At 41.4% G+C, this 105,042-nt stretch overlaps 3 protein-coding genes across 4 annotated transcripts; 1 reads left to right on the plus strand and 2 right to left on the minus strand.

Annotated features, from left to right (window-relative positions):
* Nucleotides 1-2,968: 2,968 nt before the first annotated feature.
* Nucleotides 2,969-31,802, minus strand: ANAPC10 (anaphase promoting complex subunit 10). The gene is made up of 4 exons (XM_009896739.2): nt 31,688-31,802; nt 30,755-30,845; nt 29,864-29,984; nt 2,969-3,328 (listed from the first exon to the last, which is right to left on the minus strand). The coding sequence occupies exons 1-4, from the start codon at nt 31,800-31,802 to the stop codon at nt 3,098-3,100; spliced, it is 558 nt and encodes a 185-aa protein (XP_009895041.1). The 3' UTR covers nt 2,969-3,097.
* A 2,581-nt stretch (nt 31,803-34,383) lies between these two features.
* On the plus strand, nt 34,384-48,589 carry ABCE1 (ATP binding cassette subfamily E member 1). Its single transcript, XM_054172675.1, has 18 exons — nt 34,384-34,529; nt 38,563-38,727; nt 39,012-39,097; nt 39,582-39,679; nt 40,056-40,173; nt 41,060-41,197; nt 41,359-41,428; nt 42,777-42,873; nt 43,445-43,534; nt 44,158-44,279; nt 44,941-45,162; nt 45,649-45,708; nt 45,792-45,850; nt 46,015-46,125; nt 46,213-46,355; nt 46,439-46,561; nt 47,595-47,706; nt 47,951-48,589. Exons 2-18 carry the CDS (start codon nt 38,625-38,627, stop codon nt 47,996-47,998), a joined length of 1,800 nt encoding a protein of 599 aa, XP_054028650.1. The 5' UTR covers nt 34,384-34,529; nt 38,563-38,624; the 3' UTR covers nt 47,999-48,589.
* Nucleotides 48,590-51,903: 3,314 nt separating this feature from the next.
* OTUD4 (OTU deubiquitinase 4) lies at nt 51,904-78,678 on the minus strand. Of its 2 annotated transcripts, none has more exons than XM_054172535.1 (21): nt 78,115-78,678; nt 76,511-76,594; nt 72,746-72,796; nt 71,901-71,947; nt 70,564-70,636; nt 70,061-70,142; nt 69,131-69,275; nt 67,253-67,310; nt 66,762-66,879; nt 66,463-66,527; nt 64,296-64,396; nt 63,195-63,319; nt 62,904-63,084; nt 61,712-61,877; nt 60,589-60,709; nt 58,589-58,644; nt 57,876-58,037; nt 57,214-57,352; nt 55,930-56,199; nt 54,845-54,885; nt 51,904-53,325 (listed from the first exon to the last, which is right to left on the minus strand). In XM_054172535.1, exons 1-21 carry the CDS (start codon nt 78,271-78,273, stop codon nt 52,099-52,101), a joined length of 3,471 nt encoding a protein of 1,156 aa, XP_054028510.1. In that variant the 5' UTR covers nt 78,274-78,678; the 3' UTR covers nt 51,904-52,098. The 2 variants fall into 2 exon arrangements, with proteins under 2 accessions (XP_054028510.1, XP_009895043.2); XM_009896741.2 differs by having other exon boundaries at nt 57,951-58,037; nt 78,115-78,676.
* Between the last annotated feature and the right edge of the window lie 26,364 nt (nt 78,679-105,042).

A 105,042-nucleotide genomic window follows, 5' to 3' on the forward strand; every position in this document is an offset into this window, starting at 1 on the left:
ACAGCTACAGTGATAAACAAACCCATGCACCAGAATCTTAGTCTCCAGCTAAAGAGCACCAGTGCAAAGAATGTTAACTGGCTTTACAGACAAGGTTTGAAAAACAAATGGGGAAATTACTTATGAGTCTGCTGGAAAAGTCTTGTGATTTGGGGCAGAGGGAAACAGCCAAAGACTTTGAAACATCTTCAGCATAGGGGCACACCTACAGTATACTGCTCTGATCATTTGTGTAGTAAAAACAGTTACTCAGGAGCCTTTTAACCTTCACTAGCCTAAAGCCCTGACCCTTTATTAAATACAACTATACCACCTCTTTACTCTTTCTAAAACCTTTAGATTGGACATGTCACCAATTCCAATTCAATTCTAAATTCTGGCTATCTTCAGTGAACAGTCAGCTTGCTAAATATGCCAATGTTGCACGATTTTGACAAACACTGGCACACACCTTGTAAAATTTGTTTTATACAAGCTTTTTTCCCTATGGCTCAAAATTATTTAAGATCCATTGTCTTTGTAATCAGTACACCTTGCTCTTTCGTATTTGGAGATGCAAGCCAAAGCACACACATAACTAGCCTAAGGTTAGGCAGTTGTAATTCTCAGTAGGCCATATTTGTGACTGCTGTTTCCTCACCGCTTTGAAGAAGCAATCTTGTTTGCTCATATAAAATAAAAGATAAGAGTATGCTTTAAGTGGGCAACAAGTTGACAGCTTGTCTCTTTGTTAGCATCCTCTCAATTTAACATTGGTAAAACCACCTTGAAAAGCAAACAGGTCAGTTGTTGACTTTGTGCTTTTCAGAGACCTAGCTCTGCATTAATTTCTACTAAGAACCTGACAACTTGGACACAAAAGACTACAGACAGGAATTGTCTCCTTCCAAACAGCAACCCTAGTGTGCATGTGGAGAAAAATGAAGGAAGCTAGTTATGAATGTTAGATATTGTAAAAGGAAGTGTTTTTTTTTTTTCAGACCAAGCAGGAAGCTAGTATGAGAGACAAGTATATAGAGCTAAAATGTTATTCCTGTTTCTACTAAAACCCTGCAAATTAACCATCAATATCAAAACAGTTCTACTATTCCATGAGTACTATTTATACATGAGTCTAAGAACATTTATTTTTGTGAATGTGCATTGCAATGGTAACTCATTCTGGCTCTTCCTTAGGATTTCTAGCACACTTCAGCAGTTCACTGTAATTTACAGCCCTTCTTGACACCTTCCAAAGAAGCATGTGGCTAGACAATATAGAAACTGTAACTAAATTAGAACTATGAGAACATTCTGTTCACAAATCCAGTTTCAGGAATGAAAGAACAAACAAAACCTATATGCTCAACAATTTCAGTACTTAGTCAAATAAAACCACTCTTCCACATGATAAAATCACAGACAATTGTGTGTCTGAAAAACTGATCAAAAAAGAAAGTAGCAGCTAAACACAACATACGTGCAGTAACTTCCTGCAATGCTTTGGCAGACCAGCTTGGTTATCTCCATTCAAATACCAAGTGCTATATTAATAGGCAAACCCAGTAAACTTTCTTGATTTTCAGAACAATCCTCAAGGACCTCAATATTTTAAAGTCAGCAACCTTATGTGACTAAGCACCAAAAATGTTAACATCCAAATGTACTTGCACAGATGGTAAATGCCAATATATCCTATCTACAATTGTTATGAAACAAAGAAAAAGATCTAAGATTGACTTTGAACGGCCACTGAACATCAAAGAGCAAGGGACAGACAGCAATGAGTTTGCATTTTTATTCTGCCTTTCAGGCATGGTCATATATTAGTCAGCAGCAGCTGAAGGAGTTACTAGTTGCACTCTCCCTTTTAATCCACTCCCACCCTCACCATCATGACTCGACTGTTCATTCCCAGTGTCTTACCACAGATTACTTGCTTCCACCCAATACTAAGATTATATTTCTTTTAAAGGGCCAAGGATCTAACTCTTTCACAGATACAGTTTAGTTAACAGTCACGGGAGAATCTGAAGAGGGTCAGCCATAGAGATGGTAATTTCTGACAACAGAGACAAAATATTGAAATGTACCACTTCAGCCTGGCTCTGCTGTTGATGTAAGAATAAGGTGCAGCTGCAGCCTTAATGTTTTAAGGACTCTTGTGCACCTTCACATCTACTAAAAAGACTGCATCAGAAAAATCTATAAAAACAGGAATAGCTCTCTAAAGATCCAAAATGATGCCTATGGAGGCAGGGCAGAAATCAGATTCATTCCTACTGTTATTGCATTATGTTAGGATTAGTCCAACTCTCCTGCTATTGTGTTTGGGTGACTTCAGCATCTCTCTGTAAATACATTTACTATATTAAGTAATTTGGAAAGTTGGTTTTTTTTTTCCTTCATGTCATTGTCATCTTCATTGAATTGGTGGTTACTAATATAGGCTCCCCAGGAAAGTGGTGATAGCACCAAGGCTGTCAGGAGTTCAAGGAGAATCTGGATGAGGCTCTTAATCATATGGTTTAGTTTTAGATAGTCCTGCAAGAAAGAAGGAGTTGGACTTGATGATCCTTATGGGTTCCTTTCAACTTGAGATCTTCTATGATCTAATTCACAGTTAAGTCTAAATTCATGCATAAAGTCATTAGTCATCAAGCAGAAAAAAAAAATCTGTACAAGAAGGGTACAACACATTAACATAAGAAACATGGAAAAATAATACTGGTAATGTCTTAAACCATGTCCATTCAAGAATAATGCTCTTTAAAATGAGCAACTTTTAGGTGAAGGGATGACTAGTAACATTATACACCAAACTATTTCCATGCATGATCATTAGGAGAAGAAAGTCACCCAGAAACAAACCAATTATATCAATTATTGATTCTCAGCACAAGTTAGTTTAAATTGCCCAGTTTCTTTTTTCACTCTCAGGTGGTAAAAGAAGCAGACTCCAGAAGTAACACAAAGTTACAGACTACAATACTACAACACAAGGTTATCTTTATTTCAAGATCATACAAAGTATAAACAGATATAATTACATTGAAGTGAACCCTGCTTTATGTATTCAAACACTTAAGCAACAACACTGCCATCAAAAATGCCTTTATCATCTTATGGAGCGATACATCATAAAATCAATTGTTGTACATCTAGGAAACTTCCCAATAGAGCTCTCTTCCACCGGGGTGTACACTTTGATTTGTCTCATGTGAGTGTCTCTTCCATTTTGGTGATTAGCTAGAACAGCAATCTGAATCATAAACGTGCGAATAGGCTTCTTGTGAGTATCTGTTAAAGGAACATGAATCCAGCCACTCGGTTCCACTAATTCAAGTTGCTGCCAAAAACAAGACAAAAAAGCAAAACATTCAGAAACAGTTAACACATGTAACAGAAATGATCACATAGTAAATCTCTTCAATAGAGCAAGAGTCCTGCAAATCAGATTGTAGTCACTTTTTCAAATCAATGACATACTGCAGTTGAATACTCATAGCTAATTTACTGCTGGTGTAATTGGCTACAAGTTAACTTGGTTGACCAGAGCTGTGTTTGCTTTTGCCTTTTAGAACCTACCCTTCATTTTGTGCCTCAACCTTAAAAAAAAACAACCAACCAAACAAAACCCAACCAAAAACCACCACCCCCACACAACCAAAATCAACCCAACCCAACCCACTTTAAAAATCAATACAGCAAAATACAGAGGACCATACACTGAAGTCAAAGCAGTACCATTTGGATCTCGTTACTGAAGTACACTGCTCAAAGATAGCAGAAAATGTACATCTTAAAGTTAAAACATTTTATCTAGGTACTCTGAACTAAAATATGCTGGAATAATTTATGTAAGAAACTAAATCCACATGAAGTTTTGGTATTTCACATATTCCTCAGAGCATAAGGGGGACTGGGGAAGGAAGGAAGTGTCAGGAGGAAAAAAATATAGGATAATTCACAGACTTCAAGTCACTTATGTGTCAAGACACATGCCTGGCCAATTAATAATTACTGCACTGCCATTTAATCACATTCTAAAATTCATTTAAACTTGGCTTTTATACAACCCAAGTGTAACATGACTATTTTTTCTTCTTTAGTTTTAATCCTACAGAAACTAATGTCAAAGCAAGCAAAAGAATTGCATTTCATTAACTCAAAACCACATCACTGACACATCAGCATGCTGAAATCAAGCTAGACGCTACGCAGAAGTGTGGTAACAGCTTTTGTTTAAAAGCTAGTTGCCCAACTTCAAAGCACAGCTCAAAACACATATGGAAAAGCACACAAGCAAACGGAAGTCTTGGGGGGGAAGAAAAAAACAATAACAAAACCCCCTAAACAACAAAACCCAAAACAGTTGTCCACAAGCAAGTGGATTTCACACAGTTAAGCAAATAGACTGCTGCAGAGTTCCTCTAAGGAAGATCTATGCTTTGAGCAGCTCATAATTCCTGTCTTCCTCCTGAAAATACTGCATGACAAACATCCTGTCAAATGCCCTGCCTTTGCTGGAGTATTCAAAAGACTCATCTAAGATCTACTGTTTCAGAAGCAGCAAACATCCTGAGGGAACAACCCAAAAACATTAGAAAAAAGAAGTTTGATGACTACTTTGAGTTTAAAGAGACAAAACCACCTCTCACACCTCCAACTTAGAAAAATAAAACCCAGAAGTCTCCACTACTTCAGGCTTTCCAACAAGTAATTTCCAAAGTAGTAAATTCACTAAACCATAGCAGCAAATCTTCTCACTCTGGGAGCTGCATGCTTCCACAAACACACATTAATTCATTTGTTGTAACCTTGTCTCTTTCAAAAAAAACCTACACTACCTTTTTTTTTTTTGCATAGGAAACTTCAGGTAATGGTTGGCTTTACAAAGGGATAAAAGTACTGTCTGTTGTGATGGCTTGACAAAGGGGAAATTTATCCTGGTGAGACAGTAGTCACCAGCTTGAGCAAATACACTTTCCATCTCCACAGTGAACAGAAAGGATGTGGATATCAGTAATTTCATTCACCCAGTACCATGGTAAAATGGCTATGGTAATGAAGGGTTAGTGCTAGTTAAACTTGCACTTCAATATTATTCTCACACCTTACAAATTTTGACTGCTAATTCCAAGTGGAAAACTTAAGTTCCAGAGCTATGGTATTGGGATTTTTAATACATGGATCAGTATGAAATGGATTAACTAATACAGTCAGAATGACTTTCTATAGGTTGACATCATTGGGTTTAGACAGATCCAATATAGTTCAGGTTTTCATGCTCTACTGGGAAAGAAATTGAGAAGTGGACTTCACCTCCCAAACCAAAGCAGCTACCAAGGGATTGGCAAAAATCAAACTATTTGTACAAAAGGAAGTTGGATGTTTATCATATTCACAAAGAAAAAGCACATCTTTTAATTTATGAGAATTACTAGGGTCATAAATTAAAGCATTGGCAAGCTATGAGCTACAGATAATTTTACTTTTGACTATGTATTGATCAGTGCTTTGTTTCATCCCTGATCAGCCAGGGGTGGTCATATGATTTATAGCACAGTATTTTTCAGTTCTGTTCAAGGCAAACAATTTTTTCACAAGCCTTTCTACAGGGATAGGACAAGTCATTTCTACATCTGTAAAACAGGCAACTGAGGCATTAGGTTAATTAGACTAAAATATTCCCTAGTTCCAGATGTTGAATTTCACACACTTTGAACCTGCTTTTTACTGTCCTTATTAACATCCAGTATTTCACATGAGGTTTAGCTGCCACTGAGCTCACTTGCAGTTATACGTGTCTGCACTACTGCACACTGCTAAGAGTTCTGAAAGCAGCCCCTGGAACACACAGTACGAGCAGCCACCTAGGAGCAGTTATTTGAGTGCATCATGTCAAAACACCACAACTTAGCACAGACTGCACACAATTCATCAGGCAGTGCTCAACTGTCCTAGACACAAAACTTTATTCATAAACTCCCTGTTTCACTTACTCCACGTTCCAACTTCTGCAGTGGATGAATGCACAGCCTTTCCTGTACAAATCCTGGGCGCATCCTCAGAATAGAGCTCTTTCCCCATTCCAATCAAATAGTTCCCTCTTGGACCAAGCATGGGACAAGGTCAGAGGCTGTACTATGGTGTATTTAGTGCAAGAGGTCCGAGTTTCAATGACATTATTTTTGCCCCTTAAATGACATTACTGTACTGCAATATTTTGAGTCTTACTTTTTTTAATAAATTGCTGCCTACATAGTTCAGCAAAATGATTAAAACCTTGAGACCCATTCAGCTACTGAAGCTTAAATACAACAAGATCTAACAGTTACTATCTGAGCATCTAACAGAAGTGGAAGCAATATTTTGCCAGCGTGACACACACATTTTCTGTGACCAAAGGAATGGTACAAACCAGACACATACATATGCTCCTACATTCTTCCCTTCCACATCTGTCATGCTCTTTCAGATGAGTGAGACAGTTTTTTTCCAGAGGGCCCACATCCTTCACCAGGGAGAAGGACTAGGACATGGGAATAGGCAGTGGTGGTACAAGACAAAATACTGCCCATTTGTAGTTCCATGTCAGCACCCAGATCCAGCCCTTACAATTCCTACCAGAAGCAGGATGAAATATGCAGCTCTACTCTGCCTGGAGCATTCCCAGTGTGAACAGAATCTAAAGGAAACTTACTGTGAAGTTTCAAGAAATTCCTATTAAGCCCATGCAACATGGCAATCTTTCAAAGCCTTGTAAACTGGTCTGGAAATTTGGGTGGATATTTACAGGGAGGCAAAAGGCACATCCTCAACACAAAGGCTGAACTAATGCCAAATTTCAAATCCTTGCTTCAGAGCTTGGGGGCACTGGAGCATCAAAGAAGGACACCAGAATCTTCTCACACAAGCAAAACAGCATACTTTTCACTAGCCTTATTCTTGGAACCAAACTGCTTTGGCTGAAACTTTAAAAAAAAAAAAAAATCAACCCAAAGCAGACATCTGGCATGGAAAAATCTGTCTGAGCTGAACTCTGGCAAAAGTTATAAAGTAAGTAAGAGTTAAGGCTCGAAACGGAAAGGGTCACAAAACCTGAAGTACAGGTGGCACTACCAGCTCTACCTGCAGTACGTACTGTACTTTCTACCATTTCAGCTCACTTCACTGTCAGCCCTGCTCCTTAAAAGCACTAGCCACTGCATACACATACATACATATGTTTTACCCCAGTACAGGGTAAGTCCACTATGGAAAATACCAGATTAAGTTTCCTCCTATATTTTTTCCTTCTATCTATGGTCAGTAAAAATCAGTCACAATTAACTCGCTTCCAGGCAGCTTTTAAAAATCAGGTATATTGTGAAACTCATGAAGTGAAATTAAAAATTAGATGTTTTTCTGTTACGTGTTTTACCAGAAAAGCTTAAAACAAAAAACAACAACAACAAAAAAAAAAGGAAACCCAGGAGAGAGTCAATGCAAGTTTGGTATCAGCAACTCAGATCAGTTCCTGTGGCTCTGGACTAATCTTACATACAATATACTAAAAGCCTAGGGTTTGGCTTTTAGTATTTTCTTTTGACACTGTATCTTTTGTGACAAATGGTAAACAAATGCATTAAAGTCAAAAAATAAAGGAACAAAGGGATAAAAATTGAAATGGAAAAAAATTACTCACATGTTCTTTGCTGCTATTACATAGTCTTATCTATCTCTTCTCCACTGCTTTCTTATTTTCCTGTCGTCTCCAGGCTACAGCTTTGCCTATGGACATATACTCCCACTCCATTAATTTATGTTATTTTGAAAGCCAAAGCAGAAATTATCTTCTCAATGGAAATCTCCTCTCCAGCCAATTTAATAGGCCTGTCTCTTCACTTCATTGTATAGTCCAGAGGTTCAAGAGGATTCCATACACATTTGGCAAGGCTCCTACTGCAACTGATGGGTGTTGTACCACAGATGTAAGCCACATAAAAAAAATAAAATCAACTTGAGGCTACACTTCAGAGAGATGACTGAACACAAGGCCAGAGCTTTTCGAAGACATTTTTCCTGTAGTGGTGTTGCTGGAAATCATTTATCCAAAGAAGGCTTTTCTATTCCACTTAATCCTGTTTAAATTGAATACTGATCTCTTTTCCATACACAGTGATATTCTGCTTAAATTCTGTGGTGTCCTTAAAGTAGCACATAACTTAAACTGCTACTTCTACTAGGCTTATAAATCCAACCTGCTGTTTGTTATACTTACAGTAGGCTACCACCCTTGAAGCCATACATGATCTTTGTAGCCCTATGAAAATCTTTGTGAAGATACAGAAAGGAAAAAAACCAACCAACCAAACCACTAAGTAGTTTCATATTCAGGGTCATCACAAACATCCCAGAATATATGCTAGACAAGGCTCACAGGTATCAGGGGAGTTAGTTTCTGTGCATAAATTGGGAAGGAAAAGCAGGCTGTTTTCTTCCTTCTAAAGAAAGCAAGCCTTTTCTACACTCATGTACCCACAGAAAACTGATAATTACTGCTGCCATCCCAGCTTCAGCATGATCTAACATGATTATGAGATGTTAGTACTTCATCACAGTTCCATTTAATCAACTATACTACTACATCCAAATAGCAACCCATATTTTTAGTGCCTGCTTCTAAACCAGGCTGTGCAACCAAACAGCATTTGATTTTACCCCTCCTACTTTTCTCATAAAACTGTTAAAAGTGATCCTTTTTATTGAAGAGACTCAGCCACCTTTGAAATTGAAATTAAAAGGAGATCTAGATTCTTCTTCACAAAAAAAATTGCCTGTGTTTAACTTGTTCTTACTGTAGTTACCTAAAACCCCCAAGCTTTTCAAAGCAGGTGTTCTCAATAAATGTATTCTTCCAAGCAGAGCAAGATTATAAAACTAAGTTCTGGAAGAAATAAACACTATCAAAGAAAAAAGTATTTATCAATACACAGACCTTCCCAGAGTTGAGTGATGAAATATGGGAAAGGCTTTTCCCTGTTTAGCCATTATTTTACAGCTATCCAAATATATTTTCACAACAACTGGCAAGGAGAAAAAAGGCTGGCTCTATTTCCAAAGTTCTTTCCACAGCTGCCATGTCCTACCATATAGCTACCAGGATTCAGAATCAGTAGACCTCTGCATATTTCCAAGTATGGGAACTGTCAACACACGGAGCAGCAGAGCTTGGGCTTCAGCCATCACTTCACTTAGGAAGGAAGAGAACCAGTTAATAGCAGTGATGCACCAGTTCCAGCAGAAAAATGAAGCATGTCCAAAAGAAACTTTGTAAGTTCCAAGTGAGTCAAAGGAGGGACACCACATTAGCAGCTTAACAAGAAACACAGGAACATGCTCAAAGGATCCACTGTGAAAAGCACACTTCTTCGCTCTAACGAAGCAACGACCACCTAAGGAGGTGGCTCCGTGGTCTTAATCAGTCACCTCCTTAAATGGTCAAGAAATCAAACTTCAGTTCATTAGGTAAGAGAAGTTTTCCATTCTTCCAAATAGCAGTTCCTGAAGAGTCTAGAGGAGCACAGTCCATCTCTCAGGAAGATTCCACTACGGATTTGGGCAGACCTGAGAGTAACTTTCAGATACAGATGACCAAAACATGTTAGAGAATACCTATCTGAGCCTAGAAATAGCATAAGAGGTCAACTAGACACTGAAAATATGCTAGGAAAGTGCTCAAGCAGCTCAACATAACAGGGAAGCACTGTGAAAAAAATGACAAAATACATTAGGCCCCATTTAGCACACTAAATTTGACTTTATTCTGCCCAGATAAGTCCTCAATACATCTTGCTAAGTTTGGCCTCATAAATAACAATGCATCAAGTGTGCCAATTCAGTTTGTGCTGCTAAGCTGTTCTTCATGCTCAGAATCACCGATGGCTTCTCTTCATTGCACTCATTTCTGAGCTGTTGAATTGGCAAGAAAGCTTGCAAAAAGTTGAATATTCTTTAGAAAATGCAACACTGCTGCTTTATTGTGTCAAGCAGATGAAGCTCACCATCATCTTGAGGATCTTTCACTGTGAACTGGTAAAAGGCAGGTATCTAAAAGCTGGAGTTACAGGCTCTGATGAACAAGGGGAATCAGCTAAGAAAGTGTTACCCCCATTATGAAGATCTCATCATGTAAAATATGATTGGCCAAGTTTTAAATGCTCTTTCACATTGTCAAGTGCAATAGACTGAGGTGCAAAAATGATTCAAACCACAGAAGATTTAGCTAGACAATGGTTGGTAAACAGCATAAAACCACTAAATTGGAGGCTAGTGTAATGCTTGGAACTAAAAATATAGTGCTTCTATGCAAACATCACTGAAAACTTGCAAGTTTAAGTCTTAGAGGTGAGGAAAATGACAGGTGAATAAAAATGCATGTTAAGACTCAAATGGGAGAAATTGGGACACAACTGCACATGCTGTGGAACACCAAGAGTTTTATGACAGACTCATTGGAAGAACAGGCATTTCCATTGGAAGAACAGGCATTTCCAAAGTATCATCAGGTGGTAAAGAATCATAAGTACTGGTGCCTGCCAAAGTGTCAAGACTGTGCTGAACTATCCACACAATCTCCTGCCAGACGAAGTGACTTTGGCAGAAGCCCCACAGGTCGATATAAGGATGGACTGGATCTTGTCCATGGTCCTTAAGCAGCCACCACCCTGCTCATCACATACTGATTTACCTGCACCTCGTGCTGGCCAGGAACTTGTACAATCAGGTACACGCAGCCCAAGATATGAATAAATAGCCTGCCAAGTGATCAACTACTGTGGATCTGTCAGCCAAAATGGTCTTAATTGTAACTCTTCATTCTAGAAAGTGTATCTGCAGAAACCATCAAAAATTTGTCACAAATTGTTTGCTAGGGAGGTCACTGGAAAGAAGGGAAAACTCTTTACATTTGTTGTGCCATATGTATTTTTTTTAGTACGTTCTATGAGGGACAATTATGCACAGGCAGCTCAACATTAGTTACAATATGTCTCAAGAAGTAGATAATGTTTCAGAGTAAGTGAAGAAATGTTAAGTAGACTTGGACAGTTTGCTCCCAAACCCTGTATCTTTAAAATCTCATTTTTCTGTTGAGCAAGATGACTTGAACTATCACATAATAGAGTTTATTCTTGACACATCCATAGATGAAACCTCACTGGAGAAGGACTGCCTGTCTGTTTTAAGTGGCAGCCATCCTGTTCATGGGAACTTAAAATACAAAACCTTCTTCCTATCCCTTCAGGAAGTACAGTGCTCAAAACAGCAAGTAGAGTGACACCACAATATAGCATGGTTTTGCTAATGTGCATGTATGGAAATATGGTCTAAAACTCCAAAGTGAGCCTTTAACCCATAGCAGGAGGTCATCTAAGCTGAGTTTGGTTTCAGCTAAGACATATACCATCTTAATATGAACCTGTTGTTACAGAAGAAATACTGCCTCCAACTGAAATTACTTGTAACAGTTGTGAGATTTTGGACCTCTGATTTAATGAAAAAAGGGCTTTGTAATTCCTCTAGGGATCAGTCAAGAGTGGAGGAAGGGAAGGCACACATCCTAAGCTCATTAGCATTCTCCTGATGGGCCCTGTGCCTCATGAACCAGCTGTCACAATAGATAGGAATGCCATACCTTTGCAGGTGCACTGCTATTGAACTTTGAGAAGGCTCCTGGTATCAGGGGAAATCCTTCAGACCTACAGGGATTTGGCTCCAACGTCAATATCAGTTACTTCCCTTGAGCTTGGCAAACAGTATGCTGAAGCTGAAAAAGCAACAATAAAAAAAAAAAATCTTGAGCTTATGCTCTAAAGTGGTGGCCTGACTGACAGTGTCAAAAATAAGTAACGTAGTCCAAAACAAACTTTCTGCTTCAGTCTGCCCGGTTCTGGTACCTGAGTTGTTTAAAGTCTAAGTTGCAGACCTACTGGAACAGACTGTGCCTGGACAGTCTGGTCCCAAGAATGAATGGCAGAAAAGCTACAGTTTGCTACAAGTCTTGAAACTTCCCCAGATTCTGGCACTCTGAAAGAGGGATGAGCGAATTTATTTATTAGTGTTGCTTTAAAAACCAAGGTACTACCCAACTAAAATTATCAGTATCTCTGTGCATTATAGATGCAGATGGCAGAAAAGAAACTGTGTATTTTTTAAAAAGCACCATGAAAAATTGCTGAACATATATAGCCAACACCATACATTTAGAAAGAAGTAAAATCAGACCTTTTGTACCTTTTAGGAAACACTTCAAAAGATAAAAGCTCACTGCAATGTGCTTTCCATTTCTCAGACAAGTAACTAAGCAGGAGGCCCCATATACACAAAGTAAGAGTTAAATATCCTATTAAGCAGGAGCCTGCAAATGATGACCAACTGATACAAATCATCTTTGGTATGCCTTGTGACAGTACAGAATAGACCTAGAGGATTCTCTAAAAATCATGTTTGAATGATCAGCTGTTATAAAACTAGAGCAAATGATGGCATAAACATAGCAAATGTGGTTCATACAACTGTTTTCTTGAAAATTCTTCGTGGAACTTTTACCTGATCAGAGGACCGAAAAAAACCAAAACCCACCACACAGAGGGATGCTGCTTACCAAGTGTCAAATGGAATGAAACAAAAACTCCTACAGTTTCCCAAGTTCACCTCAACAAAGGATGCTGTCTACATTCAAACTTTCTAGTCACAACACAAAATAGTTGCAAAATTATCCAAATAACCATCTAGTTAACTATGTGCACTAAAGTTTTCATAACAAAGGAAAGAAGGCATAACGTTCTTAAACATTACTAAAGATGACACACTGCTAGCATTTCTATGTACATTTTTATCTTAGTCGTGACTGAGCTTCTCCTCAATCTCCAAAAACACTGAAAAGCCCCAAGATTTTCCAATTCCTGTACCAAGATCCAAACCCCTTGTTTCCTTTTCAAAGCAGCATCCATCCAAAATAAGGACATTGTCTCCTACAATTCTCAGGTGAGTCAGACTGCTCTCAGGGAAGATAGGAGCACTTCAATCATCTACTGAAGAGAGTTAGGGGAAACCACAAAGGATGGCAGAAAGTGTAAGAAGAGCAGAAGACCAGGCAGCTATACAAAGAACAGAAAACAGATTGAACAAGAGCAGTGGAATGCAGTACAGCAAAGAGTCCGAAAATATATAAAGAACCCTCTGAAGTTCAGGTGATTGCAAAGGGGACTGCTGATCAAAGAACAGGACAAAGTGCTAATACTGGCAGCTGCTTTTCATGAAAGGCAACAAAACACCACAGAATCCTACAGGAAAGGGGAGAATAAGCAGAATTTCCTGAGGGCAGAGAAACAAGTGCTTTAAAAGAAAATCCTGCAATGGTTACTTGTTAAGTGAGGGCCTTATACAAGATGACCTTAATGCAAATAGATTTAAGATATCAGGAGACAGAAGAGCATCAAGGAAAAGGCCCTATCAATATTTCTGAACCAGAACTACATGAAGGAACAACATAAATGGATTGTATGGATGCATTGTGTAAGTTTGTTGCAAATCTAAGTCAAATGACAGAAAATACTACTGGGAAATAACCATTTCTACAAAGGTGCAAGGGTTTGCAAAATGGATGAAAACTTTACTTTCAATGTCTGCAGTTTCCATTTATTCCAATGTATATGATGGAATGTTATTATGCTTGTGTGAAAGTGCAAAAAAAAAAAAAGGCAGCCCATAATTTACCTTCAGAATTGTTTAGGCATATCCAGGAAATATGTCTAGACATAGCTACAGTTAAATTATACAAAGTATTTGAAAGGTATCTGATTATGCAATGAATATTAAAGACTTTAGTGTCTGAAAACTAGCCACACTGAGCTAATTCTATATCAAATGATCTTGAATAACTTATGAGAGATAGGCTACTAATTGCAGTTCAGGCCTTGCTCTTTGCATCCTACAGAATGCTGGAATGCTTAAATCAATATGGGTAACAAACAAAAAGAGAGTATCACAAGATAGAAAAAAAAATAAAATCAACAGCAGAAGCAGACAGCTGCTAACTCTCAAACACCCTTTATAGGTGTATAAGTATATCTAAAACAAAAGAAACATTCTCTTCACTCAAAAGGGTTCTTACTACCCATTGAACCAGATTTTTTATCATCTTCCAAAAGATGGGCCTACAAAATGGCACAGCTCTCATTTTATCTGTTACATTCAAAACAAGAACAAGTTCCTGAGTGACTTAAATTGTTAAAAAAAACCCCTGCAATAAATTATACTGAGTGCTACCAACTTAAAAATTCAAGAGGACAAGCTGCTGCTTTGTAAGGCAAAACAGTGTGGTGAAGTGAAAATGCTCCTCCTGGTTCCACAGGAACCTCTGAGGAAGAAGAGAATGAAAGATGGTTGCCTGTCCTAAAATGAGATACCCAAAAATTATATAAATCCCCCAAACCTGCAGCAGTACATTATACAAGCAAGTAAAACATTTTTGCATCTGGATAAGACCCTGTGGATGTAGATACCCAGTAAAGGCACATTGGGTAAAACCTGATAAACTGTTAACATTTCTCAGGTTGGTTAGAGCATGCTAGACTTCAGTAAGCAAAAGCAGAGTAACATTTTACAGGATCCAGAGCACATGTAATGCTAAAATCAAAGAGCATTTACTCATTGGAAATAAATGCAAGAGACTGTTGTGAAAACTATGTGTGTAAATTTAAAAATGCAAAGCTGAGAAAGATCCCAAATTCATAAACATGTCTCACTAAAGATATATTTTCATATGACTGAACTTTAAAGAGAAGAAATAGGAGTGTCTCTGTCAGCAGTTCAGCTGGGTGGTTTTGTATGAGCCAGAACACACTGTCATAAATTTGCAAAGCTGGCATCAGGTTGCCTGATGGAAGCATTTAATTTTACATCTAAACACAGTTTCTTTTTCTTTAACATGCTGGAACAAATGCATTAGAGTTTTCACCTTTTGCTTGTGCTTTATACTAATTCACATGTAAGTGTGTCCAGAAAAATGCAAGGCTATTTCATTGTTTAATGCTGAAGCCAGACTCTGGACTCTGTTTCTCAATCTAGATGAATTCAGTTTCTTGATTTATTTCTCAAAGATTTCTCAAGCCACCATTCATTCATACAGCTCGAAAAGATACTGATGGAGCTATACAGTGTTGGGATAATGACTACTGTACTGTAACAGCACATCTACTATATACAGCAGCCTTGAATAGTCTTAATACCACATTCAAGAGATGCAAGAGTATCAGCTCTTCATATGAGAACCAAAATAAAATTATGTCATGTATTCTCCTGAAGAATGAAAGGGCCATAGGAAAGAAAACAACAACAAACACACACAACCAAACCACCCAACAAAACAAGCATCACAATTGAAAACTTGCTTACCGATAGGATTCTTAAGTCTTAAATCTACAGCTGCTGTTGGGATATCATCTTACTGCTTAGAGATATGAAGACTAATGGAACTGGACTACAAATATGTGATGCTGTGTATCTTACAGTCCTGTTAGTACATATGCTCCTCTGTTTAATTTAATTCTGCTATGTGACTAAATCTTTATCTCCTCATGACAGACAGTGTAAATAAACAGAGTCCAATAATTCCACCACAGAAGTTCTTATCTCAGCAGTGCTGGATCTACCCAAAACCAGTTTATGTAAACCTCTCCATTAAACACAGTGAGCACCACAATCACAACAGATCTGTTCAAACAGAAGGAAGCCTCCTTGAAAATGTTACTAAATAATTTATCCCAGTATGGAACTGCAGCTCTTCTCACAACAGAAAAAAAAAATAGATTTGATTTAACCTTACTATTTATCCTCAGTAACACCATTTTGCTAAGAAGTAAGAAATCTCAATTTGTCTCTTCTCAACATAGGAGAATCAAATTAGGATGTTCTGCATTTGCTAACAGAAATTATCAAAAAAATCCTTCATACACAGTTGACTTTGAGCTCCCCCAGATATGGCGAGGGAGGAAAAAAGGGAGAAAAGTAAAGACCAACAAAAGGGAACATGGTATGTATTAGGGACTAGACTCTTACAGTTCACTCAAAGGCTTACTGACAACAGTGTTCATAAAAGCCTCAATAAAAACTGCATTTGTTAACATTCCTTTAACATGAGATATAAAACTCTAGAAGTCATTCTGAAATACAATGGGAGTATGAAACAAACTCTAGTTTAGGAATTGGATGAAGAAAGCTAGAGAGCTAAGGCCCCCAAGCCAGGCCTACAGGCTACATTTTTTCACTCTCATTCCACCCTCTCTATGTGTTCCTACAGAAAATGTGACAATCCTGGGAAAAGTTTTTCCAATTCAAATACATGATCTTCGTTATCTTAGGACAGACTAAGAGAGAGAATAGTCCCCAGAAAGAAATAAATTCTACTTCAGATCTATATAAATGTTTTCATGTGCTACTTGATAAAGAACAAGATTTCCTTCCCAGCAGCATTCCCAAAGCTCCAAGCAGACATGATCCCTGACCAAAATAACATTTTAGCAATCAAGGCAGTAGTATATAACTTCAGAGAGGACCCTAAAAAGGTCATGACAATAACTCTGAAGCAACTGAATCTTTTGTTCAAGAGCCCTGCAGTTGTTCTAGACAGCTGCCACTTGTCAGGTAGCATTTTCTTCTGAACCTCAAGGATTGCTTTAAATTGCCACATGAACAGCACTTTTTCCTACAACTCAGTACTGTGATTAATCTCAGTCTTCCACTAAAATTTTAAGCTTCAAAAAAAGGATTACTGCAATGATAAACATCTCTTATACCTACATGAACTACATCTGCTCATCTACTTTTACTAGGGAAAAAAAAGATTTTGACTTTTCCTTTTTATAGATACAAGATAATATATTCTTACTAGTCTTTCTGCATGCTAACACTACTTGTGAATTTATGGAAACTATGGTTGGCTTTTGTTGTTGGGTTTTTGTTGGTGGTTTGGGTTTTTTTGACTAGTGGTGGGGTTTGTGGTGCAATTTGGCAATTTTGGTGTGGTTTTTTATTGTTTTGGTTTGTTGGGGCTTTTTTCCTGTTTGCTGTCCCAACAACACATGACTTGTCCAGTGCATTGTGCTGATTTGCTTTGGGTGGGGGTTTTTTGTTGTTGTTTTGAGGCTTGGGGGTTTGTTGGGTATTTTGTTTGTTTGTTTGGGGGTTTTGGTTGGTTGGGTTTTTTAAAATCTTACTTAGTATTAGCTTGGTAACTTTGCCACTCAAGGCAATATCTACAACAAATAGTTAAACCTGGTTGAATTTATATGGATGAAAATAATGACAACAACACAGAAGCCACACATAGATCAGAAAAGAATAACCATGGTCTAACTGGCTGCTGATTAAAACTGTCAAAGAAGAGTGGTTAAGATGTTCCCAGGTGCTGCTGCCTACAAGTTAAGTGAAACAAAACAAGGTGTGGTTCCCCAGTTGACCAGCACCAGCTGAGATGACAGCACAAGATTTTTAGTTCTCAGGTATCCTATAAAGCTCTCATTCCTTTTATCTCTTTTCTTATGATTAACCCAAGTTAAATGTCAAGTGCCAGCTTTTGTCTTGAAAGGGTTTTAATCCTGTGTTGGTAGTACCACCCAGAGGGATCAAAATCTATCTTTGATTCTGTGTTTCAGCACATATTTACCACTTTGCACTGCTTGAATTTATCTCTAAATATTACTTTTCATAATTAAGTCTGCAAAGACAATCGGGTAAACCAAAGCTGATTATTCATTGACTTTATCCTCCCAACCCTAATCCAATTTGTGGAAAAACAGAGCTCAAACACCACTGCAAGGTATTTCCAAGTGACTAACAACCTATCCAGAAAGAAAATAAAGCAGGAATGAGTGAAAAGTGTCTTACTATCCTATCATCTTTGACATAGAAGAACTGTTTTACATCTTTGAAGAAGATGCTGGTGTTCTTTTACATATGGGATCCAAACCCAGGGCAGAAAACTTTGGATTTCTCAGTTCTGGGGACCTTCAAGGATGGGAAAAAGCATTGTTGTAGAATGGTGGGAAGAGGGCTTTTAGGGCAATTTACCCATTTCCTGGGCCTTTTACTATAGAAAAACACTATTTGCCTTTCAAATACAAGACTGCTCGCATCAGAAAGTGCTTCAAGACCCCCTCCTTAGCATGCTGCTCTATAGAGATTAAATAGTCCCTTGTTCCAGATAGCTCCTCCAATAGCATCTATCGTCTTGCTCTGTTAGGTAACTGGTAACGTCAGGTATCAGAATTCCTCCCAGAATACTCATTTCTCTACACACTTCCCCAAAAGCCAGTAAGTGATAGAGCAGGCAAACAAAGAAAACAAAGATTTTCAGTATTTCTTAGCTCAAGCCTTGAAACCAGGAGTTTCTTCAAACACCCAAGAAAAAAGATGGACTACCACAGATCAATCTCTCCTCAGGAACACCATCAACTAGAACTGTTAGTAGAAACTTCCCTTCAAATCTTTACAAGCAAGGAAAGCTAAAAGAGATGCAAGATGTTACAAAAATTAACACTATATGGAAATTCAGAGTGCTTGGTGTTCCCCTTGTCAATGACCAAAATACTAATTCTAGGCTCAGACAATCTAACTGTAGCACATTTGTTCATGAAAAGTTATAAAAACAGCAATATAAACTTGTAAAGTAAATAGCTGTTTAACGTACAAGACCATACTCAGGTGGAAAAACATTATACTTCCATTGGAGAAAGAAATTAGGATAACCTAAAGCTAGGAACTAGTCCATTAACATGTTGATACCAGTTAAAAGGCAGACACTACTGCAGTTACTTCAGTGAAGGAAAGACACACATGCATATAATTCTGTGGCCATATGACACGATCTTAACCAATTGGGAGTGAGGAATAAGAAAGCTAAAATCCACACGTGAAGTCAGTCTAGTGGGTTTTATGTGGGTTTTTTTCTGTTTGTTTTTTGTTTTGTTTGAAAGACAAATAACAAACCCTGTAATTTCTATGCTGGCAAATACACATCATTTGCCAGTGGCAATTATACCAGCAGAAGGACTTTAGCAGTGTTTATTCAGTCAGATAGATAATTATCTCAAGGTAAACTATCCCACTTCACCTAGCTTGAACCTTATAATCTGCTTTAGAATCATTTCCTTTTCTCTTTTATGAATCTAGCAGAAGTCTGTAATACTGTGTCCCTGTGTTTAACAGTTTGCCTATGATGTTCTCCAGCAAAATGCCCAAGTGCAGACAGATTACAAACAGATGAAAACGTAAATGCTACACGCTACAGTTTGCAAGTGATAGTATTACTAATGTTTTGTAAACTGCAATTACAGCAAACACTGGCCAAAATGAGGAGGTCAGTCTGATGGAGCAGCATGAAGACATTCTAGATGAGCCTACATACTCAAACCCTACAGAAGCTGTAGTGCTGGATGCACCTGTCCCATTCTAAAGCATCAACTAGACGACGTGATTGCATTAAAAAGGAGGGGAACAGAGGGCAAGGGGAAGGAAGGAAAAGGGTTAAAAAAAAATTGCAGTAGTGCAACTAAGTATTTGAATCTCTTCTGTCATGCTGTCATCTTCCCCACCAGCCACCCACCTTATTCCTCACTCCCATGTTCAGTCTTCAAGCTTAAACAAAGAGAAGTGCATTGAGCTCTCTCTCTTGATATGGTTTTAATGCTGCCAAAACCCAATCTCTGCTTCTCAAGCACTAGTGATCATCCACAAGCAGCAACCAGTGAGCCTACTTTGGGAAACTGTAATAAGAAATCCCTACAAACTTTGAAAAACCATTGACCAACAAATATCCCAGTGCACTCTCCAAACACAGAACCTTTATTCAAACAGGAACTTTCAGTAAAAAATGATGTGTGAACAGCAGACACTGATGTTCACACAAGCATACTGCATACAGCCCAGCAGGCGATTTTTCTGGGTTTTTTTGGATTATGCCCTGGAGGTGCTGGCACAATGGAATCTCAATACCATAATTGCTTATTTCTGTGTGCCAGCCTCTGAAATAACAGGTAAAAAGAAAAAACCAAAACACACACACAAGACCTAAAACAAACATTCCATTTTTAAAAAATTACAGGAATCACAAAATAAAATGTTTTTAATTCTCTGGTTCAAATGATGTAATTTATAACCATGACACAAACAGAAGAAGCACAAAAGAAGGGAAAATACAGAAATAACATAACGTTCCCAAGGTTCAGTTTACAAGGACCTCACACAAAGTTGGTTTGTTGGGGTTTTTTTGGTTGTTTTTTTCTTTTTTGCAACTCTTACTAGAAACAGTATTATTTGCTGAAAATGCAGTAGCTGCCAAAAGCTATGATCCATCTAAAAGCAAACATGTTTAAGATGGAAATAGAGTGTTAATGCTGCAGAAAGACAGAATTGGCTATGCAAGTTTACTCTGAAAAGTGCTGAAGCAACTGCAGTACAGTGTTAAGTTTGTTTTTCATCTTTCTGAGGGGGGGAAAAAAAAAAAAGAAAAAAGATTGCACTTCTAGATAAGCATCTAAACTAAGAGAGAAGTACATTAAGACAATACCAGAAGTAATCAAATTTCAAACTTTCTAATTAAACCTCTTTTTTCCTGCAGAAGGTTATTGGGAATTCAACACTAGTCTTGGTTCACATGATAGAACAATGGGAAAATTTTCCGAATGGTTGAACGCTAACCCTGACAAGTGTGGAGAGCCAACTACAATACATTATATGGTAGCATAACCTGCCACCCACGTTGCTGAGAGAACAGCTTTCAAACACATGCATCGAGCTGTAAAACCACAAAATCCCTTATTACACATTGTCCCTTACTTAAGGTGAAATACACTATCTCCCCCCCCGCCTTTACAAATCTTGGGTTTTTTTAAACCTTCATCTCTGAAGTTTATTTAGCAGCTAACTAGACTGTTTTTCAGACCTTTTTCCACATGCCATTTTTCCTGTTTTGTTTTCTAACCAAAATAAAATCATGTTTTTATAGTACACAGTGAAGCCTGTTATGTCTTTCACTGCTGCCTTTTTTTTCTTAATACTACTTCCACCTGTGTGACATTATCCAACTTTCTAAAAGGAAATGTCTGATATATGACTAATTCATTCATGAAAGCTTATTTCATGAGTGAAATATTTTCCTTTTTTTAAATAAACTACATGACTCACCACAGGTAAAGCAAAACACGGTTCCATCATGCTTTTGATTAGAAGACCAGATAGTCTGTTATTTGCTGTGATACTTTTCCATTGTAATGCAATCTGAATATACTCACAGAAAGATAAACTGCCACAGTATGTGTGGTTATAGACACTGGCATTCATGTAAGTCAACCATTGCTGTAGGACAGCAAACACACTCTGCCCTCATTACAGCAGACGGTGGTTACTAGCCAAACATCTTTGCCTTTTCTGACAAGGGTAGGTTATAATAAAAGCTGACCAGCAAAACAAATACATGGGGACCTGAGATATGGGTAAAAGCAATAGCAATTGTTAGAAAGTATTACTTTGAATATGGAAAGTGAAGGACTTAACAATTTAACAACTTTAGGAACACACATAACCTCATGCTACAAAAAAAAGTTCACTGAGAAGTGCTGGTATATAAAACTTTCTTAGCTAATGATTTCCCCCCCTATCCCCCCCCCCACTACACGTCTGCTGCCTGAATAACTGCATTCCAAGATAGTTAGAGGATATACACGGTTTCTTCAGGGGTTTTCAGTTGCAACTTCGCTGGCAATGGGAATTTTATTTGCAAGTGTTTCTATTCTACTGACAAGGTCAATTAGTCCAACGAACTATTGGTTGTTCTGTCTGATAGCTCAGTGTATTTATTCAAGCAAGCACTTTTATAACCCACAATTGAATGCAGACAGTTACCCTTGTAAACACGACTGTCCACAGGGATTTTCACTACATTTTGGGCATGTAAAAGAAAAACACACTTTTCTCCCTTCAGCCTGATAGCACAGAAGTTTGATTACAACTTGAATTTCAGGGAGAGAAGGGCAGGCAGGATACTGTTTTAAATACATATGATCTATGGTACCTAAATGTACATATTTGGACCAATTCCTAGGAGCTAGAGAACAGAGACATTTGACTGATCTCTCTAGGAGCTCCAAAAATTTGGTAATGCTATCCAAGTGACAGATCAGCATCTCTGCTCTATACAGGCATTAAAAAGAAAAAAGACATAGTTTAAAAGAAACTAAGAGATGCTGTATGTAGTACTAAGGGTTAAAGGCTACATAAAATGCTTTCACAACAGCCAGAAGCCCCAGGATGGGGGTGGAAATCAGCTGCAAAAGTTGGTAGAGTTAAATAATTTTTAAAAGAGCACTCTTCCATAGCTCTATCTAGAAATTTTGCAAACATGCAAAGATGAAACTCAGAGGCTCTGGTCCCACAGAATTTATCACCACATATATGCAATCCCTTAATGAAAAAAAACTTCTTGCAAATGAAAGATTCTTCATTTCTACTAATTAGGACTAGTAAATGGACTAACCTGCTCTTTATTATTCAAGTCTTCCCTAAACAAATCTTTCAGGGACACAAAGAAGGTGAGAAACTATCATGGAAAACCATAAATCTTTCACAGATATACTCTACCACTTTGGGTAGCTACTACAAAAACAGAGAAGCCTCCTGAAACCATCAGGTAGTCTGTAGTACAGGAGAGAATCACAGAGATCAATAAGGAAATCTGGATTCCTTAAAGCAATGAATTTTAACACCACATTAATACACATAGTATATTAAATCTCTAATAGCCTTTTAATACATATTAAAGCACCACTGAAAACAAACAGCTTTTCTGAAAAATGTTACCAAGTTGAGTCAGTATAATAAACTGATGAGTAAACAGGAACCATAAGTTCAAGGACTCCAAGGGAGAGTGCTTTATTTTGGCTTAACTAAAACTTTATACGCAAGCGTGTTTGGTGCTTTACCTTGGATTTGAGGTGTGGGTTTTTTTAGGCAGATGCCAAGTTAGACCAGTGTAAACCAGGCAATTCTAGACAGAACTAATTAATTCCAACACAAGTGTTGAGCATTCACCATCTAATACCAATGAACACCATGATTTTAAGTTTCAGTTGGTTAGGTATAAACTGGACACAACCCAAGGTAGACAAATTACTTACATCTTCCTACAAGATGACCAATAGTATTACTATCCTACAACAGTATTAGCAGCCTGCTTCCAAAGAGTGCTGGAGAATACACTCATCTAAATTTGCAGTTGGTTTCCTATACTCTTCTATACTTGCTGAAAGGCCACAAATCTATCCATCTTTTCCTACTTTTCAAAGAATACTAAACATAAAACTTCAAATATAGTTGTTTCTCTACCCCCTCACAGAGCACTACCTGCAACCTGCATTGTCTGCCACAAAAAAGACTGGAATTGGTTTATAGTATTGTTATGGGAATACAATAGTAGAGGTTTGCATTAAAGGATATGAAAAATTGTCCCATCATACTGCACGACAGTTTCCTTGCATTGGTAAACTTCAGATTAAAAAGAAATGTATTTTACTTCTTAAACATACAAAAAGCATACATTCAAATCCTCCTGCTAGAATTTCATGCACAGAGAGATGAAACCATGTAACCAAACACACTATAAAACAGGTATTACACAGCATAGTATCAATGACTAGTGTCAAATGGATTAGTAAGTTACCCTGCCTTTCCTCAGTGGCAGTGGAAGCTCTTTCACTTTTACATGAAAAAGTCATGAACATTTTCTAATTTCTTTTTCCATGGTAAAATTTAGACAGAATAATCATGAAAGGATTATAATTGCAGTTGAGGCTTTCACATACGTAAGACCATGTGCTTCGATCAGTTCCTAGCCTCTAAATACTGAGTTCCCTTGAGAAAAGTTCTGTACTTCATCAAGTTTTTTCCTTCCATGGAGCTGTTGCCACTTTCTTTCACATGGCTTTTCCTATGCTTCTGAAGGTAAAGACAGACTGACAGTATTAAAAATACCTTTGCCTAATTCTCTCCCTCTGTGGCAAGAAAAAGTTCCTTCACAGATTTGTTTTTTGAATGTTGGGATACAAAACAAGGCGGGGGGGAAAATCCTTCTACATGTAGCAGAGGCCATAGCACAAATCCAGTCTTTAGTCTTCCTCTTTTTACTGTAAGATCCAACAGAAGAAGCATGCCTTTATCTTAAAATACCACTTTGGAGAAAGGTAAGATAAAAATGTTTAACGATTTTGTGTGGACCAAAACCCCCCAAAACTTTCATTATTCAGAATTCTTCTAAACACAACACAGATCTCTGTTTGTACACAAGGCTATTTCAATAACTGCATTTCTCATGATTTCACAGTAAGTTCCATTCCAATGGGCTACCATTCTGGAGTATAAAAAGCAGCAATACTGCAATCCCCTTTAGAGTTTCCACAGTTTGAAGCATGTACTGGTTATTTCCACAAGCATAAGAATAATAAGCAGGTTCTATCTGGAGTAATACTAGCAATGGCAGGGAACAGTGATGTTATGTCATTAGCTTTTCTTTTTTGGAGGGGTTCATGTGAACCTCCTAGCTGGTGACTAGTAAGATATCCTTTCTGCTGGAAGGTGGAAATACGGAGTGAGTACCAACTGCATCAAATGGAAATAATCCAGCTTCCTAAATGTGACTCCAACTCTCGACCTCAATCATTCTACTCCTCTGCTCTGCACACATCCAGTACTGGTAAATTTTAGATGTAAGGAACACGTGCTGTGCATCCTCATGAACTAAATCCATACCCAACTAGTAGAACAGCAATCAGTAAACGAGCTGATATGATGACATCATCTGCAGAGCATCTGACAAAAAAAAAAAGACTATAATTTGAAATTCTGTAAAACGAAAGTTTAGTCTTTTTTTACCATCAAATGTACTTTGAAGAAAGTAGACCAAATATTTTCAATTGACATTCTGAACTCAAAGAATAACTAGAAGTCAGAAATGCATCTTTACTTACATAGAAGAAACAGAGAGGAATGGTTTGTTAACAGAAGTATGTAGAGGCTAGTCAGGAATCTAAATAAAGCAGTAACAACTCAGTACTCTGTCTTCAGAGGAAAGCAGTTTAAAATGCACCTTAGGGATGTTTGATCAGAGACTCAGAAGCAGTACATTTTTTTGCTTCATTAGTGTACAACAGTCCTATGACAAATTAGCATCTCCTCCTTCCTCGGTATGTAAGTTTTCTCCACACACAGAAAGCAAGTTGAAATTGCCAGCTACTGAATTTCAGAAAATGGCTAAAGAAGTCTAGCCTCTTCACCACAGCCAGTGAACACTGTAAGAATTAAGAGATCTCAATAGGGTCAGACTTCCTCTGCTACCTCTCAGCATAGCTCCCCAGCAGGGCATATTTCTGGCTAATAATTCCCCACTCCCAAGCAAACTCTTGAAGCAGTGAGGACATGGCCCTGTCCGTGGTGCTTGGTCACAACACCAGCCACCAGGGAGGCTGTGTTGCTGGCAACAGCTCTGGAGAACCTCGACACAGAACACAAGTGAGTCCAAAAGGGCTAGAAAACCAATTGAACAGCAAATGCAACAAAAGACAAAACCCCCAGAAACACGGGACTCTCACTGTTGCCAGCAAAGATATATTAAGACGACAGGGCTTTAACCTGAGTCTTTGAAGTCATCTTCAGAACCACACCTTGTTGGAAAGGTTAAGCAAGGTCTTGGGGCAGGAGGAAAGCATACAGCAATCAAATTACACCAGGCTTCTTCTAAAGCAGTTAATATTTAGTATCATTCTTTGACGCAAAGGCTGCCACACAGGACCTCCAGTAACAGTCTGCCCCATCCAGTGATGGGGCATTGTATACTTAAACAGGACGTTAACCAGGGGAGTTCTCCTGTTCCAGCAGCACTGCCATGTGGATTGTTACTATCTCTATGCAATTTGAAAAGCAAAGTACACATAGTAATGCCATGCACTATCAATGGTTCAGTCCTGTCACAAATCTTGCCATTTTTTATTGAACCACACAAATTAAAAAAAATGAAAAACCACAGTGGAAGAACTAGTTCCTAGTGGAAGAGGAAAGAAATTGTATCTGTTTAGCAGTGTCTTTCTTAGTTACAGCTAAGATATGTATGTGACATTCTGTTACTGAATCCTCTACAGGGCACAGCAGAACAAAAGACTCTTCCTCTTTCAGGAGGGGTTCTGCCTCTTAAAGCACCTTTAATCTGAGGATTAAACATCAGCAGCTTCTCAATATGAACTAATGAGAGAAGTACACAGCTATTTTCCACCCCTGCAAGTTTTCAAGGCCAAACTGGATGGGGCCTAGAGCACCCTGCTCTAGGAGGAGGTGTCCCTGCCCATGGCAGGGTGAGTGGAACTAGATCATAGAATTGTTTCAGTTGGAAAAGACCTCTAAGATCAAGTCCAACTGTTGACCTAACACCAGCATGGCCATTAAACCACATGTCAAAGATGATCTTTAATGTCCCTTCCAAAGCAAACCATTCTATAATTTTGTTTTCATAAAGTCTGACCCAAATCTTCCCAGAGTGTCTTTTATACAGTGCAGAATTAGCTAACGTAAGATCTTAGACAGCAAAGTCCCCACACCCACAAAGTCCCTACATTATAGGTCGACAGCAGAAGCCATTAATACTACTGCAGGAATAGAACCTAAAATCCTGCCTGCACTTAGCAGCACAACACAATTATTTTATGGCAAAACAAACTGCTGAGTATCTGAACAGTAAGGCAACATGCAGGTGAGCATTATTTGAAGAGACCAGAGATCTCTTGCAGCCAACACCTGACACATCCTTTGTGGTGGGTTATTTTCCTATTACGAGAAAGCATAACTGAAATCACATACTGAATAGTCTGGTTGCTCTTCCAAAAATGCCTCTATAGACTAGTTCATCCATCTAGATTGTTTGCATCACTATGTGGGAGAACTCCATGACTGGAAGTTGACAGCTGCCATAAAAAGGCATGTAAGTAAGAGAAGGCTTACTGCACACAGCTTAGCTGTAATTCCTTCAGCTGAGCCAGATCACAATGGCTGCTCTCACCCATAGGATGGGGTACAAATGACTTGTTTCTCAAAGGGAAAAGCACCAAATACTAACTCCAAAAAGAACATGCCTACATAGTAGACCACAAACTAAAACTAGTCTTATATTAGTGAAAGAACTGTGCATTGCGTTGTTGTGACAATTGGACCGCTAGGAAAAGAACCCATGGAGGCATCACAGGACTTTCATTAGACACTATGAGCTGGGCAAGTGTCCATAGTAAAATATAAAATGATTTTGCTGTATTTTCCACCCAGTTAATCAGTCCTGAAGCCAAGGGAATCACTGTATAATTAAGCAGATTTCTCTAAAGAGCTCGTAGCAGTTCACACTGCTTTAATAACCTGCCTATGTGCCAGAGAAGCTGACAAAAATGAGAGTTTCAGGATTGAAGGAACATTTAAGAAGCACATTCTGAGCAGCAAGCAATTCAGGAAATATGAAACTGATACAATATTTAGCATTATAGTGGTGACAAAGTTAGTCACTACTATTGTACATCATCAGAGTATTGCTTCTCATCGTAAACAACTTGACCATATTTTCAACTCAGTTTCCAAGTTAAAAAAGCACATGAGCATATGGTATGTATAAAAATTACTGCTCTCATGCAACTTATTACAGTCACTGATATACTATAAAAGATACTAGCAACTTGTTTCCTTCAAAATTGCCTTTTTAAATAAATACATTATGTACAGAATTCTGTGTTTGGCAAGAAAAGCCAAGAAACATTGCCTGAGAAACTGTGGAAGACGAATACGCTTACTACGTATTTTCCTGTTTCTATAGATCTTTAACACATATCCCCAAGGGTGGAAGCTTACCACTGCATAGGAAATTTAAGTTATTGCAGTTATGTGTATAAAGCTGTACTAAACATGATTACAAAAGGATAACCGTATCCAAAGAGTAGAGTGCAAACACAAAATCGGTAATTAAGGGCAACAATGACATCTAGTGGACAATCGGAAGAGAAACCCGGAGCACAACATGAGGAAGAGATCCAGCTGCTGTTACTGTTGCACAATGTGCAACTCCCAAATTGCTACCATGCAATTAAGAAGATTAAAAGACAGAATTGCAGCTGAGGAAAGTCAAAGTAACGTGATGACTCATTTCTTTCAAAAGAATATTTAATTTTAAGAAGTCAAGAGCCTTCCATTTAAGGTTCAGAATAAAAGCCTTGGTCAAAACTTGACAGAGCATCACAAATCACTAAAAGAATGTGGATAGATACATAGTGCCAATATCATAAAAGCATAGAAGTTTGCTACACTTTCTATCCCCACTGCATTTACTACCTTCTTACAAGTTGCTTGTGTTGGGACTTCAAACACTGAAAAAGTAAAAACCCCAAAGTAAAAATTCAAACTCCTATTTAGTACATTCCTCCTCTCATCATTCTGTTCCTTCTGTTATTGCTATACCTGCCATATAAGTGATTTAAGTTAAACATTCCAAATATATCAGCCAGTAGCTGCTGAGCTCCCAAGACGAGGAATCCGAAACACGAGGCTACTGTTAACTCAAAATCAGCAAAGATCAGCTCATAGGTAACCTGATCAGTTTACAAGATGGACTTCTACAGAGATCATGGGTTATTTTAAACCTGCTTTTGCTATCAACCAAAAGGCTAGCAAAACTAAGTAACTAAATCTAATCTCAGTTGTGCCATCAGAGAAACTTTTCCTAACACTTCTATCCAGAAACAAATACTGGGTTTGACTACCAGACTTTTGTAAATAAAAATGTGAACACTACAAATTTATGTCCTGTTCAAAGTCTTAAGCATCAAACAGAAATTGGATTTTGCAACATAATACAGAAATAACTACATTCCTTTCCAAATGTCTACCTCTCAGTGACTGCCCAGTACAGAAAACCACTGCAAAAAATCAGAAACTATACTAGAAGTAAAACATACGTTATGATTACATCTGATTGTAACAGACTTCCATCTTAAGTTGATACCTTGCTCACTTTGTGTATCATTTTGGAACCTTTACTGTTGCAATTCTACTAGCTCTTACCATCAGTAGTGGCTGGAGTCAGCTATTAGCAAATGCACAACAGATTCTCCCTTAGGTGAAGATTCTGTAAGCAGCAGAATATGAAGAAACCTTTACTTAACTGATGATCAGGCCCTGCTCCCCAGTTTGTTTCTGCCAGGGTCTCAAAGCTAGGTTTGAATCAGATGCTACTAGCTACTAAGAGTACATGCAGCCTCCCAAAAATTAAATCCAGACTCCAAAGATATTTATGGACTATACACAGCCATAACTAAAACATATATATTTAAATTCTGATTACTAATGAGACCTAAGAGCTGAGCAATCCATTTATGAAAACTTGAATTCATGTCTTTGAGTCCAAAAATGAAAGTATTAAAAAGCTAAGTCTCCCTTTTGGTGCATGCAATGCAGGTATTTTACATGAGATCAAAGTTTTAATCAACTCTCAACAGTCCTGTTCTGGAAAACCTCACTCTTTATTACATTACAGGATCTATATATCAACTCTGGTATACCCATGTTGGTAATGGAACCTAATAAAAACCAGAAACCAGCTTAGTAAATTTACAAGATAAAAAAATGAAAGCAAACATCAAAATAAACCCAGACATTTTCTCATGCCAAGCACAATGCCGTATTTTACCTCCAAAACCAATGTTACTATATCAGATGCCTAATGACAGAGCACTACTTTAGGACAAAAAGCAAAGGGTCATCGACCTACCCGGATTTCCTGGAGATTATGGAAGTTATTTCCTACTCTGACAGAGATTTTGCTTGGAGTGTAACTTTCATCAGATTTGTAGTCTGCATAAATACATAATGTCTTCACTGTTGTTTTTCTTCTGCAAGAAGAAACAGCAGCTATGTAAGCATCACAATATTCAGGATGAGTTTGTTGCGTTTCCAATAACTAAGGATTTAGATGTTCTGAAACTTAAGACAATTGTGTCTACTGATTTATAAGGACCCTCCTCTTAAATATGTTTTTTCTACATGAAAATATTTACATAGTTGATTTTTCACTGTTCTCCTTTGCCTTCAGAGGCATCACCAAAGCAACAAATACAGCAAAAGCCCAAGATGTTTATGATGAAGCATTTGCTCAGCTTATCAAATATGGGCTCTATTACTGTACCCAAAAGTTCCCCAAAAGGCAAACAGAAACAGGTGAAAAATATTTAACCTCATCTTGAGAGTTTGGTTAAAGAAAAAGGACTGACAGCATCCTACACACAATAGATTAGTAAACAGTTACTCAAATAGACACTTGTTAAGTTGTACAGAGCTACTTTAAAAACAGTAATCTACCCTTCAAAATACCCTAAAAGGCAGAAAGTCAGGACAAAAATGTCACCTTAAGTACATAAATAAGAAGCTGTTACAAATTACATACTATTAAGCACTCCTTTTTGTTGGTTATTTAGGCATTTAGTAACCATAACCTTTGAAAAAAAAAAAAATCTCATTTTTATAAATGCTGTCTGCCTGGCTTCTCAACAGTTGGGTAACAGGATTAACCCAGGAGTTCTTGCACTTTCAAAATTGCCATCTTGGTGAACAGCAATCAATACCAAGTAAAACAAGATACTCTATATAGTGCCATTTTTATTACCTAAACTGGATGTTCACCAAATGAGGCTGTGATCCATCTGACTGCCAGTAAGTTTCTAGGTTATCATCTCGTAACTGATCAACTCCAAATCCTATAAAAAAGAAAATATGATAGCCTTGAACGTTCCCTTTTGTGGTACAGACACCAAAGACATAACTTTTTTTCAGCTGCTACAAACTAAAGTATGTATTCTAAGTTATAACATAAGGAAGCATGATCTTATATCCAAGTTGTGCCTATGCTTTTGTGATGAAACTGGAAGAGGGGAATCTGTCAGTTAATAAAATTCAGTACTTGATTGTCCTTATATTATCTCCTCTTGAAGTATGGGGTTTGAAACCATTCAATGTATTGTTATTCAGACCAATTGCAAGAATAATACTTAACAGTTAGGCTTTTTAACTGCTGAACTAAAGGAAGATCATTAGCAGAGACCACTTGGCATAAAATTTCAGGCAAATAACATTGTCAGGTAGTTTTTTCCAAGTTAAAATTTGAAGATACTCAGGAAAAATGCCAGAACACAGCAAAATTAGACAGTGCAGGGTGTCATATGGCTTTATTCACTGTGCAAATAAAACCAAAAACCAACCAACCAACCACAACAAACCCACAACATTATGTATGACATTGGTAAAAGATCTGTTTCCTTAATAGGATATATTTCCTCACTGTTGGATTTCTGATACAGTGCTGGGCTAACACAGTTGGACTTGTTCTGAAAGGTCATTTCTAACCAAAAGGATTTTATGACTCTATTTCATCAAATACAGACTAGGCCAAAATTAATTGTAGTAGCTACCCATACAGCTTACACTAGAGCAGGTTTGCTGCCACACTCTGTATGCATGTCTCCTTTGCAAAACACAAAGCACTGTAAATTTTAAGTAGAAAAACATACATTTGAATTTTACATCATTTGTTATATTTTACCTGGCTTACAAGAGGAAAGAGACCAAACTGCCTGTGAGCCTATTTCTCTAACAGTACCAGTCCTCTCCAACTGCTTTGGGTCAGCACCCGGTGGGGTCTTGTTTGGGGTAGTCATTCCTAGTAAAAGAAAAGAAGCAAGGTAATGGAGACACATTTAGCTTGATAGGAAAATTGAAGGGTCATGTTCCTACACTTTAATTCTTTAACTTCTGTATTGCAGTTTACAGAATATGTGGTTTAGATGTATACATTTTTAATGTATGTGTGTTTGCATTTATGTAAAAATAAGACTTCTACAGACATAAAGTAAAAAAATATTTATATTTCATCAGGAAGTTTCACATATGTAAATTGTGTCCTCAATTCAATACACATCTGGAACATTTGTAAGACTTATTTTACTTTTTATCATGCTAATTAATACATACAGAGTTAGTCAGGATATCAGGATTATTATTTTAAACACTTATTTTAAATTAAAACAGACCCTGCTGGTTTAAAGGCTAGCAACACAATTTAATTTACCCCCTGCAAGTTCATTTACCCTCTGCAAGTTCAGAAGCTAGAGCAAACTTGTCCTCCTGGAGCTATTTCTACATAAGAAAGGAAATAAAGAGTTTAAACAAATAGTATAGTCTCTAATTTGGTGAGGAGTGCTTATTGCCATGGTCCATTTCCTGAATATCACAGCTTCATCTGGAATTGTTAACCTGTCACTTCCACTGCTCAAGTAATCACATTGTCTCAATGCTTAGACTACTGATATAATCACATTGGGGTTCACATACTATAGAGCATATTAATACTTCCTAGAAAGCAACCTGAAAGACAATTAAAAAAAATACTAAAAAGAAACTAATTCCATGCAAGGAACTAAACTAAAGCTTAAAAATCAATCATAAAGCACTCAAGAGTCAGAGTATTAGGGTTGATTTCTAATCCTTTGCTGACATGCATGACATCATATTATGCTCTGCTAATCAGGGAGTCTTCCAGTACCTCACCTAGATGGCACATGAGGTACTGAACTAGGTTGGTATCCACAGTATCCAGACCTCACCCAGTACAGGAGTGACACATGGCAGAGACCACATTTTCTATACAGGAATAACTGCAGCAGAAGCTGCTGGACACAAAAACGTGAATTCAGTAGTGCCCACACCAAACACTTCCTAGAGGGCCTTGGGATGTCTTTTTTGTGTTTTGCAAATACAGATTTGAGCCAGACTTCCAGAGGGCCTTGCTGCTTTCTCATATACAAAGCTGCAGTCCTGACCACCATAAAAAAAACATCTGAAGAAACAAACTTGTAGTAAAATCTAGGTATCGACAATAGTGTCACAAAAGGCCACAAACAGCATCCTCAAACACCATCCTCAGAAACGCAGAGGGAACTCTACACAGCCAATCCTACGGCTACCACATGTATGCACATAACTCACAAATATACTAATCCTAATGGCATCCAATTAAAAAACAAAACACAAACAAACCTCAAGCAACATGGTGTTTGCCTGTTGAGAAGCTTGGGTCAAAAAATATCAAACTATTAAAAAACTAAACAGAAAACCGAGTTAGCCATTCCCAGAACAAGATACTAGCACATAAATCCTTCCTAGTAACCATACTTAAATATCGCATTATCTGTTTTAACACTTTTATCAATATTTACAACAGGCTCTTTGAAACACAGCCGTTCTCTATTGAATTGGCTGCACCATAAACCTGCATATCTATAGAAGAGATTGTAGACTAGAATAGGGAATAACTTAACCTACTTGCTACTTCATACAACTTCAAGTATTTTTGTCTCAACTTCAATAAAGCACAATGTCAATCCACTAAGAACTTAAAAGAGTCTTGGAAGGAATTACAACACACTTAAGTTCACAGCTACCTGGAAAACAGACAATCACAAAATGGTATGGATTGGTGGAAGGGACCTTCAAAAACCATCTAGTCCAATGCATATCCTATACCAAAACTCAGCAGACCTTCTGCCCTGACACTGGGAAGCGAGACACAGCAGAAGCCACCGTCCCCGGTCTCCATCCCCAGACAGAAGAGAATGGCGACAAATGACTCTCCCTGCTCCTCCCGCCCTCAGCCCCAAGGGTCGGTATCCCCACAGCGTCCCCACCTGCTCCTCCAAGCCGCCGCAGCGAGTGTGGGGGTGGCGAAAGGGCAGCAGGGCCAGCCCCGCGCGAGTCCCCTCAGAGCGGGCAAAAGGCAGACAAGAGCCCTCCCGCCCGGTGCGCTGAGGGAGCTTCTGGGCCGGCTCCCGCCGCGCCCCGCCACACACGCGCGCGCGCACTCACGCAGTTTAAATGAGCGGCGGTGCAGGAGGGCTATGGAGTTCGTCCGCAGGTGCTCGCGTGGGGAGAGGCCCGAGCGTCGGCGCGCCCCCGGGTGGAAAGAGTCGGTGTGGAGACTTGCCGTTCAGTGCGGGGCTGGAATGGCCCCAGTCCCACTTCACGGAGGGAACCACAGTGAGAGCGCGGAGCCGGGTCAGCCAAGACACTCGCGCCTCCCGCAGGAGTCACCGGGAGATGGCGTCACCCACGCGCCGTCACCGACGCGCGGCCTGGCCCCGCCCGCGTTGTGCCGTTCTGTCTTCGAGCGACCGCTCTGTCTCTATGGTAAGGCTGTGTCTTCCCTTCCTTCACCTCTTCTCTATGGTGCGCGGCCCAGGCTCCTCCCTGCGGGGAAGACGGCCATCTTGGCCGGGTGGCGGCGGCTGGTGCACGTTGCGCGCTGCCGGTCCGCGGGACAGGGGACTCGCTTCCCCGCTGCGGCCCGGCCGGAGAGCGGGGACACCTCCCTCTCTCCCCCTCATCTCCCGGTAAGCAGCCTCCGATGGGGTGGGTCAAAGAATACCGGTGTTTTCGCATGTGAGAAGAGGGGCAAGAAAAGGGGCCCCCTCCCCCTGCCGGGAGCCGCCGGCGGTTTCCTTTGCTACGCGCCCTGCTCCTGTCACTCGGCTCGAGAGGGCCATCTCTCCCCACGGGGCCTGGGACTTGCCATTCATCCACTGCGGGAGCGGGGCTGTCTGTGACGGTCTTCGCCTGGGCCTCGGGGCCGCCTTCTCCGGGCCTGGCTCGGCGGTGGGCCGGCTGTGGGCAGCGCCGAGCCGCCCCGAACGCCTGGTCTCCCTGGCTCAAATGGGCCGCACGCTCCATTGAATCGAGGACTCGAGGCACGGCCCGGGCAGAAAGATCGGCCTTCCCCGACCGGCACTGCCCGCACGTGTGGTTCGTCGTCTCCGGTCGGTTGCACGTCATCTTCCAGGGCTTTGGGGGTGGGTTTTTTAGTTGTCGGCCGTCCTGTGCTTGTAGCAGCAGGGGGATAAAGAGAAAACGATTCCTTCTGGTGCTGGGTTCAGCCGCCGTTTTCGTGTGGAGACCCTGTGTGGGCTTTTGTCGATGTGGTGACCGGGGTCTGAGGAGGGCAAAGAAAGCCGGTATGTTGTGAATGGGGAGGATTGCCCCTGCTGGAGGAAAAAGCCATGTTTTGCCCCATTTTGAGGAAAGTTACTATCCATGTGCATGCTTTTGGGGTGAGGAGATCAAGACTCCCTGCAGGTTTGATAACGTCATAGGATAAGACTGTTTTTTGCAAGGTATGTGCAGAACAAAACCAAAAAAAGACCAAACCGAAAAAAAGAAAACCCACCCCACAAAACCACCCCAAACTCGGCAGGGCTTTTCTCTGGGCCCATGATCGTGTTTCCTCTCCGGAATGCACTTAGTTATTTCACTGCAAGTTTCTGCGGCAGTTTTCAGGTTCTAATGGTTTTTCTGAACTCTAGTTCTAAACAAGTGGTCGTGAAATACTTCTGTAATTTTCATGTGGTAGATTGCTAATTTATGGGTTTAGTCCTGTGCATTTTCACTTGTGTTAAAAGTATTAAAGACTGAGTGATAATTAAGGCTGTTCAGGACCGGCTATACACACCCACTCCTTATGCTGCGTCAGTATATTTGACCATATGCTTTTCATGTTAACACTGTATTTTCATATTTGTGTCATACCTTATGAGTAATAGAATGAGTTAAGTACAGCAGGGAGATTTGGGGCTTGTTTAAACTTCTTTTTGAACACTGGCTCAGTTTCTAAAACCATGTCAAAAGGCTTACAGACAGACCAGTTCTTAATTCTTACTAGATTTTGTTTGTGCTTGTAGCTTTTACTATTATTTGTGCTTTGACACATAGACATGTAGTGACCAAAGACATAGACATCTAGTGGTCTCCATATGCAGCTTGAAAATCTGTTCTTTGTCATTAATTTTTTTTTAAGGTATCCTAGTTCTTAATTTTTTTTTCTTCTTATTATTTATTCTTATTATGGAGTGACTGTATATAGTCACTGCATTTATCTTTGAGGTCTGATACAGTAATAAAATGTTAGCTGGTTTTTTTCTGTAAAAATAATTAAGGTATGGTTCAATTCTGAACACAGACCTCCTCTTCACAGTTAATTGTCTCTGGTTATGTTTCAGTCTTCAATTACTTTTTTTTGATGTTTCTTTCTTTGTCTGAGTAGTTCTGTGCAATTACAAATCCTGGGTTGTAATTGATTTTGTGAGCTCTGCTACAGAATCATAGAATGGGATGGGTTGGAGGGGACCTCCAAAGGTCATCTGGTCCAACCTCCTCTGCAGTAAGGCAATGCCTGTGAAAGGTATAAATATTAGTATTTCTTAATGCAGGTATTTATTCTGCAAATTGTACATTAGTGCTGCCTTTTGTGACAGGTTGGAAGGTCTGCTCACATGTTTCTGGGTTTCAATTTCTTCTGCTGTGTCAGAGAGCCTAAGGGCACTCACTGGCTGAAAATGCTTCTGATAACACGCTTTGTGTCTTATTTTCAGATGTGCTTTAATGTTTGTATTGTCATAATTAGGCTTAAAAGCTTTTGGTGTCAAGGTCTGTAGAACTTCTTGCTAGCAGTTGTCTCTCATTCTTTCACCTGTGTTGCCAGTCCATAGTTCTGGAAAGATTTTCTGTTGTCACTCCATCAACATTCTCTCAGTCAAAATAATATTTTGCTGTGTAGTTTTTAATAAATTGATATTTCTGCAGGTTTTGTTCTGTTCTTCTTAGTTTGGAAAGCAGAAATACACACACAAACTCAAATGCTTCTGAATACCAGTTTCTCCTGCCCTTAAACTGCTGACTGTACTTCAGTTATTGGTATGCTGCATAGCAGCCTATGCATGTTTTGCATGTTGCTGACCTATGCCAGTGTATTGAGTTCTGCTGTCTGCACCTAGAAATCAGACAATCCTATTTGATAAGTTAAATTCCACCAAAGTAGCTGCATATAAATATGTAACTTGAGTTCAGCCTGGGTTTCATTTGCTCTAGGCTGTCAGTTCAAAGTAGAAAGTATTGCTTTCTTTTGTGGGTAGTGGCCGTCCCAGACGTCAGGACAGTCCTGGAAGTAATGCAGAAGTGACAGATGTCACAAATATTTTTTACTGAAAATGGTTCAACCCCTGCAGGGTTTTGGTTAAACTCTCACACTTCCATCATTTTGATGGGGGCAGGGAGGCATTAAACTGTGTGTCTTCATGCAGTTCTGTTTTCCCCCACTAAGTACTTTGCTGTACTTAAGTTCCATAGGCCTTTCAAAACTCTTCAACACAGGTGGGCATTTTGGGCATTTTCTCATATAAGTTAGGGAGGGGGAAGGGGGAAAAAAAAAAAACATGACACCAAACCCTAGGCTGTTTTATTAGTTGCCAACCGCAGCCTGCTTCAGCAAGGGGTGGTAGTGTAAGCTTTGGTCCTGTTATCTAGCCAAGACTGGGTGGGAAGCTTGCTGAGGTAGATGGCAAAACTGAATTGTTTTAAGCCATTTTTGACTTGGTCTTTTAGAGCAACCCCTGCCCCATACTCCTGCTTTGGTGATTCAAGCCAAACACCAGACTGCAGGTTGGATGGATGGCTGAGGGAAGTTTGGTTGGCTGTCAGTACTGCTCAGGCAGTGACCGCAACCAGAGGTGTGGGAAGTTGGAGGGTGGACGCAAGCTCCTGAAGTGCAGCAGCTCTGTCTTCTGGAGATTGCTGTTGTAACCCATAGAAATAGTTTGCATGCTAGTTAGATAACCAGCAGGGAAAGCCCTGCCCAGAAGGTAGACAGTGTGGTCTGTCTTCTCAGGGTACACAGCCACACAGCTGTTGGAGAAACAACAGATCCAGATTAGCACTTCCCTTGGGAAACCAAAGAGAGGGTGAGTGATTCACCCAAATACTGTATGCACTGCAAATGACAGGGCTTTTGTGGAAAGCACTGGGATATATTCCCAAATGATGTATCTTTCTTTGAAGCACTGACAATATCCAGTATCTGTCTGGTAGAAAGCTACCCTGACTCAAATATCTTAGAGTTTTAAGAGTTGGATCTTCAGTTCCTTGGTTTCTTAGGGACAAAAAATGTCTTAAAGTGAGAATTGCAGACTCACCATTCCATGCCTGTTGGCCTGCTCTATAGATGCAATTGCAATGATCAGCCCTACTTTGTCAGTCTGCACTGACAACACAGAAGTGTAAAATCACTTCTTAAAAAAACAATCATTTCTTTGAAATCATCAACGATGTTACTAAGACCTTTTGGCATAGGAAACGTTGAAAGAGTAAAGACAATTAAGATGGAATATTAAAAGCAGAAACTGCCACAGTAAGGTTGGTAGAGTGACTAGTAATTACATTCTAATTGGTGTCTTAGTTAAAAGAGGGGGGGGGGGAAATCTAACAATTTTGCTTTTTTTCATCACTGAACTCTGCTAGTAATGGTTTCAGATATGTATGATGTTCTCTGTGCTGGGAGTAATTATGTTCTCTTTGGGGTTTGTTTTTTTCACTCTTAAGATCTGGAAGACTCCCACTTCTCCTCCTAACTGGTGCATGTGTTTAACCCCGAGCTGTGCATTATGGCAGACAAGTTAACAAGAATTGCTATTGTCAACCATGACAAGTGTAAGCCAAAGAAATGCCGTCAAGAATGCAAGAAGAGTTGTCCTGTGGTTCGAATGGGTAAGAGATGCCATTTAACAAAGGACTTAGAAATAGTGTTCTGTTAGAAGGCATTACTTTCTATAATTTTGAGGATGTTTGTCATTCATGCTTTGTTTCATAAAGAAGTAACACTGAAAGCATGGAAATTCTTAGTAGTAATGGCCAGATTTCAGGCCTTCAAATGATCTGAAGCTTCAGTGAACCTTAACTGTTTACATGTTCCTCTGTGGGATTTGGTACTACTGATGAGAATTCTAATTTGTCAGAAACTCTCTTGAGTTAATCTTACTGTTTTTCACCAGGAAAACTTTGCATAGAAGTCACATCACAGAGCAAGATAGCATGGATCTCAGAAACACTTTGTATTGGTTGTGGTATTTGCATCAAGGTAAAAGACTGCTTTAAGAGATAAATCTTTCCTCATTATTTCATTATATTTAGTAATGCATACTGTAACTTCAAAGGGCAGTTTTATTTCCCTGGATAATCAGCCCTTGCTAGCTGTTACTCTTTATACAAAGTGAAGTACCATGTCTGTTCACTGAACTGGTTGGATTGCAGGGTGTGGGTTGTAACTTTTTGTTCATGGCTTTGGTTTTGTCTGCTTGTGGCAATAGACAGCAGTAGAAGAGCTAGAGAATATATGCAGTGTGCCTTACTTGCAGACTTACACTCTAAATTGCTAACTGTTGAGTTAGAAAACTGTGGTGTGCAACTTCCTTGGAAAGTCACCTATGGAAAAGCAAATAGAGTCATTTGGTAAAAGTCCTTTTACAAGTATTTAAATGTGCTCCTGGGTACAGAGGAGAGCATAGCATTTTGTTAATAAGCAGTTTGTGTGCACTGGTGATGTGTACATTTTTCTGTTACAGAAATGTCCTTTTGGAGCCTTGTCAATTGTTAACTTGCCTAGCAACCTGGAGAAAGAAACAACACATAGATATTGTGCCAATGCCTTCAAACTTCACAGGTATTGCAGTTTTCACATGTGTAAAGGAGAGCTAAAAATGAAGGCTTTGATAGTCTAAGCAAAGTGCATGTCAAGGTGTTCTTGGTTATTATCTCAATAGCTTCCTTCCTGAATGCTAATTAATTTTTGCTTGTTAAAGAACCATGACAATGAAATAACATGTGAGTGCTCATTTTACAGAGCTCCTCTTTATAGAACAGACTGCTCTTAAGTCTTCCTTATGTTCTTATATTGAAGGAATATTTAATTTGAATTATATATTTGAAAGTCAGCAAAGTAAGTTGAAATAATGTGAAAGTCTGAAAAGAGGTTACAGCATTGACTTTACCAGCAAATGCTGCTGTCTGATGGCATTAATGTAATCTGATGTGTACAGGTTGCCTATCCCTCGTCCAGGGGAAGTGCTGGGATTGGTTGGAACCAATGGTATTGGAAAATCAACTGCCTTGAAAATTTTAGCAGGAAAGCAGAAGCCAAATCTTGGAAAATATGATGTATGTATCAGCAGTAAAATAGAGTTGGCATTATAGAGAAATGTGGTTCTATTTCTGAACTGAGTTTTTCTGTCTGTGAGCACAATAGAATTTGTGAGGACACTGGCACTTCTGGGAAGTCCAAAATCAGACTTTCCTTTGAAGAGCCAAATCACTGTGACCACAGAAACACGTGGTATGAACTGAATTCTCCACCTTGCTTCTCTAAAACTTGGGAAATGTTTCCTCTATTTGTTTGGGTTAGAAATTCAGCTGTGTCACTGCATGAAACAGACCTGGCCAGGCTGGGACTTTTTCTTGTGTGATTGCTTGGAACAGTTCCTTCCCCACCCCCCCAGCTTTGTCTTGTCCTTCTGTATCCTTTGACATTTTTGCTAGAATCAGAGAAAATGACCAAATTGTGTTGCATCTTTTGTGCAGCTAGATTTTATCAGTTCAGTCTTTTCCTTTGGGATTAGCTGCATGTGATAGCAAATAAGTGTGGTTAACACTAATCCATTCTATCATTTTCCCCATGAAGTAGTTCCACTTGTAGCTTCTGAACTGTCTTAGCACAGGTTTGGATGTCATAGGAGCAAATTTAAAATGCTTTTTCTTGAAAGGGCTAGTGGCAGTGCATCTAGGCAAAAAAAAAGGTGCCTGACCATCTGCCTTCCATTTTACTTTCTTATAGTTGTTCTATTTTGGGTTGTTTAGTTTGTTCTGAATTTTGGGGGTTTTTTTCAATGGAAAGTGCAGAGGCAACAGAAGTTGGGTGACTAGCTTTTATCCAGGCTAGGTTTTTTTCATCTTGCAAGTATATTCTAGTTGCTGTATTTTAAAAGTAGCTAATTTTTATGGTGTTTTTGAATGGTGTAAGTAACTGCAGGCTTTGATTTTGTCACAGGATCCACCTGACTGGCAAGAAATTTTGACTTACTTCCGAGGGTCTGAATTGCAAAATTATTTTACCAAGATTCTGGAAGATGACCTGAAAGCTATCATTAAGCCTCAATATGTGGACCAGATTCCTAAAGCTGCAAAGGTGAGAAATTTCATGAGCTAAGATAAAGTTGGGAGCTTCTCCTGCAATATTCCATTGTGCTTAAAGATTTCATTTAGCAGCATAACTTAATGACAAAAATCCACTTTTGCCTGACGTTTGTAATGGTGAAATAACATTGTGGGGCTTTATTTATCATGCAGGGAACAGTGGGATCAATTCTGGATAGGAAGGATGAAACCAAGACACAAACTGTTGTATGTCAGCAGCTTGGTAAGTAATTTTGGGAAGTCAAACTTGATTTCAGAAATTGCTATTTACTGAAATGAAGTTAATGTGAGAGGAGATTTAATTTAGACCAATTAAAAAAAGAAAAAATAATAAAAGTAGTTTAAAGCCTGGGACAAAAAAGCACCTTGTAGTGGCAAAGGCAAACTATTTGATAGTTGTTAGTTAACAGTACCTAATGCAGTTTCTGTTTCATGGTAGAAAGTGTTCATCTTTAAATCTGGACAAATTCCACTTGCTATCTGCTGCTCTTGCCTCTTGCTTGCTTTCAACTCAAGGAAAAAAATCTTCTCTGCCTCTTTTGTGAGAACCATTGCACATAGAAAATATTGCCCAGGTACCAGAAAACCTTTCTTTATTGTTCCCCCAGTAAAAATCTGTAATGGGAGCAATAGCACCTTCTGAGAACAATGCAGCTAATGTCTGCATAGTCCAGCCCTGGTGGGTTTTGCAGGTGTTTTGAATTCAGCTAAATTAACAACTGGCTTCTTTTTGGTAGATCTGGGTGGTGAAGGTGGAACTGCATTATCATAGAATCAATAAGGTTGGAAAAGACCCCAAAGATCATCAAGTTCAACCTGTCACCCAACACTTCATGACTACTAAACCATGGCTTCAAGTGCCACATCCAATCCCTTTTTGAACACTTCCAGGGATGGTGACTCCACCACCTCCCTGGGCAGCACATTCCAATGGCTAACAACTCTCTCTGGGAAGAACTTTTTCCTCCCTTCAGCCTAAACTTCCCCTGGCACAGCTTGAGACTGTGTCCTCTTGTTCTGGTGCTGGTTGCCTGGGAGAAGAGGCCAACCCCCTCCTGGCTACAGCCTCCCTTCAGGTAGTTGTAGAGAGCAACCACCACGAATAACATGGTCTTTGGGTCCCACCTATTAATCAAAGAGTATGTTCTTGACATGTTTATTTGGATGAGAAAATACCGGCTTTGCACACTTGCTGTAAGGTTTGGGGAACTTGATTTTCCTGAAAATCAGACCTCTTCAGTCAGGTGTGACAAGAAACACTTTTAAGACTGGTATAGTTTCTTTTTAGGACCAGAAATCTTTACCAAGTACATGGTAGAAAATAGAGATGTAATCCTTCTGCATGATAAGCAGCAGCCATGCTAATTAGTCAGCTAATGCTGCAGAGATGCTATAACTTGCAGACCCACTGATAGAATTATGATGCTTCTGTATAAACTGAGCAGTTATGGTACCTTCTGGTTGCCCTCTGTGTAAGGTGTCTGCTGTGACTGTGCATGTTTCTGTAGGTATTAAAACTACAAATGGTTGTGTTGGTTGTGTCTTATCTAAAGTCAAACACTTACTTGCAGACTTAACCCATCTGAAAGAAAGAAACGTTGAGGACCTTTCAGGAGGAGAACTTCAGCGATTTGCTTGCGCAGTTGTTTGCATTCAGAAGGCTGATATGTATGCTTCCTTTACTTCCATTACACATTGCTTCCAATAGTCTGTCTCAGAATGTGGTCCTTTAATTCATATTTATTGTAAGAAATAACACTTATAAAACATTTAAACAAAAAAAACCCTGTGTTTTTTGCTTAGGTTGTGATTTTGTTTTATCCCTCCCCCACCCCTTTTTTTGGTGGTAGTGTGGGTTTGGGATGGGTTTTGCCCTCTCTCAGAAGATTTCCTTCTTCCAGTCTTATAAAGTATTTTTGCACTTCCCAGTTCATGTTAAATTTAAGCTGCATCAGAGCTGAGGGCACCTGATCCCTAACTGCTGATTTCTCCTAACATTTGATAAGTTTATCAGCGCTTTTGGCAAGTTCTTGACTTGCACCATTTAATGGATTTCATGTGACAGTCATCAGAAGTTCATGGCTGTGTCAGCACATAAGTCTCATGTTTATCTTTTTGTCAATGTAAAACCTTTTTGTTTGTTTGTTTCTGTGTATCTAAAGTTTGTAATATTAGTATTAGGTGTGAATAGGTGGAAAGCTTGCATTCACTAAGACTTCATTCTTTCTTTTGGGGCTAGCTTCATGTTTGATGAACCTTCAAGCTACCTGGATGTCAAGCAGCGCTTGAAGGCTGCCATTACTATTCGATCCCTAATAAACCCTGACAGGTAAATGCAAATTTCAGATGTTTTGCTGGACTGCAATAACAAGTGGCTGTTTACAGAGGGAAGCAACACCCAGTCCATCTCCCTAAAAGAGCTGGCATCTCAGTATGGTACACTAACATAAAATATTCTGAGGTGCTACAATTCAATTCCTTTGCATTTTAGAAACACATTTCCAGTGGTTTCTCTGCTGTGTCAGCTTGGGGGGAAGTTTTGTAATAACGCAGTGAAAATGCAGGTGCTTATTTTTTTCATGTGAACATTGCTCTTCCATCCCCTTCTCAGAGTTGTTTTGGTTGTTAGGCTTTTGGTGGTGGTGGTTTGGGGTTTTGTTTGTTGGTTTGTTTTCTAATGTGCTAAATATTTTTTTTTCTCCAATCAGCCAATGTCCTTCCACTTACTGTAGATAAGCTGCCAAAGATGAACTTTCAACTTATCATTCACAATGTCTATTAGACAGCCTAAAAGAAATGCTTATCAGAGATTTGAACTGTCTTCATTTAGTATGAAGCTAAAAATCCATGTTACACAAACCCCACGTTGATAGCTTTTGCTTATGCAAGACTAGAGTAAGAAAGAAGTGTGGTGTATTGAAATGTAAAAGCATCTCTCTGGCTCTCTTTCAGGTACATTATTGTTGTAGAGCATGATCTAAGTGTGTTAGATTATCTCTCTGACTTTATCTGCTGCCTGTATGGTGTGCCAAGTGCTTATGGTGTTGTTACTATGCCTTTCAGCGTAAGAGAAGGTAATTCTTGCCATATTGCTCTTTATAAACATATCCCCAAAATTCTGTGGAAGAAGAAGGAGGTACCAAGATGCAATTTGTCTATTACATGAACATGTTGTCTTCCTGTCACTTACAGTAACTAAAAACCTACTGGTTTATTTTCTGCAGAATCTTTGCTTTCCATGAGCCTAAATTTATATCTCAACACAGAAGTTTTAATTGATGAAATGTTCTTTGTCTCCTCCTGTGGATATAGTTTTGATACTTCCAAGTGTTTTGTAAACAGTGGAGTTACTCCAAAGAGTCTTTCAATATTAGAGCCAGGGCAGGGGACAGTTTGCACAGTTACAGAGGGATGCAGAGTTCAGCTGAACCACCCACACTTGTACTACTGTATTCAATGTGAGAATGGGTCCCACTGCAGTAGTTTTAAACCCTACACACACAATCAATGCTGGATTTTCAGGAAGAGCTGTAGCCTTTCAGTAATGTTAATAAGACTTCTTTGCACAACATACAAGCTTTCAAATAGGAGGCTTAGTTGCTTCTTTTAACATGCCCTTTCAAATCTAATATTCTCTGTATCTGATTGGAGTTTCCAGCCAAGAGTGGAAATTCACCTTGGCTTGCTCTGTTGTAAACTCTTCTACTACCTTTTTTTTCCCCCTTCCTTTCATAGGCATAAACATTTTCTTAGATGGCTACGTTCCAACAGAAAATCTAAGGTTTCGAGATGCATCTCTGGTGTTTAAGGTGGCTGAGACAGCTAATGAGGAAGAAGTGAAAAAGATGTGTATGTACAAATACCCAGGAATGAAAAAAAAGATGGGAGAATTTGAACTGTCCATAGTAGCTGGAGAATTCACTGACTCTGAAATTATGGTGATGTTAGGGGAAAATGGTAAGTGCAGCTCTTACTGGAAACTGCTTCTACAGCCCAAAATGTGTTTCTAAAGCCCTTTTTCAGTCTGGGACTCAGGCTTCAATGTGACTGGGTTTGAGTAAAGGTGAACTGCCTGTTTCCTACTGAAGATCTCTCACCATGAGCTTGCTCTCTAAATGGCAGGCACTTGAAGTTACTGAAGGCCAATGATGCCATTGTGTCTATTACCCCATTTTAAGAGCTTAGATTGGCAGGATGATGATTGACCTGATGAGCTTAGCCTCAGGTTTAGCACATTGTAGCTTTAGATATCTCTTCCCTTTGAAAAGGCAAGTAATTCCAAGTGCTGTTTGATGGAAGTGAATATAGGAATTCTCAAATCAGTCTCATTTTAAAATGCATTCTGTGTTAAGTCTCTCTTTTCCTTCTGTCAGTGATTTAATTGTTTGAGGTCTGACTTTAATACAAAGTCTAAATTGCAAATTACATATTACCTTGTTTCAGGAACTGGCAAAACTACCTTCATCCGAATGCTTGCAGGAAGACTGACACCTGATGAAGGAGGTAATGCTTAAACCTTAGCTGAAAGCCATTTGTAAGATAGTGGGAAGGCTCTTGTTTTCATCATAAACATTATCTTTGTACAGGTGAGGTTCCAGTTCTAAATGTCAGCTACAAACCACAGAAGATCAGTCCTAAATCTACGGTACGTTTAAGCCTTATGTAAGTATTGTGTTTGCTACCCAAAGCATGTTCTTGATACACAGGTAGCATGTCTTTATTCCCAGAACAAAAAGCTTTATTCATGATTTGGTTTTGATTTCTGGTGGTGTGGTGCCCAAAACTGAGCAGCCTTTCTCCTTCTACTAGGGAAGCGTGCGTCAGCTGCTGCATGAGAAGATCAGAGATGCCTACACACACCCCCAGTTTGTAACTGATGTGATGAAACCTCTTCAAATAGAAAATATCATTGACCAGGAGGTACTAATTGCCTGAGAGACAACATCCTAACTGTTCTTGAGTTCTCTACCTGAACTAAATGTGGCTTTGTTCCCCCTGCCCCAATAGGTTCAGACGTTGTCTGGTGGCGAGTTGCAGCGCGTTGCGTTAGCTCTTTGTCTTGGAAAGCCTGCAGATGTCTACCTGATCGACGAACCGTCGGCGTACCTGGACTCTGAGCAACGTCTGATGGCCGCTCGAGTCATCAAGCGGTAAAGTACACCTGGGAGCTTGCACTGGGTTTACAGTAGTACTGCTTTCAGCTTTCTCATATCTTGTCTGATTTCTATTTCAGTTTCATTCTCCATGCTAAAAAAACAGCTTTTGTGGTAGAACATGATTTTATCATGGCCACCTATCTTGCAGATCGTGTGATTGTTTTTGATGGTATCCCTTCCAAGAACACACTTGCCAACAGGTAAGAGGCTGGTTTGGATGAGCAGACAAGGTAGAGGAGGGCAATTTACATAGATGTAAATTAAGGAGGTGACACATCCCTGCCTCTGGAAATCTAAGCTGCACTGAAAGCAATCCAATAGTGTCTTGAGAATTCTAGCTTTTGTTTTGAAGCAAGGAAAATGGGATTGACCCACACTTAAGAGACTGCCTAGGCACAGTGCTGAGGCAGAGTTGGAGAATTTACCTAAGCCCTCACAAAGTAGACTAGCTCCTGGCTTAAACTGGTCTTAAGCAACTGCATACCAATTAAATGACAGTCAGAGAATAAATAAATAATATTGATTGTAAGGAGTGAAAGAAAGGACCAATTGTATACTCTGCTTATGAAAATAACTTTCAGCTGCATCAAAAGCAAGCAGTGGACTGAAGGTAGCTGGGTGCAGCTCTTGTGAAGTGCAGGGCTTGACAGTAATAAATAACAGACTGTTGATGAGTCACCCTTTTGTCTGCTTTTGTGCCTGTAAGTAATTTCATGTAAGTTACAGACTTGGAGGAGCAGCCTTGTTTCTCAAGACTGTTAGGACAGGGTAATGACCAGGAACTTAATGCACACCAGATGAAGTGAATACATGGGTCAAGCACTGTTTTACAACACTGCTAGCCTGGTTTTGATGGGATTCCTTCACTTGTTTGAATTGTCAGATCACGATCACATAACTATGTCTCGGCATCAGTATAGATTTTGATGTTTTATAGAGCTTTCTAGTGGTACAACTCCAGTTTTTTCTTTTGGATGTAAGCAACATAGTGTGCCAGCAGCTGTAGATACAACATTGAAAGAAGGTAGCAGTCTGAAGATTAGTAATGCCACCCTGAGATACTGCTGAAAGGAGCAGTTGTTATGACTCTTGTCTGAGAGATGCTCTGACTGAAAATGTAGCCCATCCTGCTACCTCAAACACAGCTCACTTCTGTTAGCAGAGCTGAGGAAGCTTAAGATGGAGATCAAAGCTGCCTGTAGTCAAAAGAACTTCTCTCTTCTGTCTTCACAGTCCTCAGACTCTTTTGGCTGGAATGAATAAGTTTTTATCTCAACTTGAAATCACTTTTAGAAGAGACCCCAACAATTACAGACCAAGAATAAACAAACTCAACTCGATCAAGGTAAGGGGAGAAGCAGCACCTTTACAGCAAAGAAGCCATGGCTGTTTAAGGTAAAGCCAGGTTTTCAAATAAGGAACAAAATGAAAACTAACCTGGTAGTTTTGCTGTGCTGGAAAACAGCATGTGAAACATGAGACTAATGATGAAAGTAAAAAATATTCTAGATAAACATAGCTGAACTACAAGATAGTTAAGTCTGGCAAAGACCACCTGAAGTAACATTGACCTTTTTTCTCTTCCCAAGGATGTGGAACAAAAGAAGAGTGGAAACTACTTTTTCCTGGATGACTAAATACCAAATCTGAGCATCTTTATAACTGGCATCTAGAAATGCTTATTGGAATCTAAACATTTGTGGATGAGAAGGCTCAATCAGGTTTTAGAACACTTAATCTTTGGGAGCTTAAAATCTCTTGCTGCCTGTAACATCTGAGACCAGTAGCAGTCTTAAATCCTAGCCCAAGAAAAACTGCCACTTTCTATATTTTGGTGACACAAGCCAGTTTTCAGTGTAGTAACTTCCAAATAGACCACCTCAAAATTGTGCAAATGGAGTCTGCAACTTTTTCAGAGTTTAAAGGAGGTTTTCAATTCAATATATCTTATTTGTGTACCAACTATTGGCTGCCCTTCATTTTAAACATCTTTGAAACTCTTTTTCTGTCTGAAGAGGGATGGTGACCAAGAATGTCAAGCTACACTAACAACTCCTGTCTTAAAAAGGTTTAATTTCTCTGGATGAGGGTTTCATAAATAAATATCCTCCTAAGTCACAGCTCTTCTCTGCCACAGTGCAAAAATTCGTGCAATTACTAATGCAGAAGCATGTCTAGGGTGTTGTCACACACAGCTCATTCTGCAGAAAGGAAGGCACCAAAGCTGGAGTACATGATGAGATAAAGGAAGGGATCTATACCTTTTGTCAGCATCTGTCCCTTTGTGTCTTCTTTGACCAAGCTACAGCAGAAGAATTCATTTAATGAAGTCTTAAAGAGTAAGAGATCATCCTTTCAATCTTCTCTTCCATACAGTTGTGAAGACAGGTTAATGGTTGGGTGTTAGAGCTGGTTTTTCTACAAGCTCACCAGTATACTACAGAAGTAGGTGTCTGAGTAGCAAAGCCATCTGTTCCACAACATGAAAACAAACCCCTCCTGGATGCAGTAGAGCCCCACAGAGATGAAGATAGCACACACCTCACAGCCTGCACTGGACTGATACCTGTATGCAGTGCACTTCAGAGCACGAGTTCCGCTTTGGACTAGGCCAAAGCCATACTCTGCCTCTACTTTGTGATGAGGATCACCTCTTTTTACAAGCACTTCAAGATCAAGCATTAAACAGTAAACAGCCTACAAAACTTACCTTTTCCAGGGATACATATGCCACTTCCACCAACAATGCTGTGGTTTAGACAAAAGTAACCAGTTCTTTTAGGTGGGGAAACCGAGACAAAAGTGTTCTCCTTAGCCTTACCAGCAGGTGTGAGAATCCAGGCCACCACCCTCTTTCTGTAAACTGCTGAGCTTTTTACAGGGTTAAGATAGAAGTACTTTTGCCTGGAGTACAGGCTTTGATCAGTACTACAGACAAAAATTAAATAGCTTGTTAAAAATCAATTTCCATATAAAGAAAGGGCCTTCAGTGAGACATAGGGGAAGGCAGTTAAGGGTTCCTACACAGAGGGGTAGGAAACATGTAAGTTTCAGATGAGAAAATAAGTTTCAGCTCTGCATCTTTAAAATAAGGACTGGTGTCTTCCATGCAACAGGTGTCTGTTCTGCCTTCACTGGCAGCCAAAAGCAGATACAGGAAACCAGAGCTTTGTTGCTTGTATCTTTGCCCCAAGTTACAGAAGGCAGTGGTTTGTCTGGGTTAGTAACTTGGGTGTTTTATAACCTTAACAGCATTGTGTTAGAATTACTGAGGTCAAAAAAGACCTCCAAGATCAAGTCAAGCCGCTATGCTCTACCACACTAACTGACAACAGAAATTCACCTGGACTAAGCCAAGGTACTCCATGCAGGTAATGCACACAGCCTCACACCACCAGATGTTCAGAGAAAAAACTTGCAAAAGTTAACTAAAATTCAGTTAAGTCATGCAGATGAGTAGAAATCCCTTTGGCTGTCCTAATTAGGACAAAGTACAGTGGTTCAGCAAGCATCTGAAGCTTTGTGTCTCATTTCATTATATGCTAACTACTACATCCAGTCCCCTAACAACCTGTGGGAGCCTGCAGTCTTAACCATTTTGCCTAGGTAAAGGTTTTGGCTAACCAATCTACAACTCTTAAGAGAGGTTTCTCCTTTTAACCTTTTCTAAAGTGGAGACAGAGAAAATACAACTGCATAGTTCAGTTTTTAACTGCCCCATAGTGCAGTTTAAATATTTAAAATCAGTTCTAAATACTAAATTCCAAAAGCACAGCCCTATGAGTTAGTGCTGTGCCTATTGTCTAGCTTCCCAAGAGGTTCCTGTAGAGAATCTGCCTTTCTTCTTGCAACAAAGCTCACAATTAAATGCCTGCCCTAATGCTGAATTATTGCTATGACTGCTGGGCAGCTGTGGGTAGAAGTGGGAGTTACACTTTAGAACCTTCCAGGAAAGATGACAAGAAGCTCCTTTTAAGTCTGTGTAAGCAGCAGAGGTAAAGAGGGGCCCACAAGAGATGGTACCTTTAACCCCTCAGTGCTTGCTTCTCAGCCTGAAAAACTGGAGCTTGTCTTGTTTGCAGTCCAGAATACATTTCTGAAAGGAAAAGCATTTACATTTTTAAACAATCCCATGGTGTGGTCCCTAACGCTACTGCTTTGAGTTAAGGACTGGAAATCCAGTTTACATCCCTTTTCAGTTTGCATCCTTCCTCCATCTTGACTAATGGTTCATGGTCCTGCTGCTCTCTGCCAGGGGCTCTATCAGACCAAATCCATACAGTTAGTGCTACTGCAACAGTTTCCAACAGGCAAAGACAATGGAGGAAGAAAGTGAAAAGACAAACATTTATTTTATTTAAGTCTGGTTTTATACATGGCATGCATCTGAAAAGAAATTCTTCATCACAGAACTAGCACTCAAGTTTCCTGACCAGGGGCAGACAGTCTGGGACAGGAGGGGCAGGGTACCGTCACCTACACCAGTATGTACAGAGGTATCAAAATATACACAGCAGTTCCTCCGGCAGCAGAGCTGAGTGAACGTCCGGCTCCTGACAGCTCAACATCCAAACTGCAAAGGCAACAGGAACACTGCAGAGATCATTGTCAGGGGCAGAAGAAACAGCAGCAGTATGCTGACACAGTGTAAAAATATAAGGCAGAAGCCACTTTCTTCTGAAGTGTAGGGAAGAGCAGAGCACACCAGGACGCTCCATCTGGATTTTAAAAGTAGTTCCAGCAAGGACTTGTACATGCAAAACAAATTTGCATCAACAGTGCAACACCAAAAGAATACTGAACAGTAGCTCAATCATACACACTTAAAAACACGTAACAGGTACTTTATGCATCTCTCCTCACAAAGTATCTAGGATTTGTCAGTGCATTAGTGTTAAAGTGGCATTAAAAAAACTTCTGCTATCATAACAGCTGCAGAATTCTTTTGGAAATGCATAGCATCTACATTGGTATTGTCTTTGTTATTATTTAGTTGGCATAGGCACCGTTCTAGTCACACCAGCATTAAGAACTCTTGGTGGAAACAGCCATTCCAATCCATTTACACACAGCTAGTCCTGACTGCTTGTCTTGATCTTGATTTCAACAAATAAATGCTTTTTTTTTTTTCTCTTTTTAATTCAAAAATATACCCTATGAATAGTAAAAGAACTATATACAACATCCCTAAGACACAGGGGTAGCTGGCTGCTGTACGTGTAACGCACTGGAGAGAAACATTCAAGTCTGACAGATTGTTTTGAGATGAAAGGCCTTTGGGTTGGAAGCGTATCAAAGACAACAGTGCAGTAGGCTGAGAATCCCTTTAGCTCAGTTCAGAACTAAGGCATTGGATAATAAGATACACGTTTGGATTTGGTGCAACGTCACTGTCGACTTCAGATCATGTCAAATGCTCTTAATTGTCCCTAGGATACGGACATCGCCATCCTCTATCACAAACTCAAAACCTTTGAGGGGAAAAAAAACCCAAACATCACCAAACACTAAACCTCTATTGTATTTTTTTTCTAAGTTGACATTGAGGAAAAAAAACCACTAAGCCAAACTCACTCTAGAATCCTCCAAACCAGAGGGCAGGTGCTCACATCCTCCTAGTCTTGTCTTGCCGAAAGTTAAACGTAGCCATGAACGTTACTAAAAAAAAGATTTAAGATTTTAAACTGCTACTTCAAATGATTTCCTGTATTGTAAAAGTTTTCATTCTCCCTCCCTTCTATGCTTGATGCCCCCTCTGATTATCTCCCAGTGTTGCCCTTCTCCTGTCATTCCTGTACGGCCTCCCTCTGAAGTTTCGCTGATACTGGTGGCCGTCATCTCTGCTTCTGCTGGGTGGCCCTTTCCAGGCCTCCTCGTTCCTTTGGAACTGGTATCCTCCCCTGCTGGAATAGCCCCACTCAAGTCGAGGCCTTCTGCCTCCTCCATAAGTCTGGTTGTAGAACTGCTTGGATCTGCCACTCCTCAGCATATCGGAGACTTCACTCTCATCTTCTGAGCTCTCCTCCCGAGCTCTCTGCACCCTGCTCTCTGCCTGCAGACTGCCCATGCCCCTGCAATCTCTGCCTTTGTCAGTCTTGTCCTTACGACTGCAAATGCTGTGTTTCAGTTCATTTTTAGGTGGCTCTGCTGCCAGGGGAGGAGTGTTGGGCACTGCTGTCTGCTTCTCAGTCCCCTGTGTTAGTGGAGAACGATTCTGCTGGCCAGCTGGTTTTTGCTTAGCAGAAGGACAAGTGTGCTCCAACTGAGGTGCCCTGGCTGAAGCTTCTTTTGGGGCACTGCATTCACTGCTTGCTCCAGCCACAGGGAAAGGCATGGTGTTCGAGCTGCTGCCAACCTTCGGAAGCTGCTCTGCACAGTTCACCACAGGAACTGGAGGGACACATTCTTTCGCCACATACATGTTCACCACAGCGTTGGCTGCTGCCTCTTTGTCCTCCGGTGACAGGACTACATTAGGTCTTGCTGCTGAATTGTCAATGAAGCCCTGAACTGGGTACCCATACCAAAAGTGAGGGAAGAAAGGAGGTGCTATTGGAACAGCTCCTAGAAAGTGGTTGTGTCCAAAGGGGGTCTGTGGGAACATATTTTTTCCTCTCAGGGACTCCTCATAGTTGGCATGAAGAGCTTGCACTGGATTCTCCGATTCCACACAGACCTGTCCTTGACTTTCCGACACCTGAGCTGTAGGTATCATCAGAGGCAGTGACGCAGCTCTGCTGTCAACCTGTGGGATCTGACCATTGGGTCTGGCCTCACTGGGAACAGGGAAGTGCCTGTTTGTCCGTGCAGTTTCACCGTCACTCTGAGCCGGAGCCTCCTGGAACCAAGCATTGTGTGGGTACATGGGAAGGGACATGTTCGGATACATCCTGCAAGCAGCTAAATAGGCCTGGTGCAGGGGGTACAAGTAGGAATGGGGTGCCCACATGGGACAGCTGTATGCCTGCAAGACAGGGATAAAAACAAGTGTTTGGTCTTTTGAATGTTCAGACAGATCTAACCACACAAGTCATTCACCATTTTGAAACAATTAGAGCAGGTAAAGGTTCATTTTGTTTACAGTCACTGCCCTTCATCCCACATATCTGGAACTCTTGGATGTTGTTACCCTTTTTTTGATCCCCCTCCAAATGCAGTTGCAATGGGCAACGGTTAGGACCACTAAGAAAACTTGGTGACAATTTGTATACAGTTCATTTAAAGACATGGTGCTGTGAAGTCAAGCTTTAGCAACCTGGAGGTTGTGTTGAACACAACATGCCACATAAAACTTGTTCTGGGCCATATAGAACACCATGAAGGCTGCTAGAGGCACAGAGCATTTAAGAAAACACTGGAGTGGATAGAGGGCAGAGCTCAAAACCTGGCATGGTCTTGTCTGATCCATTTGTAGAAGCTAACCCAACAGGAACTAGTGAGTTCAGTCTGAACAAGCAGCTGGAAGGGTGTGGGTAAGAGCATGGCATCATCTGGTACCACAGCGGTGCACAGAGTAACGCGGAAGTAGTTCCCAGCTCTCCCTTGGGTCACCAGCTGAGGAGCGCAACTACTTTGACCAGTAGATGGCGCTGAAGCACCAAAACGACAGACTCGATCCCAAATGATAGAAAGCACCAGCAGGGAGAGAGGGCTTAGGAAGCCAGCGCTGTTTAAACACACTGCACTGGCACTTGCTAATGACTTATGGATTTCTATTAAGCAGACACTTGCATTAGGCACACAGTTATCAAATCTAAATTTACTTTGTACACTGTGCCAAATGTTCCCCTTTCTATGCATGGACACTGAAGAAAATTACTAATGGCTAAAGTCATCTAGACTAAGCACCTTTTCCCAAGTAAATTGCCTGCCAGAAGGAGAAGAAATAAGGAGCATTTTAATGTGCAGAAGCTAGAGGAGAAACCAAGCAAACCAGTAGTCCTTATTGAGGAATGGTAAATGGTGCCTTTGTTGGGTGAGCCTCTTCCCCAACCACACACACAGCTGCTGTTGTAATACTTAAAAGATGAAAATGCTGCTGTCCTTATCCTGAGGACAGGTGTCTAAGTTACTCAGGAGAGCATCCACAGGGTGTGTACTGCAATGGCTGTGCCAGCAGCCAAACAGGGGCAGAGGCCTCTTCTCTTCCTGTTCCCTGCTTTCAAAAATGCACCTTCAAACTCTCATCAGTTACCTGGGGGTTTGTAAAGCACAATCTGCTGACTGTATAGCCACAGCTGGAAAGCCAGCTTTGTTATCACTGTTGAGGGAAAACTTATTTCTGCAGACTGGAAGTGCAATGGGAACCACTGCTGGGATCCCAGTTAACTGAAGACAAAAAAAAAAAATGTATTTCAAATTTAAAGAGGGACTTGAATGCAGCTGCAGCAACTAAACTTCAGCACTCTCAGTACTACCAAGGACAAGCACAATTTATGATAGAACAAGCCAACAAAAAAACTTATAAAAGTTTGAAGAGTTACCTTCACACCAAGATTGAAGAAAAATCTAAGAATGTTCTTATCTAGGGAGGAAAAAAAAAAATCCATGAAGATCTCAACTATTACATTTATCTGACAAAAAGAGAGAATTAAAATGTTAATTCCTGCATGAAGTTCCATTTCAGCAGAGGAGGAGTGATACTAAGGTGCTGTTCGATTTGGCTTGGGGTTGGTTGGTTGTTTCCTGTTCCCCCACAACTGAGGAGGGGGGAAAGGAGGGGGGAAAGGAGGGGGGAAAGGAGGGGGGAAAGGAGGGGGGAAAGGAGGGGGGAAAGGAGGGGGGAAAGGAGGGGGGAAAGGAGGGGGGAAAGGAGGGGGGAAAGGAGGGGGGAAAGGAGGGGGGAAAGGAGGGGGGAAAGGAGGGGGGAAAGGAGGGGGGAAAGGAGGGGGGAAAGGAGGGGGGAAAGGAGGGGGGAAAGGAGGGGGGAAAGGAGGGGGGAAAGGAGGGGGGAAAGGAGGGGGGAAAGGAGGGGGGAAAGGAGGGGGGAAAGGAGGGGGGAAAGGAGGGGGGAAAGGAGGGGGGAAAGGAGGGGGGAAAGGAGGGGGGAAAGGAGGGGGGAAAGGGACCTTCAAGATCATCGCGTCCAACCCACCAACCAATCCAACCCACCTAAACAACGGCACCAAGCACCTCAAAGAGCTCAGTAAACAAACAGCAAACATGCTATGTTCTTTAGGGGCATGTTCCATAGTAATAGGATGCCAAAACCTGTATTTTCCCAGGCTGTTAAAGAAATGCTGTGCAATTTCCAAGCTTCTGATTACAAGAATAAAACCTGTTACCGTACAAGGAAGGGATTCCAGCAAAGAAAATCCTTTACATTTACAAAACTTCAAGCTGAGAACCACAAAATGATCAGAACTGCAGGTGTAGCCACTGAGAAGAATGGCAATGTTAGCAGTACAGACTGAAGAGTTCCACTCTTCAGTATTCCCTCCCACACCTTAAATCACAGGATGACATCTAGATCTTTTGACACAGATTAACAACCACAGATTAACCAAGGAAGTGATCTTTATCTACAGGAAAAACAGAACAAACCCCAGACCTTCTTTTAGCTTCTCACCTTTAGGCAAGTCTTCCCCAGTATTGCACAGGGAGTAAGAGGGTGCAATGGCTCTTTCTCCCTTTTCACTAAGAGGGAATCCAGGGTATAGTGGATCCTGATAAGGATTCAGAGTCTGAGGCAAAGGCATTACAGGCTGGTTAACTGCTTGTAGTGACACAGGAACTCCAGCAACTGGAGCAGATGTTACCTGAGCCTGTGACACAATAGAGTCAGGTCCTGCTGCTGGGGCTGGCATCAGTGTAGAAGCAGGTATTTGAGCTGGAATACCTAGGTGGGGGGAAAATATATATAAATGTATCTCTCTCAGCTATAGACAATCAAAGAAAATGACAGTGGGAAAGCAAGTTCCAAAAGACAGGAGAAAAGGGGAACAAAAAAGGCACAGCACTCAGGAAGACATAGGAGGGAATTCTTGGGTCAGGATGTGACAAACAGCAGAGGTGGCTAAATGCTGAGAATAGCTTTCAGAAACAGTGGAACAAGTCAAGCTTTCCAGAAATGGTTACACCCTTCCTCTATTTCTGTTTCATATTTTGAATACTAGAAGGGATCTATCCAGGAAGGAGGGAAAAGAGGGAGGAAGGGGGAACAAACTTTTACGTGAATCTTTGCAGCTCTCACTCTCACTAGTCATTTACAGTCACCTCTGAACCTGAGCTCAGATTAACTGGGCAATGCCTCCTCTGTCACAGCTGTGGTCAAGCACGACAGGATTATCACTGTGTCATGGGAATATAGGATGCTGATTTGAAAGCTGCTTCTTCTACAGAACCTTAACAGTGCAATACTGAGTCTAAGTTAATTGCATCTACCAGAAGATACACACAGCACAGAAAAAACCATTATGCTGGCTTTGCAGTTCAGGCCCAGATGGATCTCATTAGTTCCAGACATGCTAGACCTGAGCTGAGTCCTTAGTGAATCAATAAGCCTATTACATGGGACACAGAGCACAAACACGTATCAAGCTTCACCATGCTGCCAGCATGTTCTAACTTCAGCAGACCCTCAGAACAACCCCTCTCAAAACATGCTATCCCACTGAGACAAAAAAGCAGCATTGAAAACAGATCTCTCTTCCACCCTTAGATAGGGAGTAAAGCAAATTGCACACACAGGCAACCAAAGATCTACCAGAGCTCTCATTAGCTTTCAGCAGTAAGAAACTATATTGCTGTTGCTTAATGCCTGTGGAATGTGAAGTTACATGAAACAATCTCCTGGAGGCATCTTCAACTCAGCAAGACAAAGTATATTTCAGGGTTAGGAGTTTCTGCAAACCTGCTGGTCCATAAGTTGCTGGCTCGCTTGGCCAAGCTGGCACAATGGCTGGTACAGAAGGCACTGCTGGAGGTAAATGCACCTCAGAGAAGACTGGTGAGGGTGTTGGAGTTACACTTGGTAAACACTCTGTCAAATTCTGTAAAAACAAGAAGTCACAGGAAATTATTCTAAATCACCATTGTTGGTGACCCCTAAAGAGTCTGACTTCTACCAAAAAAGGTTTGATGACTCAGCATAATCCAGCCTACCACCATCACCACAGCAACACACTAAGACATCAGGCTGTGTAGGTAAGAGATCTGAGACTCTCTGAAGGACTCTGCACTGAGCTCTAACCACCATGTAGCATAGACAGCCCTCATTGCTATAACCACCTCCACCTCCATTGAAGTATTTCCCACCCACACAAAAACCCTCCCTCACCAACACCTACCAGTAAGTTGGAGAAACCTGAAAAAAGGGGAAGAATAACCATACTTTTCACTTCAGGTCTTAGCAGAAAGGTTGAAATAACCCCTCTCAGAAGAAAAAGGATATGCTTTTACTTTGCTGTCACATTCTTTACACTGGACATCAGATTCCTAACTGTAAACTGGACATTTCTGCATTACCACCACAGCAATGACTAGGTAATTCAAAGCCAGCATTGCAATACATACGTGGCTGTGACGAAGCTCCCCTTTGTCTGAAGTCTCCTGACTGGAAAACTTTGAAATCAAACAAACATTTCTTACTTGCTCGGCAAGAACCGGAGGAGATTCTGTTTTTACTTGTTCCACAGGAGATGAAGCTTTTGGGTAACTCTCATCTTGACTACTCTTCTAAAGCAAAGTTAGAAACAGACACAGCTAGTCCAATAAGCAGCTGTACTTATCAAAGAGGCATTCAAAGATGTTCAACCACTCTACATACAAAGTGGGCTAAGCACCCAGTCACTATTGCACTAGTGTAACATTTTGCTCATGGAAAGGACAGCAAAGGTTAAAAGCCAACAAGAAGCCACAAATCTTCGCTGAACTTCAGAGATCGTGGTCTGTTAGCACAATAGCTATTAGTAAATATCCAATCTCCTGTGGTCCCATTATACTGACAGTACAGACTGTACTAAGCAATTACAAATCCAGATTCATGAGTGCTCTCAATAGCCCAGATCTGAGAACTCAGACTGCAGAGAGAGTATAAGTAGGGGTGACAGGGGCTGAGGAAAGCTGACAGCAACACAAGCTTCCAATCTTAGAAGTATTTTACTGAAAGCTGTAAAGCAGCAGCAGCAGCAATCACAGCTTTAAAGGCAGCTATTGCTCTGCTAATCATGTATCAGAGAAGCAAGAACATTAGAAAAAAAAAATTTTGGTCTTTTCTTTAAGATTACCTCAGATGAATTTGGCTCAAGCTTCTGACTTAAGTGGATCTGCCTGGAATTTGACTCTGTAACACCAAGACATAACCATTACACCACTGATGGCTATCACAACTTAAGCCAGTTAAAAGTTTGTCTTTCCAAAGTTAAACCTTCAAAACAAAGCCTACCTCAGCACATATTACTTCAGAAAACTTAAAATTCAATTTTTAATCAAAGCATCCTAGAACAAACAGTTGTTAGGGCAGTACCAGAGCAGCTACTTCAACCTGGGTTTTCAAAACTATGCAAGAGTTCTTTACTGATGTTGATTAAGCTCTCAGTGATGCCAGAGGGAAGCAGGAAATAAATGTAGCTGTCTCTTTGAACATGTGTAATTCATCCTGTAACACCTCCTAATGAAAAAGCAAAAAGTTTGCACTTTGCTTGAAGTGAAAAATGTTTTGATTTGCATTTCCATACTCAAGTGTTAAAATCACAGAAGCTTAAAGTCATGTCTGCTTTCGAGGGAGTAAAAGATCAGTTTAGAAGCTTTCAGCGGTACAAAAGATCCAGCAAGTTTTCAGACTGATGCAGGAAGTTTAATTTCTCAAGCACCAGCAAACTCCTGAGGGGGAGATGCTGTTGAGAAATGTAACCTGCATATAGTAAGACCTGTACAAGTTATTCACATTCTAGCATATGTCCCACTCTGGCCAGCACTGCTTGGCAATCAAATTCATACACTTCAATAGTAGCCACTAAATAGATATGTGCTTAGTGTATGCATCACCACAGGCAGACACCAATATCTGTTAAAACAATATTGATTATGAGAACTCCTGCCAATTCCTGGAGCACCAGTTGGAACCTCGAACCACTCAGAAGAACGTAGGGTTTATTCCCATTGCATTTGTAACCCAGTTTCAGAAGGGGCAACGCGATCCAGGGCGCCACAAAAGCCAGAGGAGGCTGCACATGCCATGCACTTCAGCAACATCTATCATGGCACCGAGTAAAGAGCTTTCTCTATGTGAACATTCCTTTTGGCACTGAAGATGAAACAAGTTCTCAAGGTTACGTTTTCAGATGTTTGGAGAATGAAACATAAGTAACATCAGTCCCTGTGAGACCACTCAAGAAGGCACTGCCTGCTGTAAGAGGGGCTGAAGTACAACATGCCTTCACTGTCATTGCACAGAGCAAAGAACAATGTCCAGGAGGAGGCTAAAGAGTTAGGATTTTATTTAGTCAGGGGGGGAAAAAAAAAAAGTGGAAGCAGGCAAGAACAAATTCAGGGTTTAGTTATGGCAAAGCTGGCAGGACACAAACACACAAAAATGAAACCACTGCCAGCTGCATTTAGCAGAGACAGGTCCTCACAGCTGTCCTCCTGACAGCTACAGCTTCCATTGATTACTACCACGTTCTACTTCCTCACAGAAGAGGAAATGCTTAAGAGTCAGTGAAGAGAAGCTAAAGAGTGTTCTACCAGATTGTGGGAGGGAGAAAAGCTAAAATATTTTGCCCATGTGACAGCTCTTTCTCCTGTAAACGGGGAGGGCATTCCAGCTCTTCTGTATGCCATTTTCTCCCCTCTTTCTGTGCCACCCTATGCTAACTCTCAAGCATGCCACACAACATTTTTTACCTGCTGTTCTCTCAGCTGACTTCAGTAAGCATCTTAATGCTGCTCCCACTGGCACTTTCTGCCACACTCACTAGAATTTCAACAGGATGTAATTTAGGGTCCCTCTGCTAAGTCTTTTTCTTTCTCTCATTACTATTGTCATTTACTACAAAAATCCCAGCCAGGAGCCTGCTCTCTCAGCCTCATTCACAAAGCAGGAAAATATGCACTTCCTTCCCAAACCACACCTTTGCTGCCTTAAGCCTGGCTTAGCTTGGCACTGTTACTTACAATTTTCCCCTCATTGCTTAACCAGATGCCCCATCCTGAACAATTTCTGAGGCTGGCAATAAAAGCAAGCAAACAAAATAAAGGCCTTAATCTAAACATTATTTTTTCTTACCTTTTTCCTTCTGCTCTTCCACCTCCGCTGTCCACTTGCTATTTCTTCTCTCATTATTTGAGAGCTTTTTCTGGTTTAAGTTATCCACAGTCTGTGTAGCAGCCTGACAGACTGACTGATTCTAAAAGAGTTTATAAAAACAGAAATAAGAATTTTTTTTAACAAGTCTGATGACCCTGCCATCATCTGATACTCGACTGCTACACACTCATGACATTGACCTCTGTGACAGGCAGGAAGGGCAGGGGGAGCAGCCTCCAGCAGTGTCAGATTCACCCTCTCTCCTTCATTGCTACATTTTACAAAGTGTCTTTTAAAGCATTCATGTTTACACCCCAAATAAAGCCTGCTTCACTCAGACAAGGCTCTCCTGTCTCTAGAACACACCTCTCTGGACAGCAGCTCTTTCCACTCCCTGGATGTACTGAGATTCCAATCCATTCTCTTGAAAAACTGCATCAATAGAAAAATCTCTCAAAATCCAAAGGCTACATTCTTCCCTTAGACACTGTTCAGTCCTTTGAAGCCAGCTCAGCTCCACACCAGGAAGAGAGCAGGTCTAACAAAGAATTTGCATCGCTTCTAACACCAGGCAAGTTCTCACACCAGTTAAGTTCTTAGGCTAAGAAAAGTCACTTCTAAATAAAACAGGCTGGTTGTGAACCAGATCAGAAGCAATCACCTAGCCACCTCTGATACCAAGTACAGCACCACAGTGACACTTCACTGAGCTATTTGTCAGCTAAGTTAAACTTCACAGCAAGTTCTGTCTTCACCTGTAGGTTTGATCCCAGCATACAAGATGACATTTGAGTAACTGGAAAGCCTTCCAAAGACAGCAGGAACATGAACCAAGAAGCTCATGGCTACAGAAGCTCACATCTACTGTATTTCCATGCACAAAGAGGAGTGTATGGTGGACATTAATTGGTCCCAGGGGAAACTACTATATGTCTTGTCTTGATAGATTGACATGTTTCCAGTACAAATTGAGTGTGAAGAAAATGTCCTTCACTTTTACATTGTATTGTAATGCAAGGGCAGCAAAACATCAGTTGCTAATTAAAAGTTCAAGGACGAGTGTGAAAAAGCACATTATGAATTACAGTGCCAAAAAGCTTACATTGGAAAGAGCAGGGAAAGCTTGCTCATCCCTCTGCTGGATCTCATAAAGTGAACGAGATTCTTCTATAGCTTGTTTCTCCCTGCGTTCCTCTGGGGACAGGCCAAAGTAGTTGCAGTCCCTGCTGCCAGGGTTCAGGTCCTCACTCCTCTCCCGCTCTGGTTTTCTGTAGAGGAAATTTAAGGCAGGGAAAGAAAGGATATTGTTGATGATTTACTCATCTCAATACAATTCTGAAAGACCTTAAGATACATAGTCATTATTAGATCATAGGTTAAAACCACATGCCCACATCAAGTGATCTAACCCATCTCTGTACCAGCTGAGGACAAACCAAACCCATCTGCTATCTGTGAACACGCAAGAGAAAGCTGAGGAAGACTTCTATAAATCCAACAAGAGAAAACACAAGCCAATTTCCAATGCCTGGCAAATCACTACACAAAGTTAACATCACTGTTTCAGCCTTCTGAATTACTCAGCTGAATACTTTAGGATACTCATGTACTTAGGTTAAAGGTGGAAGAAAAATGCCTTTAAAATGTTGCACGTGGCACCACAGCCCCATTTATTCCACAAGGAATTTTGATATAGAAGTGACAGAAGAGAGACAGAGACCATGAAGAGTTTGGGTTTGTAGCCAAGTACAGAACAGCCTTTTAGACAGGCTAGAAAACAAGCAGCAATTACGAGAACAGAAACTGTGCTGTAGCACACTGAATCCAGAAATCACTACCACCAAAAGCAGGCAGAACACTGTTCTCAGACTCCTTCAAGGGATCAGCCATAACATGAAGCAGGTCTCTATGGCAGGTTCTGTAGAAGCTAAGGGAGAATCTCAGTAACGCCCAAGAAGTGCTACGTGCAACATTACTTCACTCAACAACATCCACTTTCCAAGAAGAAAGTAGAGAATGGAGTATGGTGCTTCCAGGGGAGATGCTGCCATGCAGGACAATAAATGGCAGCTCATGATGGCAGCAATTTTGAATAAAGTGTAGAAATAAAATAAAATAAAAAATAATACATGTTCTTCTGTGCTTGACTGTGCTCTCAAGGACTTGAAACACTTCAGAAGATTCCAATGGCAACCTATTTCAAAAGAGCATGTTGGAAGCATCTGAAGCAGCCACCTGGGCTCCAAGAACTTGACTAGAGTTCAAGTTCAGGAAGATATTACTGGCATTTTTACCTTACAGTTTGGGAAGGATTCCTGCCTGGAGCTTTTTGCTCCGTTGAGGTCTGATGAGGTTGGGGTCCAGAACATGAGAACTGATGCTGCCTGGTTCCCACAGTATGCTGAAGTCGAGGAGGTAGTGCTGGCTGGGGTTTTATTGACTTGCTCTGATTCTTTGGCCCTCTGCAATCTGCATCTATGATGAAGACATGAAAACAGAGAGGGTTTTTTAACCCTTTATCAAGCTCTTTGAGGCAAACACCTGACAACAAAGATTCTGCCACACAAAGACAGGTACAGTCCTACCAGGCTGAGCATTCTGCCCCCAGGTTGGGAAAAACTTTTTCATCTTCTTCCCTGGCACAGTGTTCCAGCCCTCCATAGGAGAGGCCTGTGGAAGAGGTTTAAGGCTCTTCAGTGAGACAGCATGCCTACAAAACAGGGAATTATATCTTAATGATCAGACTGGAGCTTGCATGAATCAATACTATATCTTTACTGAGACTAAGGGATCTTTCCATTCTTGAGAATACTGCATTCCAAGTCCTTTGTTCTGTGTGATTACATTCCAGCAATGTGTATGACAAACATTTCCCATGTGTGGTTTTTTTTGGTAACAACTCTCTGATAAGTCAATGCAAACTTATCCAGTAAGGAAGGATCCACTGTTTGTGAAGTATTACAATGTCTGCAGGGCAGACAGAAAAGGAGAATGATCACAAAGTGATATACCCACAGAAACTTATCACAAACACTGCAATAGGTATCAGGATGAAAAAAAAAAACCAAAACATTTTATTGGTGGTTTGTAATCCAGAGCAACTAATTGTGTTTTTAATTGTGGGTGCTGTAGGATAGCAAGGCAACTGTTTACATTATGTAAAAGGACAGGATTCCAGGCTCTAATGGACAGTCCCAATGAGGTGAAATCTCAGTTTAGAAAGGAAACAAATCACAAGACCATCTTCAGATAACGGTATTCTTTGGTTTACAGAAAGACATCACCTGAGATTAATGAGTAGCTTTCTCCTTCCCTCATTTACAGAAGAGCTGCAGAACTTACAGCAGAGCTCAAGATGTCCCAAACCACCTTCTCCCCCCACAAAAAAAAACCCCACCAAACCACAAAACAGCCAAGCAACACAACACAAAAACCCCACAGCCCCCTGTTTCACTCTGCAAGTAATATTCAGGCCATTTAGCACTAAATGTCTGAACTAACTAATGCAGAACCCCTTTTTTTTTTTCCCCAGTTCAGTGATGTTTGTTTCTAACAATTCTGCGGTAGCACTGCTTGAAGTGGAAGAGCAGATACCCCTCAGGGACCGAAATGTACTCTGAACTGAAGCAATAATCCCATAACCAAGGTTCGGACTGCCACTCTTCCCAAAGAGATTAAGCACTTACTTTGCTCCAAGCTCTTCTACAAACACAACAACTGGCCCATTCTCTGAACAGACTTCTTGGATATGGGCGTTGTAAAATTTCCCATTATGGTCTAAGCGCACCTACGAGGAAAAGGAAGGAGGGAAAACAACAGTGCATTGATTTCAAAAGAAGACAGTGAGAGGACACGACTCTCAGCAATGTCAAAACCAGACCTTTGTCTGGGCAACCAAATAAAACCATCAGAGAATTTAGTACATGTATAAAAAGCTTTTGATCCATATGGCTTCTCCAAAAAGAAATTACACCACTATTCAAAACCAATCCCCAAACCAGAAAGCTTAACTTAATGAAAGATGGCTCTCAGAACCACACAACGAAGCTAAAAAGTAACCTTTTTCCAGCTTTAGCTCTTAGAATATGACCCACAGCTTTTCTTTGTTAAAACCCCATGTGGAGAAAAAAAAAAATCCATTACTAATCTTCAGTGAAATTTAGAATAGAATAAACCAGGTTGGAAGAGACCTTCAAGATCATTGTGCCCAACCTATCATCCAACACCACCTAATCAACTAAACCATGCAACCAAGCACCCTATCAATTCTCCTCCTAAACACCCCCAATGATGGTGACTCCACCACCTCGCCAGGCAGCCCATTCCAATGGGCAATCACTCTCTGTGTAGAATTTCTTCCTAACCTCCCTGGTTTGGCCACACCTCGAGTCCTGTGTCCAGTTCTGGGGCCCTCAGTTTTGGAAGGAGGTTGACTTGGTGGAACATGTCCAGAGAAGGGCAACAAAGTTGGTGAGGGGCTTGGAACACAGCCCTATGAGGAGAGGCTGAGGGAAGCTGGGGTTGCTTAGCCTGGAGAAGAGGAAGCTCAGGGGAGAACTTATTGCTGTCTACAACTACCTGAAGGGAGGTTGTAGACAAGCAGAGATTGGTCTCTTCTCCCAGGCAACCAGCACCAGAACAAGAGGACACAGTCTCAAGCTGCACCAGGGGAGGTTTAGGCTGGAGGTTAGTTTCATTAAGAACATAATCAACACCAATCACTTCTGAAGGTATTTCTTGGAAAGAAAAAAAAAAAGAACCAAAACAAAGTTGTTCAGATATGATGATGATCTCTGAGGTCTTTTCCAACCTTATTGATTCTATGATGGTGTCATTTGTCTGACTGACATTCCACAGCCTACAATTCTCCTGGTAAATATAAAATAGATTGCTGTATTTCATTACTTGTAAGTACTGGAGTTTAGAACAAAGCCAATTTGCAAACAGTAACCATTATCTCCAGAGCTGAACATACAGACATGGAGCTACCAGGTTGGTTTTGGTCTCTCCAGAGAACAGCCCTTCTGACAGAAAGCTCTAACATTTCATTCATCGCTCTGCATCTGTACACACAAACACTTCCTCGTGCAGCAGTGTGACAAAGCAATTGCAGCCCTCAGCAAAAGATGCCAAGGAGGTAATGATTGGTTTATCCAACAGATCTGCATTGCACTTCTGCACATCAGGGGAACAACCTGCTAGCTTACAGAATCACACAAACATTCATGTTGGAATAGACCCTCAGGATCACCAATTCCAACCAGTAACCCTACTCTGCAAGGCTCACCCCTAAAGCACATCCCCAAGCATCATATCTGAATGGCCTTTAAACACATCCAGGGTTGGTGACTCAACCACCTCCCTGGGCAGCCTGTTCCAATGCCTGACCACTCTTTCCCTGAAGAAGTTTTTCCTAATGTCCAGTGTAAACCTACCCAATCACAGCTCACCAGAAGCTTGGCCTGCACCAAGTACACAGCCCTAAATACTTCTCACACAGAGGCAAGCACCCTACAACATTGAGCACAGACTCACCAGGGAGGCAAGGCTGCACAAAAACTTACTTACACACTTAACACTGAGGATTACAGTCACCTTCTGAAATACACTCTTAAAAGTTAACCCAACTGGCTTTCTAATTGCATTGACCAGATGTTCTACTGCATGCCTTTTCTATATGTATGCCCCAAGTCATGAGCACCACCACCAATGCAACAATGAGCATATCTGCATTTGAAGATTGAATACTTAGAAGGCAGCCATTATATATCAGAACTGTTAACAAAAAAGAGACAAGTGGCACCTTGAGCAAAACAGTAATATCTCTGTGAACTCTCACTCTGTACTACTTACTTTACATTTATCTCCAACTGAGTATTGCATGCCAGCAGCAATAGAAAAATCTTGCTTTTGCTGATCTGTAAATACATTAGCAGCAACACATTGTTAGTTTCAGACATAATAAAAGGATTACTTTCTTAATGCAGGAAAAATGCACATCAGAAGTTCAGGCCCTAAATCTGCACATGGACCCACGTGAGGAAGACAACTGCTTAAACCCAAACTGTCATTTGCATCGCTGCTCTTCAAAAAGGCTTCATTTCATACATCAGCTTGTAAAGTTTGGAACTTTTAGTGAGTGAGTTACTTACCCAGCTTGGATTGGAGCCAGACATCATACTCAACATTTCTGTAAACTGATGGATTGAGTGATTTCAGAACTTTTTTAGGTAAGACCAACAAGGTAGGATTCCCGTTGCTCTTAAGGTGCTATATGAAACAGAACAAAGTGCTAAGTGTTCAATTATATAAAGATGCACACAGTCTTCCATTTTTTTTTTCCCAATTACACTGCTCAAGCTTTAAACTCAAACATAAAGAAGCTGAAAATACATACAGAGCTTGGAAAAAAGAATAATAGTATTAATAATTCAGTGGTGTTCTGGACCAGAAGAAAATTATGAACTAAAGAGCACTCAAAAGGACACTATCCACGTTTTGGCACTTCAAAAGCAAACACTACACTGCAAAGAAACCAGAACTCCTATTACAGGCTAGGAAAATTAAAGATTCTCTCCAGACACTGAAAAGTAGAGCAGAGTAGGAGTTACTAGAAATGAAATAAATCTTAACATGTAAATACCTTGTTGTCAGAAGGAGACTTCAATCCATTCATATCACTAACTGTAGCAGCTTTACTTCTGCAAAAGGACAAAAGGGAGTTGTGGTGACAGAATACTAATAAGGCCTGGAAATCAGGTAAGAAACATCTTGGAAGTGGATAAAAATACCGAAATTACCACTCCTTGCATTTTGTTTTCCCCACAATAAGCATACCACAAAGTACCTTAATCTCTAAAGAGATTAAGAGGCAGGGAAGGCAAAGGAAATAAAAAATTCCCCCTGTTATTTTTGCAACTACACAAGATAGCAAAAGCAGACATAAAAACCTCCCACAGCTCAAACCCAAAAACCACTGTTAATTGGAATCAGGCACTCTGCTCTTATTTTCTACACCTGACATCACTGGAAAAATTTCTTTCCATGGAGAAAAAAAAAAAACCAACTTATTTTTTCCCCCTACAGCAGCTGTAAGCAACTGTCAGCATTAACTTCTCCCCAAAATAAATGGAACTGCTACATTTAATAACAACACCACGAAAAAGTTCACACTTAGAAAATGCAAATGAGATTTTGGAAAGCTAGGTAATGAAATAAGCTGAAGCCAACTTTAAGACAGGCAAAAACAGTTTCAGACTTTATAAACACAAAGCCTTTGTAATTTGGGCTAACTAGGTGAAAAGTCACACAGGCTGGCTCTCGCGTCACAAGACATATGGTTTAAATCAAAAACATGGAGTCTGATGTCTCAGCTGAGTACATGATCTTCATTTACAAAGGTGCTGTGGAGGCTATCAGTATATGTTCTTATGAATCCCAAAGACCCAGACCAATGCTACTGCATATGAAGCCCAGGAAAGCTCCAAACCCAGAAAGGTTTCCACCCTCTGACATTTAACTACACTAATTGTTCCCTGAGGCAGACATATTCTGTCTTTTAATTGGAAATGTTCCCTAGGTTAGGTTTTTTGTTTGTTTGTTTGTTTTCCAAACAAGAAAGGAAGCTAATTCTTTTCCCAGAACTTGGGTTTGCTTTCTGTGGTGATATCCAAAACCTTCCTGACTGCTGTTTTCAGCTTGAGATAAAAATCTCAGCTCTTTGACATCTCAAAGAATTTCTTCCGCCACACTGCAGCAGAGCTCCCAGAAAGGGTTTTAATGATGTTCATTGGGAAGGGGGGATGTGGTGCACTAATGTAGCATCATTTCTATGGCTTGAATGGAATTTCACACAAGCCAGGGCTTTAAGAACAGTCCTAAACAGAAGAAAAACTGTCAGTATGTAAATGCAAATATGGCACTGGGAAAGACTTACTGTGCTAAAAGCTTCAGTAGGTCAAAATCTCAGAGCTAGCTGGAGCATCCAGAGCCAGCAAAAGGAACACAAACCCACAAACATCACTGTACAGTGATCAAGGAACAAAATAAAGCAAGCTGTAGCTGTATTTCTCCATCAGCTACATCTCAAGCAGGCATTTCAGCCCCCAGATGTGGAACCAACACAAGTTGGATTAGATTCCTGTAACTCTACTCAGCTGCAAGAGCGAGCCAATTCTCACGGAATTTACCGTGCCAGGCTGGCACACTGACAGCTCTCCCAGGGCATTCTGCTGTTTTGAACAGGAAGAGGGACATACTGCAATGGCAATACTCCATATGGAAAAAGACCCAAAGATAGACTGCAACAAAAACAGAGGAACCAGAGCCCTGTCCTTAGGTACAGTGAAGATTACACTTTTCATTCTTTCATAGCTCAAAACTTACATCTTTGTCTTTCTTTTCTTCATAGTTTGTGAAGTTTTTCAACCCTGTTAGATTCCACTAACACCACAAATTCAGAAAGCTTGTTTAGCATGTATTGCTCCCAGGCATCTTCCATCAGCTTTTAAATGCCATTTACCTGCAGTTGTCATCATCTGAATCTGAAGCAGATACTTCACTGCTGCCATTACTGTCATCTGTTGCACCAACAGCACTTAGTTCTGCTATGATTTTCTTCACATCTGTATCAAATACTTTCTCATAAAGCAACTCATACAGCAGAGCTGGGGAAGAGGAGGAGGACAAAGTGGAGGGGCAAAATAAATTACAAGGTAAATGAAATTTTGTGCCACCATTACAAGTGCACTTCAAATTACTGCAATCAAAGCAAGTAAACATTTTGATGTGTTAACTGATAAAGGGAAAACCAGCTGCAGCTACTATGGTTTCATGGGTGTGCATGAAACTACTAGAAATTTGGTCTCTTAACAGGGAAATCTATCCCTGTAACTCTGCACATAGGCAGAGATTTCATGAAGTGCTAGAATACTTGTAAGGGACTGTCACAGTGATCTATCAAACCTGATTAGGACCTTTGGGCATTTCTGCAATCTAGTAAAGGTGGCAGCAATCCACACACTCAGTTATCTTCTGCACATGCAGCCTCCTTAATTTCTGTGACAATTTACACATGCAAGGATAATTTCAACACAGGCAATTAGTTTAAGATAGCCTGAAATTAAAAAAAAAAAAAAAGTAAAACCAGAATGCTGACCAAAGACAATGCAAGACATTGTAAGTACACCAAGAGTTTACATTAGACCACCCAGATTCTAGGAGGCAGAAAAGCCTTCTCTTGGTACACTCTGATTTGAGGAGAACCAGGACATGAGTAGCACCTGATGCTCTTGCAAAAAGCAGAGTCATTGACAAATCAAATGGTAAACTGAGCTACTGAAAACTGACTACAAGATGGTTTTGTACACAGCTTTTTCCTGAAACCTGATGGTGATCATTTTAAGGTTTTTGGTAAAAATAAGTGCTTTTAACTGACCAACATAATACTTACACTGGCACAGAGCAGCCTTTTCTGAATACTCTATGGGATAAACAATATCATAGTGGTTTCCATTTGAGAAGCACAGCAATACCTATTAAAAAAACACACAGATATTTTAGGGTTTGCATCTCACTTGATTTTTCATATGAGCGCTACCTTTTTAAGTAGTTATGTACCAATGTCCCCTGTTACCTCTCAGTATCAACAGAATAATCAAAGTGTTCAGCAGATCAAAAAGGATGGAAGTCAAGAAGAATTTAAGGCAGGGGCAGCTATGTGAGTTAGAACTTGTAAATTGATTTTTGCAGAATTTTAGATTACCAGGAAAGATATACCACACCCCAAAGACATCTGCTTGAAAACAGGTGCTACAGGTGTTCATGGAGACCTTAACTACATACAGATGTGTAAAACTGAACTCTCAGAACGTTTCATTGTGCTGGATGGCAAGATTCACTTGCTTTTTACACAACAGTCTTAAGTCAGCCTTTCACAATAGCCACATTGCTTACCTTGTCAGAAAAGCCATTTTCAGTTACATGTGAAGGAGAAGCATTTGGTTCCCGGTATATTATGAAGTCTTTCCTGAGAAAAAAGTCATGGTTAAGAATACATTTCAAAATTAGTGATCAGTAAAAACTGGAACACTTCAGTGCAGGGAACACACATAAGCACAGAAAACACCAAGTGAAAAAGACCACCCCTCAAAGATTAGTGCAACACTTACTGGTCAAAAAGGGCTTACTTCTATGAAAAAAAATATCCTAGAACAAGATGTGCTGGCCCAGCGTGCACAGGAAAAACAAATTTCCAGACACTACTTTCTGGAGTTCACTCTAGAAAGATGATGTCTTCCCAGCCCTAGAGAAATTCATTAGGCTGCCATCTGGAACCCACCAGAACAGAGGAGGTTGGATTTATGACCAGAGACAAGAACACAGTGCTAAGTTCCCATGAAGTGAGCGATTGGCTCAGGGTAAATCTGGACTAGCAGACTGATCACAGGTGAGAGAGAGTCCTTTTGGGCACAGAGGCCAGCTAACAGAACAGCCCTGCTCTGAAACAATTCTTACCTCCCAAACCACGTTCAAGTGCTCAGACTGGTCCACAAAACATTTCTGCACCTAAATGGGGACCCGGCTACCACAGCATGCTACAAAGCATGCCAAAAGCCAGCCTGGCCATCAGCAAGCATTGCCTGAGGATCAGATACTGTAACCAAGTCTGCAGCACTTCTGAAAATCATGCCTGTAGTAGAAGGCTATCAATATTTGCTACCTGTTTTGCTGCTACAGTTACTCTCCTTCATGCCTTAACTTTAATTATCTTCTTTTGTCCATAACCCTCCCTTTGAATTTTGTTCAACAACCTGTTGCTTACTTCAGCTTCTTCCTGGTTGATGCAAGGAAGCTTTAGCAGGGTTGCAAAATTAAGTATATTCACAGGTGCAGGGTTTTAATTTTAAAAAACCCACTAAAAAAATAACAGTAACAACATTTCTACAATTCAGTAAAAGCAACTGAGAGGAAAGGAAGTAAGAAATAGGGAGAAAGGCAATGTTAACCAAAAGAATTAAGATAGGAAGCTTAACAAAACGCAAAGCTGTGCAGGCGAGATGCATAACATTACTGCAAACCCCTCTCCAAATCCCAGATTAAATGTCATTTCCAAAGCTTGCTTCTCTGTTTTTATTTAATACCTTGACAGCTTCAATTTTCAAAGCATATTTGTAATTTTCTGGAGAACTACAGTTCTCCAGAACACACAATTCCATCTTTGCTATTCCAACTGATCCATTAACAAAACAACGGAACTGATCTCAGCAGAACTACTTGAAGGTTTTTCTTACTTGTACATGAGAGAAAGGGCACTTATTTCTACTTGTCCAACCCATTCCTGCATTAAAAAAGGAAAAAAAAAAAAAAAAGAAATTAAATTCACACCAACACACAATTCTTATACTTCCTCATGTGTAGATCAAGAGATGCAAGAAATCATTGTCCAAAATGTGTCAACATTGAGTCTGGAGTTCACCTGAGACGCTTTGGTTGTATTAGTATGATGGTGTGACTGGCTAAGCATGAGAGGAGAGCAATGGATATTGTCTCTCTGGACTTAAGCAAAGCTTTTGACACTCTCCCATCACACCCTCATGGGGAACTTTAGGAAGTGTGGGTTAGATGAGTGGACAGGGAAATTGTTTGAGAACTGGCTGAAAAACACAGCTCAGAGGGTTGTGATCGGCATTGCAGTCTAGTTGGAGGCCTCATAGCTAATGGTGTTCTCCTAGGGTCAGTACTGGGTCTAATCTTGTTCAACATCTTCATCAGTGACCTGAATGAAGGGACAGATTGTACCCTCAGCAAACCTGCTGATGATACCAAACCAGAAGGAATGGCTGGCACACAGTCAGGCTGTGCTGCCATGCAGTGACATCTAGACAGGCTGGAGAGGAATAACCCCCTGCACCAGTGCAGGTGAGGAGCTGACCTGCCACAAAGGCCTGGGAGTACTGATGGACAAGTTCACCATGGGTGAGAAATATGCTCTTGTGACCAAGGAGGCCAATGGGAAGCTCAAAGATATCAAACTCAGTCATAAACATTTTGTGGGGTGGGGGGGGGAAGGGAAATCCAATTATCCATCAACTTCCACAAAGGTCCTGCTTCCTGTTATACATCATATTGCACATACCTGTGGATTTTCCAAACATTTTAAATACTCTTCAAATGGCCCCTCTATGAACTGCATTTAAAAACAAATAACAATAGTTATTTTTGTTAGCACAGCACATGGAATCCCCAGCCTCTAACCCACTGTACCGATGGGAATGTGCCACTGGAAATTTAAGACTATCCTGCCCTCTAAAAGATTGCAATCTAAGTATAAAGTGCCCTAGAAATGAGGGAGTAAGTGGTCAGAATTCTAGAAAATAACCTAAAACAACTTCTGAGGTATTACACAACCCAAATCAAAAACACCCAGAAAGAAATCCAGCAGCCAAAAGGGAAACCTGAAAGCAAAGATGCTGTCAAATAGGTGCTCATCCCTGGGGAGAGCATGTGTGGGCTTATTCATGTACCTTGTTAAAACAAACAGGCAGCAATGGACAACCAGAAATGGGAGCTACATTTCTGTAGCACTTTAGTGCCTAGTATAAAGAAATCATAAAGCACTTTTTCCTCTTCTCTGTAGCACTTCAAACACTGCCTCTACTTGCACTGCAAGGATGCAAACAGTTGGGCAGCACTATATAGGCCAGGTTAAGAAAGCAATCCTTCAGCTGCACTCAATATGCATGAAGAGGCCACATTCACATTTGTCAAGGTGAGAGAAAGATGCTGCATTTATTTTGACATATTTAAATTGTTTCAGCCATGCTGGCCAACAAAGAGGCTGTATTTAAAAAAAGTGGTAGACAACTGCCATGAGTAGTTAAAATAAAGATCCACAGAGGCCCAAGCAAGGAAGCAATTCCCCATTATGAACTTAAGCTATAAGCTGGGTGGTCTGTTTTTTAACCCCTGTGAGTGAAGAAAGTAGCAAGAAATAACTAACTGAAGCACTGAGATTAAAAGTCCTACTTTAGCCATTTTACAATAGAATAGACCAGGTTGGAAGAGACCTTCAAGACCATCATGTCCAACCTATCATCCAACACTATCTAATCAACTAAACCATGGCACCAAGCACCCCATCAAGTCTCCTCCTAAACACCTCCAATGATGGGGACTCCACCACCTCCCCAGGCAGCACATTCCAATGGGCAATCACTCTATGAAGAATTTCTTCCTAACATCCAGCCTAAACACCTGTCTGAAGTGTTGCTCATGAGAAAGATCAAAAATCCACCCAAAATTTCTGATTCAGACAGAAGCTATCAGGTATGAAGATAAAACATGGATCAGTAAAACAGTATTATAAAACAAGTTGGTTTGTATGCCAAAATTAAATGGCCCAAAGATAGGACACAGAAAGCTGTCATAGGAAAGTGAAGAGTTAAAAAAAGAGACTGAACATGACAGCAACAAAAGACAACACTTCAAGAAAGGATGAGGATGAAAATGAAGATGATGGTTACACACAGTCACCTGAAACTTTGGTTACAACAGTACCAATAGAATGACAGAGAGAAATCCAGTCATAAATGGTTACAATAGAGAGAAGACAAACTTCAAGGAGTACAGCCAGAACACATCAGTAAAGCATAACTACTCAGAGTCAATAGCAGAAATAAGAGACTAGGGAAAGGGGCATTTGCTGTTTGTGTTGTTTTGGGGTGTTTTTAAGAGAGGTATGCTAATGCTATATTCCAGATGGAAAACACAAAAGTATAGTAAGAGGTATGGGGAGCAAAGGAGATCAGCAGAGCTGAAACAAGGTACCCAAGGGAATAGGAACAGGAAATGAGGAGAGATATGAAACACCTCCACCTTGCACATGAAACACCTATTCTGAAAAATGACAAGAACTTTTCCAAAAATACTTTTCAGAAGGACAGCAAAGATGGATAGTTGAGAGCTCCTATCACTAGGATCAATGGCCCCTTCCCTGGAGGTGTTCCAGGCCAGGTTGGACGAGGCCTTAAGCAACCTGGTCTAGTGGAAGGTGTCCCTATCCATGGCAGAGGGCTTGGAACTAGATGATCTTTAAGGTCCCTTCCAAAGTAAACCATTCTATGAATAAAGTCTGAGGGGAAAAATGAGACTGGGAGTTCAGAGAGGGAAAAAGATAGTAAAACTTGCTAGGGCTGACAAAGCAGTTACCTAGCTGAGATCCCGGACCTAGAGAGGTGAAACACCACTCCCTTAGAGTCAAGGAGGGTTGTATTTCCAAAAACACAGAATGCCACAAGAAAACAGAAGTATAAAAGCAGATACTGATGTGAGTAAGGTAACTCTAGAAAGAAAGGGATTAGAGAGGCAGCAGGGAAAAAAAATGTAATAAAGAAGGGAAAGAGATCTCAACTGGGGAGTCTTCAGATGGACTGGAAACAAACAGTCCTGGAAGATGGAAACAGTCAACTGAGAGCTGCATTTTCCCTGAGAGATTCACTGTATTTTATGTCATTCATTCCTGACAACTCCCCCATTAAAAGCATAGGGCACTCTGTATAAAGTTATAGCCAACACACACACACCTTTATTTCTTGCTATCCTTCTCATCTCTATGCCTTTTTATTTTGGGTCTGAGTGAATTTAGAACAGAAGAAGAGAGAGCTGAGTAATAATCTTCTACTAATAAATGCTTACACATACTCCCATTGCAGCTATCCTGGAAATCAGTTAAAGGGTACATACACTAAAGCACCTGCAACACAAACAGGAGCACCATTATTTATGACTGTTCTTTTATAACCCAAAAAAAAAAATTGTCTAGTGTTAACACTGATGACATTGACCAAATATAGATCAATATCTAAGTATTTCACAGTTGATGGAGAACTTTGCTACAGATATTTAGGAAAACAAGGAAAGTGGCAATCCATAATAAATTGCAGTCCCTGAAATAGATTTCAGTAGTCTCCATCAAAGCCCTTATACACTGTAAAAGCAATTCAAAAGCACAGTATGAACATTTTATGACCTTCATTAAAATAGGCATTATAGTGAAATAAAACCCAGATTTCAGTAGCTCTACTACAGACTATTAAAGCTGAAGAAAGTTTGGGGTTGTTTTTTTTTAGTAAGCATTAAAAACTCAACTCACCCCACATCCTGACCTGCATCAAGAAGAATGTGGCCAGCACAAGCAGGGAAGTCATTGTGCCCCTGTATTCAGCACTGGTTAGGCCACACTTTGAGTACTGTGTCTAGTTCTGGGCCCTTCAATTTAAGAAGGGCATTGAGACTCTTGAACATGTCCAGAGAAGGGCAACAAGGCTGGGGAGAGGCCTCAAGCACAATCCCTACGAAGAGCTGAGGGAGCTGGACTTGCTTAGCCTGGAGAAGAGGAGGCTCAGGGGAGACCTTATTGCTCTCTACAACTACCTGAAGGGTGGTTGTGGCCAGGAGGGGGTTGGTCTCCTCTCCCAGGCAACCAGCACCAGAACAAGAGGACACAGTCTCAAGCTGCACCAGGGGAAGTTTAGGGTTGAGGTGAGGAGAAAGTTCTCTACAGAGAGAGTTGTCAGCCATTGGAATGGGCTGCCCAGGGAGGTGGAGTCACCGTCCCTGGAGTTGTTCAAGAGGGGACTGGACGTGGCACTTGGTGCCATGGTTTAATAGTCATGAGGTCTGTGGTGACAGGTTGGACTTGATGATCTTTGAGGTCTCTTCCAATCTTGTTGATTCTGTGATCCCTCCAGTTCAAGCAATATACATGTTTTTCTCCGGGCTTACGAAAATGAACGTACAGGTGTGATAAGCAGGGTCACAAACAGCAAGATATACCTTGGGAAGGTGAAAGGAATGAAGTAACATTTGTTTAAATGCTCACAAAGAGAACAGAAATACTTACTGCTTCAAACTTCTCCCTATTTTTCCGAAGGTAGTCTACACAAGCCATCCTAACATCAATATGCCGAGACTGAGAGTGTAACACCTGCAAAGGAAGAAAGACAGTGACACTGCTCTTTGGAGTTTTGATGACAGTCACAAATCATGCCCATACGAGCTTGGAAATACTCTGGTTTTATTACTAAGTATATTTAAAGTGCATATTCATTGAGTAACAACACACTTATGCAGGTGGAATCTCAACTGCTTAATGAAAAAATTAAGTAACCAGAGAATTCACAGATTGACTAAATTCAAACATTCAGTGTTATGAGGATTTGCTGAATGAAGTGAGTAGCATTTGTTGTCTGTCTCTAACCAACTCCTTTGCAAAGGACTGCAGTTAACTGAAGACATAAGGCGCGGATGAGGAAATCAACTACTAACAAGAGTGAATCATCCAAAGGAACTCCAACCAAACCTAAGGGAGTGCAGGTTCACTTTTTCTTGACTTCACAAGGTGTAGGTCTGTTGCCCAAATACCAATTTGGAAGCCAGGAATTCATATGACACCTGCATTCTCCCTCCTGTTCAAATCCCTACTGGAAAAATATTACTTTCATCACCAGTTCAGAACTACCTCTAATGTAACTGCAGCCTAACTATAATGTAGGGAAGTTCCAATCAGTTTAAGTTGCAGCCTCTCTTACTATCCTCACAACACTGCCCTCAGTTTAAAACACTTCCAAATTCAGCTCACTTTGGTTTTTGTGCATGACAAGTACAGAGATTAGGCCAAATTTGTGGATAAATATCTAGTAAGCCTGAGGTAAAGACCCTCCTTTTTATAAAGTAAGAATCAGATGTTAAACTTGTAATTAACACCTTGAAAAAAAGTTCTATATACACTGTAGTGTTGGAGAAAGCTATATATAGTTCCTAAGAACATCTGAATATCAATGTATACTCATTGTTTATTCCCTTGAAATAAAAGCCCCTCACTTCAGATCAAGAGTGTTTGCTTGCCTGAGCTTCTAGAGGGGATAAAGTGCCTTTTTTTAAATAAAAGGGAAGAAGAGTGAAGGGTATATAATCAGCAGAGGAATCTGGGCTCCCACAATCAGCAGCACCAGAGCTCCCACTGCTGTTTGTTTGTACTTAAGACAAGATGACGCTGTCACTTTTTTTTCCCTTAGCAGTAACACCGAAATGGGGGAGGGGAACTCAACAGGAAGAACTGAAATAAATTACTCACTTTCTCTCATTTTAGAGTGAGCTCATTAACGGAACTAAGAACAACGCTTTTCAGCTCTTCCCACTACATTCCGTTTCCTGAAGAGCCTCATACAAAGCAGTTGTACCCAAATGTTCAAATCTTACACGGAAAAAAAAAAAGGCTGAGGAGGCGGCAGTGGAAGGTCAAAGCAGGTAACAATTTCTTGACGACATAAGGCTGCACACACGGAACTTGTCTTACACGCAAGATCACTTTGTTTCCTCCCCCACCTCGGCACAGAACTGTGTAGCCTTAACCTATACTTGTCTGCATTTTAACATTAATTATCACCCACTAATGAGAGCCACTTCCCATGCTTTCATGCGAAGTGGCTTTATGTAAGCAGTTACCTGCTCGGCCACGGCCCTGAAAAGGCAAGAGCCATCCTTGGCGACTCTCTTTCTGTACAAGCCCTGAGATCGCAGGTAGCAGTCCATGGAGGTGTCCCCAGGGCCGTCCATGCCCTGCTGGCTCTGCTCGTCGCCGGCGGGTCTGCACGCCGCCTCCATGTTTACCGCCTCACGCTGTGGAGAGCCGCTGCACCCCTCTTAGCCCCACATGGCACCGCAAACCTTCCAAGCAGCTCCAGGGCCGGGTAAAGGAAACAACAGCAGGTGCGGGGTCAGCGCTGCCCCGCAGCACGCCAGGGACACGCAGCAGCACAAGGGAAAGCAGCCGGTCTCACGTTATCAACTTGCATGTGGGAATCCCGCAGAGAAAGTGCAAAGTTTTTACTCCGCAGCCCGGACTGCCAGCTCCGTAACACCCGGCGCTTCTACGCTTCTCCAGAGGGCCTGGTGGCAGCTCCTAGACACGGCCCCGGCGAGGTCCCGGTGCCGCTTCTCCCTCGGGGCGGCGGTTCCTGGCGGCTCCCGCAGCTCGGCCTGGCAGGCGGAAAACAAAAGAGAAAGGACATGTGCTGCTACCGCCGGGGAGGGGAGCGAGGGAGGGAGGGAAAGAAGCGGCGTAACCTGGCGCTTGTTTTCACTTTCAGCCCGGGCGCTTCTGGGAGCGGTAGTCCCGGAGGAGGCAGCGGCGGGAGCCGGACACAGCGCTCGGGGCCGCAGCCACCCTCGGGGCCGGAGGTGACACCCCCGCTTGCGGGGTGGTCGGAGCGCTGCACCCCGACAAGGCTCATCCCCTCCCCTAATAGCTGGTTAGTTTATAACTGCCGCCAGGATATCTGACACACAATCCACAGACACCGAGGGGCTATGGCAGGGGGGCTCACCAACAGACTATTTTTAGAGTATTTTGTAAATCCATCCATTTTCAGAAAAGATGAAAATAAAACTAGGTTAATAAAAAGAAGGCTTGATTAAAAACAGACCAAAAAACCCCCATAGCCACTCAATACTTGTTATATACCAGTTTTTCCATATACCACCCTTTGTAAGAAGCAGCACAAAAAAATTCATTACAATTGCACAATTAAATTCTGCTTGGCATTATAAAAGGGCTTTAGAAGATTTTGGCACACAAAATGTGAAAAGAGAAGCTTTCCAAACATGTAAGGCATTTTTTCACTGTGGCTGTGTGACTTACCTAGAAGGAGAGCTACAAAGCTCTAAGTAGCACTAGTAGTAAATAAAACACTGGCAGTTACTTTTTCACTTAGAATGTAGATGCAAGAAAAGAAGACAAGGAATGAAAACTCTGGTTTTTACTTTCAGCCAACAGTGATGAGGCACAGGAGGGCTGTGCCTTGAGCAGAGATCTGTATGTAACAATAATTGATGGAGTAAGTTACAAGCCAAGTTGCTCTAGCAGCTTTGTACAAGCAGTATCAACCTCCCTTCTAACAGAAACCCAGGTTTGCCAGGAAAGGAGTTGCCCTAGCAGAAACAAAACCAAATTTACAGAGAACTCATGGACAAGAAGAATAGAAACTGAAAGTAAAGTCCTAACAGCATCTGAACCTTCAAGACCCCAGGACCTGCATGGGGATGTTTGAGACAAGGAGCACAAGGTAAAAGTACTAGCAAGGGGCTGGAGGAAAAGCTCAGACTTCTCACCAGAAGATGGGAATGGTCACCTAGCCAAGAATTAACTATAAACAGCTGCTGCCATATTCTCTTGAGAAATTCAGATTAGCAGAGGCCTGCATGCAAGTGCTTTCTCTGTAGACAAAAATCATTTGGCAAGGTGCTTTTGGGATCTATAAAACTAACATCCAGTTAGAGAGTTTTTTAGGAACATCCCTTCTTTTCCCCTTGCTATTTCTCACTGTTGGACAGAGCTATCCTCTAACATGCTCACAAATTCATCCTCTCTCATATCTGAGCCTTTAGCTGTGAGTTTAAAGGCCAGTTAAGGGAAAAGCAAACACCTTTTATCATGTTTGACTCAAGAATGCCTATACCAATATGTGACAGAATGCAAACGTAGTTCTGGTAAGTGAATACACTGAAAAAAATAAGGAATTAAAATCATACAGTTGTCAGTTTCCTAAAAGCCTGCTCTTTTTGCAACTGACTTCTGAAGTGCATCAAGTAATGGTGGCCCAGAGGTGGTCTTTTCCCAGGTACTGCTATACAAGAAGCAATCCATTTCTAAAAAGGTTAAGTTCCCACTGAAGAAACCTAGCTTATACATGCAGCTTCTAAGGCATAAGAAGAAATGCATCCACCAAGATATGTGAAATACCTCAACCATTAAAACAAATGCTCCATCAAGATAAGAGTGGCCAAATTATAACTCATGAGTTATTACAGATGTCCTAATTAGCAAGTAGGTTTATTAACACTTTCAGCCAGAGCTTCTGCCACAAGCAGCAGCTTCAGCCACTGGTTCCTTCTGCACCAATCTCTGTCGCCCACACAAGTGCTTCTGCTGCCCAGGCACTGAATCAGCGCAGGAAGCTGACTCAAGCTGGGGGGGGGGGGGGGGGGAGGTAAGAGGAGAGGGGGGAACGAAAAAGAAGAGAGATAGAAAAAATATCAACACTTCATTTTTAAACAAAAATTTCTTTCTGTGATTCAGCTGAGGGCCTGCCTGTGCCCATACCTGGGCCAGCAAAGTGACGGGGCGGCAGCCACTGCAGGTTGAGGGAGCTGCCTGCACTCATCAAGCTGCAACCTTGAAGAGAGGAGACCAGTTCTGGCCCAGCTTCACGTCCGCCCTTTCCCGCTTCAGACAGCTCCAGTTCACCAGCAGCCTCCTCCCAGCCCTCGACTCCAGCACGGGCCACTCGGCACACGCCGGGGACAAGCACTCGGGCAGGGGCGGCCCCTCGGCCTGCAGCCCAGCAGCCTCTGCAGCGCCAGGAGGGCCCTGCCCCCCCAGCGGCCCTCCATGCGCGGGCAGGCGAGCCACCGTCGGGGCTGTGGGGCCGGGCTCCACGCTCCCCCCACCCGCTGACTGGCACCGCTTACCGGCGGAGGGGCGGGCGGGCGGACGGCCCCCTTCTCCTCCTCTCCTCCCCTCAAACAACGGGTGCAGTGGCGGCAGCGACACCGCCTCCTCTCTTCCTTCCTCGCCTCACAGCGGCCCCGGCACTTCAATCTCCCGCGGCGGCCGCTCTGTTCGCGTCGCTCCCCGATGATGCAGCCGCTGCCAACCCTGTCCCGGTCTCGCCCTCCCACCTCGCCACTTCTCATCACTCTTCGCCTGACGCCCACACCACTCCCCCTCCACCCGCTGTTGGTTTGTCCCACCGACCACACCTGTGCGGGCTGCTGCTGCTCGTACCATTTGCCTCACAGGGGAGGGAAGAAGCGGGGCGGGGAGAATACTCAGGTGATGAAGGAGGGCGCAGCGTTTAGGTTAGGGAGCTGTTTCTTTGGTTTCGTCCCTGAGCTGCTTTAAGGAGCTGGATAGTGCCGAGGCGAGAGACAGTCTCCTGACGTCCCGTCTTCCCCACATCGTCGCACCCCCCCCCTCCCGGGGACACGCAGTGGTACAGACGAGGAAGATCTCCCTTAGCGCTCAGCTCCGCCGCCATGGAGGGTGGGGAGGATGGTTTGCCCTTATGCCAGCCGTTTAAAGGCTTCGCTTCCCCAGCCGTTTAGTCTAGCTGTGAGCCCCCTGGTTGTGACATGCAGCGGGAAACGTTTTTAAGACTTTATTTCTGACGGGTGAATCTTTTCTTGTCCTGAGCTAGCAGCCCGGAAGAACAGGTGTGGGACAGGAGACGGGGAGCCGGCCTGGGCGGGTCACGTCGGCCTCACTGCTACCGACAGGAAAATGGTTAAACTGTGCCCTCGGTATGTGTGTGCTGTTACACTGACATGTTCAGATCGTATTGCTCCTCAGAAATGCTGTAAAAAACCATGAAGGAATAGGTTAAAGTGCCTATAAAACAGTAGCAGGAAGGTTGGTAACTAGAGAGTCGTCAAGCGTGCAGCAAATTCAGACTGGGTTGTTTTGGCTTGTATCCAAATAAAGTGCTTATTCAGTCGCAGAAATCATCACTCCAACACATCATCAAGCCGAAGTGTTTAGGGAGATTAATAACATTCTTCAAGCTAGCTAGCATAAATAGTGGTACTAAAGCCTGATGGTTAAGGAGACAGTTTTAGAAAGAAGTGTTTTCCGGGGGAGAGGGGGGGAAGGCTATTTTTAGGTTGTCTATTTGCTTAGTAGTCCACTGTGAGATTTTTATCCATTTTTGGTTGAAGTAGAATTTGAGGTTTTATAAACCACTAGGCCTTATCTGTTAGGGTGCAATTCTGTCTCTCTCATCTGTACATGTTAAATAGGAGCTAGCATGCGAACAGTACTTTTGACAGCATTTGTAAAGCAATCCAGTACAAGTCATTTAACCCTATCTTGTTTCCAAAATGATGGTACAGTGCACATTTAAGCTGATAGCGCCTCTCTGTGTCTGCATTTGTGCCAGACAATGAATCACACTGAGAAAACTGACCTGGATGGCATCCAAGTGTTCCCTTGCAATATTTTTCATTGAGATCAGGTCCTCAAACCATTTTGTTGTGCACTTGCTGTACAAACAGCAGCAGCAGAGAGCGGGGAGGTAGGAAAGAAATGAAGAGGAGATGAGATAACAGGGTTTGGTTCTGGTATAGTGCCAGGCTAGATCCTTGTCAAACTTCAACCTGAGAGACCAAGGGTATTAGAGATGTCCCACATGCCTTGTACCAAACCTGAGTAGCCTGTTCAAAGTTTTAGTTTAATCCTTCCATGGTTCCCTATCAGATGTATGCACAGGTCACAACTGCTTGGGTTTGGAGTTTTTTGTGAATATTTGCAGTTTCTTATCCAGGTTGTGTTCATACTGACAGTTCTGCCCCTCATGCATAAGCTTTAAATACATACATTGAAAGTAAGTGAGAAGTTCTGTAATCAACATTTCCTGACATCCGATGTAGCATAAATAGTTCAATATTTAACTGTTGCAGTTAGTGGGTGATGGATTAGGTTTCAATATAGAGGGATAAGAGCATCTTCAACACAAACCATTATATTTTTATGGATCTCTGTGGGTAGATAAACTTGTTTTTAATTCTGCTGATAAAGAACAGACCTGGATTTCTTGTCCATCTTGCAGAAGAGCAGTGCAATCATACCAGAATATAGTAAAGGTTCTGTTATTCACACATGCTTTTTATTGCTGGCTACACTTCTGTTTTCTATTCATGAGTCAAAGATCACAGAATCAAAGAAAGTTAGGGATTGGAAGGGACCTTGAAAGATCATCCAGTCCAAGGCCCCTGCCAGAGCAGGATCACCTAGGGCAGGAACACATCCAGGCAGATTTTTAATGTCTTCAAAGGAAACTCCACAACCCCTCTGGGCAGCCTGTCCCAGTGTTCTATCACCCTCACAGTGAAAAAGTTTTTCCTTATGTTCACATGGAACCTCCTGTGCTCCAGCTTGCACCCATTGCTCCTTATCCCATTGTTGGACATCACTGAGAAGAGCCTGGCTCCATTCTCCTGACACTTGCCTTTTACATATTTATAAACATTAATGAGGTCATCCCTCAGTCAACTTCAAGATACAGAGACCCAGCTCCCTCAGCCTTTCCTCACATCAGGGACATTGTTCTACTACACTCCCAGGACCTATGTTCCTTCATTACATCTCAGAAACAAAAATGAAGTCCATTTGAGTTTGAAACCATTCTTCTTCAAAAAATGCAGTAATCATGAAACATTTTACCTTCTGGAGAGTTTTGGTCAAGGTTAGAAGCCCAGCTTGACATTTTAACTGCCTTCTTTCCCTGCAGATTTAATATTACATCAGATTCCAGGTGCTTAGCATTCAGGTAGGAAGCACCTAAAAAATTATAGGCTGATGGCACAGTCAGCATACTTCATAGCACAAGAGGGTAAGTAACAGGAGGGTTGGTTTGAGGCTGTGGAATGAAATCCTGTGACAGCAAGTGGTTACAGGCTGTGCCACATAGAATGAAAAAGACAGGATAAAAGGGCTGCATGTGGCACAACAGTCAATTTCTTAATTCTCTACCAGAAGTATTTTTGATGCTACTGTAGGAGGTGTATTCTGAGATTCTGGCCAGAATGTCCCACTGCAGTCTCTAATTTGGGGAAGAATATTTTCCTTGGTTGGATTCTTTTAGACAAATTACTACTATTCAATACAACAGAAATGATAAAAAGCCTTGTGTTAAAAGCTGTGCCTTCTACCCTTGAGGAACAGTTCTTCATAAATTGTCTTGAAGATGTTGGTCTGAACTCATAATTTGTGTAGCCAAGAAATATGGAGAGGTGAGAAGAGTAATTTAAAAGCTTTGGAAGTCATGAATGGTTGTGTTCTAAGCATAGCTCATCTTGGAGCAGGAGAATACTGAACCCTGGTTTCCCACAGTTGTCTTCTGCCTTTACATCATCCACACTCCCATCCTGCCACAACAGCACAAGCATCCTGCCGTGTTCCCTTTTTTCTAGATGCCACACACATTGCCCTGGCACCCCATTAGACTTCTAGCTCTCTGACCTGCTCTACAATATGCTCATCTTCTGTCTGTGCTCCCAAATTGTTAGCTGAACAGTCTTGACAAAAACTGGTTTACCACTTCAGCAAACCAAGATGAAATGTCCAGCAGCCTGACTTTCCTTACAGCTTGAACAGAGAGTCCATACTGCTAATGATACAACTTCTGCAGTTTTTTGTTTTGTAAAGCAGACATTTAAATTTTAAGTTGACCAACCTGATTGATTTTATTACTATTTTCTTTTAGAGACCCAGAGAAGTTACCAGGGAAGAGCCTTTTTATAACCTTACACATAAACCAGTCACAAAGTCAGGATCTTCCAGAAAGCAGGTACTTTTCTTCATGCTTAAGAAGGCTGTTTATGGTTGGAGGAGCCTGTCTTTTAGCAAAGTTAGGGAAAAAAATGCCATTCAGATACAGAAATCTCTACTTGTGCTGCACAATATTAATTCTGTGACTTGTGATGTGTTCTGAACTGACCAGCAGTTCATAGTGCTGTCAGATGTGCTTCAAGTGCAAGTACAATGAAATAATATCCGTAAGATCAGGGTAAATCATGGTTCTGATAAAGCTGTGGTGACAAAGTTAAAAAACCCTCACAAACGTGCACAGAGGTGGACTTTGTGTGAGACGATCTTGGCGAGTAGTAACTTTTTATGTTTCGCCAGGCCAGCTAAAGACATCTGATGCTTCCGCTGGTCTCAGCAGCAAAGTGTAGCGTCAGATGTAGAGGTTTTCCGTATGGTGCTGGGGCTAGTGGCCATCTACTGCAGTTCTGGTGGTGGCCTTCAGATGGCATCAGCGCCCTGAACATGTTCATTGTCCTGATAAGGGAACGCAAGCACTTCTGAACGGCTATTTTGTTAGGGGAGCACAGTGCACTCGATGCATACTGCCTCCGTCTCCCATCCCCACCGAAAAAGAAGAGAAAGAGGCAAAAAGAGATTTCTGAGTGAAAACATGAGGCTTGCAGCCCACCTTCAGAGCACAGGGTTGAGAAATGCCCAATTCTGAGCTCAGTCTGTTCCCTGGCATTGTACTACAACTCTGAGGTGTAAATAAAGCAGCAGGGGATTGTCAGGTTGTTTTCCTATCTATTCTGCCTCTGCCAGCTGTACGAAGGCACAGAAATGTTGGGCTGGTGCAGTGAGAGAGGCTCTTTGTATGCTGAAGTGATACATTAGTGGCTCCCCGTGCTGTGGCTACCTCCAGTTCTATTGTTGCTGTATGGAGTGACAGCATTGCAGCATGAAGCTGTGATTAAGTTTATGAAAAGAAGTGTAACCAACAGCACACTGCTTGACTGAAAATATGGTTGTGTTCCTAGGCTTTGGGAACCTCTGCAAGCAGTGTTGTTTGAAACTACAGGCTTCCCACACTTTGTGTTGCACTTCAGTAGGATACTGGGCTTCTGCATGCTTTGAAGTACAAAAGTCATGTGTGTTCTGTGTAAGAGAGAGTATTAATTAGATGATGATGACATATAGAGGCATTAAACTGTGTATGCCTCTGCTGCAGAACGCTTTTAGTGATGTGCCAAATGAACTGACTGATACGTTAACTGAATCATAGAATGGTCCAGGCTGGAAGGGACCTCCAAAGTTCATCTAGTCTGACCTCCCCACAGTCAGTAGGGACATCCTCAACTAGACCAGGCTGCCCAGGGCCTCACTGAGCCTTACCCTGAATATCTCCGGGGGGGGGGGGCCTCAACCACCTCCCTGGGCACCCTGCCCCAGTGTTCCACCACCCTCATAGTAAAAAACTTCTTCCTAATATCCAACTTAAATTTTCTCTGCTCTAGTTTGAGGCCATTGCCCCTTGTCCTGTCACTGCAGGCTTTTGCAAACAGTCTCTCTCCATCCTTCCTGTAGGCCCCCTTCAGGTACTGGAAGGCTGCTATTAGGTCTCGCTGGAGCCTCTTCTTCTCCAGGCTGAGCAACCCCAGCTCCCTCAGCCTGTCCTCATAGCAGAGGTGCACCACCCCCCTGATCATTCTCATGGCCCTCCTCTAGACCTGCTCCCTCAGGTCCATGTCCATCCTATATTGAAGGGCTCCAGAGTTGTACACAGTACTCTAGGTGAGGTCTCACCAGAACAAAGTGGCAGAATCACCTCTCTGGATCTGCTGGCAATGCATCTTTTGATGTAGTCCAGGATGTCATTTGCTTTCTGGGCTGCAAGCTCACACTGTCTGCTCATGTCCAGCTTCTCATCCATCAGCACCCCCAAATCCTTTTCCACAGGGCTGCTTTCTAGCACCTCATCTCCCAGTCTGTATTGATAGGAATGTTCCAGCCCAGGTGCAGAACCTCTTGTTGAACTTCATGAGGTTCATCCGGACCACCTCTCCAGGTGAAAAGGCCAAGAATTGAGTAAGGCTGTCATAGTTAGCAATGGGCAGTTCTTCCTTTAACTTCAGACCTTTCAAGCCTTTTTTTTTTCATCTCAATCTCAAAGCTCAGAACTTCTTTGACTAGTGCTGCTAGATCCATTTTGTAGCTGAGGAAACTGGAACGTCCCAATCTGACGATATGCACGCGATCATCCAGGAAGCGTCTGACATATCTGGCTGGGTGGGTTCCTGGTCTCTATTCTTGTGCCATAGCTGCCAGATTAGTTTTCCATTTGCTGTCCATCTTTATGTGGTAATCATGTTGCTGTTTTCCAGGAGATAGTGCGAGCTGGTGTCCAGGTTAGAACAATGGCTATGACAACTGTTTGCTCTTTGATAGAATAATATAAAAATGCATGGTGCTTTTGTGTCAGCAAAGAACACAAAGTACTGGAAGCACTCAGTGCCTGTTTCCTTGACTTAAAAGTGTCTTTTGTGTGCATGAAATTTAGACTCCCCAGGAAGCTTCTCCATGGATTTCCTTTTTTTTTTTTTTCCCCTCAAGTCAATGAGGTTATAGTTGTAGAAGTTTGAATTTTGCCTTCTAGTTTCAAAGTGAGCATTTAACAATCAGGTAGACATCAGAGTGTGCTTTGTGATGGCTTATACCTCAGTGATATACAACATGGCAGTCAAGTAGGCTTTCATTGCAGCTGTATCTCAGTTTGACTTAGTAAGGTTGCTAAAGGAATGTCTTGTTCCTATGCCATATTTGTCTTGCTCCTTTTTGTAACTTATTTACTTTGGAGAACAGATCCAGACTTAGCATCTGTTTTTCAATGAGATATTTTTTTCATTGGGGGGGGGAGGGCACTGTTTTGACACAGTATTACAGATGGTTTCACTAAAGAACATGACAGTGAAGTGATTAGCCCAAGGTAATGCAGTGAATGGCCCAGCCTACCTGAAAATGTTAAACTCTTCTGGCTCCTTGTCTGTTAGCTAGTCTAGCCACTAAATCATATTGGCTCCCAAATGAAGTGAAACTTTGAGAACTGGAAGTCACTTTTCATACTGCCTAATTGCCCAACTTATGTGGGAAAATGTCTGCAAAAATCCTGCCTGGGAATCCTACCTTTTTTTTTTTTCCCCTCTTTTAATAATGTTAAACAAAGCTTTTTTACATCAAATAGTTTTTTATCTGTTGACATTAATTCACAGACAGTGTACATAGGTAAAGCTGAGCACGTGTTTTACTGGAACAAGAGTGCACAGCGCCTCTGAGGTGGTATGGGATCTGTCCAGCAGAAAACAGATGCTGCTTGAGAAAATAAGACAGTTTCTGCTATATCCAGTATAAGAAGGAAAAGAATCTTTTCTTGTGTAGTGACTTTTAAAAGTACTCTCCACGCATTCCAAGGGTTTCTTCTCTATACCCTTTCCCATTTCCCATTCTTTTTGTTCCAGCCTGGATTGTGTTATAATGACCATGACAATCTGAGGCTGTATGTGAGGAGAATCTGTGATTAGATTGTAGGTGAAAAATGACCATACTTCAGGGCACAGGTGTGATCTGAGGAAAGGTTTGTCTGTCCAGTACCTTATCTGTAGCTGTTGCTGTGTCAGCTGGTTGATGATACAAAAACCCTCTTGCCTTTATTTTAGAATACATAGAATACATAGAATAAACCAGGTTGGAAGAGACCTTCAAGATCATCGCGTCCAACCCATCAACCAATCCAACTCCGCCCAAGCAACTAACCCACAGCACCAAGTACCCCGTCAAGTCTTCTCCTAAAAACCTCCAGTGATGGTGACTCCACCACCTCCCCATTTGCCTGTCCAATCTCCCTGCCCATCCCTGTTTCAGTTGTGAAAACAGTTTGTGAAAACAAAGAGAGTCAAAATGTGGAGAAAGTTGAATAGAAAAGGAATGCTAAAACCTTTTTTATTAACTTATGCACAGGGGTTTGTTTGCTTTTGGGAGAGGGGGATGGCTTCTAACAGCAAAACATTATTTCAAAACCAAATCAGTAAATGCTACTGTATAAACAAGTTGTGCATGTAAATTGATGCAAGACAAAAATCATTAACTGAGGATATGCAGCTTCTTGTTTCAAGGTTTATCTTGCAACTTCATATCTTTTTTTAGAATACAATTTTATTTTGCTGTATCAGCTTTATAAACAAACTATCTGTGTCTTTCACTTCTGTGGCTTACAGTATAGCATTACTTACTGGGGTAAAGATATTTACCCACATTAAAGCCCAATTTCATATTTCTCTCCACATTCTTAAAATACAAACTCTTTTATGCAAATACCTCACAAAACAAAAATGCTTCCTGGTTTGCTAATAAGGTGAAGCTGAAGATATTCTGCCCCTGTACACTGCACTGGTTAGGCCGCACCTCGAGTACTGTGTCCAGTTCTGGGCCCCTCAGTTTAGGAAGGAGGTTGACTTGCTGGAACATGTCCAGAGAAGGGCAAAAAGTTGGTGAGGGGTTTGGAACACAAGCCCTATGAGGAGAGGCTGAGGGAGCTGGGGCTGCTTAGCCTGGAGAAGAGGAAACTCAGGGGTGACCTTATTGCTCTCTACAACTACCTGAAGGGAGGTTGTAGACAAGCAGAGGTTGGTCTCTTCTCCCAGGCAGCCAGCACCAGAACAAGAGGACACAGTCTCAGGCTGCACCAGGGGAGGTTTAGGCTGGATGTTAGGAAGAAGTTCTATACAGAGAGAGTGATTGCCCATTGGAATGTGCTGCCTGGGGAGGTGGTGGAGTCACCATCACTGGAGGTGTTCAGGAGGAGACTTGATGGGGTGCTTGGTGCCATGGTTTAGTTGTTTAGGTGGGTTGGATTGGTTGATGGGTTGGACGCGATGATCTTGAAGGTCTCTTCCAACCTGGTTTATTCTATTCTATTCTATATCAGCTAAAGAATAACCTGAACCAAATACTCAAAAATACTTGTTTCTGATCTAGGAGAAACCAGTGTATGAATACTAAAGTTTCACGCAGCTTTAGGAGTGGATTGACACAGCTGTTGTACAAGCAGCTGTTCCAGGATAACAATTCTTGCTTGGATAGGCTCTTCCAGAGGGGAAAAAATGGGTTTATTCCAAATAACCAATCTTTTTACAAAGGACTGGGTTAGTTTGTATGCTGAAATAAAACACTCACCTGAGGAGAGCTGGTTCAACCACACAACCACACTGAAACAAGAATTCTGTTTAGTTTGCCCAGGGTACCTAAGGGAAGATACTAGCACCTAGAAGTTTTTAAACAAGGAGAAAAATCAGTAAATTTTGACTGAAACAAGTACTTAGCTCATTGTATTACTCCTAACTCATCAAGACATACAGTCTGAAATTTTGGAAGAGTAGGATTTGGGAATTCTTTCTCTGAAACTAAATGTTATGTTTCAGATGGAGATTGCTTGGTTTCTTGTTAAATAACATTCACATACAGTTCTCTTCAACAGTGTCATCCTTACTCTGGCAACAAACTCAGATGATGTGTTTGGCTGACACTGTTGGCCTTTGTTCTGAGTTTAAGCCACTAGAATTCTGAACATTTCCATGGGGGTTTCCATCAGTTGTTATAGATTCAGAGCTCTTCCTGTTGTGACAGCAGGCCATCATCCCCTCCAGGTATTAGTCCAATGATCAGACAACAGAGTGGTGACTGAGTGAGACAGATAATGTCTTCTCCTACTAGATTAATCACATAATGTCTGTCAAATTACTCGGCTTTCCTCCACTGGCACTGGAACAGAGACTGTCTCTCTTCTTGCCAGATTATTCCCCTATCTTTGGCTATATTTTAAGCTTTTCCAACTTGTGCAGGCTATCTCTGCCTATTTTTTTTCTGACATCATACATTTTGCTGTCAGTAATCCAGCAACACACAAATAATTTGGGTTTTTTATGTCTGTAATTTATGCTCCAGAGTTGAGTAAATTGCTGCACTTCAGACCCAATCCAAAGTCTAATGAAGTAATTGGAAACATTCCAGTTGACTTCACTAGGCTTTACATCAGGCCCATAAGTAGTACTTTGCCTGCCACTGAGTCAGAACTTACAAAAAACAAAGCAAGCAGAACATTTTTGTCCCATTCTTAGCCAGTCATGGTAAGGGAAAATAGTAAACAAGACTCAGAAAACAGTTTAAATTATAACTGTGCCCGCTGCTAGTCCTAAATACTGCTTCATTCTAAGGCACAAGTTGTCAATAAAAGCCCCTGCCTAAACATCACTGTATTAAAGCATTTGAGAAGAGGGTTCTTTTATTTATTTCTGATTTTGTTCTTTTATTTTCATTGGCTGTTTAGGGGATGCTACATTGTGCTAACATGGATAAAGCTCTTAGGATTGCTAAATGTTACTTTTCTTTGCCGAGTCTGATTTTTACGTGCTGTAAGAAGCAAAGTGCTGCAGCTAGCACCAAATGTGTGACCTGCTTGTTGAAAAAGAAAACCTAAAGAGAGAAGGAAAATAAACAGCAGTTATTTCTCTTTTCTACAGAATTCAGGTAGCACTGTGAGGAAAGGAAAGTCTTTCTCCTCCTAGTAATGCTAAAAATTGCATGAACTGTTACACTTTTCTCAAAGGAACTTGAAATGTTTGTAACAAAAAAACCCCACCACACTGACTTTTCCCCAGGGGTGCAGCAGCCTTTGTAAGGTAAACAAGCTGTAGCACTGTGCTGTGGGTGCAGGTGGCTAATTAGTGCTCATCACTAGCTTTAATCCCAGGGGAAGGGAGAAAAGCTTTTCAATCTCTCTATTAAAAATGGAGGTAGCCAAGCTGCAAAGGAAGCCATAACAGGCTGACTGTAGAAGCTGTGTGAGCAGTTAATTCAATTAGATCTTTAATGCAAATATATTGGGTATGTTGCTGCATTTGCATATCCCTCAGCTAGGGCTTAAGGCAACATTTTTAGGAGCTCTGTTGAAACTAAATCTGTGAAATATATGTAACTTTGGCATCTAGAAGACAACAGATTAAAATACCATTCATTTACTAAATGAAAAATAAGATTAACTGTGGTTTAGAGTGTCAGAAGAATCTAGCAGAATCTGGTAGTATCTGCCAGAATCAGATGATGTGGTGTTAAGGGTTAGGGCTGGGTTGGCCGCTAGAGTGACAGACACTCCCTGCTAACCTCTCTCTGTTCCCAAGAGGAAAAGAAAGGGAACAAGGGAGAGAGACTTATGGATTGGAAAAGAAAACTAAAACAGCTTTCATGAAATCAATAAAATGAAATATATACAAATAGATACAAAATCAATATGAAGCCCAACCTCCCTGCTGGCAGTGGTGTCACTGTCACTGATGCTGTGAGCATGCACCAGCGAAGTCCCAGACTGGACTCGTCAGCAGACAGGGACCAGATTCAGGAGCTGGATTTGGGAACTTGATTCAGGAAGACAGAGATCAGGGTCAAAGGCAGAAGAGAGTCCTCCTTGGACACCAGCAACTGAGGAAGAGGCTTGACCCTGGTGATCCCTCAGCTTTATGCTGAAGGTGAAATCCATGGGATGGAATCCTTGGTTGGTCAGTTTAGGGTCACCTTTTCTGCCCACTCCTCCCCACAGGTGCAGCCTTTTACTCTGCATCCCTAACATGGCACATAAGATGGAGCACTGAATTGGTCTCCATAGAAGCATGTCTAAGCAAGAGCCCTTCTGCACACCAGTGTTTGGCAGTAACTCTAAACACCAGCACTGTCACTGCTAGAAGCAGATGCTGTGTGCATAAACATGCCCTGAACTTCAGAAAGTGCAGTTACTTTAGAAGAGACTGAGCTGAAAAGTAAAATCACTGAGCAGAATTACTTCTGCTCTAAATCAAACCAGGACATGTGGATTCTCAGAATTCTAAGCAGGTCATAGAAGATCAGATTCACAGATTTAGGTAGGTACCTAATTTATTTTTTTGGCTGTAATGTTATTAAGGATCTGGCCCCTAGTTTTGCAGGTCTTGCTTCTATGGATGTTTCTCTCAACAGCATGTCCTCAAAAACAGAAAAAAAAAGGGGAGGGAAGAAGGAATGCTTTTAAAGTTGGATCTGCTCTCAGGTCTGGTTTATTATTCAGCTCCTTAGACAATCACATTGGAACAAACAGGGCGTCAGCACAGGCTTGGAAATGATCAGTGATGAGGAAAGGGGGCTGGAAGCGCTTAGCTAGCTTTGTCGGTGTGAGAAGTGTCCTTGGAAGCAGAGAGCCTCATTTCCTTGGGCCTCATCTACACTACAAAGTTTACTAAGAAAAGTTGCATTGTGTTCCCACACAAGTTTGTAAGCTGGCAAAGCATGACCCTTCCTTTGAAAGAAACTCTCTTCCCATGCCACACCAGCCCTCAGCCACCAACCACACTGCTAAGGGTGTAACAGCGCTGGCACCTAGAATCTTCTGCTCCTACTCATAACAACCTTTTTTTTAAACCAGTAAGATTGCATACAGGGATAGATATGCTGCCCTGCCAAAGGCCCCTGGGTGGGCACATGCTCTGGTGACACAGCATGGTCAGCAGATGTGGGCCAGTTCAAGTGCTAGCAACAAAGTCTTCTGCTGCAGAAGAATAGTGTCTTTGCTTCCCACCCCTGGGAAGTGATACAGCTGGCACCTGCTTATCTCAGGGAGGTCTTTTGAAAGGTGACAGTAAAGCAATCAGGTATATGGACAATACCTAATATGAAAACTACCCTTAATCAGTTTCTTCTTGCAGCCAGACTTCATCCTGAAATCTGTTGCTTAAAGCAGCACCATTGCTATGAAGAAGGATTGAATTAAACTTTTATAAACTCTGTGGGTTTGTCAATGGCACAAAAAGTATTTCACAACGGTCAGGGATAGCTTTACACTTGTAAGATCTTGTAATACTTGGTATTTTTCTTACAGGCCCACCTGTGGACAGGATTGGATATTAGGAAAAAAATCTTCACTGAAAGAGTAGTGAGGCATTGGAACAGGCTGCCCAGGGGAGAGGTAAAGTCACTGTCCCTGGAGGTGTTCAACATACATGCAGATGTGGTGCTTCAGGATATATTTAGTGGTTGTGGTAGTTGGGTTACAGTTGGTCTCAATCTTTAATGATCCTGTGGTTCTATGTGCTTGGTGTTTCCAGATCTTCAAATTCTCTACTCCATTTCTGTTCTGTTTTTCTGTGGAAGCAAGCCCTTTGGGTTCAGACTGTTACTGCCAGTCCACTGTAAAAATCTTCAAACCAGCCTTGATGGAGAATTGGTGGTGTCAAAGGCAACCACAAGAGAGACATGAACCTGTTGGAGTGGGTCCAGGGGAGGGCCACATATATGATCAGAGGGCTGGGAGCACCTCTCCTATGAAGACAACCATGGTTTTAAACTGTAGCAGGGTGAATTTAGATTCATAAGGAAGAAGTTCTTTACAGTGAGAATGATGAAATACTGGAACAGGTATGTGGTCCAGGGATATGGTTGAGGCACTATCCCCGGAGACATTCAAGATCAGACTCAATGTGGCCCTGGGCAGTCTGATCTAGTTGGAGGTGTCCCTGCTCACAGCAGGGAGGATGGACAAGATGATCTTTGAGGGTAACTTCCAGCCCAGTGCAATCTGTGAATCAGTGAATCTGTGAATTAGGAGACCCAAATGCACTGCCTGCCTGGCAGGAGAAAGCTGTTCCAACCCATCACCTTTTGCTTGCAGGAAGCTGTAGTCGGTTGTCCAGTCAGTGTGGGTACCAGTGAGGCAAACTGCTTGCAGTAGCTCTGCACCAGCCATAGCACATATTGCCACCTGCTGATCCAAACAAGACAGAACACCTATATGAGGTCTGGGAAATACGTAGAGGGAAGAAAGAAGCACCAAAACCAAACCAAACCACCACCACCAAGAGACAGAGAGAGAAGTAGTGGTAGCTAAAGTAAGAGATCAGCTTGCAGCAAATGACTGTCTTTATTGCTCTACTTACCAACTTGGTTTGGTGCCTGCAAACCATTTTCTGAGACTGCCAGGCTGCAAGTGGATCTGCTTTGATGAAGGCACTGCCCTGAGGACACTGCCATGCTTTAGATGAGGAAAATCTTACATTGAAAGACAACTTACTATCACGGAATCACCAAGGTTGGAAGAGATCTCAAAGATCACCAAGTCCAACCTGTCACCACAGACCTCATGACTAAACCATGGCACCAAGTGCCATGTCCAATCCCCTCTTGAACACCTCCAGGGATGGTGACTTCACCACCTCCCAGGGCAGCACATTCCAATGACGAATGACTCTCTCCGTGAAGAACTTTCTCCTCATCTCGAGCCTAAACTTCCCCTGGTGCAGCTTGAGACTGTGTCCTCTTGTTCTAGTGCTGGTTGCTTCAGAAAAGAGACCAACCCCCTCCTGGCTACAACCACCCTTCAGGTAGTTGTAGACAGCAATAAGGTCTCCCCTGAGCCTCCTCTTCTCCAGGCTAAGCAAGTCCAGCACCCTCAGCCTCTCCTTGTAGGGCTTGTGCTCATGGCCTCTCCCCAGCCTCGTTGCCCTTCTCTGGATATGTTCAAGTGTCTCAATGTCCTTCTTAAATTACTAACTGTAGTTCTCACAAACAGCTCTACAGAAATATCTGAATTTTAAAAAGTTAAAACATTTTCTGTTCCATTTGCATCTGGGAATGATAGGAACAAGAAGAAAATGGATTGGTTTCGCCTATAAGCAGGTTTCCAGAATGTAATTTAATTGTATTTGGGAGACTTGTCCACTGATGTTGTAGCATTTACACTTGCATGGTGAGTGATACTGTGCTGCTTGGTAACTGTTGAGGCAGGAAAAACAATATAGTACAATAGCAGAAACACATGTAGTGAAGCAGGAAATCCCTCTGAATGCAACAAGTGCATGGGGTAGATACCATAGCAATGAAGCCAAACCCAGGATAAATATTTGTTGATGATTTCCTTACACAAAATACTTGGATCAGTATCCTATGATCAAGCCAGCAACATGTTTCTGTTCTGTTATCAAGGCCAGTGGCAAGTGGCTGTGCAAAGAGGTGCAGTGTTCAGTCCAATACACCAAATGGAGCAAATGGGTTCATTTTAGAAACTTTATTGTCTGAAGAACCTCTGGCACACAAACAGGAACACTGTTTACATTTTGACACTGGGGATTTCTTTTGCTAACTTAATTTGATTCTAAAAATGCTATGGAAGATTTGCATTCCAAATCCTCACAACATCCTTCTTTAGCAGAAACTAGGCCATGATGCACGAGTGCATGTGTCTGTGCTGATACAGTCTAGGCAAAAGCATTTACACACTGTTGAGAGTAGTTATTCTAATGTCAGGTGCTGAGAGAATTGTGGAGCAGCAGTTTGATCTGGAAAAATAAGACCAAAGTATGCATCATTTCAAAATTAGGAGCACCATAGTCTCAAAACCAGCAGGGCTCCTGCTGTTGGTTTACATTATTCCCTCCTTTATGCAGGAATATTGGTAAATGTATTTTTCTTTCATGATGAATTCCATCCTAATCATAAAGAACATCATTTTCTTCTCATCCTTGAATATAGGGATATAAGCCATTATTACCAAAACCATGGGAAAAGCCAAGAAATCTTTCCACATTTCCTAATTCATAGAATCATAGTGGTTTGAGTTGGAAGGCACCTTAAAAATCAGCTAGTTCCAATCTGCTTGCTATGGGCAGAGACATCTCTCGCTAGAATAGGTTGCTCAAAGCCTCATCCAGCCTGGTCTTAAACACTTCCAGGGAGGAGGAGTCCACAACCTCTCTGGGCAACCCATTCTGGTGTCTCATGCCCTCATAGTAAAGAACTTCTTCCTCATGTCCCATCTAAATCTGACCTGCTCTAGTTTTAAACCACTGCCCCTTGTCCTATCACCACAGGTCATTATAAATAGTCCCTCTCTATTTTTCCTGGACTCTGTTAACTCCTTCCTCATGAAAACATATTACTGCTCTGATCTGATCATAGATTTCTCTGAGCTTGTAACTTCTGGCAATTTTCTTTTGAGTTTAGTATTAAGAGCTCTTTTACACTAATTAGATTGGTCCTGTCCTTCAACCCAAGGCCTTCATTCTGTGGTTCTGTGATTTTACAGATTAGAAACACATCTTTTCTTCAGAACCCTTACCTAAAAGTTGAAATAGCTAATGTTAATAGATATGGGATGTAATGTCAGGGGGTAACTATTTTTTGTGAAGAAAACAGATGGAGCTACTGAACGAGTAATTGAACACTGCAGCATTAGCCCTTCTTTGTTATCAAATGAAACTTTAAAGTGCATTGCCTTTCAAATGCTGCTTTTATCTAGACTCTGCAAAATTTGAAAATAATGTAACTGAAAACTGAGAAATGTTTGCCCTGTCAGCTGTAGTGAGAATAATGTACAGGAAAAGGTGATGTAATGATCATATCGCTTACATTATTCTCTCCCTAAAGAATAATCTTCCACACTAAGGATGAGCTCACTTACTATTATTGGAGTCACATCTGTAGGCCACAGTACACTGCTGAATGCACTAAACTTCTGATGCTGTATGATCTGCCTGTAGCTAACAGTTGTCACTAGAATTGCAAAACCATTATGTGTACTACATATGGAGTAAATTTTCCTCATGAGGAAAAAAGAAGCAAAACTTTTATTTGCAGCAGTTGTGCTTGGGATTCACACCCTTCCTAAGCACAGCTCTATCTTTCTTTGACAACCAGCCCCTGACTATTATTAGTGTGGAACATGTGAAACATGTGATGAATGTTTTCTGTACTCATTTCGGCCAGAGCTCACATGATTGATAAGTTTAATTTCAAACTAAGGATAGAAAATCCTCACTACTCCTATTTGTAGCTTCAGTGCAGACAGTCAGTGTGCTCAGTGGTGAAACTGCGTAACTTATGTAATGTGATTTCTGTAAATGATGAATCATGTTCTTATTTGAACCTGGTAACAAGAGTAAGGCTGGGAGGCACTTTGGAATTCAAGAAATAACATAATTAGAGCCACTGACTAATGTAATTCAGTATTAGAAATGTCTTGAATACTCAAGCTTTTATTAATATTCATGGAGGAAGAATGGACAGAGAAGAATGTAGTGTGTGGAGAAACTCTAAGAGAAAGGATCTCTCCCTTAGAACAGGAATCTTCCCTTATGCCATTCACTTTCCACACATCTCATCCAGTAATTGCACTGGGCTGCAAAGAATACTAGGAGCAGTCTAGACTTTTATTAAGGAAAGGGTTAAGTATCACAGTATCACAGTATCACAGTATCACAGTAACTAAGGTTGGAAGAGACCCCAAGGATCATCAAGTCCAACCTGTTCCAACAGACCTCACAACTAGATCATAGCACCAAGCGCCACGTCCAATCTCCCCTTGAACACCAATCTCCCCTTGAAGATTACATGTGTCTGTGTGTTCTGCTGAGTGCAATCCCAGGAGCTGAACATAGCAAACCAGATGCCCATTTTGTGGTGGCAGTTGCGAATTTGTGGCAGCAGTGATGCCACAGCCAAGATTGAGTAGGAGTTAACTTTTTTCTGCTCAGTTATTTGCCTCCCTATCTATAAAGCTGCTTGGGGAAATCCATTTTCATAACAATTTTTGAACTAAAAGGATATCAGGGATTGCATAGGAAACTTAACAATCATTTCTCATCCAAATATGGTCCTAACACCATAATCTTGCCCCTTAGCTAAACAACCTGTCATCACAAATCCCAAACTGGACATGTATATATACACCCCCATGGACACAGGCATACCTTTCTATAAGCAGTAGTTAACACAGTTTCAGACTCAAGAACCTTTTTGGTTTACAGGAAGAAAGGAAGAGAGAAAATTATTTCTCTCCCTGTCATTAATCTTCATGCACATTAAGGGAGGCCCTGTGATTTCTGTTCTCTTACACTTTTCCCACCTTTTTTTTCCTTTGATTTCTGTTTCTCATGATCATGACATATGTTAAACTTGGGTGAGACAGGCTGAGATGCTGGGAAGTCTGTGGCCCAGGCCTTACGTGGGTCAGCCACCTAGTCCATCTCTGCTTCATCTCATCTGTGCTTTCCATTTCTTTAGCTAGCCAGTAAGTTAACTTGTAGGTGTTTCCTGGTTTCTTGCAGAATTCTTGTCCTTGACTTTAATTTTTTTCCTCATTAGTAGACCATCCACTGTCACTTTCTCCTGTGAAGCTACTTTGAGGCTCCCCCACATTGATGCTCTGATATCCCCATTCTTAGAATAACCGAGCTAGCTCCTAGTCCCCTTTTAACTACTTCACAGCATTCTGGCTCTTAGTGTCCTGTAGCAGAGTTAGTCAGTGCTGTTGGTATGTATGAAGACATAGTGAGTTGCTTTGGTGATCTGTGGTTCAGGTATGGTGCTCTGTGGAAAGTTCTTTTCAGGTGACTCTAGCTCTAAGCTGGACCAACTTGTCAAATTTGTGCTGAGGTCTGCACTAGGCTCAGGACTTACCCAGCTAGGCTGCACTAACAGAAAAGTTCCCAGTTTAGATTTAGCCTAAGGGCTACCATCACCTGAAGTCTATCCCTATGGTGATCTGCAGATCACCGACATAATATCTGTAATATCACCCACAAACTGGTGATAATGGAAGCTGGTAGAGTTTTTCACTTGCTTGTTGAAGTTTGAACTTCTCTCTTATGTTTAACTACAAATCTTTGTTCCATCACTGTGAGAAAACATTTTAAACTTCAATTTTTGAGATACAGATATTTCTTCAAGATTTACTAAATGAAGCCCACAGTGCTTGCCTTGACACACTTCATGAACATTTTCTGTTGCTATCAGCTCCCTTTCTCCTGGCTATTTACCACACCCTTTCCTTTGAGAGGCACCAAGATTGTTCCCCTGCCCCATTTCAAGACCTGAATAATTCTACAAAATTAATGCATGATGTCACCTAGGGTAGAAATAAGCCATTATGTCCCTCATCACTATATTACTCATTGAATTATTCAACTCACTCTCAACCTTTGTACAAATAGATCACATTTTATACAGTTTCCGTCAGCTGATCTTTTTAGTGAACAAACATCAGCCAGCAAAATAAACACTTTCATTCCATAGGATGAGATAAAAAGTAGGAAGATACATTTGCTTGCCCATGTTCATTTCAGTTGTCCAAGTATTCTTTCTCAGAGTTTGTGTCTAGTCTCTGCCTGTGTAGTCATATTTCTGTAAATCCCAGAAGAGATCAGTTTTGTTCTGTGCAACACCAAGTCAAAGCCTCAGCCCCTAAACTGACAAGCCAGTGAGACTTTCCTCTCTCTCATCCTGCAAAATATTCTGAAGTACATGTGTGTATATGTGTGTGTGTGTGTGTATTTTTTTACTATAAAATATTTCTTCAGGGAATGTGAAATGCCTGTAATTGCAGCAATGGGCACGGGGTACAGTAAAACAAGAGTACAGATGATTACAGTTGCACAAAGTGAATGGCAGTTTGTTTCCCCATAGTGCAGCAGGTAAGGAAAACACATAAAACCTCTTTGTCGAAAGGAGACGATGTTTCTGCAGCAGTGCACAGCTCTGACTTTCACAAAAAGCACTTGTTTCCTCCATTTTCTTATTTAGCTTCAGTTAAAGTCGTGCACAAGAACAGTTATTTGAATGGAAAATGGAAATAAAACTCTTTTCTGTGAAGAAAACAGTGGAGGATTCGAAGCTGCTCAGAAACACTGAGCGGCTCTCAACCAAGCCCCCCCAGGGCCTTTTCCACTGGGCAGTTTCCAGCCACTCTGCCCCATGTAGCGTTCATGGGGTTGATGTAACTCGTGTGGCCTTGCTGAACCTCATACAATTGGCCCTAGCCCATCAATCCAGCCTGTCCAGATCCCCCTGTAGAACCTTCCTATCCTCAAGCAGATCAACACTCCTGCCCAACTTGATGTCGTCTGCAGTTAACTGAGGGTGGATTTGATCCTTTGGGCCAGCACAAAAGTGATAGAGTGTACAGCTCAACCATGCAATGATATTCACCATGAGCAAATTAAGACTCATCAGTGAGAGAGACACAGTTTTCTTAACAATGTTCCTAAGGCCCCTAAGAATTCCTGCCCATCATACTGTCTTTATTTTATCTGTACAAGACAGGCTTCTTGACCTGACTTCACTAGTAGGAATACACAAGAAGATACATTCTAAGAAACAGAATAGCAAATAGCCAATGAGATATTTAACAAAACCAAAACAACCCACTGCATACAGTTCTACAGCTGAAAAACGATCATAGTATCAGTCAGGGTTGGAAGGGACCACAAGGATCATCTAGTTCCAACCCCCCCTGCCACGGGCAGGGACACCCCACACTAGATCAGGCTGGCCAGAGCCTCATCCAGCCTGGGCTTAAGCACCTCCAGGGACGGGGCCTCAACCACCTCCCTGGACAACCCATTCCAGGGCTTCACCACTCTCATGGTGAAGAACTTCCTCCTCATGTCCAGCCTGAATCTCCCACCTCCAGCTTCATTCCATTCCCCCTAGTCCTATCACTACCTGAGAGCCTGATCTCATTTTTCATTTGGATTTTTTTTTTTTAGTTGTACAATAATACCCAAGCAGTTTTAATTTCTAAATGAAGTAGCTTATTAGAACAGCTGCTTTCACACAGAAAGTCTGTGTGTGGACAGTAGCTTTAAGTTTTCCTTCTTTTCAAGTGCTTTGAGATGCATTGTCTCTGATAGATGACTAATACATGAATTGCACTGAGTAAGCTTTATAGATTTTATTTAGCCTAATGTATGTCTGATTTTTGAGTTCACTACAGGTAAACATCCATTTGCCAGCCCTGAGAATAAATGTTTCAAGTATCAGGAAATGAGCTGTAATATTAGCTCTATGACACACAGCTAAACCTGATACACCAAAATAAAAATGTGATAACTCCTCTTAAAATCCCCTGCATTGCAGATTAGTAATCTGGTGTGCTTTTGTGTTAATGTTTTATATTTTGATTAATAGAAACCTAAATATTTATATTTCACTCATCTTTTTCTTTTCATATTCCCTTTATTGTAACTCCTGACCTCTGACTGAGAAAGAACATTTGAAGGCTTCCCCAGCCTTGGCTGGTAGGATGGCATTAAAATCCATGCAGCTTCTGAAAAGGTCCTTCTCTCTCTAGCTGCAGAAATGTAGTGCCTAATCTCTCCTGGACAATGTAGGAAGCACTCTCAGCTTTTCTCTCTTCCCTATGGATGTCTCCTCCAGTGGCCTACCTCTAGGCTCTCACCAGATGTGTTTCAGACTCAGGGTAGTGGTCACACAGAGAACCCATTCATCCTACTTCAGAGTGCATGGGCAACTCTAACCCCCCAGGTGGAATCTCCAGGCAGCTCAGAGCCCCATCTGGTAGCCATTCAGGTGATGTGAACACAACCAGTATCTGAAATAACTTCCTTCTTCTTTCACTGTGCTGCATTGTTGTGATGAGACCTTGTGACTGATGCAAAGCCTGGAGCTTGTTTCATGGTATAGCATGAGCAGCAAGCAGTTTTATGAACTTCTTCTGGCCTTCTTGGAAGCCTGAAGGATGCTTGAATGTGCAAGCTGTCAGATTTCATCAAAACTTTAGATAAATGCACAGATGGATTTGTTTAAGTAGCTGTACCATCATTTATTTCAGAAACACATAGAAAAGCAACTGGCTAATTATTTACTACTTGGGTTACCATCATTGAATGTAGCTGTCAGTGTAAGGCATCTAAATTATAGTTCTAGCCTGGTGTTTGATGGAGTATACCAGGGTGTGAACAGAAGAAATATTTCCATCACTGGGCAGTAGTATCTTCCAGCTTTTGTTTTGCAAGTCAGTATTGTACAACAGAACAGGGCATTGAGTCCATCATCAGTAAATTTGCTGACGACACCAAGCTGGGGGCAGGAGTTGATCTGCTGGAGGGTTGAGAGGCTCTGCAGAGGGACCTTGACAGGCTGGACAGATGGGCAGAGTCAACGGCATGAGAGTGAACACATCCAAGTGCCAGGTGCTGCACATTGGCCACAGCAACCCCATGCAGAGCTACAGGCTGGGGTCAGAGTGGCTGGAGAGCAGCCAGGTGGAGAGGGACCTGGGGGAGCTGGTTGATGGTAAGCTGAACATGAGCCTGCAGTGTGCCCAGGCAGCCAGGAGGGCCAATGGCATCCTGGACTGCATCAGGAACAGTGTGGCCAGCAGGAGCAGGGAGGTCATTCTGCCCCTGTACACTGCACTGGTTAGGCCGCACCTCGAGTACTGTGTCCAGTTCTGGGCTCCTCAGTTTAGGAAGGAGGTTGACTTGCTGGAGTGTGTCCAGAGAAGGGCAACAAAGTTGGTGAGGGGCTTGGAACACAGCCGTGTGAGGAGAGGCTGAGGGAGCTGGGGTTGCTTAGCCTGGAGAAGAGGAGACTCAGGGGTGACTTTATTGCTGTCTACAACTACCTGAAGGGGGGTTATAGTCAGGCAGAGGTTAGTCTCTTCTCCCCCAGCAACCAGTACCAGAACAAGAGGACACAGTCTCAGGCTGCACCAGGGGAGGTTTAGGCTGGAGGTTAGGAGGAAGTTTTACACAGAGAGAGTGATTGCCCATTGGAATGGGGAGGTGGTGGGGTCGCCGTCACTGGGGGCGTTCAGGGCAAGGCTTGACAGGATGCTTGGTTGCATGGTTTAGTTGATTAGGTGGTGTTGGATGATGGGTTGGACACGATGATCTTGAAGGTCTCTTCCAACCTGGTCTATTCTATTCTATTCTATTCTATTCTATTCTATTCTATTCTATTCTATTCTATTCTATTCTATTCTATTCTATTCTATTCTATTCTATCACAGTAATGACAGGAACTCAGAAGATTTTCTAGATACTTCTTCCACTGTCACTTCCTGTAAGATGTGTTATGTTGTATAGCATTTAAGTGTACCCATAGAACAGCAAGTTCCCCTAAATTTTAATCAATTTGTCAGTCAAATTGTTGTAGAAAGAGTTTTGAAAACGGGAAAAAGGATGATATAATCAGAAGAGAAATGAGTCATTTGCTGCCCTGAGGACTGGACTGACCTAGTGCATGCCACTGTATGCTCAAAGATCTTAATTTGCTGGTCAATTTTAAGTGCACCTCTTGGTACTGTGGAGTCTTCCAGCTGTGTGCACAGAAGTATTAGATCAGCCTAAGCTGATTGGGGAACCAAAGGGTAAGGGTTTTAATTAAAAATTGTGAGTAAAGTTTAACTAGAGTGACTTGGATGAAAAAGGAGAATTTATACATGTGGGGAAAATTATAGCAGTCCTATGTGAAGCTTGAGAAACAAAAACCTTCTTTAAAGAGCTGAAGTGAGGACCAAAACTTAGGGTTCATCAATTCACAATTTATCTACTTGAGATCTTGGCTGTAAAGACAGAACATCTTCAGTGCTACAGGTGCATTATGAGACCCAGATGTAACAACAGACTCCTTACAGACAAAGAAAGCCTTAGTCTACCTGCATAAATGCCAAGAAAAATTCCTGAAATGTGCAACTTGAAATCAGAGCTGTTGCCAGCAAGTTTCTTCAGGAAAACACTCCAGCTTTAATTCATTCCTTGAGTACAAGCTTCACAAGCATGCTTTTCACCATGAGCCAGATCACGAGCTGGAAGCAGCCTGTTGTCAGACTGTGGTGGTTTGAACCCATAACACAGACACTGTCAGGTATGTTTCAGTGCAGTAGGAGCCCACTGAAGGATGTGCAGGGTTTGCATCCAAATCAATGTAAAAGCTCTTAGGGTGATATTCCAACCTCAATTTTGATGTCAAATTTCATGTATTCAACCCTATCCTAGTCCTAGAGAGTACACATCTCCCTGGTGCCTCAGTAGAGTATATAACACATATGAAACACACTTGCATGCTTAAAGGCCTGAGAGCCAGCAGTTGGAACTAATTGGCTCTTAGGCCCCTGTATGCAAGAGAATTTCAGAGCACTCTGCTGAACTGCTGTAAAACTCCAAGAACAGCTAAACCCTGCTACACTTCATCACTGCTGCTGC

The sequence above is a fragment of the Dryobates pubescens genome, chromosome 24 (genome assembly GCF_014839835.1).
Source record: "Dryobates pubescens isolate bDryPub1 chromosome 24, bDryPub1.pri, whole genome shotgun sequence".
Lineage (NCBI taxonomy): Eukaryota > Metazoa > Chordata > Aves > Piciformes > Picidae > Dryobates > Dryobates pubescens.

Coding starts and splice junctions, on each gene's coding strand:
- ANAPC10 (XM_009896739.2), bottom strand. CDS start 31,802: ATGACTACCCCAAACAAGACCCCACCGGGTGCTGACCCAAAGCAGTTG. Junction 29,985..30,754: donor TTGGTGAACATCCAGTTTAG/GTAATAAAAATG, acceptor TTCTTCTTGCAG/AAGAAAAACAACAGTGAAGA. Junction 3,329..29,863: donor ATAATCTCCAGGAAATCCGG/GTAGGTCGATGA, acceptor TGTTTTTGGCAG/CAACTTGAATTAGTGGAACC.
- ABCE1 (XM_054172675.1), top strand. CDS start 38,625: ATGGCAGACAAGTTAACAAGAATTGCTATTGTCAACCATGACAAGTGT. Junction 39,098..39,581: donor GTTGTGGTATTTGCATCAAG/GTAAAAGACTGC, acceptor TTTCTGTTACAG/AAATGTCCTTTTGGAGCCTT. Junction 46,562..47,594: donor AAGAACACACTTGCCAACAG/GTAAGAGGCTGG, acceptor CTGTCTTCACAG/TCCTCAGACTCTTTTGGCTG.
- OTUD4 (XM_054172535.1), bottom strand. CDS start 78,273: ATGGAGGCGGCGTGCAGACCCGCCGGCGACGAGCAGAGCCAGCAGGGC. Junction 72,797..76,510: donor ATAGGGAGAAGTTTGAAGCA/GTAAGTATTTCT, acceptor TTTTAAATGCAG/TTCATAGAGGGGCCATTTGA. Junction 61,878..62,903: donor AATCCTTCCCAAACTGTAAG/GTAAAAATGCCA, acceptor TTTCCTCTACAG/AAAACCAGAGCGGGAGAGGA.